The sequence below is a fragment of the Mangifera indica genome, chromosome 11, assembly GCF_011075055.1.
Source record: "Mangifera indica cultivar Alphonso chromosome 11, CATAS_Mindica_2.1, whole genome shotgun sequence".
Classification (NCBI taxonomy): Eukaryota; Viridiplantae; Streptophyta; class Magnoliopsida; order Sapindales; family Anacardiaceae; genus Mangifera; species Mangifera indica.
In genome coordinates, this window is record NC_058147.1 from 1,934,525 (window position 1) to 2,056,162 (window position 121,638).

The window sequence follows — 121,638 nt, forward strand, 5'->3', positions numbered from 1 at the left end:
ATCAAAACTGGGTATTTTATTATTATATTTTTTAATTACTAAACACATATGACTTTTGTGACAGATATATACATTGTATATTAATATGCTACAAACTACGTGAAACAACCGTGCTTGTGCAGACAATCCATGCATACCATATTGACATTCTGATGCCACTGCAGCTGTGAGTATTAAACAAAATGATATTGGACATGGCATTCAGTATATGTCATTCAGTAAACATGCACTTGTTCAAGTCCAACCAGTCAAAACTGTTATGATTTTGTTTAACCAGTTTGATCCAGCTATAACTGGTAACATTTTGTAGCTTGTGATCAGGAGTAATTTTATTCTAATATTCTTAGCTATATTTAGGAATATCAATAAATCCATAAGTCATTCAATGGAGTATTAGCAGGAATAAGACTCAGCAAAATGGACAAAATTTGGCCCACCTCTGCAATCTATTTAATTCATTTTTGGCTGTATGTACCAGAGAGAGAGAGAGAGAGAGAGAGAGAGAGAAGGGAACCTTTAACAAGTCAGGCCTCATTAAATACATTTGCTTTAACAACTGTGGCAGTAACACCTAAAAGCAAATGCTTTTAATAGCATGGAATTTAAAAAATAACAGAGCCTGTCTCTCAGGACAATTTGCCTCCTCTACTGGGCTATAGAAAGAAATCTAAGATTTTTCACCAAGTGGCCACAGCTTTGAAGTGAATGCTTGTCCATTAGTACAGCTGAGATGATCAAGGACCATGATTCCACCTCGCACCAGTCAAAAGAAATCAGAAAGAGAAAATTCCCGCAAGAGAAACAGTTTACAAAATCCTGTAACTCTACTACGAATGGCGATTTAGTTTAAACAAGCAATTCTTCTTGCGCATCCTCTTGGCAGTCTCTTGACTAAAAACTTAAAATAATGTTGGGAACAATTTAATTCTCATAGGCCAATCATTTGACACTTACATGACAATAACGAGGGATCTTTTTTCAAATAAGTGAAAAGAAAGACTGCAAACCATGCAAGTAGTATGAAAAAAGCACTGCCATGACCTCAATTCCATCATCAAAAGGTGAAGTAATGCAATCCTAGCCAGTTTCTACAACCCACAGTTAATTCAGAGATCCAGCTGTATGAATTAATAGGCCCATGTGGAATAGGTAAGAATTGGCATTGAAGTAGTTGGCAGAGTGCTTTCAACCCCTCTCCTTCATTAAGCCCCCAGCAAAAGGAAACAAGAATGAATAACTGACTTAGTCACCACAAGAAACCTAATGGCATGTCAATATGCTGTTTATTGTCAAAATCTATGAAATACAATAACAAGCATATGTTTGTGTGAAAAAAAATTCTGACTCAAAGCTTAATGGCGTACAAGAACAAGAAGCAATCTTATTACTTAAATCAGTAACAGAAAGTAGAACTGAAGTCAAGTTTAGTATCACTTGTTAAAGTCATTATATATATTGAGCTTTTATTAAATTGTTAGAACTTTCAAGTGCCGCAACAGAAGAGGAAAAAACTGATAGAAAACGAATCAAATGGAAAGAAACAACATAGATTGGCTAGTAATGTCTGTGTCTACGGCCTTACTAAAGTTTTTTAATTAATTTTAGAGTTATAAAATATAAGAGAAAATTTAATTTTGGTCCTAGGGCGCTGTCCCCATGACCTGATTGTGGTGGCTATACCTTGCAATAACTCTCGGCTAACCATGCGAAGATATCTGTTAAGTCAAGGTGTATGTTAAAAAGAAAACCAGGGGTAGTTCAGGGTGATCAAACAGTTCAGGAAAGGGTTACAAGTCAAAGGCAGCAGTTAACAGAGGCAGGGAGCATGTACCAGATCCTGGGGAAATTAAAACATGAGGTGGCAACCCCTGAGTGAAGGGGGAAGTGTAGGGGAGTGGGAGAGCAGTATTTAGACCTGAGGAAAGAGAAATAGAGCGACCAGCATTTTGTCAAGAAAGCAGGAACTGGTATAGCCCAGCCTCTCGAAGAGCTGGTGGTTTTGGTTTGTGGAACTGTGCTTGTAATTACTGTTCTGTTTTGCAGATATTTACAAACATGGAAACGTAAATGACAATCTTGGATCTCATCAACAATTGTAATTTAACTGATTTTGAATGAAATGAATATCAGTAACTTGTTTCCATTGATGAATGAATTACATTGTACTGTTACATCTTGGAATTACAATAATTGCATTGGATTGATTGTTGTGTGTGGTCTTGCGCTGCTGGGAGTTCTTTAGTTTCTGGGGAAATGAACTGGAGGAGCCAGCTATTCTGGTTTGGAGTGTTGCAGCACTTCCAGGTCTCTAACAATATCTTTTAGACATGATCAGATTCCACACTCCAACAAAAGTAAAAAAAAGAAGGATCCATAGACTAATAAAAACTTGAGAAGGGAAATCCTAGGCCATAAAAACTCTCACAAATTTACAAAGTAAAATTTATTAATGAACATATGTCAAACTACTAGCACTTACCAGTACAGAGTTCAGCAAAAAGTATCCTCCAAGGCTCAGTATTGTATACAACTGTTCATTGCTACATCTTTGTTCACTCCATTCGTACCATATAGCTTCTGAGAGTAACAGCTCACAATCTTCTTGTCTTTCTCATAATGTTTCTCCAATTTCTCCAAAGGTTTCAAATCCAGGTCAATGAAATACACCTAGATAATTGCAATTTAAATAAATTTTCTATGTCATAAAAAAAAGACACCTTTGAGTGATTAAAGTTCAAAGAAGCAAAATAATAAATAAATATCTTCTTCTTCTTTTTTGAGAATTGTGAACTGTGAAAATTGTGAAAACACAAACAAACAAACAAAAATTACCACCACAGATATAATTTAATCCCTCAAATTTCATTGAATGATTTGGGAAAATTCTAAAGGCGCATGGAAACTACATAGATAAACGATAAAAATCTTTAGATTTTCTACATTGAAAAGAAATTATAATCTGGTTACTGCAAGTGATAATTTTGTGCAAGCATTCATATGAAATGTTGTACTTCTGAGTTAGAGGTGATGGTACCAATGTTTACAAATAATAAAACTATACATACATATTTTTTTGCACACAATTTAGGTACACATATGATATGTCATCATGTGATTGAATGATTTTGAATTAAAAATAAAATAATATTCAATCATATGATAACACATCATCCGTGTACCTAAATTATGTATCCAAAATGTATACACATAACATTGCTCTTACAAACAATTCATATATCTCTCTTCCTTCTTCTTTAAGGTAAATAAAAGGAGAATGGAAAAGGTTCCGTGGTTCCGTGGTTTCTAATTGCCAGAGTAACTAAATGGAATGGCATTCAATCATGATCCAAACAATTCATTGTGGTCAAATACAAACTGCAAATGTAAAACTTGAATGCACCATGTAAAGGGGCATTTACCTTGTATTCAAAAACTTGTTTGGTTGATTCTAGGTAAACACTATTATGGGAAGATTCTGAAACCTCAGCACCCTTTGGTCTAAAACAAATCATCAAACTACAGTCCTTTGCAGTTGAAGATATCAAATAGTCCCTCACAATCTTCAAACTCTCATCCAACGTAATGCAATGCAATGAGGAATACCGGTGTGACACTTTCTGCTCATCCAAGTTTTTGCATGCCTTGCAAGGTTGAGAAATAATGTTATAATATGCATGAATCGCCCCTTCAATGTCACAATAATCGAGCTTCTGAGCTTCAAGAAGTCGGTCCATTATTCCAGCATGATAAACTGCCTCAGAAACAAGCTGTATAAAACTATTTGTGCGTAGACCATCATCCGCTTGAATGACACACTTGAGAGCATCTTCAAATGCTTTTTCAGTAGCAAAATTAGTACTTCCAGTGGCACCACCCAAGCCCCCAAGTATAAGGGAACCATTCAAAAATACCCGGAAATTGTTCTGAGGAGTAACATAGAGAGCTTTGATAGCTTTACTCATTCTTTCCTTGGACCCAGAGAACAGGTCAAGTGGATCATAGTCACTTAGCTCTGATATCTGTAACATTTTATCAGGATTAGAATTGAAAATAAAATTAATTTTCAACTTAGATAGCCATAGAGAGCATTCCTATTACAGGCTGTATAAGAAAAGAACTGGGCTTCTTTAGAACAAATCTTTGTGAACAAATTTAAGTGATGACAATATGTATATTTAAAAAAACTACTAATAGCTAGAGACTCGAAGAAACACTTAGTGATTGGAAGAAAAATGACCTCATGTTGATGCAACTTTAGGGCTTGATGTAATCTAAAACGAGTCATTCTCCTTTTAATAGCATTTTCTTCAGCTATGAAGGATGAATCTGGAAGAAATCCACATTTGGGCTAATTTAAAGGGACAAAAAAGGTTACTAAAGCAATAAAAGCACTATGCATGTGAAAAGAAAAGGAATCATACAAATAATAGCACAAATAACAGTTCTAAAAAGAATTGAAAAGCACGCAATAACTAGTGAGCACCTTAATTTCAACAGCAAGGCAGGGTTCCCCATTGAGAATACCTGAAATGAAAATGTATAATAAACTACCACTCCCTCGAATCCAAGTTTTTTCATTTTTTTTAATACATGAATTGAACATCCCAGTGCCTCCTTTTACAAGATAAGTCACCTGTTTTCTGAATCTACTACAAGAACCATGAACAAAAGAGGATACTTCCTTTTTTTGGTTAACTTGAAAACATTTAAAGGATCGCATTTACCTTGAGGAAAAACAGTATGATCAGACAAAAGAAGCACAGAATCACAATGTGTATCAACCTCAGCAGCATCAACTCGCGAAGCAGGACGCCGGCACAAAGCATTATATTGAACATACTCTAGAAATGCCCTGGTTACAAGGACACGCAGCTGGCAAGTTCAACAAAGAGGGATAAAATACATCATAATCACAACATTTTAACAGCCTCTGAACATGATTGAAATAGAATTCAATGTTACTAACATTTTCCAACCCCAAGTAGTTTATCACATGAATATTTTCAAAATCAATATTAATTTCAATCATGGATAAAATTAATCCTCCAAATTTTATTATCAAGTAGGGCTATATTGTAGCATATTCAAGGGAGATGCATGTGCAGAAGGTAATTCATTATTCAAAACACAACTCCTGCTAAATTATTATCATCTGTTCTCCAATTTCCACACATAAGACAGTGGAAGTACAAGTGAAGAAACATACTCCCGCATCAACGTGTTTGGGGCCTAACAACGGGCTCATAACATGCTGAATATATAGTTGCTCCAATGTTTCTTTGTTAGATGCCAAAAGTAACTCTGCATTGTCTCTCCACACAAGCTGAGCATGCCTTTCTAAGACCGAACAACCATTCACACCCTCCACCTGCTTTTTGGCTGTTTTGCTCCTTGGAACTTTTTGAATTCTCATTACTTTCCCAATCTTATATTCACAACAACAGTCCAGAAAAATTAGTGATAAGTAGAAGTAATCATTTTGTCAAATTTTTTCAGTTAAATTCTCCATGATTCAACTTTTGAAGTCATAGGGAAAAAAAATTATTGCATGAAGACGTACAAAAGCGGGAGAAGTTCCGGTGTAAGCGAGAACAAGATTAACGGCTCCTTCTCCTCTATACACCCAATCCGCAGCGTCCTTTAGGTCTAACTTGACCTCCATTATTGTGATATCTGAGATCTATTTCAACATCAGAGAACTTTTATACTGTATTTTTAATTAAAATTTAAAAAAAAAAAAGCTGTTGAAATTGGAGAAATCATTTTTGCTTACCTAGTCTAGAAATGGACAGAAACAGCTCCGGTGAGATAGATTAAAGCACGAGTGATTCACTGCGGATTAAAAAGTGAAATGGAAAAGTTGTTTTGCTTTGAAGCAATGAGTTTCGATTCCTCCGCTCGTGACGAAACTGGAGCATCCAATTCCAAGTCCAACGGCTGAAACTGAAAGAGCACGAATAACAGAGTCTCCGTGACTCCTCACTTTTTGAAAAAAGCGCAGGATGTTTAGCCTTATCCGCTCAGTCTCAGTTGACAGTTCAAACAGAATCGAGTTTCGTCCTTCGGGGTTTTAAAGTTCGAGGTTTTGTATGGCAAAACTGCAGGCCGGGTCGGATGCCAATTCCAAACCCGGCCCTGGTGTAGCTTCCAGATCCACATACCACAAACCATGATTAAGCATTTTTATTTTTAAATATTTATATTTTTCCCCTTACCTCTAGGTAGGGATGGCAATTTGGGCCCGACTTTAGGGGCCCCGACCCTAATGGGGAAAGGATTCCCCGATAAAAACGGGGAAAGGGGCGGGGATGGAGATAAAAAAAATCCCCGTAATCGGGGACGGGTCGGGGACGGGGATACATGTGTCCCCGCCCCTCCCCTCCCCTCCCCTCCCCGCCCCTCCCCGCCCCCTAAATCTAATATATTAATATAATAATTTATAAACTGTTAAGTTTTAGAAAATTTTACATTATGATTTCTTAAAATTATAACTTTAATTTTACTAATTTTTGAATTATCAATTATTAGTTTTTACTAATTTCTAAACTATTAATATAATATATTAAAAAAACCTAGAATTTCATTATCATAAAATGTAAATGCACTAAATTAATTTTATTTCAACTTCAAAACTTAGTTAGTCAATCCACTAGGTTTTACACACAAAAAATAATAAATTATAAACTTAATAAAATCAATTGAAGTGAATGAAAAGTGTTAAATTTAATGTTATTATAAAATTACCCTAAATCACATACATGAAGAGCTACTAATGAAGAGATTGATTATTGCATATTGTTAGATTTTATAAAAACTTTATATTTGAACTAAAATAACAAAGAATATTTTATAGCTCTTGTAGCAAATGATAGTTTGAAAAAATATGATTTATTTTATTTATTGAAATATATAAAAAAATTAAAATTTATATTTATGGGTATGGGGAGAAGATTTTTCCCCGCGGGGACGGGGCGGGGATGGGGAGGGGATTTTTCCCCACGGGGACGGGGCGGGGATGGGGAGGGGATTTTTCCCCGCGGGGACGGGGAGGGGATGGGGAGGGGATTTTCCTTCGCGGGGAGGGGATGGGGATTATTTTTTATCCTCGCAACGGGGACGGGGCGGGGACGGGGATTGATATCCCCTACGGGGACGGGGACGGGGACGGGGACGGGGATTGATATCCCTTCCCCGCCCCTCCCCATTGCCATCCCTACCTCTAGGAATCACTTGAAATTTCTTAATGAAATTTCTACTGATTATGAGTGCTAAAAACAACCATAAATACAAGAAAATAGGAAATCACTAAAGATGAACATTTGTTCGGTGATTGAACTGTTTTTGGGTGAAAGCACCTAATAAATAAAATTAATACAAATTTTTTGTTTAAGGTTGTGGAAGAAAATCATGTATAAATGTATGAAGGTTGTTAGGTGGTAGACACTCCACCCTAAAGGTGGGTTGGCCCGGTCTAAAATATGGGGAAATGGTTTACTCTGAGAGGGCCCAACTACAATTATAATAGGTCAGGTTGGACCTAAATACAAGACTCGTAGAGTAATTTGTTACTATTTTTATAATTATTAAAAAATTTAAAAAATAATAATTATAATATAAAAATTATTTTTTATTAAAATTAATTAGCCAGTTTATTACTGTTAACTCAACCCTACCCTATATATAGCGTTGGGTCGTAGGTTTCATATTTTGTATAGGCTGACCTAACTTATAAGATTTATTATTATGTAGGTTTTAAGCCTCACTTGACCTATTGTCACTTTTACTCCAACATATGAAACATGTTTTAAAGAATCTATTAATTCTAAAAACAACCATCAATGTAAAACATTACTTATTTAGAGAATGTAATCTACAAGTTGTCGCTCTTTTTGTGACTTCAATCCATGATGAAAAATAATAACTTCTTTCCTTGTCAACTCTCCATCGCAAATCATCTTATCTTATAAAGATAAATTAATGTAAGAAAGAAAATCGAAGAGACATAGAAGTTAGGTAGAAAACCTCTTATAAAATCATGTATGTATTTGATATTTAGTATTAGAGAAGCATCATTGTAACTTTGGTGTATACATTGTTGGGACATTCTCCTAAAGTATTTAATTATATAATTGTAGATATAGATATTCGAGCAATGGGTTAAACCATGTTTTAAAAAAAAAAATACATTTCTTAACAATTATTATATTTCTAATTGGAGTGGATATTAAAATTAAATCCCTTACTGAACATGCCAACATATCATCAATCTTTGGCATCCAGTTTCCCCCAACGTCTTCCAAAAAACAAACATAGTCCTTTAACATATCAATCTTAGGCAATGTATCATTTATAAAACTTTTTATGAAATAATACAAAATTAAACTTCAATAGATCATGGTCTTATATGTATACCAATGTAACCTACTCGTCAGACTAAAACCCAATAACTAGGTGTTTATCAAGGTATAGAGTTTAACCCACAAAAGTAGGTTCCTCCTTAACAACATATGCAAGCTCCTTAAGTGTAAATAACAATATTATATATACGTATTTTTTATCCACAATTTGGGTATATAAATAATACGTTATCATGTGATAAAATTATTTTATTTTTAAATCAAAATCATTCAATTATATTATAGCATATCATCTATATAATATAAAGTCTACTCACATCACGACTTTAATTGAAAGTGTACAACTCATGCCACAAGTTTGACAATTCTGAGTTGTTAATTCTTAATGTATCATCCTTAACACACCACTGGAGACATTTGTTGATATTGTTATGCTACGGACGTATTTCACTTTTACTCAATATCGATTTTCCTAAGTTTTACTTCTGGGTCTCTCACTGCTTTTCTTGAGATTGGTTGGAATGGAGGGGTTGAAGAAGACATAGATAACACAGGAAGCACTATCGGGAGGACAGCAAGTAGCAAACACGATAAGAGGCGTAGTGGAATCAATGGTGGCGCATCACTTCGGAACCAACAAGTTGAGTCGTCCCTTAATCGTTGATGCCCACTGAGGAAGGCAAGTGGGAAACCATATAATGAAGACCCTGTAACCCAAAATACCAGCATCTTTTTCTACACCGTACACGTCTTTTAGCCATTAATCCAATGTTTCAATCATGCATACTATAAATTCACTTCACAAAATTGGCTGGCTAAGCCAACTGGCCAATGAATTCAGTAAATTCGAAAATGCATCTCCTTATGCTTTACGAATATCCTTGCCTTTGTTTCTACGCAGTGCTTCTTGTTGGTACCTTGACAATCTTGATTCTGCGCTACCGTAATATAAAATCAACGGCTGATATTCCCCCGGGCAGTGAAGGGTTACCGCTGATTGGAGAGACCATGCAGTTTATGGCAGCTATTAATGGTGGCAAAGGCTTCTATGACTTTGTTCGAGTTCGTCGTTTCAGGTAAAAGAATCCCTCTATAGTTACAAATTAATGCTCGTCTGGATTCCTGAGAGAATATAGCATAATTGAGCTGCTTGAATGTGATTGGACAGGTATGGGAATTGTTTTAAGACGAACATTTTTGGGGAGACCCATGTGTTTGTTTCAAGTACTGAATCAGCAAAGGTTATCCTAAACAATGACTTGGGGAAATTCACAAAGAAATACATAAAGCCAATTGCTGAGCTTGTGGGGGATCAGAGCCTGCTGTGTGCTTCTCCCCAACAACATAAATTGATTCGTAGTCGTTTTAATAACTTGTTCTCGTCAAGTTCCATGTCTTTACTTATCAAACAGTTTGATGAACTCATTATGGAGACTCTTCAAGACTGGGAACATACAGGCACAGAAACAGTGGTGGTTCTGAATGAAGCTCTGAAGGTTGGTAAGAGAAAATTTAAGGCCATTTAGGAAGACTGGCCGAGGCCCAGACCCCAAGTCAAGGCACAGGCCTGTTTAGGTCTAATGCTATTTGGTACTCAGGTCAAAGTTAATGCGTTTATTGAAATTTATGCAGATAACGTTTAGAGCAATGTGCAAAATGTTGATGAATTTAGAGAGGGGAGAAGAACTAGAGATGCTGGAGAAGGATGTGGCATCCGTTTATGAAGCGATGCTTGCATTCCCTTTGAAGTTACCATGGACCAAATTCTACAAAGGCCTTCAGGTATATGAACTGCAAAACCCACTTTGCACACAGACTGTACCCCAAAATTAATTGGCCCAGGCCCAGATCATAGGCCTCTGTCATTATTCTGATTTGAATTTTTTTGGTTAATAAGAAATAGTAATACTAGATCAATATGAGCAAAGATATAAACAAATTTATGTGTTATTATGTAATTGAGTTATTTAAATATTTACCTTATTTCTAATTCAAAATCTTTATAATACATTAGTCTATTTGTATATATTAATACCTATTGATTGTGCATATAATATTACTTATAATCTCAATAAATAATCAACTGATATATTATTATTAAATAATTATTTAGGCAAGAAAAAGAATCATGAGGACACTGGAAAAAATGATTGCTCTAAGGAGAAGAGGATTGGGAGCTAATTATGAAGATTTTCTACAGTACCTTTTGACAAAGGATGATGAAACCCTAAGACTAACAGATGCAGAGATACAAGATAACATTTTGACTATGATAATTGCAGGTCAGGTTATATCAAAGTTTTATGAGAATATTGTTTTTGCCTTCATGTAGTGAAAAAAATAATTAAATTTGTTTTTAACTATATTTAGTAAATATAATTGACAGGTCAAGATACAACAGCAAGTGCAATCACATGGATGGTCAAGTACTTAAGTGAAAACCAGAAGGTCCTAAATGCTCTTAAGGTTAGACCCTATATGCACCTTTTACATAAAATGATGCTTGCTGGAAGAATATTATGTGAAAAAGCCTGCATTTACTTTTGTCCATTTTTGTTTTCTAAGCAGGCTGAACAACTTAACCTAGTAGAAAAAACATCCAAAAGGTCATTTCTCACTCTTGAAGATCTTAACCAGATGCCATATGCCTCGAAGGTAAATTTATATATGCAATAACAATAAATACTTCGTGATATTCTTTTCAATTTTCACAAAATGTATTTGAAATTTAACTAATAAATAAATAATAATAATAGGTTGTTAAGGAATCCTTAAGAATGGCAGCTATAGTACCATGGTTCCCAAGACAAGTACTTCAGGATTGCGAAATCGAAGGTGACTCTTATACATCATAGTTCCCTTAATTTTTTTTTTATTATATGTATTCTAGAGCAAACTTTGCTTCTTTTGAAGGTTAATTTGGTTTTACATTTGTATTCCAACTATAGGTTATAAAATAAGAAAGGGGTGGAATGTTGATGTTGATGCTAGATCAATACATCTTGATCCTGTTAACTATGATAATCCCAACGAGTTCAATCCTTCAAGGTTTGATGTAAGTTTCATTATTTCAAATCTGTTGATTATTTCGATTATTAGAAAAACCTAGTTCTAAACCCAAAAGAAGGGGGGAAAATGTCACCCTAAGAAATTGTTGATCGCAGGATGAGTCAAAACCATACAGTTTCTTAGCTTTTGGCATGGGAGGGAGGACATGCCTGGGAGTGAACATGGCTAAGGCAATGATGCTAGTCTTCCTTCACCGGCTTATCACCACTTACAAGTGAGTATTATTTCTCTTATCTTGCGGATCTTAATATTGACCACAATATTTAATTGGGTTCACTCTTGTGAACTTGAATTTGTTCAGATGGGAAGTGATTGATTCTGACTCAAATGTTGAGAAGTGGGCACTTTTTTCAAGATTAAAGAGCGGTTGTCCAATACAGGTGACCCGTATTGTCAATCACTAAATGCCTGCATGAACAAAAATTCCACAACCCCTTTTAAATATATAGAATTCAGAGCACAGTTAAGGATTTTCAATGTATAGATTACTGGGTGGTTAAGGCTGGGATTAGGCGGGCTTTACCTAATTCCTACCCATCATTCTATTGAGTTTGGTCTGAAATTGTGTCATGTATAAAAAAGTAAAGGCCATGGTCAAAAGTATACTGGTACTGTTGCTTTATAATTACAATGTATTTGGTTTGGCTAGAGTGATATTGTATATATACAATTTTAAATACATAATTAAATATATAAATAATATTTTATAATATAATTAAGTATTATTATATTTAAAATTATTTAATTATATAATAATATATTATTTATATATTTAAAATTTTTTTCGATGGTGTAAAAACATTTGCTAAATAATTAGATTAAAAAACTGCAAACCCAAGCCAGTGTGTTCGATCCTTACAAATCACAATGCCATTGCCAACCCCTTTTAAGGTTCAGCCTCGATCTGTAAGCCAATGTCTCCTCAACAACAGCCAAAGATATGAATCAAGATCCCTACCTTAAAATAATATTAACCCCCAATTTAATACAAGAAATTGCCAAACGTAATGGGGTCAAAGTTAGGTATCTGCCACACATCCTACTTTCTTCATTTTTTTCAGTTTGTCAATTTCGTTATCCCCATTGGCCCTTTTCTGTGTTTTTTATTTGTATAGTGCAGTAGGTTTTCACTTTTCATTACTTGTTTGACGGTGCAATTGTTTGTCTCAACTGCTCTTGGCAATGCAATAGATGGCGCTGTTGCCTTGATGCTAAGAAATTTGAAGGGCTTCCTTTAGTTGTCTCTGTGAGCAGTGATTTCACCAGAATTAAGCTTTTAAGAATATTATCTGCCTAAAATATGCTTCAAGGTGCCTAGGTGTACCATGCACAGACAACATATCTAAGTAATACCTTGACAAAAGTTATATATAGCTTCTGGGTTGGGTTATTCAGGGGCTCTTGCTACTGTTGTATAGGGATGTTCATGACGGTTTATTTAGTCCATAAGTTAAAAAAATGCACCAAAAACTCTGGTTTTTTTTTTTTTCTGCATTGTAACCAGTATAATACCATCGATCAATCACTAATCAATTATCGATGATATTGTATCAATTAACTATAATTTCAATTTTTTAATGGGTAAAAAAATATTTTTAAAATTTAATCAAATTTCATTAGAAATTTTATTTTTATAATAAAATAACAAATTAAATATGTAAAAGTTATCTATACAATCCTAATCATTTTAAGAAAACAGAAACAATATACCTTGGAACTTTAAGGCCAAGTTTGTTCAATTTTGGCCAAAAGGGAAACAGAGAATGAAAATTTATTTAAAGATTAAATCCGAATAAAATTATAAAAACCAAACAAAACCCATTAACCACTTTTTGTATTCAATTTCATCAGTTACCTACTGTTGTACTCCTTCCTGGTCACCAGATACAGAACTGATGTACTAAAACTTAATAGCATAGCCAAAATAATTGGAAAAAAAAAATTGTTTTGTATTATGGTAATGATATTTAAAGAGCAAGTAGATTAATAGATGACACTGTTCCAAAATTATTAAAGGAAGCTGAGCTCTCCTATCACTTCATCTTCATCATCAACTTCACTGTCTGTCACATTGCTGTTACCCATCTCCCCTGATCATATGGCTTTTCAAAATTTGCTTAGGCAGTGTCGGCTTCAGGCTACAGCAGTGAATTATTTGTTTAACTGGGTTGTTGACACTGAAAAAGTGAACAATAATAATACTCAGCGGCTGATTATCTTAATCTCCAATTGTGGGATCTTAAGACAAAAGTTTCTTTTGAATAAGGTACACAAATTGAACTTTTTTTTCCTCTCTGATACTTCATCTGATGTTGACTTGACCAATCCCTTTCGGTTTTATATTTTGATTTTTGTCCCCTTTGATTGTCACCAACTACTGTCTCAAATCTGGACCGTCTAGAAAATTAAAATTTTAATCCACTGTTTAAAAAGGGTTAATTCTAGGCACATAACATAGAAACACAGACGTTTTGCAGGATCTGATAAAGATAAGCACTGGAGGTTGATTCTTCCTTCTGCTGACAGCTAAACCGAATGACGATTCTGATGACCAAGTATTGAAGCTGCTCTTGCTTAAACATTTATACAGCTGTTGTTAGGCCAAACGTTTTAAATAGTCCCAAGGTCACTTTGTACCTTGACAGTAAGACAAATATCAGTAAGGATGATAAATCACATAAAAAAGGTAAAAGTAACACTTTTAAGCAAATCATACTTCAACAAATCAAAAAAGTTATATCATTTGAGAATAATAAGAGAATATTAATAAAATAATTCGTAAATTTTTAAATTATTTAGACGATTTGTGAAATTATATATTCGAATTAGATAATATATTGAATAACAAATATTATAAATGACATTAAAACCACTATATATGAGCTTTTGAACAAATAAAAGTAAAACAAACCTTAACGAAGATGTTAAGTTCCGTAAAAGAATAAACGTAATGCTTTCTTGCAAGCCATATATTGACAAAATGGGAGAGTTGGTGAATTAGATGTTATAATATGTTATGTTGGTATTTGTTTATTTTTCCATTTGAACGTAATATATCATTGTGTTATTTTTACTCCTATATTAAAGTAACATATCAGCCCAAAATAGTCTTTAGCCATAGCCAGCTTCTCAGAAAAACAGGAGTCTCAGTCGCCCCATAAACAAAGCAGCCACACAATATGGACAAAGATAGTTGTTATTTTCCACTTAATTTCAGGGGTGAATCTTATCCGAGCCTCCAATCAAATCTACAGTTTGATTCAAACGAGTCAATATTAAACAAAAATTTTAACTCGGTTAGAGATTAATTTATTTACTTATCTAATAATACTATTGATGATATTATTTATTATATTGACAATCTTTTAATAATAATATAATACACTAGCTCAATTTGAGTTTGAAATCAAACTAAACATTATAGCTTTAGTTTCGGTCATCCCCACTTGGTTTTTCATGAAGTAAATCATAATGGGAAGAAATTATCAGTACACGGATTGTTCTGATTGAAAGTGTAAAAAGCGAGTAATAATTAGTGTAGTGATGTGAGGAAGTGGAGGATAAAATAATATATTAGCAACAGGAAATGGGTAATTAAAATCATAAGAGAAAAACAAGTACGGACAGAAAGAGGGTAATCTTGAACAAATAATTGAGATGGGAAAGGATTTGGGTAGTACAATTGTAGGTGTAGGGGGCCAAAGCAAGTGAGAAAAGGAAGATGGGATGGGTGGCATTGAGTTCATAACCATAAACAAGAAACCCTCTTTATCCTTTTTGTAGCAGAACTGGCATGGCACAATAAGTGGATAAGAGCAAGCTGCTTCACTATAAAGAAGCCACTATTGATACAAAATAACAAAACCCACGCCCCCACGACAACAAGAATTATGGATCAACCCTATCAAGTAGAAGAAAATAAATAAAAAATTAAGATTTACTAATAAATTAAAATTTAAAACATGCATTCTATTGTTTCAAATCCGATACCCCACCGTTGTCACTCACGCGAGACATGCGAGCCCCTTAGACACTTCCTTCTTGCCTCTTGTTTTCTTTTGAATGGGGTCCTCTCGATTCAAAAATATCCTATATGAGAGAAAGAGAGGAGGAAAAAGAATTGGCGGGGATGTCTTTTCTGGCTTGCAATTTGTATAATAATGCAATCCTTTCTGATGCCCAAAAAAACAAAGCAAAAAAATAATAAAAGTTTCTCAGATAACCCACCATTATTCAGTGCAAGTAATTATGACAAACCCAGTTAAAGGCCAAAAAGCTTCCGATTCCTCCATCTATGTAGTGTATAATAATTTAGTGCCTTCGTTTAGTGTGCCTAAAATGAGCAAAAGTTGGCTGTTTTTATTAATTTTCTATATGAAGGTAACAGCCTTTCCTTTCTACATTATATTACTTCGTACATTTAGAACCTCAAAAAGCCTCAAATTATGGCTCATGAGGAGACAATCAAATCATATGGGCATCAAGATAGTTATGAAAATTTCACTCATTTTGTTTCCTCAAGTTTGGGATTCAAAGTTCTAATTGCAACAACAGAGGAGATTCCTTGTAAAACAGCAACCCATTTCTTTTCTTCCTCCTAGAAAAATATTAAGAAATGAAAACTTGAAACAAAAATGAACGCTGAAAACACAAGAAGATACAAATATTTAAAAAAGTGCCAAAAATAAGACACATCCAGAGCCAGAGTACCCAAAATCCCGCATCTGTTAGGAAAATTCATAATCATAATATTCAGGACCAAGAAACAGAATCTTAATATCCGGTAAGTAAACCCACATGCATAAGACAACATCACTAAAAATTATTGAACTCTTCTCATCTCAACTCAACAAAAGGGAGCTCCTTCTTCACGGTGGATTGTTGGACTAATCTTCCAAGATTTACCGATTTGGTGATAGTCAGGTTTCGAAAAGTGGGTTTATTCCGATAGAATTTCAAATACAAGGTATAAAATTTGAATCTCATGTCCACACGTATTCCATGGCTTCATATGCAGAAGAATTAACCCACAAAATGAAGAAAATTATTTATAAAAAAGCATAAATTTTTTAATTCATTGGTAACCGGGAATTATATCACTGTACATTCCACGATCACAAGAAAAAAACAGACATGAAAAACTAGAGAGATTTTGAATTACATGGAGCTTCCCTCACCTCTTGATTAATATGGTAATTAGCCTACAATTTATTTTTCAAACAAGATGCATGTTCTCAGTTGACAGCAGCGCTCATAGTAATGGCGAGACACTGATTTCTTTCTAGCTTGAGATCAAGAGTGTTCTCTCGGATTAAAGTTTTCTTCTGTGAAGCAATAAAAGTCTCTATTGCAAGCTTGAAATCTTCACTGCTCAAGTCATCTATGGCGCTCGACCTCCTCGCCGGTTCATTTTTATCCCCTGCTATATCCCGCTTCACCGCTGTCTTTGATCGCCGCAGCTCCCTTCGATTCTCCTGTTCCAAACGCTCCGACCGACTCCTTGTGTACTTCTTCGACTCACTCACCGTGTCGACGGTGCTGCATCGAACCGGAGAAATCACGTGCTTTTCCTCCAGTTCAGACTCCGGTAACGTGGCAGTAGGATTGAGAAGAATATTTTTCTCGACTGGAGAATTTACCGCATTATCCACACAAACAATTTGTTTGTCATATACAGTTGTTTCCTTCGGGTCTGGAGATTGTTCGGCCGCGGGAATACTCCGGCGAGAGATGTTGCTGTTGATGTTGACATACTCGTCGTAAAAATCTGATTTTGCCGGCGTTTGGGAGGAAACAAAGATAAGTAGAATGAGAACGTTGACAATCATTAAAACGAACAAAGACCGGCCGAAAAGAACGACGGGTTGGCAGAGAAATCCTTTGGCCATTTCAGCAGCGACGGGGATGTAAGTATAAGAAGACCATGAAAGCAAAGCCAAAGCCACGACAATTTCTACAAGGAAAAGAAAACTTTTCAACTTTATGTGGCGATTGTACCTTCTCATGGCTTCTGCTTTCTCAGCTTCAACGTTGTTACAATGAAAAGAACCCATCTACGAAAGCGAAGGGGGAGATGATATAAAGAAGACAGTAGTGTTTGTAGAGGAAGAGTGGGAGGAAAGTAAGATCACAGAGGCAGATTTTCAGTGCAAATAATGACAAGAAAGGGAAGGAAAGTGAGGGAAAATAATGAACTGATCGACAGCTAGGTGAAGCCTGCTTGAGTAGTCCTTTTTCGCGATGGAAACTTGAGATTGTGCTTTTATAGAGCAGAAAAAAGTTGTTTTTTTTTTTATTATTATTATTTATTTAAATAAAAAATGGAAATAAAAATAAAAGAATAACAAGAGGAGTAAGTAAATGGATATGGACGGGAGGTGCACACGTGGTTGCAGTCACCAAAGGGTCCGAACGGCCGTACCTCAAACGCCAACGCCTCTGCTTTGCCACTGCCAGTGCCAAGCTTGTTGACCTCGTCATTTTTTTCCCTTTATGCTTTTCCTTTTGGCCAGAGAACTATTTCCCACGAAGGTTTGCTGAAAACTACTCTCTCTTCCTCTAAGTTTCAAAAAAGTAAAGGTTTGTCCTTCATTCATTTTTGTTAATAAAATTTATACACAGAAGAATAAGAAAATCATTTTCAATAAATTTTTAAATATTCTTTTTTTTTCCTTTTCAAAAATTTAAGGGGCAAATGTACTTATTAAAAATATCAAGAGTATTATAAAATATAATATTTTAAAATTGATTAAATTTTTAATAATTTTTAGAAGTCTAAATGATATATTTTTAAACTGATTAAGATATAATAGTGATTTGATATTTATATTAAATATTGATAATATTTTTGTAATTTCAATAAATGGGCAAAACAATTATTTTAAAAAAACTAAACAAATTCATTAACTATAGAAATTTGGCCTTTAAAACTTAATGGGTGAGAATTGTTGTTTCATCAAACCTTGGGTGGGACATTTAATTTGGCCCCTCGCTTTCCTTTCCAACCAGGGGGTCCTTTCTTCTTCTTCCTCCTTTCCCTTTTTCTTTCCACATTCTGCCAAGAAATTTGTATTTCAGAAACGAACCCCTGAGTGCTCCTTTTGCATTATCTAATTATGATGCCTTTGGCAAATTGCCCATTTTGAACTAATTTCAAAGCTATTACTTAGTTTCAGGATTTATTTTATTTTTTGTCGGCAAAATTTTCACAAATATTTTGAGCTTGTTGTTACTTCAATATCTTCCTAAATAATTTAATCCTGGGACCTGGGTCAAGCGTCAAATTTGGTGTGTGGAAAATGACAAATTAATTTAAGTGGCTGTGGCTGATGCTTATGACAGGTTGTTGCCAATAATACAGGTTCAAATTCTCCGATGCCATGTACCGATTTTGGAATTCCATATATGCCCCTATTGGATTAATACGATCCGATAGTTTAAGAGTTCATAAACTAGAGATATTTAATGTTCAGACATATATAATATCCTTCCTATTTTATCGTTATAATATTTGATTTGAAATATTATACAAATATTTGATATCAAACCATGATTTTAAAAATTAGATTGGACCAATTAGCCTGATTTATTGAAGTTACACTCACCAGCAAAATCAATTTTAATTTGTTTGAAAATTGTTATTAGAGTTAGATAAAATTAAATAAGACAATTCAAATAGTTGAATTGGATAATAAATAACATAAAAAATTATCTTTAAAAAAAATTATTATAGAAACTTTAATGGGATACCTTATATATCAAACTTGAAATAATAAAATAACTTATATTATATATTTAATTATAGATTATATAAAATTATTTTAAATATTATATTTAAATATTTAAACTATATGATCATTGGTTAAATAGTTTGACTATTTATTAGATTAGATAATTTTTCTTATTAAAACGATGTGTTTTTCAGTTTCAAAATTATTGTATCAAACAAAACAAACAACCAATGCAAGGAATGGTAAAAGAAAAAATGAGGCATGGGGTTGGTGTCGACGTGAATGTATGGCATGTTGAGTACAACTTTACATGGGAAAATCATGAGGTTCCAATTAAGAAAAAGTGTTGATGGAGAGACTGACGATGATATATAGTTGAAGGGACAACCGTGATTGGGTGGCTTGGCTTGGGACTTATATCGGTGGTTGATGATGATGTACAAAACCCATGAACTCTTCAAGAAAGAAAAGAAAAAGGGACAAACACAGGCCAATATTTCACGCCCTCTCTGCTGTACTTTCTTCAACACAACTGGGAAACAAAGCACACGGCAGGCTAAGAGAATTCAGTTTTGGTTGGAGACAGAAATATCACGTGACCCCTGAACTAACTCTTCGAAAGCTACTTAAATAGATTTATGAAAAAGACAGAGTTGGTTCCTTTTCTACTTTCATCTTCAACTGTAACATAATCCCACTTCTGTTCTCAGTCTGAGAAAAGACCCTCTGTCAGATCAGGCACGCAATTTTGCCTGTTCTTCATAATTGCATTTATCAACAACAGAGCGTAAATGATTAAGGCTTTAACCCTTCTTTTCCAATGCTTTGGTTAGAGGAATTCATCAGGTTAAGATGTCAATTGTGAGGCTAAGCCTATACCAGAAAGAGGCAGAAAAGTTGCTAAAATTACTGTGGGGCATGATATTTAATGAATAACTTTTGTTTTAAATTGAAGCTATAGAAATTGATGGAGGAATCAAGACATGGATGTTACCGTGTGTACAAGAAATGGGTAGTGTAGGTAGCCTATGCGCCACTAGCATCAATAATTTAATATACCAGAAGATCATATGTCCGAATTGATGATGTTGCTTTGATTTACACATAGGACATAATTTATAGTGGCAAGATATTGTTAATTTTGACTTTTGATCTCGGGTTTTTGTTTTTGAAAAATGTCTGAAAAAACTGAGAGATAACAAATTTATATTGATTTATGATCTTTAATTTATATTTAATATGAGATTATTGACATCAACATAATCTTTCAGTTAAGAGGTTTAAGAAAGATATTGAGAATCGTCTTCATGAATAGTATTACAAATGACATTGTCTCAATTCGTACATAACAAACCACTTAAAATCATAGAGTATTGTTTCTTTGGTTGTAGTGATAACAATTTATTAAATATAAAATTTTAGTTAAACCCTATCCTACCCCATACCTATTTATAAGGTATACTTTACAAAAATATCTATTACAATTTTAATTATTTATCATAATATCATTGTCATATATGATAATATATGAACGAAAATTATATAAAAAAGATAGTTAGAGAAAGAAAATTATTCTTTAACTTTAGGATATGAATTTCTCTTAATCCTCATAACAGAAACGAGATGGGAGTGGAGATATATCCCATGATACAAGAACATGGACAGGGATAGTCATCCTTGCTCCTCCCCTCCCTATTGCGATCTTTACTTGATTTTTATTAACCTCACCATTTTATCTTAAAAGAAGTCTTACAAAAGAAAAAATGTTTTATATGTATCTAATGCCCTTAACTTTTACACATAAGTGGGCCCAAAAGATACAAAGGGTAAATTGTGAATTGACATATCCAGAATGAATCTTATCAAAACAATAGCATGATTAATATATGCTAATCTTTACAAGATGATGAGTAATTAAGATTAGGTAAAGGTGATGCTTTGATTGTTAAAAATTAAGCTTGCGTACAAAAGTAACAATCAGTTGGGGCCCCGTGGAAAACAAATGAAAAAGACCATTGTATATGCCTGCCCAACCTATTATTCTGATAAACCCTATTTGAGGCCAACATTTTCACACTGGGTTTGGGTCTTAATCATGTACTGTGATCAATCATATTGTTTGCCACCAACAACTTTACATGCATGCTGCCATTACTGAACCCTCCGGTTAAGAATTTAAGCAGGGTTAAGTATTCTTTTATAAATTTAAGGCCAAAGGACTATGTCCCACCCAAGGTATACTTTCTTTTTAAATGCACCCCCGTTAATTTTGAAAACCTAATTTACCCACTCATAGACCGTTAAAATTAACTGAGTTAATTAGTTATATTATTTTTCCCTTCAAACCCTAAAAACTAACAATTTCCTCCCATCCCAAGTTTTCAAAAACTATATCTTCCCTCTAAGGTTTCCAAACCTTCAGATCCTATTTTTTTGACGATGATCGACCATCTCTAAGTACTTACTCTCCCTCTCCGACAGCCCCTTTTGGTCATACATCTTCCGACGTCATGTGGCATCTTCGTAGACAAAGATGACGCTTCTTCGTCGAGACGAAGATGACTCATCTTCGTCTCTGAACGAAGACGCGTCGTCTTCATCGACGAAGAAACCTAGGAGGGGAAGACGCCGCATGGTCGAAAAGAGAAGAACGCCAGGGAAGAAGAGACATCGTCTGAAGATCATTAATCATTGTCGAAAAATTCAATCCAAAAGTTTGGAAACCCTGGGGGAGAAAATATTATTTTTGAAAATTTGGGTTGAGGAAAAATTGTTAGTTTTTAATGTTTGTGAGGAAAAATAAAATAAAATTTAAGTTTATTTTTAATATTATAGATAAAATGATAATTTTGCCTTTGAAACCGTTTTTTTAATAGCCTATGGGTAGGCAAATTGGATTTTTAAACTTAACGGAAGGAACGTGGAAAAAAGGCCAAACGACTATGTCCCATCCAAGGTTTGATGTTTTCTCAAGTTTCCACTCTTTAACTATGGAAACACTAAACACCCACTCATGGTCGGTTAGATTTAACAAAACCCTAACGGTGGTAAGGGTAAAATCGTCATTTTCGCTATAATATTAAAAATAAACTAAAATATAATCTAATTTTACCCCCCTAAACTTTAAAAACTAAAATTTTCCCCCAACCTAAGTTTTAAAAAATGACAGTTTCACCCTAGGGTTTGGTTTTGAAATCTCCGACGACCGTTCCGGCTCCATTGTCGACGACCTCTCCCTCCCGAAGCAGCCTCTCCTTTCGGCGAATACTTTCCTCTCATTTGGAGGTTCGATCGGCTTCGTCTTCACCTTGGGAGACAAAGAACTTCGTCGGGGAAGACGAAGTTCTTCGTCTTCCCAGACGAAGACGAAGTCATCTTCGTCTGGGAAGACGGTCGTCTTCCCCGACAAAGTTCTTCGTCTCCCAAGGCGAAGACGAAGCCGATCGAGCCTCCAAATGGGAGGAAAACATTCGCCGGAAGGAGATGCTACTTCGGGAGGGAGAGGTCATCGGCAATGGAGCCGGAACGGTCGTCAGAGATTTCAAAACCAAACCCTATGGTGAAACTACCATTTTTTAAAACTTAGGCTGAGAGAAAATTCTAGTTTTTAAAGTTTAGGGGGACAAAAAGAGATAAAATTTTCAGGCATTAGGGTTTTGTTAAATCTAATCGGCTATGGGTGAGTGTTTGGTGTTTCCATAGTTAAAGGGAGACATTTGAGAAAACATCAAACCTTGGGTGGGAAATAGTCGTTTGGCCTGGAAAAAAAGCATACCTTGGGTGGGACATAGTCCTTTGGCCTAAATTTAATGCTTTTTAGTCCCCACATCACCGTCTTGACTAACAGGGTTTTCCTGGAAGATTGTGTTTGATATTTCTTATTATATTATTACAGAAAGGATACAGAAAATATCCTTTATTCTTATATAAAGTAAAGTATTTTACTTACTACAAACAAACAAGAAGAGTTGAAAGTTTACAACATTCCTTGTAAATATAATCTGATTTAAATTAAAGTATATTCTGATTTGTGTCAATTTAAGGGCCTTGCCTCCACAAATGGGAAATTAAATAAATAAATAAATAAAAAGACCCGTGTCCATTCAGAATGCATAACCAAACATCTCTGCCTCTTTTACCCGGCAATTTATATGCATTATAAATTTATAAGACAGCATCTGCCAGAAGAAACCTGATCTGCAAACCAGCTGTTGACTCAATTATTGCTTAGTCACTCTTGAGTTCGAACAATTTGATTTGAATTCGAATTTGTTGTTACTTAACTTGATGAATTTATTAGTTACCCTCAGTCTCAGTATAATATCAAGAAATTCTTAAAAGTTCCAAATTTTACACTTCTTTTATCTATACCTTCATATATTACAGTTGAACTTTAAATATGGGTTATTTGATAAATATATAAATTCTAAGGTTTAATTTAACTTCTCAAATCAAGTTCAAATTAGTGATAAACCAAAATTCAGTAAATTGACATACCCAGATTTGCATTGTATTCAAAATGAATGTGATTCGAGATTTGATTATTAATCATTTTCACAACACAATTTGCCCAATTACTACATTTTTGAATTCTATATTAATTTTTATGTATTGGGGAGAGCAGTATATTGCATTCTTATGAAGAGGAGAGAAAAAAGTTTTGTTATTTGATTTTTTGCGGTTTTTTTTTTATCTATGATAGTTTCGAGCATTTGGTATGCCTCCAATTGTCTTACTACTATCCTCTAGTTGCCTATGACAATTTATGTAATTGATTGGATCGATTTATCATAAATGGATCTAAACCCAATATAACTCTTTAGTTCAAACTCAAATTTTGCTTAAACCAATCAAAGTCAAGCTAGAGCTTAATAATATACAGTTGGGCATGGTTACAACCCTAACTTGTAAAGTATTTCTTAATGCACAAAGTAAATGAACCAGTATGTCAAAAAATAACTACAACCATTAGATTTAGAGATGATGCAAACATTTTTATAAGCTTTTTCTGATGCATTATTGTAACAGGAAGGTTTCGTATTGCTTTGTCCAAGCGTACACTGGTAAGTGTCGATCCCTGAGAAGCCTTGAATTCGCTTGCTGCCACATGCATGGATCATTGTTCAACTCTGAACATCAGAATTTGGGGCTTGATAGGTTTTGAACAGGTTAAACGAAAAAGGTCTCATACTTTACAGTGACGGCCAAAGTTGCCAAGACCCACCAAATAATAACGAGGCACCGATGTTTTCACCCTATGCCACGTATCCTTTTTTTGTCCAGTTTGATTTGATGGCAGACAGAGGTTCTAGTTTCCAGCATCCTTATCATCCATACTTGAGTTTCGTGTTTGTACATAAATGATTAGTTTGCCAAGAGGGGAATATCTGCAGTTAATCAGTTAATCTTCAGGTTCTGCCTGGCTTGGAGTTCTGGTCCACCAGGACAGATCACCAGAAAAAACTTGTATCAAACAAAAGTTGAGTCTCTTGAGTCAATATAAAATTATAAACCCATTGTCTCTATCTCTCTTGTAAGATGTACTTGGGCCAATAAAAACCTATGATCTTCCTCCCCCTCACAAAGTAAGGCTAAAGCCATCAATATCTCACCAACGATTTGGATTACGCTTAGAGCAAGAAAGAAGGAAAAGTAAACAGAATGTCAAAGGTATAGTGGTTGATATTTGATTATAAAAAGATTGGAAGAAGAAACGCAATTCCTCAAGTAGATAAGATAAACATGCAAAACTCTGGTAAAAGTCAATTGTAGCATACATAGCTTTCAAAGAAGAAACAGAAGGGAACGTGGCAACCAAACAGGTTTAATTTTCTCTTTATTAATTAACTTTACACCCTAATTTCTGATAAATGGATCAGAATAACGTATTAAAGATTGCATCACTCCACTTTGTTGAAATGGAAGTTTCAACAACCTCTATATCCGGAGACTTCGGCAAGGCATGAAGACAACAGCAAAAAATAAGAAAAAAAATTTTGGATCGGAAAATCTTTCTCTAACATTGCCTAATTCCAGGAAATGTTTACTTTGTTTTCTTAAGTGAGATTAAAATTAATTTTTCTTCCAACATTTCTAATTTATTTTTTTTTCTAATCATAAATTTAAAATAATTATGTTGTTATATTGTTTTACTTAATATTTAAAAAAAAAAAACTAATAAAAAATTTAAAAGAGGAGTAAATATACTTGATACATAAGGATTAAAAATGGAATTATATAAATTTTAAAAAGTAAATATGCGTAATATTGTTTTATTATTAATATATATTATGTACATAAAAAAAAAATTACTCTTTTAATTTATTTGTAGATAGTTGTAAGTTAACAACACAAATTCAAGGGTAAGTTAGATTCAAGTTGCTCGAACTTGGCTTAGTGTTTAACTCGAACAAGTCAAGTTTGGGCAAAGGTAGCACTAACTCAAGATCAAATCAAGCTAGCTCGACTCAATTGAATCGTCAACGTTTTGTTAGCTGATTCACCTTCTTTTGGCAGCCTTTTTCCTTCTCAAATGATTCTTTTTTTCAATCTCTGATGACCTTTCTTCTTCTCTAACAACTTATCATCAATCGAATGAGTTAAACTCAATATCAAATTGACTGTTAAGAATTTGATTTAAATTCAAGTTAACGCTTGTATAGGTTCGGCTACTCAAATCCACCCCTGAACAAATCTAATTCATCATAATCTACTAAAATTAGTTGTATTCAGACTACAGATAAAAAAATAAAGAGCCCCTAATAAAGTTTTGGGATACGGAGTTATGAATCATATTCCACTAGATACGGCCTATGATCATCGGCCATTCAATAAAAGCGCATCTAAAAGGAGTTACGAAGAAATAGTCTTAACAACCAGAGGCCCATCTTCATCAAGGAGGCGTAGTTTCCAACCAAACACCGACAAAGAAAGAAATCCTAAAGCAGGAAATTTTACACCAAGAGCTCCATATTCCAGGCACAAAGAGGGCAGTCAAAAGCTCACTCTGGCATATTACAAGTACAGTAAAAAAAATTACAATTTGTAAATACAGTCAAAAGAGAATAAACACAATTTGTTCTGCAGAATTGCAGCAATCTTTTGTTGAATATATTCATCTTGTCTATGGTTTAGGAGGGTGATTTTCTAATTCTTCACTACGTTCTTGTTTCATTTTCAGGATGATAACAGACAATCGTTCATCATTTATATAAATCACAATAATTTGTAGCATAAAAAAACTAGTCCGTACTTAACCCTTGAAAAAAACAGACTGATAATATATGGCTAAACTAAGTGATCATCCACCATACAACACCCTCTCATTCCTCTTCCCTTTTCTCCTTGTTTCCAAAGGTATACTCTACCAGTGAGTACTCTTTTGTTTCTACTTGTTAACTTTCTCTTCTATAATGATCTTTCCCCTGTATCTTCAAATATTTTCACCTAGGTTAGGTCACCAAGTGCGAAAACTAGTTTATATACAAATTCTGACTACCTTGTGGAATGCAGAAATGCCACAGGTGGAAGTAGAAGTCTACCAGATGTGAAGCAAAACATGGTCAGGAAACAATGCGAGCTGAAACAACAGTAATCATCAGTGCAGCAACTGGGAAGGTGTCACAGGGCTTGTCATGGCCCATACCCTCATATTTAAAATGTTACTATGCAACTGTTACCACTGTCTACTTATGACACAACCACGCTCCATGAGAGTTTTTACCAGGTTTCATTTGTAATGCTGCATCTCAAATGTCTTATTTGGGCTAAGCAATGTCTTCCTAGTGTCTACTAAATGAACCATCTATAACTATATCAGTTCTGCTACAAATCTCTTCCCGGTATCTACTAAAGAAGCTGTCAGCAAGTGCACGTAGCAACTATCTTCAATTAGATAATTGTCACTAAAGAAGCTGTCAGCAAGTGCACGGAGCAACTATCTTCAATTAGATAATTGTCACAAAACGGGAATAGGCCTATTATCAAATTTTGAGCACTGGACACCATCACAATAGCGGTGTAATACTTGATCACCATTTTAAATCAGCCAATGCCAGAAGAAATCAAACAAGTGACAAAAGCAAAGAGTAACCATAGTCTATTCCTCAAAAAATGTAATCTGTGGCACTAAATTTGAGTTTCCTCATTAAGTTCAATGATTTTATTTACCCTTTCCCACACCCTTCATCATAAACCAAATTAATAAATTAGTCCGGCCTAGAACTATGAAATTACCAACTGACTACCTAACTACCCAGAAATCAAAATAAATAACAAGAAGACAATAACCAATCTCTACAATATTCAATAATGATAATGTTGTTCAATATCAACCCATATCATACATATTTCCAAAACACAAATACAAGCACTTAATCAAGAAAACGATAACAGACCATTGAAATTCCCAATTTATTTACCTCAAAAATGTAGTAATTGTGTCTACTTCTTCTTGCCTTTTTTAGCAGAAGCAGATTTGCGCTTAGGTGGGAGCACAACCTCACCCGTAAGTACAGGGATTTCCATTATCTCGTCCAATCCTGCATACCTCTTACGGAACTTCTCCACTTGGTCGGCGTCAACAAGAAGAGCAGAGCGGCTGCCCAAGTAGAAGGGATGGTTCCCAGACCAAACATCCACCACGTACTCCTTCCGTGTCCCACCCGTCGTCATCACCAGCTCACCGTTACAATAGACCTTCGCATCCTCGTAGAATTCCGGATGTATGTCCTTCTTTCGACACGTCACAACCTGGGTCCTGTGATTGATTCCCACTGCTGCACATTTTACCTGTATAATAACCCATCGATAAAATAAAACTACGGACGGAAATTGGAGAAGTTAGAAGAAGAACTGTTGTGTTACCTTTTTGGTGGGAAGAATTGGAGTAGAGGGTTTTATTTGGAGGAATGTGTTGGGTAAACTAAGCGCCATTTTCTGTGTTTGTTTGAGGGAGAGACTGAGAGGATTCTCCTTGTTAAGATAAGGGATTCACATACAGAACAAATTGGCTGTGCGAATTTACAAGTGAATCCATTTCCTACTTGGGCTGAGTTTCTCAAGTCTTCTTGGGCTCAGATTTTTGGCCCATCCCTTCACTTGTCCAATTAAAAGTCCCAAAGCATATTCGATCTAACTCTAATAATGATTTTCTTGGTGGGTGATGATTGGACTGGTTAGTCAAATACAATGTTTAAAACCATATTTAGTTCAATAGAGTAACTCGAGCTCAACTCTAATTTAGAATAGTTAATTTAAATTATAATTTGAGCTTAATTTATTCGAGTTAATGAAGAGTTTGTTAAAAAAAACTGTTAGTTTCATTGAAGAAAAAGGGCATTAAGAATGAAGAAAAAATTTTTTTAAAGAATAAGATAAAAAAGAAATAAAATTATCGAAAAAGGTAATCTATTAACAATTTTTTAATAACTTAATCAAATTATGTTATCGCTAATTTTATTTGAATCCGATTCAAATCCGCCTTAGATTAAAAGTGATGGCAGGTGGGTAGGTCACGCTAAGTCTCATTCTTTTTTGTCCTATTGCATTACTTTTATCTCTGTTCTTTTCGGTGACTTGATCGTTTCTCGGTTCAGGTGTCCCGCCTCGGTCTAACTGGTGGTGGGCTTGCAAATGAATTATTTGCTTCTTCACTCTCATTAACATTCTCGTCCACACGTAAATGATTCTCCCCTTTTCCTTTTGCCAACCGTCATTCAAGCTTCAAGCTTCAAGCTTGTAACCAGAGCAACCCAAATTGCTTCTTCTCACTGCTGACTTGCGGTTGTTACTGTTCATATCTGATACTGAAAGACGAGATGGATATTGAAAAGTCAGTACCTAAATTTGAATGATTTTAATGTAAGATCTTTATAATAAATATAAATTCTTTAAATAAATTTAACAATTTTTTTTTCTCTCTCTCGTGTCTTAGTTGCATCTTTTATAATAACTAGTGATTTCTTTATCTAAATTTTTCTCGTAAGTTTTGTTGTTCAATCATAAATATCTGTTTTAATTATTTTTTAAATTAAAGAATCACCTTATTTTTAATTTTTTTACACTACAAAAATTCTTTTTACTTAAAAAAATATATTAGAATTTTTTTTTCTTTACGAGTCCTTATATAAGTTGTATTAACTAAAGTATTTAAAAAAAGTTTATTGTAATAATATTTTTGTTTAATATTTACAATGAATATATATATATATATATATATATATATATATATATATATATATATATATATATATATATATATGTGTGTGTGTATACACGGTTTGAAAAGAAGATAACCACTATCTTCCAAGTGGCATTGACGGCTGATGACATCCCATTTGGGTTTTCAGTCAACTCGACGTAAACAAAGAAAGCTGATTATACTGTCATATGACCTCAGCGATGGAGACAAAAGCCGGTGACACTGACAGCCGCGTGGTGAGATATCAGTATGTTTTCTCTGAAAAATATCACGTATACGATGTTCGTTTGTGGTTCACCATCGCCCACCTGTATCGGAGGTCCTCATTTTAGAAGACGAAATTTATGAACTGCAGAGTAACGTGGCAATCGCTTGTTAATACAAATTTCATCATGTGAATAACGTTAACTTGCTTTTAATGGAGATTGCGATGTATTATGATCAATCAAAAATTATTAAATGAGGGAAAAATATGATTTTTATTAAAGACTCAAAAATATTATTTGTATTTGAGTTTGGAATGGATTGGACTCGTTCAAATGCCATAAAATTCTGTAGCGACTGACTGCACACTGAAGGCGGAATAAACAGCAGCATATCTTCAAATATTACTATTAAATCAATACAAGATCGCTCTGTTTCTCGTGACGGCTCACATGCCAATAAACCAAACCGATTCACATTACCCTTTTTTTAACCATTTAATATTTCTTCACTTTCTCTTCTCAGCCATAACCAGCACGGCCACTAATCACTGCCCATTTCTTTTTTTTTTTTCTCTGTTTTTGTTTTTTAGTTTGTAAAATCTCGGGGATCCAAGCAGTGTATTACTATTCCTAGTGTTTTATATTATTTCTAGTATTTAAATCTGAGTGCTTCTGATTCTACTGTGTAAACAGATCAGTGATCTCGGCGTTAATGTGATCAGTGTTTCAGCTACATTTGTGTAGTTTGTGTTTGTGAAAATTTTGGGACCATTTACAGAGTAATTTTTACTTTTTTTTCATGGGGTCATCATGCCATTGATTATATAAGATTCCAGATTCCTTTAATTTCATATTCTAGATTCTCTTCCCCGGTAGAATATTCACAGAACATCTCAATTGTCTAATTTTTTTTTCTTTTTAAATCTGATGGATTCCTGCTGTGTTGCATTAAAGGCAAATGCTCATCCTATTGTTAGTAAAGGAAGTAGTGGGATTTGGGGAGAAAGTGTGAAGGGGAGTCTTAATGGCAGGGTATTGAGTTGTCATTTATGGAAGAGCTTGAAAACAGAAAAGCTGGTTAAAGAGGCTAGTAAGCCTGGGGTTGCTTACTCTCTTCTCACACCTGATATTGACAAGGAGAGGATGGTAAGTGCATATATTGTGATGCACTTGTAAACTTCACTAATAAAAATTTTCTTTTAACAGATGGATGTGCAGTATAGAATAAATAGAAAGATTGCACCTATTCATTTATTTTCTTGTCCTCTTGAAATGGTGCTTACCATTGTATTTGAATTTTGGTTTCAGTCTTTTGGGGCTCCGCAGTTTCAGACTCAAGAAGCAGATCCAAAGAAGGTGGCTTCGATCATTTTGGGTGGAGGTGCAGGGACACGTTTGTTTCCTCTTACTGGAAAAAGGGCTAAGCCAGCGGTAAAACTTTACTGAAACATGTTTTCATCTGCATTCAGTTATATCTAAACTTTAATCCTCTGGTAATTGGTACGTAGCCAGTTGGATCATTTTTGTAAGTTTTGATTTGAATTTTGTAACGATTTGATTTGATGTGCAGGTTCCAATTGGAGGATGTTACAGGTTAATAGACATCCCAATGAGTAACTGCATTAACAGTGGCATAAAAAAGATTTTTATTATGACACAGTTTAACTCCTTTTCCCTCAATCGGCACTTAGCCCGGACTTATAATTTTGGAAATGGTGTGAATTTTGGAGATGGGTTTGTGGAGGTAAGATAATTTTGGTTGAAGAGCATATTAATAATTTGATGTTTCCAACATTTTACCCAATTTCTATTCCCTATTTATAGCTATACTCTAAAGCAATCTGAAATTTGTATATTGGTTGTAAAATGATTCTAAAATTAGTATAAAGTTATCCTCATAATTTAAACATGGTATTTTCTTAATTATTCTATTCTTAAAAATCCTTCATGAACCAATTATGTTTGATGAGCAGGTTCTAGCTGCCACTCAAACACCTGGAGAAGCAGGGAAGAAGTGGTTCCAAGGAACAGCAGATGCTGTGAGGCAATTCGTATGGTTATTTGAGGTGGGTGTTTAGAATTTATAATTCACATTGGAATTCTGGGTTAAGGGGACTAAATGGGTATTTTCTGATTCATGCAGGATACCAAGAATAAGAATGTGGAGCACATACTGATCTTATCTGGTGATCATCTTTATAGGATGGACTATAGAGATTTTCTGCAGGTACTCATTTAAAGTCTTGCAGATAAGAGTATTGCACCCTATACCATTATTTATAATTTGGAATTTGAAAACAAGGAAAGCCTGCTGATCAACCACATTTTTGCTTGCAGAAGCATATTGATAGTGGTGCTGATATTACTGTATCTTGTGTGCCAATGGATGACAGGTGTGTCTTAATTGATTAATTGCCATCCTGTGATCCTATAGAAACATTCAATAGTTATAATTGTTGTACGGATATCACTGATCTTTCTGACTTCTTTAGCTAAGATGAAGTTGTTCTTTCTTGTTGAAAAGTTGTTTCTACTATTAGTTCCATAAAAGTATAGATAGATGCTTTACTGCAAGATTTTTAGTCCATCTCAATCTTATTGTCTTGCAGCCGGGCATCTGATTACGGACTGATGAAGGTTGACAGCACAGGGCGAATCATACAATTCTCAGAGAAACCTAAGGGTCCTGACCTGAAAGCAATGGTAATTAAAAGATATCATGTCATTGGTTGATCAAGACTTTCTTCACTCGCTCTTGCTCAGTATTCTTCTTTTCCAGATGCTATAAAGATCCATCATCTATTGCTTCCTGTCTAATCTTGGTTCTTGTTATTGCACGTTTGACTGCAGCAAGTTGATACCACTCTCCTTGGGTTGTCCATGCAAGAAGCTGTCAAATTACCATACATTGCATCAATGGGTGTTTATGTGTTTAGAACTGATGTCCTACTAAAGCTTCTCAAATGTAGCTACCCCACATGCAATGACTTTGGCTCTGAGATAATTCCATCTGCTGTTAAGCACCATAATGTCCAGGTGTGATACTCTCCAAATTGGAACTCTTCAATCATTTTATTTTTATTCCATAGTGTCTATATTGTTTGTGAGCTATGCTTTAATATGGTGATCAAGCTGCTGAGATTTAGGAGTGTTTTACATTGCCAGGCATATTTATTCAATGACTACTGGGAAGACATTGGAACTATTGAGTCCTTTTTTTATGCCAACTTGGCCCTCACAGAACAGGTTGATATAACTTTGACTAAAAACTTTCTATGAACTACTGATTCTTTCCACAGGCTAAATCTTTTAACACAAGCAAATCCATATTCAGCCACATGAAGTAACTTCGTGTTATAAAATTATCAAGAAACATGTGATAACTATAAAGTTCTGCAAATGGGGGAAAACTTTTTAAGCCAGCTAACAAATATGAAAATCATTAGATTACTCAATTATGCCAGTAAAATAGATTATCTTTTTCTTATTTGGTTCACTTTGAAATATTATATCAGAAAGTTTCAGGGAGCTAGAAAAAGGGTAGTAGCCCTCTTCCAACAGAAACTTTATTTTACTTTCAGCAGAGTCATGCATGATTCTTTGAACTAATCACATAGCTTCCTTTTGCAGCCCCCCAAGTTCGAATTTTATGACCCCAAGACGCCTTTCTACACTTCTCCTCGATTTTTACCACCAACAAAAGTTGATAAATGCAGGGTATGATTTTGAACTTTATACCATGACGTTTCGTTTGGTTATTGCATCTTATAGTTCAGTTGCCTGTTGCAGATTTTGGATGCTATAATTTCACATGGTTGCTTCTTGCGAGAGTGCAGTGTGCAGCACTCCATAGTGGGTGTGCGCTCACGTTTAGAGACTGGAGTTGAGCTTCAGGTGAGCTATAATTTATTTTTTATGTTATAGGCTAACCTCCTTTGTACTATATTCAAGGCCACTAGCAGAATTCTAGACTACATTACAGTTAATTTTGCTGCAAACATGGCTGTTGCATTACCATTTTGGAATAGACATCTAACTGGTACTCTTTCATGGAATATGTGTCTGTCCAGAAAACTATGATGATGGGTGCAGACTTCTACCAAACTGAATCTGAAATTGCATCTCTGCTTGCGGAAGGAAAGGTTCCGATTGGTGTTGGGCAGAATACTAAAATCAAGTTAGTATTTGATTAAGCCTACCTCCCTCTTTCTCTATTTCTCCCTCTGCAATCACACAACAAATCCAGAAATGGACTAGGGGTCATATTATATGGTTATTGATACCTCATAAATTTGGTATTATTCATATTTTCATATATATATATATATATGTTTCTTTTTCATTTTGAAGGAATTGCATCATAGACAAGAATGCCAAGATTGGAAAAAATGTCATTATTGCAAATGCTGATGTAAGTGCACATTTCTCTGCTGAGTCTTATAAGAGAACTCTTAACCATCCAAATTACAAGATAGTAGTGTTTTAAATCTTGGTTGACTATAATATCCTTAACTTTTCAACAAAATGCTTTAACTTCTTAGGGTGTTGAGGAAGCCGAGAGACCAAAAGAAGGATTTTACATAAGGTCTGGGATTACAGTCATTCTGAAGAATGCAACAATCAATGATGGAACAGTTATTTAGAATCTGTGAAGGCTTCCTAGAGCTGCCACTGCTGACCAAGTTCGCAATGGTAACTGAGAGGATTTGGCCTGCTGTCCTTCACAAGTTTACAGTGAAAAAGTAGTACTCACGTTTATGTATGTAAATTGCAAGTTGTGACTCACAAGACCATTAATAAATCACAGAACTCTTTCAGGCCATACTTTTGCTTAGATTAAGTAATAGTTTTCCATTTCTTAATGAGAATTTCCCTCTGTTAAGTCAAATATACAGTAACATACAAGGAATCCTTAAACATTTTAATATGATTTTACCACTATACGCTATCTTCACTACTGTCTCTCAATTTCTCAGTTTCTGTTATTTCTGCCACCCTTCCCAGCCCTTCCAGCATTCCTGGCTCTCTTCCACTTCTCAATGTTTCTCAGCCTCGCGAACATCTTTCGAATCTTGTTCAGCTTTTGAGATTGATCAAAGATGATGCCTTCTGTTGATGGGTTCTTGCTGAAGATCACCTCATACCCATCTCCATAAGAGTCCATTCCTTCGGTTAAAAGTTGCCAGAACATGCTACCAGCAGCCGCACCTCCACCCCTAGCAGAATAATAAGTCGCCGAGTAAACTATATTAAAAATCTGGTCCCTTTGGCTGACACTAGAAGTTCTCAAAGATTTTCCAAACTCTGCCAAGATAATTGGCTTCTGAAGAATGTTCTGTGCATCTTGGATATGAATGTTCAGCCAATCGTTCAGAAATGAAAGCTGGCTTTCTTCACTTGAGTTGGGCAGCCTGTCCATGAAAAATTGACTCATTTCTAAGAAAGGGATATCATCTATGTATTTCTATTTATAAAAATATAACTTTGTACTGATAAACTACCATTGGTCAGGATAAGAGTGAACTGTAGCAAAGTCAATGCCAGGGATTTGATTATTAGTAATGAAATCAGTTCCCACTTGAAAATTTGGATTGTATTGCTGCTTCTCAGATGATGATGGTCCATAGAAACCTTCCAAACCAACTTCTAGCAAGTGATTTCCATCAACAGATTTCAAGTAAGAAGCCATCTCGGTAATCCAGTCCTGTAAAAAGATACAAATATAAATAAACTCAAAAGAGTTTTTGTTTTGATTTTCTTTTTCGTTCGGTTGCCTTCACTGTATTAGATTGTCTTCACGAGTGAGCCATCAATTTCATAACCAAATTTTTTCTGATATAGAGACTCTTCTTACTAATCGGCCAGCCTAAGTTGTGAGGCAGATAAAATACTAGTAAAGAAATTAAATGCCCTCCTCTGTGTACAAGTCAATTCTTACTTTTATAGGTGACCAAAGTATACTTGCTACAACTTTTCTCCCGATAATTTTACAGCTAAAACCTACTCCACTTTTATGAGCAGCCACTGGTTAACAGAGTTAGGTGACATTAATATTAAGAAATTTAGTTCAAGAAATAAAGTCTTACACAAATGCAAAAAATGACGTAGCATTGCAAAAAATATCAATATAGAGTATTAAGCACAGAATTAAAAGAGATGGGGAGATTTCTCCGGTGACCTGCATGGTCTTTCCTGATAGATCTGCTTTGCATCTTGGCTCATTCATAAGCTCCCAGGCCATTATTGTTGGCTCATCCTTGTAAACAACTCCAGTCACAGTATTTCTTCTTGTGAGGACAGCCTAGCACAAAAATTAAGAAACTTTATCAATTGATTCAACAATGGAAAATAAACTACCAAATCCAATTCTTCACATTAAACTATCCTGAAATATCTAAATACAATTCTATAATTGATTCTGCAAAGGTTTATCTACCCTTTGTGAACTTGCTAAGTAATGGAAAAACTTATCACCCCGGATGGAAGGCTTCTCAGAAAGATTGCAATAACAAGATTAATGATGCTTAGAGATGGTATCAAGAATGGCTCACCTTGATATGATTCTTGTAGAATTGCTTCACGACAGAGTTTGTAAAGAAGTCATCATCAGATGAAATAGATTGCCCCTGGCTTCTTGCCCAGTTCACATACTGTTTCTTGCCCCCAAATTGGTCGTAGTTATTCACCAAACTCAACACTAACTTAATACCATGTTTTTGAGCTTCTGATATGACAAAATCCAGTCCCTTTGAACCAGAGTGAAAACCGAAACCATTAAGAAAATAAAACCAAACAAAAGAAAAAAATTACACCATAAATGGTGTCCTGGGTTAAAAACATAATAGGAAAAAGATAACAGAGATATAGAGTTGTTACCTGGAACATTTGTTCATTATATGAACCCGGAGAATACTGTAGAGGGCTATCACCACCATCACTGAAAGCCCAGGTTCTTGCCATTGAGAGGCCATGATCCCTAGCTTGTTGAAATACAGATGAAACTTTGCTTTTAAGATATGGATTAGCTCCAAGGTTCATGAGCCAATAGGCATTAAATCCATTTGCATAAAATGGGCTTCCATTCAACATCAAGTGCACTCCGTTTGTTCTGATGAACCCATCTTCTGCTTTCACTTGAACGAGTATCCCCTCCTCCTGGATCAACAAAAAGATGAAGAAAACCAACAGACTCCAGTGCTTCATTTTGTCTTCTCAGTTTTTGAACAAAGATTGTATGATATTGTAGCTGCTTATATATGGCTGTGGTTTCACTAAAAATAAGTAAATATAGTTGTTGACAGTGCCATGTCCACTCAATTCGGTGTAGTTAAAAGCCCAAACTGGCCTTCCTTATGTGGCTTAACTGCACCAAAAGTATGAGTTTAAGGCCGTCCCTATACCTGTTATATAACAGTAACTTGTAGATTCTCCTATTTGAAAGAACAGAATACAGGATTTACAGATTTACCAAAATTAGTGAAAGGGTTTCGAAAACTGTGTGATTATTATCTATACCGTGTACATTACAACACAAGTTAATGGACTGTATTTTTCTACCTTTTTATGGCAGACTGTCTGCATCATTTTCCGTTTTTAGCTTCAATCAATAAGTGAATTTGAGGAGGAAAAAACTGCCCCCTTGCGGCAAATTTAGAACTCTAGCCTATACAGAATTCAGCAGGGAAGCTGAGTGGCATCCATTTTAGCTTACGCGTGAATGTAAAAGCCAGAGTTCACACTGTATAGAAAGTAAGGTAAAACCGTAAAAGTAGAGCCATTCTTTAAATTTCTAGCGTAAATCACGGCGACAATTAGAAATTTAAAAAATTAAAAAAAAAAAAAAGCTTTCACTTCTTTGACGCACTCCCCATTAAAGACGCTGTGTACACGACTAAATGCGTTTAAATTGACAATAAGAGTTACATGTTGACTTGAAAACTCACAACCCTTTGTGACTTGAGATATTTAGAGCTGTATGTGAACTAAAATGAATCTCAACATGGATTGCCTCTAACCCAATCCAGTGTATAATAGTCAGTCCAAGTCAAAGATAATATTAAACGGAAGATAAGGCTGGATTCGAGCGGAACTCAAGTTCACACGTCAAATTCACTATAAATAAGTTTGAGTTCGATTCGTTTTGAGTTTAAGTTCGATTGGAGTTCAATTCGAACTCCAGTTTTAATTAATTTATTATTAAAATGATATTATTAAAACGATATTATTTTGTATCAAAACTTTTAACGTGTAAGTTTGACGAGCAATTTGAGCTAAACTAAACTTTCAAACTAAAGTTTTAATTTAAACAATTATGTTTAAATCAAATTGAATTAACTTGTTTCAAATTCAACCATAAAAATGTTGATAATCTTTTGGTTGATGAAGCTCTGTGTGAAGGTTAAGTATGAGCGGCTAGCATGAAATCATATCCCAATATGTTGGTTTTCTGAGTGGAGATTACAAAAAAACAAAATTTCAAAAGGGCAATCAAATCCAAGCAAAGAAAGGAATAAAGTGGAGGTTGGAACTTGGGAGAAGGCATTTAGTCCACTAAAGTAAAAAGTGTTAAAAGAAAAAGAAAACTTTAACTCTCTTGGTCATTGTGCCTTGCTTCCATGCTCTTCATTTTCTCCATTCCCACTCTCATAAATTATCTTTACTTGCTCTTTTGCATTTGCTTTAGGATTTCTCATAAAATCCCAACAAATATTTCAGACAATCTTTAATCTCAAAGATCAAATGATGCTCCACCTGACCCAACTGGGTCATCATGTTTTAAATGTAGAAAAACCTTTAAATGACTTTCAGAAGGACTATGCAGGCCATTTCCACAATTTAACTCAAGATTTTGAGATTTTGTCAGCCAACAAGGTTTTCGTATCTACACTTAACACTAACCCGGTGAAGGGATCAATTCTAGATCAATCAATGATCAAATTAATAAATTGTTTAACGGAAATATTTTATTTTTTTGTTTTGCTGATATGTATTTATTGTTTCATTGTCTGTAAGACTAAAACAACATTTTTTTTGAATATATAAAATTATGTCAAAAAACCCTAATCACGTATTAGTTTTTTATATTTTTTTTGGGTCATATGCTTCTTCATTTACAACTACTTTCAATAAAAAAAATTATCATTTTAATATTTTATCAATATTAATTTTATTATTTTTAGCATTGATGTTATCATTTGATTCATCCTTATGTCAGTCTTATTATTTTCAATATCAACATCAAGATTGAATTCATTTCCTGTGCTAACCTTATCATAAACTGATGTTTCACCTAAAAAGTGACACAAATTATTCATCAAACCTAGATTTAAGAAGATCAAATGGCTAAAATCATTGCACCGTCACCATCCACATGTCCCAGTCGGATCGATGAAACCAATCTGAGTTTTAAAACGCTGTCTGCCAATTGAATAATAGTTCTTTCATACGAAACCTAGATGTGACCAAACCTGAGTGCATTTGACTTGACACACTTTCTATGTTAGAAAGATAGCAGGAGCCACGTGAGAATCGGCTCCACTTTCTACACTTTTGCTATAAGCAATATTAAAATTCATATGCTTGTCAAAAAAATAAAATAAAATTCATATGAATCTCAATATGCTGCTGCCACGTACGTCTCAATCCTTCATTAATTTCAGTTTCTTCTGTCTCTTCTCATTCTAAGAACAACAGCGGCACCGACCTGGGCGCCTGGCGTAACTTGTGCGCCGGGGCCTCCTGGTGTGCCATGTCTGGTCCTTCCAACGCGTAAAGCAATTAATTTCATGTACTTGGACTTGGACTGGATGTGATGTAATGTCCTGAAGCCCATGTTATGTTTGTAGATTTCATAGTAAAATCCCTGACCCACCACTGTATCAGCGGATGATGGTTTGTCAAAAATATATTACATATATAAATATAAAAATTAAAATTTATATTACATAAAATTAATAAAATTATATTAAAATTTAATTTATTGTATTTATTTACCATTTATTTATAATCATCTATAATAATTATATTTGTGAGAGAATATTATAGAATAAAAAAAAATTTCATATCTAATAAAAATAAATAAATTAAATAATATATAAATATAATAAATTAAATTTTAATATAAATTAATTAATTATATATAATATAAATTAGAACTTCTATTTTTATATACCGGATATATTCTGACACAGATTGAGATAGCAAATGGGAAGTGATCGTTTTCTTAGCCTTATTGACGGTATGCCAGAGAGATAGATAACCAAGAGCGTGGGCCCTCGTGGACCACACACGCAAGCATTTATAGCAAAATTTGAAGTAGACGTTTATGAATGGTATTAAAAATTGGACTGAATTGATCTATTCGATGAATTGAATTTTCAATCTTTAATCAAATTGATTTTAATTTACTTAAAAATTATATTTGTTATTAAATTAAATTAAACTGTTCGGAAACATCTACTTGGACTAGATGTAAAATTGGGTTTAATTTGGTCAATATAAAAATATTTTTTTCAAAAATTTATTTTGAAAACTTGAACTCAATATCTTATTTCTCGCATTATTTCAAGTTATTATGAAAATTTAAACCCAATAACTTATTTATCACTTTTGAAGATATAACATGTGTGGAATTGGGTTATACAAAATATTCACTATGACCCAAACTAATCTTATTTTAATGATAAATAAGTCAAATTATATAATTAATGATAATTATATAAAATATTTTTAAATAATATGTTAAATAATTAGTCAATATAACTACCGATTAATCAATTTGATCACTGGTTAGGCCAAACCACTCCCTTCATCAGGTCAATATCCAATTTGATTATAAAAGCATTGTTTTTATGAATTAATTAGATGAATTGGTTTAAACCAAGGTTAGTTTTTGCATCATAATTCAATGTATCATTAAATGTGAGTCTTCTTTAATGCCTAAACTTATAAAGACTTTGTATCTAGAACAAATATCATGTATTTATAATAGTACTAATTTAATTGTTAATAATAATATATTATCGTATAATTAAATATTATTTTTTATTAATTTAAAATTATTTAATTATATAATAATATATTATTATTTATCCTCATATTCATTTTAATAACACACGTGGTTTAAGATCGATGTACAGCAACTTGTTCTGGGCTTTTGGAAAATTACTATGCCCAACCTGATCCCCAGGTGAACCCACAATGGAATAATGTGTAGAATTGGGTTAAAGACCCTGGAAGATTTTAACCCTTCAAATGGGAAGGCTCAAATCAGGCCTGTCAATATGGCCTCCATGTGTCGATGCCTCACTTAATTTCGGTGCTGTATGGACATAAAAAATGGGGTCTATAAACTTTTTTATCAATAATATTTATATGTGTATACTTTTTTATATATAATTTAAATGCATAAATAATATATTATTATATTATAAAATGTTAAGTGTGAAATTACATTTTTCCATCAGAGGTTTGGTCAAAATTTTTTTTCAAAAAATAGTAATTTCATTATAAAAAATTTTGAAAAATTAAAAAAGAAGAACCTTTTATAAATTTATCTTAATGTTTAAATATGATAGTTTAACTATTTTGTAAATTTAAAAATATGTCATTCTTTCCCTACTAAGATTTGAAAATTCTAATTTTGATCGTCGAGTAAAATTTCACCGTCATAATCCTTCACCACCTATAACAATTCAACCACATTCACCACTCACATGTCTTTGTTGATTCTTCTTATTGATGAAGAAGTCATGGCTTCCAATGTTAAAGTCATAGTTTTTACTTGTCGGTAACACATTAGTGGCAACATTTTTTGGGAGGGTGGCTTGGAAATTTAGAATTGTGATGTTGTTTGCCGAGTTAAGGGGGTGGTGTCTCAATGGTGATGGATCAAGACACCCAAGATGAAGTGGGTGAGAGCAAAAGGAAACGAAAAGATAAGGGTTCTAATTAATTGAAGGCCAAAGGACACTGAAAATTATTTTTTTTAAGTTCTTCTCTTTAACTTAAAAACTAAAGTATTCACTTATTTATTAAATTTAGAGTTATTATTAGAGGTAAAATCGTTATCTAATTAAATATATTAAAAAATATTGAAAAAACTAAAAAATTATTATATTTTTTATCTAAATTTAAAAACTAACAATTTCACCTCGCTCAAAGTTTGAAAAATGACCATTTATCCCCTAAGTTTTTTTTCCTCTCTTTGATGAATTGATCCTTCTTTACCGTCAACATTCTTCTTTCTGATCGACTTCTCTCTCCCTCCAATCTTGGCATTGCCCTTCTCTGGTTTGATGAAGATGATTTGTCTCTCAAACAAAGGTGACAAATTATCTTTGTCAGACCAGGGGATGGTGGTGCATGAGATTGGGAGGGAGAACGTCGAAGATTAGGAAAGAGCAGTTTGCCAGAAATAGGAGAAAAAAATCCTATAGGAGAAATAATCATTTTTTAAACCTTGGGTGGGTGGAAAGAATAAATCCTTTGGCCTTAAACGAAAACAAAACATATTTTTTTGAAAGCAATGCAAAATTTTGGACTGAATCGATAAATTTATGTAAGCCATACTAATTTACAATCTCCTTGATAATTTCTCTAATGAGAAATATTCCTAATGAATCTTAACGAGGTTTCTGTAAGAGGTAATTTCTTACCATTTTTTACGCTTATATTGATAAATTTAATAATTTTGAAACGAATATTTGAAAGTTCTATAGAATTTAAAAAAAAAAAATGTTGACTGGATCGGACCTACCAGGTGTGATGCCGGAATCCCCACAACCATCATTTTCACCTCTTTCCTCGTTCATTTTTGCAGAACAAAAATTAATCAACATAACTGAACAATCAGATTCTACCAAGGAAGAAAAAGATTTTGACACTTTGGAATCGAGATTTTTCGGAGGTCATAGAGGAAGAATCGTTGTCAGAAATAGTGGAAGCGACGAGAAACCACACAAAGCTACGCATCATAAGGAGATTTAAATCATTATCCAATTTTATGGACACCAGTCTCGTGCAGGTGAATGCTTTGCAGGCATCCTCACAGTTGAAACCTTGGCGGCCTCGTGCAGGTGTTTTCTCATTTAACGGAAACACTCAGGTGGTAACTATGAGCTCAGCTCCACAGGCCAAGATGAAGAAGAAAGAGAACGACAAGAGGAGGGAGATTTGTGGTGGAGGGTAATATGGTAATTGTAGTTTTTCACTTAAGTGAAAAGTCAATAAAACTCTTTCCCTGCCCCTGTCAACTTCAGAACGGTCAATTTGTTGCCCCAGCCCACTCCTACCTACCACTGTTCTCCTGCTCCAACGCCCTGCTCGTATCAACTTCAGAACAGTTAATTTGTTGCCCCAGCCCACTCCTACCTACTACTCTTCTCCTACTCCAACGCCCTGCTCTTTCAGAATCCATACAAACGCAAGGAGGCAACTGGTGGGTGCCTGGGTGGATTCATGAAGCACGAGTAGAGCTGGCCACAGTTCATGAACCGATGGTTTCGATTCGAAACCATCGGTTCACAGTTCAAAAAAATAAGAATTCTGAACCGAAATCGTTACAGGACGGTTCATAATCAGTTTGGAACTGACGGTTCCGGTTCATAACCCCGATTCGAAACTGATATTAAACTGTCGGTTCTGATTCATGACCCTGATTTATTTTTTTAATTAATAATTATAATAATTAAGAATAAAAAATTTTTAAAAAAAGTTTAGACTTAATTTTTCAATTACGCTTTTTACATATTCTCTTGTGATTTGAAAAAATCAAAGTCTGCGTAGTTCTATTTACTACTTTTTATAATTAATTTTATTTATTATATATTATTATTATTATTTTTATTATCTTTCATAATTAATTATATAATTTATATTATTTATTATCAAAAAATAATAAATAAAACTACGTATATTTTGATTCTTTCAAATCTCAAGAGAATAATTAATTATGAAATTGTATAATAGAAAAATAATAATAATTAAATTATAGAAATTAAATTTAGAATTGATAAAAATAAAGATAGAATTTAATTAAATTTGAGATAATTTGATTGAAGGATTGAGAGAGTATTAAGAATGAAGAGAATGAGAAATGAAAGAATTGAAAGATTGAATAATATTTATAAGTAAAATTTTATATTAAAGAATTAAAAAAACAGCCAAACAGTGCCATGTTTTAAACATATGCAGGGGAAACAGTAGCCATGTTTTAAACATATGCAGGGGAAACAGTAGCCATGTTTTAAACATTTGCAGGGGACCCGGTCCCTGCAAATGTTTTGAAAAAAAATCGGTTCATGCCAATTTTTTTAAATTTAAAAAATAAAAAAACTGGTTTATAAATTTTTTGAACCGTCAGTTCATGAATCGGCTATGAACCGATGGTTCTATGGTTCAAAAATATTAAAACTGGAATCGAACCGTCAAAATTTGGTTTTGATTCTGGTTCATACCGATTCTGGTTTTAACGATTCCAGTTCCAGTTTTGACCAAGCTAGTTTCGGTTTGATTTATAAGCCAAACCGACCCGTGGCCAGGACTAAACACGAGGCTAAGTTTATCGTGAGCATAGTTGTTCAAAAATTTATTATACACAAGAATGTTTTCGTATTCAGCTTTTCTGTGTCCACAAATACAATTCATACAAAGCAAACATGCACCAGGTGAAACATTTACTGTTAGCAAAAATTAGACATGTTCAGGGCTAGGGCTGGACTCGAGCCGAGCCAGCTCGAGCTCGAGCTCGGCTCGGCTCGGTTCGAGCCTGAAACGAGCCGGGCTCTGCTAGGCTCAATCGAGCTCGAGCTGGCTCGGTAGATTTTTTTTTAAATTTTTTATACAAAACGACGTCGTTTTGATCCATATATATATACAAAACGATGTCGTTTTGATATGAAAAACGAGTCGAGCCGAGCCGAACTCGAGCTGAACCAAGTTCTGCTCAAATCGAGCTCGAGCTGAAATCGAGTCGGCCATAAAAAAATTGAGCCGAGCCCGAGCTGGCTGCGAGCCGAGCTCGGCTCGAATCCAGCCCTATTCAGGGCCCGCCTCTACCCCTCTACAAAGGCGTGGTCCGTGGGGTCATGGTCCATATTCATGCAGGCACTATCATGCTCGTCGGCTGTACGGATTGTGTCGGAGCTTTGCAGTCGATCCCCTAGTTCAGTTTGGTATGACATGTAAAAAATAAAATAATTAAAAAGTTTTAAAATATATATATTGTTATAAACAACCCAACAAATATTGTCCGCTTTTGGCTTCAGGACCTCACGACTTTAAAATGCATCATTCGAGTTAAGGGTTTCAGGTCTTTGCTTATATACAAGCTCAATAGACAGTACGAAAGCGATGTGGGACTTCAGGTCACAACACACCCCCCCCCCCTCAATCGCTATCGTGCTGATAACGTGTTATAAACAGTCCGACTAATATTGTCCGCTTTGAGCTTCAAACCCTCACGGCTTTAAAACGCGTCGTACGAGTTGAGGGCTTCAGGCCCCTGCTTATATACAAGCTCAATAGATAGTACGGGAGCGATGTGGGACTTCAGGTCACAGCACACCCCCCATTGCTATCGTGCTGATAACGTGTTATAAACAGCTCGACCGATATTATCTGCTTTGGGCTTCAGGCTCTCATGACTTTATTACGCGTCTCGGAGGGGCAAGGCTTTAGGCCTGCATAGGCCACCAAGATATTGTCCGTTTTGCCCCTCCAAGACGTGTAATAAAACCGTGAGCCCCTGAAGTGGCAAAGCGGACAATATCTTGGTGGCCCATGCAGGCCTGAAGCCTTACCCCTCCGAGACGCGTAATAAAGCCGTGAGAGCCTAAAGTCCAAAGTGGACAATATCGGTCGAACTGTTTATAATATATATATATATATGTGTATATATATATGTGTATGGATGTATATGGATGTATATGTGTATGGATGTATATGGATGTATATATATATATATATATATATATATATATATATATATATATATATATATATATATATATATATATATATATATATATATATATATATATATATACATCCATATACATCCATACACATATACATATACACATATACATATACATACACATATACATATATATATATATATATAGAGAGAGAGAGAGAGAGAGAGAGAGAGAGAGAGAGAGAGAGAGAGAGGGTGTTACCCCGTTGAAGGTTCACAAAAACATGACCAAAAGACCTTGGGTTGTGTCATGTCACAGATAGGCCTGGATATAATCTGAACCGATTCTATCTTAAAAATTAATTCGATTTGATTTAGTTTAACTCAAATCCGTTTGATTAAAATTCGAATTGAACTCAAGTAAAAAGATTTAACTCGTTTTTTAATTAGAGCCAAACTTGAGCCAAAAGGTGTTTGATTCGGTTTAACTTAAATTCAACTTGCTTGAAGAATGCTCTGATGTAGCTTTTTGTGCAGATACTCATGCTCTAGTTGCAAGGGACTCAATTGTCACCACAATAAGAACTTCATCAAATTATCTTCAAACCTGTTTTTCACATTTTCATATTCTTTAAATTTCATTTATGTCTTACCATCCTCTAAATAGGGAGGTCATTTTTGAAATGTTTTAACTGGACGTAGAAATAAGATGATCTCCAATTTTCAATACAGTCTGAATATAATCTGAGCCAGCTCGATCTCGAAAGTTGATTCGATTTGACTTAGTTCAGCTCAAATTTGTTTGATTAAAATTTGAACCGAATTTGAGTCGAAAGATTTAGCTCGTTTTTTAATATGAGTCAAATTAGAGCCGAGGGGTGTTCGGACTCGGTTCGCCTCTATCCGAATCCACCCCTAGTCACAAGTAACCATGACCAGCCCTTTAGCAGGTCTTGATGCAATATGAACCGTGGGTATAACAAGTTGCTTTAAATTCGGTCCTCCCATGGTCATATATAACAAAGATGATCCAATGCAAAGAGTAAAGTTACAAGGCATGATAACACTTTCTTTAAAGGTATATTTGTCTGTATTTAAAATGGTTTGCAGGTTACGACAAATTATATCAAGATACAAAGGTCCCATAGATACATTTAACACTACTAAAGTCTCCCTCAAATTAATGCTAAGACGAATTTCTTTAATTTTGTGATAATGAAATTATAAGAGAAATTAAAATTGCATTGACTATGAAACTTATAAATATTCCACAATTATAGACCCGAAAACAGACACAATTTATGCTTCTTAAAAGACATAACATTTGATCATGAACAAACGCAAATTTTGTTTCTTAGAAGGCAAAACTTTTGGTGATGAACGGACACACATTTTGGTTTCGATTCACTAGTCATATATTCCAGACATTTTCCTCTCATTTTCAGAGACCCGGAAGCCATAACCAAATTGTTCAAACGCTAAATATTTTGATGGCTTATATTCCGAAGTCTCTCGTCTTCCATTTTCTCCTCCGACTTCCAGTTAAATCTTTAGCAAGATTTCAGTGCATAGACAAGGAATGGTTGTCTTTAATATCAGACCCACATTTCATCTACACCCACTTGAAACGAGCCCAGACAGCGAATGATTTTCGTCTGTTATTATCGTTCATCTCACATGGAAATGTCAGCACCACCATCAAGTTTATCACCATTAACGAATATGGACTTGCAGGTTCAGACTACTCAGTTCACATAAACTCTGACTCGTACCGTGTCTTGCCTTCCTGCAACGGTTTGGTCTGTTTTTACGGTGTTAAGGGCAGGATTTACATTTGTAATCCCGCCATTAGAAATATGGTGAAGCTTCCAGGTGATGATGCAAAGGGGTCTATTTTGTTGAGCTGCGGGTTCGGGTTTGATCCTCAAGCTTGCAGATATAAAGTCATTAGGATGTCAGACTCAGGACCATTTAAAGCACCCGGTGACTCCAAGATGGACATATTTACAATGGGAACCTGTTCCTGGAGGAATGTAAAGTATGATGAACGTTTTCGCTTTCTGAATAGGCAACCACCAGTGCATGCTAGCGGTTTTTTCTACTGGATTACAGCAAATAATGGTTCTAAAGGATATATGATAGCATCATTCGACATTGGAAATGAAACCTTTGAAGCAATTCCTCCCCCGAAAAGCCTTTCAGGAAAAAATTGGCCGATGTTTTGTCTTGGGGAATTGGGAGGAGATTTGGCTTTGATTGACATGGATTTTGCATCGGAAGGCAAGAGGAGAATGGATCTTTGGCTGCTAAAAGAGGCTTCTGGTGATGAAAACAAAAAAACATGGGTTAAAGAAAGTATCATTCATCCATCTCAGCCTCTCGATGCCACTCGTCCTGAGGCGCTTGATCACGGAGGATCAAAAGTTTTGCTTCATGGATTTATCAGAGGATCAGATGCTTTTCTGAATTGGTACAATCTGGGAACTGGAAGTTTCAGAAGATTCGAAATACAAGAGATAACGTCGCCGTTTTTTCACGTCGGTGCTCACGTGGAAAGCTTGGCTCAATTGGACGGCTAAGATTACATATTACCAATCAAGTTTCTATATTGTCCGTTGAGTTGCTGTTTTGCGTCGTTGTTTTGGTACTAGGCCAAAGTCGCTTTCATGTTTTTGTCGTATTCAGGCTCATGAGATTATCCTTTAAGGGTAATGTGGTCTCAAAGAATTTAAATATTAGTATATAACAACCTTTTATTATTTATATTATATTATTTAATTTATTAATAATAAAATATTACAATAATTTTTTATTATTAATACTGACATAATAAATAATATAGATAATAATCTAATTATTATATTCACCTTATATATTAAAAAATTATTATTATAATCTTGATTTTATTATAATTATAATATTATTTATTAATTTTTTGAGATAAAAATAAATTTATTTTTAATTAATATATTAAATAATATAAAATATTTAAAAATAATTATATTTAAAGATATTTAAGTAAAATAATTTATTAGTATTATTTTATTATTTTTAATCAAATATAATAATTATTTATACATATTAAAATTTATCAAATATAATAATTATTTATACTTAATAATCTTTTAAGTAATCTTTCTTTAAGGTAATATCTCTATTTTAATAATAAATGATTATCTAAACTAAATGTTCTCTTAAAATCTAAATATATTTTTTATTATGATTAAATAATTTTGAATTAAAAATAAAATAATATTTAATTATATGATAATATATTATCTGTATACTTAAATTATATACAAAAATATATATATACAAAACATTATTCTTATATTATATATGATAGAGTTAATATCACTTACACCTAAAATAATATGAACAAATTACATTTTTATTGCAATTATTTTATATTTTCTTTTTTCTCATCTTCTTTTTTCCTCGTCACTAATAAAAATGTCAAATAGATCGGACCAACTCAAAATATAAGAAAATACTTTAGTTTGAAAAACCCCAACCTACTATTGTAATAGATTGGGTCAAACTTTGAGCCTAGACACAAAGGTTGGCTTAATCCAACGCGTTATTGTTTTTGTAATAATAATTATAATATAAAAAAAATTTATTAAAATTAATGGATCAATCTAAACTATTACTGTTTGATTTAATCTGATCACATATATATACTTTCTATGGGTCAGGCCGAATCATGGAATATGCTATTATACGATTTTTAGACTCAATCTAACCTGTTAACCGAGTAAGGTATATCAGCATTACTCAGTCTAACCTATTATTACCTTTAATCATTTGTATTTTGTATTTCCCACGTATCTCACCATCAGCGCTTCTGCCTAATCTGGTGGCCACCCTTGCGTCATGCGTCAAGTCTGCTCAAGCAGTCCTAACCGAGTTGTGCGGTGCGTTATGGCTAGCTCGGACTCTTTGTCATCGCCCTCATCCGGCTTTTCCATAAGAATAAGAGATGAAGCTTAGTTCGGCGAACTCGACAGCTTCCTTCCCAACTTAATAAAATTACCATTTAACTTTAGTAAATACAAAGTATATTTGTGCCTTTTCACCAACTTAATAAAATAATATATTTTATAAACAAATTTAACAGAAATATGATAAAACAAAATTTTCAAATTTAAAGAAAAGAAAAAGTCATTCCATTAAAGTCGGTGTGGAACATAATAGTTGGCAATACTTATATAACGTTTCTAGAATGGCCGTTCTTGTACAGTATACGCCATCACCATTGAATCTTTTACTTAAGTTATACGCAATGGAATAACATACGGAACGGAATATATGGCTAACATAAATATTTTAAGGCCAAAAAACTCATTCCCACCTAAAGTGTAATGACATCCTGAGTTCGTACTTTCAACTTTTAAAAATTTAAATACTTATTTATTATTCAAAATTTGTTAAACTTTTTTATTAGAATTAAAGATAAAATCATTATTTTATTAATAATATTAAAAAATTATAATTTTTTCTCTTTTCTTCCTTTAAGTTTTGAAAACTAATAACTTTATTTATACTTAAATATTTTAAGTTTTAAAAAATAACTATTTCCCCTACCTAGGTTTTCTCTTCTCTTCTCTCTGACCACCACACAATCATTGGCACCATCGTCTTCCCACCCTCACTGTCGAAATTATTCAAACGACCTCCCATGATGGTCATCCAAATGATTATGACAATGAAGGTGAAAAGAGGATGACACCGATAATGGTGTGGTGGTCGAAGAAGGGAGAAGAAAAAAAACTTAGGTGGGGGAAATAGTTAATTTTTTAAAATTGAAATGTTTAGATAGAGATGAAGTTGTTAGTTTTCAAAATATGAGAAGAAAAATGAAATAAAATTATAATTTCTTTAATATTACTGATTGAATAACGATTTTATCCTTAATTTTATTAGAAAAGTTTAAAAGATTTTAAATGATTGGTGAGTGTTTGAGTTTTTATGATTTGAAAGGTATGAGTTTAAGATTTAGCCATACCTTGGGTGGGAATAAAGGCCAAAAGCCTTATTCTTACCCATGTTTAAATTTTAAAATTCAAAATATCTATTTGTTATTTATTTATTTTAATTAAAATTCTCATATAAATATAAAGTAAAATTATTATTTTAATAATATTATTAAAAAATAATATAATTTATTATATTATTCTTTTTAGGTTTAAAAAACTAATAACTTCAATTCTATTTAAAGTTTTTTAGTTTTAAAAAGGTATATTTTCTCCTCTAAACTATATAAGAAAAAAACTAAATTCAAAAGAAAAATGTGATTTTTTAAAATTGAAAAACTTTAAATTAGAGTAAAATTATTAGTTTTTAATATCCAAAAAAAAAAAATAAATTATATTATTTTTTGAATAATATTATTAAAATAACAATTTTATCTTTATATTTACTCAAAATTTTTAATAAAAATTAGATAATAAACAAATATTTAAATTTTCCAAAACTTCATGTAAGAAAGTTTGAAAATTCACTAAACTCAAATCAAACAACTCAAAATCAAGTTGTTTCTTACAAGAAAACTATAGTCTATGCCCACAATAATGTCTTCTAGAAGCAACCAAGTATTAGCTCTCATGACCCCATCTTATAGTCGTAGCAAAGTATTGAATTTATAGTGATAAAATGGATGATTCTTTTATATACAATTAAAAATAAAAAAGTGTGGTCCCAGCCTGAGGTGATACTTGACCACGTGAGTTTGAAATAAATGTTATTTTCCTAAATGAGTTATTATAAGTTTGAACATTACTTACGTTATTTTAATTTGAAAAGTTATATTTTTTTTCAAATTGATTTAGGACAGGCAATTAAATCACACCAGCCTCTTATTATTGACATCATTATTCATTGTAGAGTTTCCACCTCTTTTTTATTTAGAAGAATATATAATTGGTAGGTTGAAAAATTCTCGAATCTCATCTTGAAAAATACCCTGTATGAGAGGAGTAAATCATGACAAAACCTAAAATCTGATCCTAGTCAATTAATTAGAAGAGCGGTAAAAAAAAGTCATGACAATGTCGTTTATGCTTGGATTAACTTTTTATTCGAGTCTACAAGTAAAGGCAGTTTCTATCGAGAAATCACCGTTTCATCGAATCTGTCATTGAAAAAGGCCTTACTAGGGAAGCGACAATGTCAATAAAGCCGGCGGCACGGGTGATTTATCAAACCCAGTCTTTGATGATGGCAAGTAGATTGGAGGGTAGAGTAGACTGTAATGGAGGGTGTGGGAGCAGGTGGAACTACCACAAACACGTGCGACAACGATCAGTTAATCACGTGGTTGAAATTGTGCTTCAGAGTATCTGGTGGAAAGATAGAATTACCGGCGACTATATAATCATCTGGATTCGCTTCCAGACATTACAACGGAAGCTTTGTACAGAGCCAGGCACAAGTAACTAATTTGTGTTAGAACAAATATGGTTTCAGAAGTTGTTTGCGTTACTGGTGCGTCCGGCTTCATCGGTTCATGGCTTATCATGAGACTCTTAGAGAGAGGCTACAGTGTTCGAGCCACCGTGCGGGATCCCAGTAAGCTTGCTTCCTTTTTCTTCTTTTCATGGTTGTGGTTTTTGAAAACTTGTGGTCTGTTAACAGGATTTTAATGGTGGCAGATAACATGAACAAAGTGAAGCACTTGCTAGAGTTGCCAAACGCAAAGACCCACCTGACTTTGTGGAAAGCTGATATGACTGAAGAAGGAAGCTTTGATGAAGCAATCAAAGGATGTACAGGAGTCTTTCATGTCGCCACTCCCATGTTTTTTGATGCTAAGGATCCTGAGGTATGATTTCATCTTCAAATTAATGAGGACCCAATTTGTTGACAAGATGAAAGAAGTGATAATTTTGTGGGTTTCAGAATGAAATGATAAAGCCAACAATAAATGGGATGCTGGATATCATGAAAGCTTGTAAAAATGCAAAAACGGTGAGAAGACTAGTATTCACATCATCTGCAGGAACCCTGGATGTTGAAGAACACAAAAAGCCAGTTTACGATGAATCCAGTTGGAGTGATCTAGAATTTGTCTTGGCCACAAAGATGACTGGATGGGTTTGTATTTTGATGATGATCAAACTCACACACACACAACAAAAAGTTTAACCACCATTAGCACATTACTGAACTTGTTAATTTGTTTATGGGAACTAGATGTATTTTGTATCGAAGACCCTGGCCGAGCAAGCTGCCTGGAAGTTTGCTGAAGAGAACAACCTTGATTTTATCAGCATAATTCCATCTCTTGTGGTTGGTCCATTTCTAATGCCATCAATGCCACCTAGTTTGATCTCTGCACTTTCACCAATTACTGGTTCGTCTTCTGTTTGTACATGTTTGTGCTTGCCATTGTCATAATTTAAAGAAACCAGACTTTAAATTTACCTTTTTTTAACAGGAAATGAAGATCATTATTCAATTATAAAGCAAGGCCAGTTTGTGCATTTGGATGATCTCTGCAACTCTCATATATTTCTGTATGAGAAACCTGAGGCAAAAGGTCGTTACATCTGCTCTTCAGATTCAGCTACCATTCTTGAAGTAGCAAAATTGCTCAGAGAAAAATACCCAGAGTACAATATTCCCACAAAGTAAGCCTAAGTCAATTAGCTGGCCAATCTTGAATTGATTGCTGTTCTACCTAAATTTAAAGTTTTGTCTAATTAGTCAAGCACTGTTGCTCAGGTTCAAAGGCGTGGATGACAACTTAGAAAATTACAAATTCTCTTCTAAGAAGCTTACGGATTTGGGATTTAAGTTCAAATACAACTTGGAAGATATGTATACAGGAGCTGTGGAGACTTGCAGAGCCAAAGGACTGATTCCTCTTTCTCATGAAAATCGCATCAATGAGTAGACCAATGTCGGTGTCACAGACAGCAAACCACCACCAAGTCCCCGCTTTTCAGCTGCGCATTGTTTCCTTGGTTTTCTATGAGATCCTTTAAGTCTTCATGCACTTACTCCATTACTACTTACTCCATTATGTCTTAAAATAAATATATACATTTAATAAATGCCTATTATATCATGTCTTCCATTATGTGCGTACTTACCGTAAGAAGTCATTGTCCTTCATGAAACATTTTCCCAATGTAGAAGAATTATTAGGCCATTCCCTGCCAGCCACCACAATATCATGTTGGAATTGAGATTCTATTCTAGTGGGGTTTATTCAAATTTGGATTAAACAAAGCTAAAATAAGTTTGAATCAAGAGAATTCAAATTTAATCTTAAGTTTATAAGTTTAATATTTTTTACATTGAGTTTGAAGAGCGTTTGGCATGTTAATTTTTCGAACTTTAAAAAAATTGATATAAATCAATCAAAACAATATTGTTTTAATTAATATATATAAAAATGTGTTGTTTTAATTATTTGACTTAATTATAATATTAAACCGGGTTTAAAATTTAGTTTAATTTAATATTATAATTAAATCTGAGTTTATCTCGATTCGAATTTACCTTTAGTTAAAGTAGATATCATATCTTCGGTGCGGGAGAAACTCAATCATTCACCTACTATACTTTATTATTATTAGTTATCATAATCTTAACACATATGATATAACTTATCCAATTTTATTTTTATATGTTGGTTGTTGAGACAACTCAACTTTAACTAAATATATAATAGAATATGTTATGATGCAATTATTAAGCAACCCAAAAGATTTTATTCATAGTTTTGAAATTTGGACTAACTAGTTTGAACAAGATTTGATGGCAAGTTCGATCCGAACTTGCAACAAATGCGGCTTTGACTTTTTGATTAGGGTGAACCAAAAGCAAAAACTATCTTGATTCTAGGTTTGACTATTGAGTTACCCCAATTACGGGATTGTTTGGTTTTGTGATATATAAAAATTATATTGATAATTTATCTTTTATTCCTTATATTATCTTATTTGATTTTTCAGTAATAAAATATTATGATAATTTTATATTACCAATGATAATGTGACAAGTAATATAGGTGATAACCTGATTACTATATTTACCTTAGGTATTAAAAGATTATTAAGATAATCTTGATTTTATTATAATTTTATTTTTATTTATTAATCTTTTAGTACTAAAATACTCTCATTTTTAATTAATACAATAAATAATATGAAATATATTTTAAAATAATTATATCTAAAGATATTTAAGTAAAATAATATCTCAGTATTCTTTTATTATTTCTAACTGAACATAATTATTATGCATACCTATTAATTTTTACTAAATTTTATTAAATATAACAATTATTTATATTTAATAATCTTTCAAATAATTTATATTTAAGATAATTATTTTTTTTTTATAATAAAATATTACTTAAATGGAATGCCCTTTAAGGATTTGTGTGGTTATAGAACTCCAGCCGTTGCTAGGGTAATCACAAGGTAAAATTCATTAACGGACACTGACGGCCGGTAGAACATTGATAGTTTTCGAAACTAAGGGTACTAACTTGATACACTAAACTTTGGGTGGTAGTATGTGTTTTGGTCTTGAAACAATTATGGAGTGATTAGTGATGCAAGGGCAAAAGGTCACATTCAAGTGGTCCCCACATCAGGGGCATTTACGTCAATACAACTCACTAACTGCAAAACCCGTGTAAAACCCACGCCGTTTACATTTCACTCTCTCCCCCTCCCGAAGCTCTTCCCACCAAAAACAATGGCGGCGATTTCTTGCAACTGTGCACTTGGATCGGACAAAATGGCTTTCTCCGCTTCATCTTCGTCTTTGCTCAGAAGGATTCATCCCAAATACTCGCGATTCTTCTCCGCCTCGGTCCCTTCCCCCCTGGCTTATCCGGTTCTCCGAAGAACTATTTCGTGCCAGGCCTCTTCTGCCACGTCAGCTCAATCTTCCGTCAATGAAAAAGGTTAATGTTCGCTTCCGATTCTTAGTGTGCTTTATTTGATCTCTTGTAAGTGATGTTGTTTCTGATAAGAACTAGATTGGTGTTTGTGTTGAATCGACCGGGATTTGTGTTAAGACTTCGTTTAGTTGTGAGATTCAACTTGCTTTATAGGCATGCATGAGTGAAATGTTGGACAATTTCTCAAAATTATTTATCGTGAATTAGGGTTTAATAGTTGGAAATGCTAATGTTATTCAACAATAGAGATTTCAGTTTTTTATTTTTTATTTTTTTCACATATTTGTTCGTGTAGCTAATAGTTATTGAAGTAAAAGTTGTCTTGTGAAGGTTGAAATTCATGATTTGAGAATACAGTAGTCTTTTATAATGTCGTTTGGTTTCTTTGAGCTGTTCACGACCCATCTATGTATAAATTTACTGTGGCAGCTTGTTCACTGCTTTGTAAATCTTTCTTCATTTTATATAAGTTGTTTTTTCAGTTTTTTAATAAAATAACCTTTGTTTCCATATTCGGATATGTTGTTGGAGTTTATCATGAAAATGTTTTTGGTCCTCGTGTTATTGTGCAAGGTATGTGCAAAGAAGCTTTGTTCATTGCATATCAATTTAAAACTTGTCATAGCTGTCTTTGTTAATTGAATTGCAAGCCAAAGAACAGTTGAGCAACACTAGGTTGCTTGGGTTTTGTATTTTACAGCAAAAGCAGAGCTAAAGGATTTTTTGCACATTAGTGATTTTGACAAAGGCACCATATTGAAGATTTTAGACCAGGCTGCTGAAGTCAAGGCACTGCTTAAATCTGGAGACAGGACATTTCTGCCATTTAAAGGTAAGACAATGTCAATGATCTTTGCCAAGCCATCAATGAGAACTAGGGTATCGTTTGAGACAGGGTTTTCCCTGTTGGGAGGTCATGCTATATATTTAGGACCAGATGATATCCAGATGGGTAAGCGAGAGGAGACACGTGATGTTGCTCGTGTTTTGTGTCACTACAATGACATTATTATGGCACGTGTCTTTGCTCATCAGGTATGCTGGTGAGTTTCTTATGTCAGGGTAGGTGTTGTTTACGCATGCAGTTAACAATGTAGAGGAAAACTGAAATAAATTAGGAAAATATGTCAATATGCACCGTCTTGCTAATGTTATCTATTCTGTTGCAGGACATTCTTGATCTGGCTAAATATGCTACTGTACCTGTCATCAATGGGTTGACAGACTACAACCATCCTTGCCAAATAATGGCTGATGCCCTCACCATTATTGAACACATTGGTCAGTTGGAAGGAACCAAGGTTAGCCCATCAGTTTCATGTGATTTCTGTTTATCGTCATACACCTTGATTGAATATTTTGTTTTATGTGCTGCTGTCTAACTGTTTGAGGGTAATGCAAAATCAGGTGGTCTATGTTGGAGATGGAAATAATATTGTACATTCTTGGTTGTTGTTGGCTTCAGTTATTCCTTTCCACTTTGTTTGTGCATGCCCAGAAGGTTTCGAACCAGATAGAGAAACAGTTGAGAAGGCTCAGCATGCTGGAATTAGCAAAATCGAGATTACAAATGATCCAAAAGAGGCTATCAATGGTGCCGATGTTGTGTACTCTGATGTGTGGGCAAGCATGGGGCAAAAGGAAGAGGCTGCATATCGCCGACAAGTGTTTCAAGGATTTCAGGTACTATTTGTTTTAGTAACATTTGTCTTGTTAATTATTAATATTTATTTCTATATATTTATGGCACCAAGCGTTTCAAGCATTTCAAACATATTTTTGACCTGCAAGATAGTTTGCGTAGAATATTGCTTGATACCTTTTGTATTGGAAATTTTCTATCTGCTATCTGCTGTCTGGTAATGAGCCATGAGTACTAGTCAAAGTTGTTGCTTCAAGTCTATTCCCCGCATATATTTACTGGCAAATTTTTACAGGTGGATGAAGCTCTCATGAAGTTAGCAGGCTCAAATGCTTATTTTATGCATTGCTTGCCTGCTGAAAGGGGAGTGGAGGTGACTGATGGCGTTATTGAAGCCCCAAACTCCATTGTCTTCCAACAAGCTGAGAATCGGATGCATGCACAGAATGCAATAATGCTTCACCTCCTCGGTTTGTAATTGTGCTATTCATGACTAGTGCCTACCCTTTATGAAGTCTTCTGAAGTTGCAATCATTGCAAACCCTTTCAATTTTCGGTTACATATTTCAGTAGAACAGCTGTAAAAAGGATTTGTATTTTACCGAGTGTTTCCTGCAATTAGTTTTGAAGTAGTTACTGTGGTTTAAATCGAAGATGTACAAAAATTCAGGTAATCCTGTGCTCTATAGTGCGCATCTCCCTTGGATAGGGGCAGATTCTAGTTTGTTTATCGGCTCAAATCGAACGAACTTGAAATGATTTTGATTTAGACAAATTCAAGCTTGAGTTTGAGTTTACAAATTTATATTGTTAAATTCGAATTTTAGAGATATTCAGTTCCTTAAACTTGTGAGTTTGAAAAAACCCAATTTTAATTAGTTAAAACGGTAATGTCTTAATTAATTTAGCTTAACCATGATATAGAATTAAAACCGAACTTAAGTTTGATTTGGTACTATAGTCAAACCTGTACTCAGTTTTCTTAAAGCCAAATCGACTCAAATTGATTTTAGGGAAATTCATCTCTATGCTTGAGTTCAAATTTTTAAAACTGAGTTATACGAGAACTGGCTTTATGCCGGAGCTGGGCTAAGCACTCAAATCCAGCCCTATCGTTTGGAATAATTTTGACAGCTAAGCAGCTGGCAGAGACAATAAAGTATAAAAAGAATGGCTAAAGCTTGTTTCCAACTAGTTATACCAGGCTGCAATTACATAATATATACTTGGGACCGCAGAAAATGCATTGTCAAAGTACAATTGTTTACCACGTTACAAATGACTATCAGAAAAACAATGGATAAAATTTGTTTCCTATTTGTAACGGCTTGTCATAATCATGAATTGTGTACTTCCGACTACACTCCATTGAAAGACAGACGATTGTCTAGCGTTCCTCAGCGCTGAATTTGTTCCAAGCATCCTGAGACAACAGATAAACAAAGAATAGGTAATTCATATGGATACTGCCATACCGGTAACTGCTCCTAGGTAAGAAGACAATAATTGATGCATCATTGATTAGGTGTGGTTTTGATCTATGTTGAGTCTGAGTTTGCGGTCAACTTGAGCTCAAATCAAAGTCATATGCCTAGCTCAAGTTCCAGTTCAAACTGATCATAGTTGATGTGCAATGTCACCAAAAAACTATCGACAAGCTGAACAATATTTTTGGAAAAGTGAACAATATCACTGATAGGACAAACAATATTATTGAATAGATAAACAAATCGATTTTCAACCGAGTTTCTGATTTGAAGCTCTAATTCAAGATTAACTTGTTCAAATTGAGTTGTAGATTTCTATCTAAATCAACTCAGATCAAATTCACCCTTGTCAGTGACGTCTGCCAAGAGAGTCTTTTAACATAAGCTAAAAACAAGCTTGGATACATAGGAGCAGCAACTTCTCTCAGGATCTTTTTTTTTTTTTTTCAAATATTAGAGCAAGTTTAGCCATCTGACAAATAAACTTGGTCATTGGTTATCATAGACAAACTGATAATTCTTTGCAGACACATCATCCAAAATTAATAGTTTCTTAAAGCAAAAAAATAAAAATAGAGAATTTAAATTTGAAACACACCTTTAGAAGATCAAAAACCTTCTCACATGTGTACTTTTGCTGTGTGCTTGCACCTCGCTGCTGTAACTTATCCGGATGGACAATAAGGGTGGCCTTTCTATAAGCTTTCTTTACAGCAGCAGCTGCTACAAGATCTGTAAGAGGAATTGGCTGCCAGCCACTATCAGGCCCAAGGATCTGCAGATGTCAAAGGTGGAGTTGAAGCAGCTGACAAGTGATACTATGAAATTCGCCTAATCTAAAAGGTGACTAGTCACTCCTAACAATGTCAAAAGGTGCTTAATGAAATCATTAAGTGGGGAGTGGGGGCAAGGAGCGGCAGATAAAACCTCCAGTACTCAATGAGAGTATTCACATGATAATGCAATACCAGCATAAGACTACGCATTAATGATTTTATTTCTAGCATGAAGACATTGAGTTAGCAGTCAATGTACCTTCCACGATAATTTATTGACAACTGTAAGTTTTACCCAAAAACTAGGAGGCATCAGAGTATTTAATCAAGTACTCACATCTATCCTGGTTCATTATCATGCATCACAGTAGTTAATGCAGTCATCTTGTCAGCATGTAACAAAACAAGGGTGTACCTAGACTAAAATTTGATGGATGGAAAACTTTTGATCTATCCAGCACCCAGATTATCTACATGTTCTGCTAAAACTTTGATTTGTTCAACGGTGGGAAGCATATAGATACAAATTTATGGAGCATAAGTAGAAAGCTGGCACATACATATTGCAGAGTTGAAAGTAGTGCACGCAGGTTTCCAGCCTTCCCGCTTGACCACCTTTTGATATTAGCATCTAGAGCTTCCGCTAATCTCTGTCATTGATGATAAATCCAGGAGAGTAAGAGAAAATTTCAATCAACAGAATTAATTGCAAGAATTACTTAACATTTTCGATAAGATCATTACATTTCTCTCTGCTTGCTCTTTCTTTGCAAGAAGGTCACGCATATTCTTCTCTGCAAGAGCTTTGGCCTGAAGAGAGCAGAAGGTGTACATTAATCATGCTACAGGTCAACAAAGGTCATATCTAATCTCCGAACAGAAAAGGAGGCTTACTGCACGCTCTGCTGTCCGTTTATCCCTCTCCAGACTAGCTTTATCCTTCTGAATTGATTCACCATTAACTCCAACAAAATTATCGTTAGACTGAGGAACTGCATGAAGCAAAGAGCAACAAATGTTTCAGTAAGAGCAGTAAATATGTCTAATCTCCATAATAATCCAATAATGATAATAATATGCAATGATAGCACTTTACAATATCACATACCACTATTATGAGATGAAGTAAGATGTCCTGAACTTCTGGTAGGACCTGAGCTTCTATATTGTGAATCCTGCAGGAGATTCTATCATTAGTAATTTGCCATGAAATAGAACATTGGAAGATTGAGGCCTAACAGATAGTGCAGAAACTCACGTTGGAGGTGAAGTTCTGTTTTATCCCATTGTCTCTGGAAGCACCAGAGGATTTTACAGCTTGATTTCTTGCCACTGCAGCAGCCTTCTCAGACATTACTTTTTCTAGGGCACGTGCTCTGGCCTCTGCAGTTGCTCTCTCTACCGCAGCACGCTCAGCTTTAAGTCTGGCTTCCATAGAAGTCTTGTCATTTGCCTCTGCAGAAGCCTTCTCCGACCTTCCTCGGGCTTCTGCCATTACCCTTCGACGTGCTTCTGCATTTGCTCTCTCAACAGCAGCTCTTTCTGCCCTTTCTCGGGCTTCAGTCAAGGCCCGTTCACGAGCTTCACGGACTGCTCTTTCTACAGCTATTCTCTCCTTCTCCTTTTCCCTTTCCCTCTCTTTTATTTGATCTATTTTTCTCATATTCTCCTTCTCTATTTCCCCTTCTTTCTGCATAGAACATTCGGCTTCTGGGATTTTAGAATAAGTCTCTTCATTTCTTTCTGTGTTCTGGCTTGTCTTGATACCATTAGATATCTCTGCCATTTCCTCTTCTGCTTGAAAGATACTAGGTGGCCTACTGCCATCCGTATTCATCTCACTGTCAACCCAACTCTCACTGGAAAATTGAAAGTCACCCTCTTCTTCTTCCTGTTCAATTGCAACAGCAACTTCCTCAGCATCCTCAAAGATGTCTTCTGATTCACAAGGCAATTCTTCAACATGCTTTTCACCATTACAGACAGTCACAGTCACAGTCACAGATGCCTCTCCATGTGGATAATTTAGCTTTTGTGGTACATCCATATCAGTGTTTCCTTCATTTACCCTATTGCAATTGAAAGCAACAGCTGCGGTTGTATCATTTACTTGCTTCTTAGTCTCTTTGTGTTCAAGGACACTCTGTTCCAATCCAGCTATTTCAACTTCAGAAACCTCTTTTGTCTCCAGTTCATTCACCACTTCAGCAGAATTTGATTCTGTTTCCATACCTTTGCACTCAGAAGAAGCTGGAGAAACTTCCATTACCTCCCCATTTTCTTCATGTCTGGGTATCTTCAGAGATACATCATTTTCTTCATGACCAGAGGGTCCCAGGGTATCCCTTAAAATCCCAATTTCTTCCTGCTCACATACATTAATAACTGCCTCAAAATTATTCTTACAGTGGTTAAGAGCCTCTTGAGTTGCTTTCATCTTCTCATCTGCTGCTTTCTGATCAATCCCTGCTTGCATTTGTCCAGATTCTGTGCATTCACAACCCTCTTTCTGTCTCATCATATCTATGATTTCATACGTCTCTTTCAGTAACTTCCCATTTTCTTCTGCCTCTATAATATTTTCTTTCACTACTTCACCATCCTTGTCTGATTTTTCCTCGCATTTTTTGCCATCATGAACATCATATATCGTCACCTCAATCTTTTCCAGATCCTCAGCTATATCATATACCTTTTCAGCCTCTTCTCCACAGTGGACATCTCTTTTTCCTACATTTCCTTCAGCAGTAACAGCTTCTTTTTGTTGCTTGTCAAATTCTACCTGGTCACAAGCTGCTTTTTCCTCTTCTTTTCCATTTTCTTTATGATTGAAAATCTCTTTTGATCCAGCATCATCCTCTTCCTTTTCAGGAAAATCTTCAGATCGAGCATCACTTTGTTCTTGTTTAGATATCTCTTGTTGTTTCTGTTCAGTTTCCAACCACTCCCTCTCGGCATTTAGTGTCCTCATCTTCATACATTCATCGTAATTAGATTCTTGCATTTCTAGATTCTTCTCATTTGCTGTTGGTTCCTGAAACCTACTCAGTTTCATTTCAGAAGCTTCTTCTTCATGGGATTCTTTAAACATCGCCTCCATTTCTTCCGCCAGCCCAGCAGCCTGTAATTTCTTTCTATCTTCTTCCCGATCATGAACCTCACCCAACTTTGGTTTGTCAGCACATTCTTTCATCTCACAAGCCTCTTCCACTATATTCAGCTTCCTCTCAATTTCTTCCTGTTTATAAGTCTCTTCAGAAACTTCTAATTTCTCACCATTTTCTTCTGGCTTCTCAAAGTTATTGATAGTAGAGCTTTTCTCTTTCAGTTCATATTCATTTACTGATTCAATCCTATCATTTACTTCTTCCCACTCATGACCCACTGGAGTTACTTTGTTTTCATGTTCATGTGTTTCATCAGAAGCTCCCTTGGCATAACTTAGGTTATCCCTTTCTGTGAAGTCCAGTGCCACTTGGCTTGATTTTGCATTTTGTGTTCCTACCCCAGCAACTGGCACTTGAATATCAACTTTACATTTCTCCCATTCCTCTTCTCTGGATTTGTTTGCTTTATCTATGGTTGTACTTTCTCTTTTCTTCTTTGTCTTTGAGACATTGTTAGGTCTCAGCTTCACATGGTTTTGAAGACCCTCCTTCTTTCTTTGCATTATTTCTTTTGCAATTCTTATCCTAGCTTGAGCCTCCTCGATTGCTTTTTTCACAGCAGCTGCAGAGGAAGCGGCAACTGAATTTACATCTACTTCCTCATCAAAATAAGTTGGTGAACAAATATCTGCAGCATCTTCAGAAGAATGACTATCAGAAAACCCAGACTTTGAAGTCATTGGTACCTTTGAATCACCTTTATTATAACCAGTAAGTGGACAGGTTGAAGACAGTGATACTTTTGAAGAATGTTTCCTAAGGTCAATTTCATAAGCATCAAGTGGCATATCAATTGAATAGGATCTACTCCTATTCGATTTATATTTAGATTTAGCACCATCTCCAGAAACCTGCTCTCTAGCACCCCCAGGTGAGCAGGTTGACACAACTTTCCTGCCAGATTTGCCTCTCACTATCTCCCCACTGAAACTACTATTATGGGAAGTGTTATTTGGTACTGATAATAATGGCTTATCACCTCCATTCATCTGTGAGGGAGCAACTTCATCAATTAAATGAGTATGACCTGGAACATCATGACACTGAGCTAAGTTTTTTGTCCCGGTTATCCCATTCCTTCCTCCTTCCTGGGTTTTATGGTAAAACACTTTTGACTGTTTCACACCATCTAATGACTCATGAGTGGCTTCTTGTGACAATACTTGATTTTCTACTGAAAAGTTAGAACTATGTGCTCCTCTTTCAGCTGGTGTCCTACAAAAAAGCACATCATGATCAATTTCCCATCCATAAACACCTACAAAGTTGTTTCATTCTCTGTTTTTATGAACAAAAGAATAAAAAATGCCAGATAATAAACAAGTTATATAAAATATGGATCTTTCTGTGCATTTATTGTAAAGCCTGAAATTTTTCTCCACATCTCTATCATAGAATAGATAAGTTCCACTGTAACAAAAAATCTAGCAGCATGGAAAATGCATTTAAAGTAAGCTCCAAAAACTACAATATTATTATTATTATTAGTGTGAGTTCTAGTTCGGTACAAATATAAGTGTTTTTCGGCCGTTTCCTGCCACTTTATCTGCTAGCACTTAAGCAGAAATGTAAAATGGGTTTTCAATTTTCAGTAATAAAAAACCCCTGTCTACTCTTCAATTTTAGGAGAAAACTCTTAATTCTTCCCACTTTAAGGAACGATCTTTATCTTTTACCAACTAACTAAACCAGTTTCCCATGAGTTTTCCATCCGCGGCGAAAATGAAAGAAAAAAGAAAAATGAATATTCCCGACAACCAAACATGCCTTAATTTCAACTGTTATCCACTTCATCAACCAAAAATAATAATTAATAATAACAGAATAAACGCTTATAAAGTAATTAAATAACTACAACTTACCTCGCCTCTTCGATGCAGCTGTCTCTGTTCTTTGGTTTCACATGAAGTTCCTCATGAGAGATGCCCAAATTAAACTCTCCAAAGCCACCGAATATCTTTGAATAATCAAGTTTCGAGCTGTTAACATCAACCGAAATCTTTCTCTCGTTCAACTCCGGAACATCAAGAATAGGAATCGAACATCCACCAGAGCCACCAAATATCTCACCGTAATCTTCTTCAACAGGCGAAACATCCTTTCTTTGACCGCTAAAAACGCCGTCGTATACACTCTGTCCACTAAAGCTAAAGCTATTCGCAAGTTTCTTGGACAAAATCGGAGAGGAGACTTTCTGATACTCCATTTCTGTTTTATTTTTATTTTTTCAATCTGATTTTCTTAATCTTCCCCTTCTTCTCTCTTTATGTGCTCCTCCGGCTGCAAAGTCAGGAGGAGAAGAGAAGACCGAGAAGATGAGAGATAAATATAAATATTATATTATATATTTATATTATTAGTACATAATAGATGTCAGTGTAACCTACTAGGTGGTGACTAAATCGGCGATTTGTCTACGTTGACGCTTGTCCCAAAAAGATCGCCGATGACAGACTAGCTCACAGAGAAAGGATGACCGCCAAAGCCGGTAGGACTAGGGTAGGAGCTTGGCTCGAAAAAAAAACAAAAAACAAGAAAAAAGCTACTCTGCTGTCGTTTATCCCGAATGCTTCTCCTCTTTGTTTAGGCTGTCACCAATCATAGATGCCAGTATGACAGTCTAATGAGGATATTTTCGGTATTCTAGTCAAAAGTAAAGGATTCTTTAGGAAATTGAAGTTGATGTGATGGGGGCAGTTTCCGTTTTGAAGCACACGGCTAATTATTCAGCTTGATATAGTTGTAGCCACCAGCCACACGTGAAATGACTTGGAATAATTATTATTATCATTTTTTTTTAATTTGAAAATTCAAAAAAAAAAAAGAAGCTAAATCAATAGAGATAAAATTGTAATAATTGTAGAAATGGATATTGAATTCGGAATTTTAATTGTTTAATGTATGTGATTTACCCTAAAAACAATAGAATCCCTAAATCAAAAGTTTTATAAAAATATATATATATATATGAGGTCAACTTAGAACTCCTAACTTGTATAATTTTTTTATTATAAATACAAATTTGAGTTCATATAAGCAAAATTTAAACCCGATAAATTTAAAAAAAAAAATATAATTTATATTGTTTATATAATATAACACAATATAATATATTATTTTAGATTGATTAAAATAATGTTAATTTGTTATATATATGAATTACATGTGAGATTATTAAACCCAATATTTTAATAATTAAACTCAATAGTTTTATATATATTTATGACTCAAGTTTGACCTATGCCCATTTGTTTTGAACCCAATCGAATTAAACTAATTAGTAACTTATCTTAAATCCAGAAAAGAAGAAAATGCGTGGCCTTGGAATGAGAGGTTACTTTGAATTTCATGTGACATAATATAATATACAAAGATAACATGCATTGCATGGTGGATCATTGTGACAATTATTTGATTTTCCAAAGGGGAATAATTTGAAGCCGAATTTTGATCACATGGGATGGGACATAGCTGGAGGTGTAGGGATACACTAAACCAGGGGGAACTCTGTCCCCACCCAGGATAGACAGGTAGTTGAACTCACTAATTTTGATTGTCAACCATCATTGCTCATGTGGTCCTAAATTTGTTATCATGCTATTTTGGTAAAATCACTTCGCTGGCTCCAGTTGTGAATTTTCAATTTTCAAACTGCCATTTTGCTACATGTTAAAAGATGTTCATGGCCATGGGAAAGAAAGGATAAGGACGTAATTATGAATAGCTTTTACTCTGTCTCGTCAACCTCTCTCTCTCTCTTCTTCTTCCTCCCACTCTTTCTGTTAAAGTTATGACACCCTTATAGTGAATAATATATATTTTATAATACGAAATAATATAAATAAAAGGTTAATATATATTATAAATTATATTAAATTAATATAATATAATAAATATATTTTATGATATAATAAATATTTTATAATATAAATTGATATATTTTTTAAAAAAATAATCATATAATAAAGTTAAATATAAAAATTTTTAAAATTTTAAAGGTGTTTGTGATATTTTTTTAATATATTGATGTGTTAGTTATAATTTTTTATAATTTTATTTTTTTTAAAATGTATCATATATACAATATATGATATAAAAAATTGTATTTTGAATACACGATTCGATTATTATACTTTTTATATACATTTAATATATGTTGGTCAGAACATTTCGTAAAGGTTGAATCCAAATAAAGATTAGTTCAAGTTTGATTAAATTGATGAACAACATCATTGAAGAGAGATTGATAGTATTATTTGATTACAGTCGGACTATGACTAAAGAACTTATTCCCATTCAAAGGTTGATTCTTTCTTAAGTTCTCATCATTTGACTTTAAAAAACTTTTTTATTTATCTATAGATAGTTAAAATTTATTAAATTTGTTATTTTTAAAATTTTATCTTATTTTCCTTTCCTAAACCCTAAAAAGTAACAATTTCCTTTTAGGTTAAATTTTAAAAAACAACGTTTTTCTCCCCTAGGGTTTACTTTTCAATCTCCGACACTCCTCAAATGGTCTCTCCCTTTTGACACATTTTTTTCTCTGATGGTCTCTCTCTACTCATCTCTCCCTCCTTCGGCCCAAGGTTGAATCGAGCTCAAACTTGATTCAATTTGCATATAATAGAGCTCAAGCTTATCAAGCTCTTTGCAGCTAAGCTCGAATTCGGCTCGTTTTGAGCTCGAGTTTTTAATTAGCTCGTTATTCAAACGACATTGTTTTAATACATATTGATCAAAACGACATCATTTTGTATCAAAATTTTTAACTGGCAAGCTTAACGGGTAAGCTCGAGCTTGAGCTTGCTTAAAACTAGCTCATTTCAAGTTTGTTCAAGCTTGAAAGAGTTTAGTTTGAATCCAATCCTACTCCGACCGACGTTTCAAGCCAAGAAAGATGAAACTCTTCGTGTTCATCTTCTCAACTTAAATCACTGGTAAGAGGAAGGAGAGATGGTGAGAGAGAGATCGCCAAAGGAGAAGCCGAAAATTGAAAAGTAAACCTTATAGAGAAAAATATTGCTTTTTAAATTTTGATCTAAAGAGAAATTGTTATTTTTAAAGGTTTAGAAAGAGAAAATAAAAACCAATTTTAATTTATTTTTAATATTATAAATAAAATAATAATTTTATCGTTAAAATTAATAGATTTAATAGTTTATTAATAAAAAATGAAATCTTGTTAAATGATACTTCTTTAGGTGAAAATAAGTTTCGATAGTCAGACTATCAAACTAAAATTTTGATCCGAATTTAACTTGTCCAAAGTAGATATAGATTTGGATCAGATAAGTCAACCAATAATACTAATATCATTATTTCAGATTACAGGTTGGTTGATTTGGACCCACGATATTATGACTGCTTTCCTTTTCATGTTTTTCCTCGTCTCTTTCTTCACAATAATGTAACGGTAACCTTTAACTAAATCAATGCATCAGGATGTCAACATCCTTTAACTGCATTTATTCTGTTTCTTTCCTTTAACTCCGTCTAAATTATATAATAAGAGACGTTAATGCAGGATTTCCACCCTCACAAGTTAGTGTTTCAGTGTGAGATTTATGATTTTTCTTTTTAAGGGTTTCATATATACATATCTTGAGAGTTGTACAATTATGCAATGTTAGAAATTTTCATGATATTAATAACATTAATTAGAATTTTAATTTATTAACGATGGGTAGTAGTTTAATTTATTTATAAGTTTAATGTGATTAATAAAATAAATTCAATAAAGATAAATTATTTTATATATAACGATTTAGTATAAGTTTTTAAAGTATTAAGTCTTTGATGAGATCCAATAATCTCTTATATATTTGCTAGATCATTTTTTTGAAACATTAACACAACTTTATCCTTTGAAATATCATACAAGATATTTCGGAGAAGTAAGACCAACCACTACATTCAAACAACAATTTTCAAATGATTTCTAAGAGTCCTCCATCTTTGAAAAGATGACTCATTTAGCTTTTATATAACTTTACTTTAATTTTGTACTTGTATTAAATTGTGTATCAAGTATTACATGCAATGCAACTAGGGGTTGAAACGAGCTGAGTCAAGTCTGAACAGGGTCTGACTTGTTTTGGATTGGACTCTGTTTGGGTTCGATTCAGGTTTGCCTAGCTCACTCAATCACTTGTTTGTGATCAAATTTGTATTTGTTGTTTCGGGCTCGTATTTGAGCTCGTCTAAGCTAAGCTTGTTTCGAGCTTGAATTAACTCATTTTGAATCCAGACCTATCTTTGAGTAAGGTTGAAAACGACGTCGTTTGCTAAGGGTTCAAGCGAGCTGTGCTTGGTTGGCAAGTCGAGCGAGCCAAGTATGGCTTTAATTTGAATTCAGACTCAAGTTCGTTTTTGGTTTTACTTCCAAGCTTATACTTAGGTTTATGTTTGTTATCTCGGGCTTATTTAAGCTAAACTTATTTAGAATTTAAATAAACTCACTTCGAATCTAACTTTAAGTACAACCTTTTAATTATTTACTGATGAATCTAATAAAGTAAGATGTGATCCCAGGAGACTAGCTTTTTTGTGCATCAATTAGATCGCTTTGATCTAAATGCAAGATATATTTATGGTGAATCCAAAATTATTCAAGACCCAAAGCATAAAGCAGGAGCCGATTTGTATTTCTGCTTTTTTGTCTTCCTTTAGCAGTTCCTTTTGGCAAAGCGAAATGACTACCAACTCAGCCCCGAGGAGCTTTTGAAAGTTTACCCTTTCTTCTTCTTCTTGCTAAAATCTTGTCGTGTTAGTTAGTGACATTTGAACCAAACATATGCTGGCATTTACTTTACATCATGTGCACATCAAGAGCAACACCATTGTCGTTTCGTATGAGCTCGTTTGTTTCTCCCTTCTTTTCATGTTTAAATGAATTACCTGGTTGAACAGGAACTTCACATTAAGGGAATGTACAGTTTTATTGGGTCCAAATATCCCATCTACAAGGAAGCCAAACTCATTAATGGTCGTTGGACTATTACTCGATATTGTATTTCAATTTGGATTGAACCTTGTCTCGATTTGATCAATAAATCAACTAGTCTAATTTATTAATAGAAGAAATATCGATATAATATCATTAAAATTATATCTATTAAATGTATTTATCAGACAATATTCAATAATAAGTATTTTTAAATCTATAGTATATCTGTCTAGTCATATAAAAGAAGATTAAAATGAAAATTCATGATCAAGGCATACTTTATAGTTACGATTGAAAAAAAACGGTTAAAATAAGTTTTGCTTTTAATATAGACTAATACGATACGATTAACTAATTTGATTTAAATTTTAAAATATGTTATTTATAAATTATAACTATATTTAAAAATTGGGTCAAACTAACCAATTAAATCCATACCAGCTAACTAATCTGGTACGAGTGAGAGGTCTAATAACATAAAAAATTAGACCGTTTTGACCTACAATACAACCGTTTAAACCACGTTGGTCAGAGGGTATGCTGACATGCAAATTTATTTTAGTCTCAACATTTGATGGGTATGGACAGCACCTCAAATCACAAATTTTACTGATGGTAAATTATCAGTAAATATGTATTTATACAATATTATTTTTCTGATTTGACTGTCCATTCATCCAATCGAATCGGGTAAAAACCCTGATTGAGCCTTTGAGCAAGTCAAGCTAACAGACTTAACTTGTTAGCCAGCCCTCAGATTAATGAGGCTTACTAATTGGCAATATGGCCCAGTGGAAGTGGAGGCCAAGTAGCCCAATGAAGTTGTGGAATTATTCATGGGCTGAAAAGTGGCTCAATTACATTAGCTATGGCCCAGCTCGAAAAATAAGTTACTATTGGGCGTAGCAAATTTAGCCGAAATTGATTTGAATCCATTCAAATCGAATTCGAATAATGGTTAATTTAGCTCGAATACAGAATAACAAACTCTAATTGGATCAAACAAAGAGCAGTAATATAGAAAAGAAGATGCATTATCAGCTTTGATACGATGACACTAACAAATTCTTGAGCTCAAGTTTAACACAAGGCCAAAGGATATTTTCCACCCAAATTATCCAAAATTACATTTATAAAGTTTGAAAAATATGAAATCTCATCTATTGATCAATTGAGATTAAATTTTTTTATTAGAAATAGAGGTAAAATCATTATTTTACTAATAATATTAAAAAAATATAAAATTTATTATCTTTTTCTCTTATAAATTTTAAAAACTAATATTTTACCCCTATAAAGTTTTTTAACTTTAAAAAGTCGTATTTTTCCACCACAACCTTAGATTTTTTTTCTTCCCTCTTACCACTTTCTCCAATGATCTAGAAAGGTCTCTTCATCATTGTCAGAGAATACATTCAAGATCTCTTCGTTGACGAAGAGATATGGTAAAGAGATTCCAGTTCTCTTCGTCGATGAAGAGATCTGGAATCTGTTCGATCAGATCTTATTAGATTTTTTCATCACTAATAAAAAGATCAGTTCTAGATTTATTTACATGTCCTGATCAATGGTTTAGGATAGAGAAAAAAGGTCGTCAGTAGCGAAAATGGTGGTCAAAGAGATGAAAAAAAAATTAGGAGAAAAATGTAACTTTTTAAAGTTAAAAAACTTTAGGTAGGGATAAAATTGTTAATTTTTAAAATTTAGGGGAGAAAATTAATAAATTTTATATTTTTATAGTAAAAAGAAGATTTTGTCTTTACCTCTAACAAAAAATTTTAAACAAAAAATTTTAATGGTAATTACATTATGGGTGAGACTTCAAAATTTTCAAACTTGTGGGTGTGACTTTGAAATCGCACCTAAACTTGGGTAGACAAACGTCCTTTGGCCTTAACAAAATTTTCTGTCCAAATTTAACTTATTCAATCCCTATGACGCTTAATTTTACCGCACTCACTCTTCCAGTAAGTGGTAAGTAACCACAGTAAAAATTGCAATACATTGTCTCTGGCTTGAAGAGAAAGAAAACCCTTTTTAAATCCCTCCAGTGCCTTTTCCTTCTGTCTCAAAAAGCTAAGTGATTTAGCTCAAACTTCCTATCAATTCATTGTTCAGGAACCCTAAAAATGTTCAGGAACCAGTACGACACGGACGTTACTACATGGAGCCCTGCTGGGCGATTATTTCAGGTGGAGTACGCGATGGAGGCGGTCAAGCAAGGCTCCGCTGCAATAGGCCTCCGATCCAAGACTCACGTCGTCTTGGGATGTGTCAACAAGGCTAACTCCGAGCTCTCATCTCACCAAAAGAAAATCTTTAAGGTTGATGATCACATCGGCGTTGCAATCGCCGGTTTAACCGCCGACGGTCGTGTTCTCTCTCGCTACATGCGATCCGAGTGTATTAACTACGGTTTCACTTACGAATCTCCGCTCCCAGTGGGACGCCTCGTTGTCCAGCTGGCTGACAAGGCTCAGGTCTCTCACATTCAAGCCCTAACTCTTTTAAGCTATTGTGAATTTCGGTATTTGATTATTTTTCCTTTGTAATTTAGGCCCAATTAGATATTTAGAGGTTTGGATTCTATGGCTTCATGTTGCCAGGTTTTAAGATGCCATTTTTAACTGGTCATTACACTTGAAATTCAAGGTTTTGAAATCCAAGTGCAGTCTTCGTGGGTTAAACTGGTATTGGCGATAGATTATTACCATAGGGGAGAAATGACGTTGATATATAATGTTTTTGTCTGGATGGGTGTTTGTGGAAGGTGTGTGCGTGAAACTGGTGAATATACTACTTTGTCATTTCTGATATTTACTATATCATTTTATATGGTTAAATGTGGCAATGTGCTTTTACATAGCTTTTCTTTCAAAAATTTGAATTCTTTTCCTAACCAAGTTATAGGTTCAAATTCCATCAACATAATAATGTTTTATGCCAATTGAATTTGTGACTGCATCTATTGCACCTGCAGTTAAAGCTGCACTCACATTAAATGATATAGATATGTCACATTACTTGGAGATACAAATTTAGGATACTTTTTATATGTAGCATTGCTTTAGTTTCAAAATTATGATGCTAGCTGAGTTTGAAAATTAGGATACTTTGTACATGTATTATTTGAGAGCTTTGATGTGTCTAAGAGAAACTTTTGTTTTAAGTTCAAGTCAGTTAACATCTGTCATCAACTTGAGTTGCTTGTAATGATATCTCATACTATTTAATGCAGAATTTGAATATTTTACTTAGAAATTCTTGAGAGTTTCTTGTAGGGGTAATTCAGACGCTGCATTATGTACTTTGATCTGCCTTACACCATGAGTTATAGTGTTTAAAACATTTTGTTAGAGATTAACAGTAGTAAGTTCTGATTTTGAAGAGTCATGCTCGATAGTATTGGATTATTTGGATATGTACTTGGTTCTTCTTGTATTAGTATGTGGTCACCTGAAGATAATAACCTTCTATTTAAATCTTATTTCAAGTCTCTACAACTATTCCCAAAAAAAATGTATACATGTATAGTATATATATTAAGCTTCATCTTTTAGATGTTTCTAATGGAAGTCCCAAAATGATGCGACTGGCTCTCTTTGAAATAATGGTAATATTAGTTAGTTCATATATTTTATCCAGTCTCAATGATAGTAATTTATCTTGGGTTTTTTTCTGGTTTAGATGAGATGCAGTTTTGAAAAAATTTTATTTCAATTTAATGGGTGATTCTGACATTTCTCCAAATGTTGCTAGATTGTTGATCTAACTGGGTTTTTCGGAACTGTATGGGTTATTTATTGACCAGTTTTGTATGACACAAAATTGTTATATTGCTTTTAATCAGTTGCTTAATGGATGCCAAATTCTATTGGGGTCTGATAAACATTGTTCTTTGGACTTTGACTCAATTACTTAATCATCACTGTGTCTCTATGTCCATTAAAAGGATTGTGAAGAAGCAGCAACTTACCATCTATGAATTTTTCTCAGTCTCGTACTTATCTGTAGTTGTAATGTGTATTTGGGTGGCAGGTCTGTACCCAACGCTCCTGGAAACGGCCATATGGTGTTGGCCTTCTGGTAGGCGGCTTGGATGAGTCTGGAGCCCACCTTTACTACAACTGTCCAAGTGGGAACTACTTTGAATATCAGGCATTTGCCATTGGGTCCCGCTCTCAAGCTGCCAAGACATACATGGAACGGAGGTTTCAGAACTTTATGGACTCTTCAAGGGAAGATTTGATCAAGGATGCTCTCATGGCAATTAGAGAAACCTTGCAAGGAGAAACATTAAAGAGCTCTATTTGCACAATTGCTGTGGTTGGAGTTGGGGAGCCATTCCATATTTTGGATCAGGAAACTGTACAAAAGTTGATTGATACATTTGAGATTGCTGGAAGGGATGAGGATCCTGCTGGAGCTCCAGAGACTGCTGCAGAAGAAGGTGGTGCTGCAGCTGACCAGGGTGCTACCGCAGATCAGGGTGTGGCTCCAATGGACATTTGAGGGAGCAAGAATCAGAAGCTGCATTTCTGTCGTTGTTTTTAGATGAGGTTTTTAAGCATGTGTTTGCCAAGTTAGGTGGATTATGGATGGCACCATGAAAGACATCATTTGGTTGGAGTTTTAATTTTCTTATTTTCTCTCGCATGATGCTATTTATCTTACCTCATTTAAAACATTTTAATGCTAGTCTTCAGTGAAGTTCATACACCTTAAGCTAATACTCAAGCTACTCTTTGAACATGGTATGGTGATGACACATTGGTAATATTTAGTTTTGTGCTGTTTGTAGCATTCTTCTGATTTCTGCAGGGTCAAATTGAGCTAAGTCTGGGGCATTCACTAGTCCATTAGCAGCTAACCAGTGTTATTAGTTGATTAGAAGTAGTTTTAACTATACATTTGCCTTGTCATTGTCGTTTAAAAAATATACAAAATTTTGTTAAAACATGATTAATAAAAAGATTTCATTTCAAACTTTGACTTCATCACTAATTATGCAATTCTGGCATAATACGGACCAAAGAATTAGTTTTATAAGATGGATTAACGCTAAGGTATTAACAAAATTAAGAATTAGAGAAGCCAAACTGCAGTATTGAATTTTTTGTTCTCCTTTATTTTTGTTTAAATTTCTTTCAAAATGGTATATTTGATTTTAATCAAATCCGATCGAGAGCAAGTTTGAGCTTGATTTTATAATACACAATTTGAATTTGTTCAAGTTGGATAAATGGTCTTGCCTGGGTTACCTATGAGAGATAAATAGTATTAGTAAAAAGATAAACAATATTATTAGAAGGTTGAATTAAGTTACTGGATTGGTGAACAAGCTGATTGTAAATTAAGTCAAAACTTTAATTTAAATTCAATTCATACAAACCTAATATAAATTCGGAGCTAAGCCAACACACTCAAATTCACCACTACTTTCAACACTTCTATGAATAGCTACGCCAAGACTTAGGGGAGGACGCTCCCAACTTTGTATGCCAGTTCTATTTTTGCAGGGTAGTTGAGTGGACGTTTTGCGCTGGGAGATGAACTCGACTGAAATTTTTTCTTTTTTGAGTTTGGGAACATTGGTAAATTTTCACTAGTTCAAGTTGAAATAAATATTAATTTACATCTGCTGTAATAGAGAGCCTAAATACAACAGATGTTTGGCGATTAGAAAAATCGATAATCCAATCGGCAACTGAGGTTTCTCAGATAAAATTTGACATGGACTACCATGTTATCTTCATATGAATGAATATCCCATAGATATTATATCTTCATCGAGAGATGGTGCCATTTGTTCACCGAAATAACTCAACATTGAATATTTGTGTTTCCGTGGAGAAACTGATGTTAGTTTAACCAGCCCCAAAATGCAACCACAGCTGCCCTTTGGCTTCAAGATGGTAAATAATTATTTTAAAAAAAAAAAAAAAAAACCCTCTCAATAGATATCAAATGTAAGTTGTTGCTGGAACGGGGAGGCCATTGATCTGCATCTGCTTGCGCATCCATTGCCAATTCTCTGGGGTCACCTCACCACCAAGCGAGCGAATAACAGAGCCACCACTGCATGAGCCCACTTTGCAACACTCTTCCAGAGACAAGCCCTTCACTAATCCGTACAAAAATCCACTTGCAAATAAGTCTCCAGCACCAGTGGCATCAGTTGCTTTTGACTCCCCTATGGCTGGTACTCGAACAACCTGAAATACCAGGAAATTCAAAACTGCAAGTTTCTTTAAGAAGAAAAGGCTGTATATTTGTCCCAATTTCAGCTGAATTGCGCACTTTTTTTTTTTTAAATCACAGCGAATGTTTTTTATACACTCATATCTCGGAGTCAAAGGGCATTGCAAGGAAACGCAAAAGAGCACCCAACCATTTTAGTGCCCATATCTGGAAAGCTTAAAAGTTCCAAGCAAAGGTACCCAAACACAGTTAAACATATAACAACAACTAAGATGGTGAATCACAGATGATATATCTCCAGGAGTAAAAATCACTTTATGTAATAATGTAAGCAAACTAGCCACATTATTGAACTGGAAAAAAAAAGGGAGATCCAACCAACCTCTTTCCCATGCTTCGCAATGCATCCATTAGAGCCTAATGTCACCACAGCCCATCGACAATGTTTAGCCAGGAATTCAAGAGCAGCCTCCGGACCAGCATTTTGTTCACCCCTACAATAATCATTGAAAGAAAAATAAATGCCAGCAACCAGAGACAGCTCCAAATTTAGAAACAGAACAAAGAAGCAATAACATCTGCTCCTAAATTACCAACCGTATTGATGTGTTATAATTATAACCAAAGGAATATCACCTTACTAGCTCTGCTGCTTCATCCTCATTGGCAAAGCAGAGGTCTATATGCCCAGACTCTAATAACAGTAGAAGATGTGATTTAAAATTCCGAACCATCTGGCCAAAGTTAAAAACCATGAACTCCAATTAGGAATCCATTTTAATTACATAAAATGTTCCAAGTGACATCAATGATTATTAACAGCTTTGTTTCAGATGTATTGAAGTTCACTCAAATCAATTTCATTTGCATGCATACAAGATACACACTCCCTTGATCCGAACTAACTTTATTAACATGAAAAAGCTTCAAAGAAAATACCTCAAAACTTGCTAAATCCAAGGAGACAGAAACACCCTCTTGTTTGGCAATACGAATGGCTGCCTGAGTAACTTCCATATTGAACATCGCAAATCTTAGAACCAACCACTGTTAACAGAAGACATATAAGTCAACCAATCCAGAGCCTACCATCTTTAAAAACGATCAAGCCAAGCATTGTTCACATATGACTGATATAGCATCAAAGCCAGCCATAATCAATTATAAAACATAGGCAAATTCATCACTAAATTCTGAAAAGCAGTCCATTACATAATTAAACTAAAACTTTCCAAAAGTTCATACTGTACATGAAAAAGCTTAAAAAATCACCAAAACCAACACCATGAACAAATTAACGGAATCTAGAACAAGGTGGCTAACCTTGGAGCCTTTAAAATCCTCCGGGGTTAGTTCTTCAGCCTGAATTTTGGCAGCACTTGATAGACAAGGTCGCATTGTACGATTACCCGATTCATCAACCAGACAAACACACTGTTGCACATGACGAAATTTCAGCCCTTAGCCAGACAAAACATACATAGTGATCAAGAAGAAAGACCAAGAACAAACTAATAAAATTCATTAACATAAACAGAAAAATCACCTGACCAGTGGGTCCTTTCTTCATTCTCAATCTTGACAAATTAACCCCACTAAAAGTCATATTACTAACAAATAACTGGCCCTGTTGATCGTCCCCATAAGCACAAATAAGCCCACAAGACACCCCAAACCCTACCCTCAATCCTCTAATAGTATTGGTAACACTCCCTCCCGCTATTGTTTTTATAGGAGACGGTTTGTCTGGAGTACAAAGCATGTGGGCTTTCACCGCACTTAGAATATGCTCCAGCTCTTCAATTGCTACCTACACAGCAATACAGCATGTATTTGTTTTTCAATTTTTCATTGAAAAAAAAGTAATTTCTAAAGGATTTAGAGTAGAATTAAGAGAAATACAGGTATCGAGCCACCGCGTTCACCAGGGATTTGATCCAGCAAGGACCAATCGACGCGTGCCACGTGATCACTGAGGGCAGCTGGTTGGAGGCCAAGAATTAAAGGAGCAGCGGCCATGGTGGTCGGCAAGGGTTCCGCTCCCATATCTTGGCTTTGCCTTTTCACTATTTCTCTCTTCTCAAGTAGGATTAAGAAGACAAGGTAAAGGCTCTTCGTTCGCCCTCCCACCTTCCCTCTTTTGTTCAATATTTATAGAATTCTCTCACCGGGTCTACTCTCACCCTGCTTTCTCAGTGCCACTGTTTTCCCCAATTGCCCCCAGTAATAAAAATTATTTACTTATTTTGCACACTCGCATTGCGTTGTTGCATTGCATTCCATAACTTGTAGAAAGTGCTGCTTTATGGGAAAAAACCAAAAAAGAAAAAAAAGGCTAAATGTTTATTTTCCACCCAAATTTTAGGCAATCTACACTATACAAAATCTAAATATTCATCATCTTTAAATTTTTATTAAAATTATCATTAAAAAAAGGTAAAATCGTTATTTAATAATAATATTAAAAAATAAATAAATTTATCTTATTTTTCTCTTCAAATTTTAAAAATTAACGTTTAACTCTAGAATTCAGCTTTGAAAAGTGGTTTCTCCCTCTTCTCTTCAAATCCCTATATTTTTTTTCTTCATTGCCTCTATCGAACAACATGGATGATGATGACTTTCTGTCATTTATATTTGGATGATGAAGTGTTATCCAAACAATACTTTAGTCGCTATTGGCCATTTACCAGAGGGGGTTGCTAGATTTTAAGTTTGATATTGAAAGAAGAAAAGTGAATTTTTTAAAACTTAATTTTAAAGAAAATTTTTTAGTTTTTCAAACTAAAAGACAAAATAAGATATATTTTTAATTATTTTAATATTACTAATAAAATGATTATTTTAATATTATTAATAAAATGATTATTTTATCTCTTAATCTTAACAGAAAATTTATAAATAAATATTTAAATTTTTCATCTGTCGTAGATATATATTTGTCTTTTGACCAAAACTTTAGTGAGAAATTGTCATTTATTTTAAAAAAAATGACACCAAGATTTTACCATCACAGTAAGAGTTAATAATACTAAATGTGACAATGGATTGAATTGGGTTATGTCAGGTTGATCCCAACATAGGTCACATGTTGAGTTAGGTAGCTTTCGTGTTAGGTTAATCCATAAAATCTTATGATTTGGGGCACAACTTGAGCTGTCAAAATAATTTTTTTATTTTTTAACATATTTTGTATTATGATTTTGACCTATTATAATAGTAAGTGATGCCAAATGGATCGATCCACTAAAAAATTTTAAAAAATAAGCCAATAGAATTTGACCATTTTGATTGACTCACAAGACTTATATCACGGCTTAGAATAGAACTTGTTCAGACTATGAGTCTAACATGACCCAAGGATTTTGTATTGGTTTTAAATGGATAGGTATAAAAAGACATGCCTATTTCGGGACACAGACCAACCTGACCCATTTATCAAATTTAGTTAATATTCGAGGTGAGAAAAAATAAGGCCAACTGACTATTTCTCACCCAAGGTTTGATGTTTTCTCAAGTTTCCATTCTTTAACTATGGAAACATCAAATACCCACCCATAATCGGTTAGATTTAACAAAATTCTAACGGTGATAAGGGTAAAATCATCATTTTCACTATAATATTAAAAATAAACTAAAATAGAATATAATTTTGCCCCCCTAAACTTTAAAAACTAAAATTTTCCCTCAGCCTAAGTTTTAAAAAATCGCAGTTTCACCCTATTGTTTGGTTTTGAAATCTCCGACGACCTCTCCGGCTCCATTGCTGACGGACTCTCCCTCCCGAAGCAACTTCTCCTTTTGGCGATCTCTTTCCTCCCATTTGGAGGTCCAATCGACGTTGGAGACTCTTTGGGAGACTCCAAATGGGAGGAAAGAGATCTCCGAAAGGAGAGGTTGCTTCGGGAGGGAGAGTCCATTGGCAACGGAGCCGGAGAGGTCGTCGGAGATTTCAAAACCAAACCCTAGGATGAAACTGTGATTTTTTAAAACTTAGGCTGAGGAAAAATTTTAGTTTTTAAAGTTTAGAGGGGCAAAAAGAGATAAAATATTTAGGTGTTAGGGTTCTGTTAAATCTAACCGGCCATGGGTGGGTGTTTGGTATTTCCATAGTTAAAGGGGGGATATTTGAGAAAATATCAAACCTTAGGTTGGAAATAGTCATTTGGCCAAAAAATAAACTCGAAACTGCATGGTACCCAACATTGAAAATTTGGTTCATACCCAGATTCGGCTTCTGTGGGGTAGGTTTCAATCCCTAAATTTAAGGAATTGATACTATTCTGGTGGATTCTTGCTTCCACTGTTTTTAAGAAATTGAAACCTGTGGGGGAACCAGAATCATGATCAGGAAAAAGATGCCTGGTTCGGAATTGATTTCTTTTTCCTTTCTTTCGCACCTATTGAGTCAATATATTATAATAAAAAATTTAAATTTCCTCAAAGCTTTTACCGTAGTCATCATGCCCCATCTTTCACCTCTTTCATTTTTTTAATGATCCTGGAGATTCATGAATAAAATTATTTGTATTTATTTTTAATATATAATTTATATTCTCATAGACTGATTTTTTAACTTATTTGTGTAATATTCTCGGTATATTATCTTAAAAATTAATATTATATGTGTCTATATTTTGACTTAAAGTCATTGATTTCATCTTATTTTAAACTCATTAGGAGAGCAATTTTAACTCTCAATTAGTTTGTATAAAGTTGATCTAACGTCCTCTTCAATTTGCTACCATAGCAACATTGCACATGTCCCGTGGTTAGAATACCCCTAACTACAAATATTACCTCCACAAATCTAATGACTATACATACTCACTCATAAATGCCTTATCACTCGTAACTGTCCGAAGCCTTGTACGGCTCCTAACTTGAGTCTATGATAATATATATAGATGATATATCATTATATGATTGAATATTATTTTATTATATGGTGACATATAATTTAAAATTATTCAATTATATAATAACATATAATTTTATATCCATATATGAATTATCAATTATAATTTAATATTTATATTCTTTATTGTGATTGGACAAGGTATCCCAGAATCAAACCCTGTCCTAACGGACAAAGACTAGTTTCCTGTTCTTAAATCTTAAGAACTAATACCATACAAGTAATTCCAAGTTCCTACTTGGGAACCGCTCACACGAAAATATTTTGCTCCTTGTCTCTACAGGGGTGAGTGAAATTCCGGTGTTAGCCCTAGATAAATGTCACACGTATGGATGGAAGCGCGGCCGAATACTTCCACAAGACGCTTCAAGGGAGTCCAAATAATAATACCATCGCCACTTTGTTTTGTTTTGTTTCATTTCGTTTTGATCCTCAAGGAATAAATATTAAATATTTCTTCCCGGCGCAACAAGTAGTGCTTGTTTGTTTGCAATCTTTTGAATTGCTTTAAGCCAAAAGACTAGCTTTCTCTTCCTCACCATCTTCCTTTTTGGTTCTCGGAGAGGTTTTCCTTCTAGCTTCATCATTTCTCACGCCTTGCATAAACACCAGCCTCATACTCATTTTTCATGTTTTTCTAGTCTTAATAATTCTACTTGAGTAGATGAATGATTTGTCTCCATCAAAACAGCACTACTACTGGTGCAGCTTAACCCACTACATTATTCTTCATGATATAGGCCAAATCACTGTATCCCACCCAAGATTTGATGAATTGACATATTTTCACCTCTAAGTTTGAAAAAATTTGATTTCTATTAAAATCAATTGTTTCAATATTTGTATTATTCTATCCAAATATCATAATATAGAGTATAAATAAGGGTGTAAGTGTCGATTTTCAAAATGTACTAAACATAAAGCATTTCCCTTTTCTGGTTTCGGAAATTATTATATTAGTCTTATATATTTTTTAAATATATTTATAATACTAATAGTTTTAATATAATAATTAGGTTCTATTTAACAAAATAAGAGATATTTATATTCTTAATTTGTTGTATTCTATTCAATTTAAAGGTATAATTGCAATTTTTGAAAATATTAAGGAGAATATTAAAATTTGAAATTTTCAAAACACCCCTAAAGTTTTTTTTTTAGAAACTCTCTAAAAATTTTATTATCATCTTTTAAATTTTTTTTTTAATTGAAATTGAAATTAATAATATAAAATTATTTAATAAATTTTTAGGACACAATATTATTTAGCTAGAACGCTTTTCATCTTTTAAATATTGTTATAAAAAAATTAATGAATTTTTTTAGTAAATTTAATAAATGAGTGAAAATTTGACTTTTTCCAATTTAAACGTGGGAATCCGTCATTTTATCAAACATTGGGTGGGAAAAAGTGGCGTTTATGATATATGACATGTAATCAACATTGATATTTAAAAAAAACCGTGAATAAAACAAAGAACGCAAAAGAATGGCGCTTGAAATGGATGACGAGGTGTATATGGCGGCAAAGGTACAAAGAAAATCAAACAAAATGAAAGAGAGAGGAATATATGGAGATCTGTATGATTAGAGAGGGGCGACCCTTTTTGTCGTTTCAAGCAGGAGGCACCTCACCTGAAATTACGGAGAGCTGCACCTTCGGCTTTTGTCGATTCCGACTCTGGGACTACCATAATGATTGCCAAATAGACACATGGGTTAGGTTTGCTTTTGTAGATTCCGAATTAAATCCAAGTTGGAATTCAAATTGGTTAACCGTAATATCAAAGAGATAAATAATTACATTGAAGAGATTAATGGTAATGTCAAAGAGATTATAGCTGATAAATGTTCAAATTCAAATTAAACTGTCAAACTAAAACTTCAATTCCATTGGAGGACCCGATGAGCCAAGAAGCAATGAATCTTTGATTGTTTTGGGCTAAATACAAAGTGTTGTCTTTTGTGTATATCGTAGTAAACCACCCACGCAATCAGAGCTTTCACATTTGATACAAATCAAAGCATTATCCATGACAAATTAGTAGCACACAGTAAGTGAGCCCTCCTTTGCTGTAAACATAACTAAAGCGTAGTAGCTTTGGGCAAATAGAAGGAAACTGAAAACGATGAAAGGAGAAGAATCAAATGCTAAACAAAGTTAGGTTTTAAGCTGAGCTCTCAAAAAGTTACAAATTTCAAACATTTTTTCACTTCTGGTCACCAATCTGACATAATACTTTCCAATTAAAATCATGTGAGCATAAAGTAGTCTCCAAACCTGAGGCGCCTCTCAAGCAAAGGCCAAATTTTATCGTAAAACATTCTGAATTTCTGATTTCACAAAAGCATGGTAGAAGAACATCAACCTGTTCATCACTGTATGCAAGCTCATCAGGAAGCGAAAGCATAATGCTATATATTTGGGGGCCGTCGAAATACCAATTCATTGTGCCACATCCAACAACGACAGGAAGATCAAAAAGTGCCGACAGTTGAAAAATCATCTCAAAAATAAGTATCTCAAATACCAGACAAAACATCAACATACAAGATGCTTTGTGGTATTAGTTCCTAGCAGAGCAGAAATTGAGATTTTAAACATCCAGAAGAATGCATTAGCTAACAAGGAGCCATAAATCTACCCTACATATCTGGTCTTATTGGGAATTGGAATGACCCCCTCTCCATGTATTTGCATGTAAAACAAATATTCCTTCAAATTTCAATATTCAAATTCAACAAGAAATAGCTACAGAATAATATCATTTCTGCAAGGCCTTTGGATTTTTGATGTTATCTGGAAGTGTAATCTCTAGGGGAGTTTCACGGACAACACCTAGCATTGAGTCATATGCCTCATCCCGACGAGCATACTTTTTGCGAAGAACTTTCTCAAACTCAATCTCATCAAAGGGCTTTGAATTCTCAGCAGCATGCACCTGTGCCAAGTTGGAATAATTGGTGGCTGACTGGGATATAAAGGATATCTCTTCATCAGTAAGCTTTCTCAGGAACTTTGCTGGATTGCCTCCCCATACCTTTGATATGTAGTGTCACAAATTTCATGAATTAATATCTATAACTACGGAAAACAACACTTAAGGAGAAGTCAATGGAATCTGAACACTAGCTGATTTGGCCAAAGTGAAAAACAAATCTCTACTTTCAGTACAATTCACTAAACAAGAAAGAGACTATACAGGAACTCAGGAAATTACCAAGATATAAAATTATAATTAAGTGGGTCTTTTATCACTCAACAAAACCCTTGGTGCTCTGTTAAAGAAAATGATATAACAAGATGTCAATTTCTACCTAAAGAGATCAAGAACTCACCCTTCACCTTGTTTGAGACTCAGGATCATTTCAGAAAAGCTGAAAATTTAGTAATCATGTCCCTCTCAGATTGACTTATCAACATGTCATGTCATGTCTATCATACTTCCAAGTTCGGTGATATATTAGACCACAACAGCCTACTTCAAGAGGTTCAGAGAACTGTTTTTCACCAAAGCTTCATTCTAGCAAAGATGGCTATCTATCCCATCCACTAATCAGATGCTATCCCTCATATATGCATGTAAGCATTATGAGCTAACTGTTTACTAACAATGAAAATACAACAGAATATTTGTTTTCAACTAACTTTTTCATCATTGATATATAGATCACAATTCTTTTCACAATAAGTTAAAACCAAATAAGACCATTCATCCTTAAAATTGTGTAAGTGAGAGAGTTCTTGCCAATATACCTCACCAGAAGGGATCCTTGTATTCTGCCTCACAAGAGATCCAGCTGCAACCATCCCATGTCTCTCAACAACAACACCATCGAGTAGAGTTGCTCCCATTCCCACAAAGGCTTCATCCTCAACAGTGCAGCCATGTAAAACAGCACTATGGCCTGCTTAGTTAAAATCTTGGATCATAATCTTTTAAAAAAAAAAAACAAAAGATGAAGCCAGCTAAGGTCATGTCGAACATATGGCTATAGACATACCACTCACCTACAGTAACATTGTCCCCAATAATAGTTGGTAGCACCTTCCCACTTAGGTTAGACTTTGCCACATGCACAAGTGAGTTGTCTTGTATATTAGTTCCTGCTCCAACACTAATGCTGTTTACATCCCCTGCACACAAGGAACATTAAAACGATCATTTGCAATACCTACAAATAAAAACTCCCAACATTTTCATTAAACTAACCTATAATTCACATACAGTTGAACTAAAAGTAATGTGAAGTAAATTAAAGCTTCCCCAGCAAAGGAATGTGAGGGGAGGTGCTCAGATTGAATTCAGTGAGGCTCTGTCATAAGGTTGTAATTTAGTAACGTAGCTTCAAAATAAAAGTCTGGCAAAGCCCTTTTATAATTGGCCTTTTGTTGTTTCTAATATGTGTGACATAGTGCTGAAATTTTGGTGAAATTCTTGGGAATTGAGAAATGTAACAAGAAAGCCAGCAAATGCAAGCTGAAAATTATCTATTATGGATATAACAGTTAAAGAAGTCCCAACTTATTACAAAATTCACTTATATATCTGCATGCTGAAAAGAATGCACATCTTAAATCACCTGCCTATCGAGCAGGTGATTTACAACTGAACACATACAAAGATTTTAAATTATATGTTGGAAACTAACTAGTAGTTAAAATGTTAAGCTTCAATACTACATCACAGATTACTCAAGAACGAGAACAATGGCTTAAAACTGTATAAAACCTCTATGAACTACTTCCATATTTTCCAAAAAGATAAAAAAAAGAAACTCTTCCATAAAATTTGTCCCGTTTCATTAGAATATAATAATCTTTACTCAAAAGGCTATTAACACTAAAACGATATCAAACCAACTAAATCAGATCCACAGATGTTACAACTTCTAATATAAGATATATCATTGACACACATACATCACAAAAACCCAAAATGAGGCACACAGTTTTCATTATGACAGCATTTTGAACACACCATAAATATTATAAGATCCTACATTATGATAGTTTTTGACCATTTTGACATAGAAATGCCTGCATTCCTAGAAACACCACCATGATCATGCATCTGCTGAAACAAGACCGAAAAGAAAAACTTAACATAGCAATTTTTAAAACACAAAACCAAAATTACAGTATGTACACAAAAAAAAATCTCAAATAGACATAGCAAGCAATTAGGATTAGATGATAATAGTAATTAATTAATATTGACTATGATAATATTTACAATAATATTTGAGATTTGAATTTGAAGATTATGATATTATCTAATTAAGATAAATTTATAATTGATTAGGACGAATATTTAAGTGAAATAAAGGGGGTTGGGTAGATATGAAGCCTGTATTCGGTATGAGTAGTATATATAAAGGGCGCTAGGATTGAAAAAAGGAAGAAGAAAAATATTGTCTTAGTTTAGAACGGTCATTGGCTAATTGGGAGGCTACGACCTTGGGAGGAGTAGACATCTTTTGTTGTCGGCATTGCTTCATATCGGAGTATTTATTATGTTTTAAATGTTCCTAACACAATCCTAAAGTATTACCACAATCAGTATAACAAATATACATATGATGTCTCAATCGAAAAAAGATCATTAAATGCATCGCACAAGCAAACATTAAGTCTTACACAAAGCATCTTACCTCTCAAAACACACCCATACCAAATAGATGATCCTCTTCCTACTTGAACGTCCCCGATGATAGAGGCACTAGGAGCAACAAACGCATCCTTGTCAACCACAGGAGCTTTATCAAATATGTTCATCAGAGTTCGATGCCTAGACACTGAAACAAAAAGAGATAACAGATGGTCATATGCACCCAAATAGAAGGACAGAAAGGTAAAGCCCCAATCCTACAGGCTACAACTAAGTCAGAAAACACAGCAAACTATGAGGGGACATAAAATGTAAAATTCAAAACATATATGAGTTTGACAAGCCAGGAAACTCTGAGAATTCCACAGTGACACAGCCTGGCTTTGAAGGATTAATAGTTTCCTTTAGGTTCCATATAATCCTACTAATTAAGAGCACATGGAGTAAAATTGAAAAACTTTATGCATATTTTTCTGCCATATTAATTGATTTTAGTTGCTACACCACTATATTCCTAAAGTGAGGGAACATCATGAACATCTCCTGTAACTAATATCTTACAATGAGCTTATGAAAATGTTCTCATGGCGTATTTGAAGTCTCATAAATATCAGCTAACAATAGATTTGCTACTACAAATGATATTATAACATTTTACTTTCAATTTTCATCATCATTTGTGAGAACTGCGGCAATTCTCATGTAGTCCCACTAACAAGAAGACATATTCACATAAAACACTAAACAAGCAACTCAATGTCTGTACAAAAACAGCTCGTTCTTCAAATAACCACACTCCATCCACGCGTAAACTTTACGACAATTTAATAATCTACCAACCCCTACAGTACTAGACAAAGGAGAACGTCGTTACCATTACTTAAAACTAAACGCAATTTACAAGAAGAAGTAATAAATAGAGGCCTAAAATGGAAAGAGGAGGTAGATTAAAATTTTCCATTAAATGAAATGAGATCTAGAATTGAATAGAGACAAAGAAAAGCTTACTTTGTTCCTGAAAATAATAGTTGCCTTGGAGGCGGCAGCCGAGACGATCAAGGGCCTGGCCAGTTTCGCGAATCCAGAATCCAACAGTGTATATGGCTCTCCCAAGGGTTCCCATTTTTTATCGGTGAGAGCGTAAGTAAAGGAAGGTACGGCAAAAGTCAGTGGGGTTTGGGCTTTTAAGTTTCAGGGGAAACAGGCTGGAGAAGAAAACGATACCGTTGTGCTTTGAGCTCCGGTGGAAGAATATCGCATATCCTTGGGAGGGCAAATTGGGGATTTGAGACTCGATAACATTAAATCTTATGAATCCAAAATTCCGAAGTTAAGTTAAGGTGGATCTCCATTTCTCACCCAAGGTTTGACAATTGAGACTTTTCCACCCTTTAATGTTCAAAATTCAGTTTTCCTGCCTATCTTCAAGTTCTATTAATAAAATTTGTTGCGATGTTAATGAATGCAAAAATATATTTTAATAATTCACCTTTTAATTATTTTCCCCCATTCATTTTTATTATTCTTATTTTAGTCTTTTTTTTTTTTTTTTTTCCTTTCTCCATCCATTATAAATCTCATGTCTAAAATCTTTATTAATGACAAAAAATTAAGTATATAAATAATATGTCGTTATATAATAAAATATTATTTTATTTTTAATTTAAAATTATCCAATCACATAATTACATATTATTTATGTACCTATTTTATATACTCAAAATATATATACATAATTTTATTGAAACTGAAAACTCACTCTTATTTTTCTATTCGGAAACATCTCGCATTTAATTGAAAAGTAGTTTTTAAATTAGTTGAAACTTCTTCTCTCTCGTGATTATTTGTTTTAATCTATTCTAACTTGTTTTAAGTCTTTATTTTTAGTTTTGAATGATATCATAGGTGGCGATAGAAGTTTTTTGTCAAAATAAAACTAGCAATTAAATTATCGATAATTTTAAATTAAAAATAAAATAATATTTAATTATATAATAATACACCATTGTAGATATTTGTTATACGGGTGTATATCACAATTTATCCTTTCAATGGCTTGAAAAGTTTTAGCACAAATCTGTGGGTAGGAAATGTAATATCACACGGAAAATATATCGCCATCGAAAGACTAACATAGGACTTGGTCCTCTGCAAGTTTATTGAACGAAATTGGTAAAAATAAAATAAAATAAAACCTCAAATTCTTCAGGTCCAGGGATCCTCTTGCTGCTGTAACCCTAACTTGGCGTTTCTTGAAGGTAAGCTGTCATTTTATCCTCTCTTATGTCGTTGTGAGACTATACGTATGATTTTATACTTACATAACTTGTAGAACCCCTAATTCATTGATAATTTGTATGGATTTAACCTGTTTTAATTAATTCTTTATGGGCATTGAAGTTTAATCGATCTAGGCGCTGCCGGTTTTCGTTTCTTGTTGAAGAATTTCTTATAGGGTTGGCTTTAAGGTATCGACCGGGCTTTTTATCTTTCGATTCCTTTTGAGGTCACTGTTTCTAATTGTAGACATGATATTGCTTAAGTTAAACGTCACTTATTGTTGTGTGGTAGTTGGGATAGCATGAGAATAATTTTTTAAAACGGCAGCGAATTCTAAAGTTTCTGTTACTATTTTCCATATGATTCGCTAGAATGCTGAATGCTACACGAAATTAAGCTTATTGAACCAGTAGCGTCACTTGGGGTTTCTCATTCTTGATAAACAAAACGTATTGGAATAATGAAATATGGTGTAAGTATTGCTCAGGTGTTAGCTATATGCTCTTCTTCTGTGCATGCAGAGAATTTTGAACCTAATATCCATGGAAGGAGGAGGAGGAGGAGGAGGGGAAGGGGGTGATGCTGCCTCTGTTATGGCCCCTATTGCTAAGTGGAAAAGCGATTTCTCAAGGATGTTTCAGTACTATCTGGATCGATCAACTCCACATCCGATGCAGAGATGGCTTGGAACTCTTGCCGCTGCTGCAATTTATGTGTTGCGCATTTACTATATTCAAGGGTTTTACATTGTGATGTATGGATTAGGAATCTATATACTGAATCTTTTGATTGGATTTCTGTCACCGAAGATTGATCCAGAGTTTGAAGCCTTGGATGGAGCTTCATTGCCTACTAAAGGGTCAGATGAGTTTAGGCCTTTTGTTCGCCGACTTCCGGAGTTCAAGTTCTGGTGAATTAATTACTTGTTCTATCACTTTATTTTAATAAAGTAGTTTGTTTATTTCTAATAAATTTTCTTTGATATGATATTACTATGTTTGTCATGTCATATTCTCTGGCACACCCATTTAACATTAAGTGTTCAAATTACTAATATTCAAGTACTGGGTGCACCTCAACAATATTGGTACCCTAATTCATTGTATATACTTATACGAGCTTGTCAAATATGTAATTTGAATATAATTGATGTAGCATTTCATTCATATTAATTATTCGGGTTACTTAGGTGAATAAAGAAGTTAAGCCTTGTTGTTCTTCTCCAGTGTTGTACATAAAGTTTATCATTTTATATTTTTGCTTACTGAGAGGTCACCTATAATTTTCTGCTATAGGGTATGAAACTTTTGTTCCCCAACTCTGTCAGTGCCAATTTTAAATTCTGGTTAATGTTAACTTGACGGAGTCTGGCTGTAGATGGTTTTGTATTCTGTGTGGAGTATAACGAGTCATTCAAATGATTAAAAATATCAGTTTAGATGTTGCTGAGTCAATCTCCCTTCTTCTTTTGATATTGTTCTGTTCTTGTTGGAGTTTTATGGGTTCAAATGAAGGTATAAACTTTTTTTTCTTCTGTTGTTTCAGGTATGCCATCACAAAGGCTTTCTGCATAGCTTTCCTTATGACCTTCTTTTCTATATTTGATGTCCCTGTTTTTTGGCCCATATTGCTCTGTTACTGGATTGTTCTATTTGTCCTCACCATGAAGCGCCAAATCATGCACATGATCAAATATAAATATGTTCCATTCAGCTTTGGGAAGCAGGTGAGAGATCTGAATTGTTGTTATAGTACCTTTAACCCAGCTTTCTGGCACCATCTCCTGAATCTACACTTTTTGCATATTTTCAAAATGTGTGGAGGCATTTGGTGACAGTTTATTCCATTTGGCTCTCTTAATGAAATATAATAACCTGTTTTGGTGATTTTTTACAGAGATATACCGGGAAAAAGCCTGCTGCTAGTAGCAGTAGTCTTCCAAGAGACTGAGCCTTGTGTGTATTTCTTGACAGTTGGAGGAAAATGGGAATTATGCAGCCACCATATTCTTGCACCTCCACTTTTTTTCTTACTGATTTTTCTTTTAATCTTAGATGGAACAAATTTCATGTTAAATACAAATGAAAAGTTCATATATGTGCTGAAGATTACATCTACTTTGTATTTAGAATGAGTTAGGGTTATCGTCTTTTTCGTGGGGTCTGGCTTGCTTGCACCTTTTTTTCCCTTGAAAATATATTTGTTCAGTATTACTGTTGATTAATGAAAGAAATCAGGATTAGGATTAGCTATCAATACATTGATCACCTTGCAGAAGTTTCAAGGTCATTTTATCTGAAATGGAACTGCTATTTCATCTTGCATTGTTATTATTGCCAATAATAGTGTCAGGTATATGCATGTTATCTGCACATACATTATCCCTACGATTGGAGTTAACACAGTGATAGTAAGCGTCTAGTCCCATTTTGGACTATATATAAGCAGCATTGTGATAAGGCAATGATAGATTGCATTCAATTTTACTGGAAAGCAAGATCAGATTTCAAGTAGTTTATTCAGTCCCCAGGGAGAAAGGAAGTCTGGAGTATCAATTTTCCACTGGTATTCTGCTCAAAGTTTGTTTCACTATCATTCTTTGATCAAAGAATATATGTATCCATTTGTCTACAAATGGGATTTGCAGCTCTTAGTGGAGGCTAGATCTTGTCCCTTTTTGGATAGCGAGGAACCTTTATTTGCATCGGACTATCCTCCTCGCATTTTGTTCGGGGTTATCTTCTCCCCCGGTTGTTTGGTTCGAAATTTTTCTCTAACAGGATTTTGTTTAGACTTCCAATTTCCAAGAGCCAGCATGGAATCAAAAACTTCAAAACTAATCAACCTCGAGTGCCATCAAGAATTAATGATTGGTAGTGCAGTTGTGATGTGGCAAATACTGGTTGGGTGTACTAGAGAATCACTTTCAATGAAGCAACTGCCGATAATTGACTTGAGATCCCAGATGGATGTCTAATCACACAACTACCGGTATAACAACTCTTTACCAACTAAACCGCAGCCTCTTATGGAATTCGACTTAAATAAGTTAATTTCGAATTCAATTTAATTATTTGATTTGATTTTGATTCGTTTGGCTGTTCGATTTTATTGTGCCAATAATATCAATCATCATCTAGTAATTTTTTAATTATATTATATACCAATTGAAATGAATTCAAACTCTAGTTTCGTATTATAATTTTAGTGTGAATTCAAGCTGACTCCAGAATAGGCTGGCATTGAATCCCTGCCTAAACTAAACAACGAAAAATATCATATTTTGATATTTTTAATAATAAAATGGCTTGTGTGGTTGAAAAAGGATAAATATTTACAAATTGGTGTTAGTTGCTTTGGATTTTATAAGACAGGGTGTTCCTGAAACATGGCCAGCCGTGATGGTATAGTTTTGCTTCTCTCTTTTCTTCTTCTTCTTCTCTCATCTCATTACTTGGAATAAAAAAACTGAACATTCTCTAAAGCTGCATCACTTTTCCCGAGCAAACAAATGAACACGAGAGCTTATGTTCTTATATTCTTCTTCTGGGCTCTTCTCACAATCGTCACTCCTACTCTTATTCTCCTGTCAGAATCTTCCAAGGCCGACTTTGATCAAAATGGTAAGAAACTACAATACGATTTATATAATTCCAATCAAGTTTCAAATTAGTTGTTTCTTATATTGGGGGTTTTCTTTGATTTATTTTGCAGGGAAAGTGAGTGAAGGAGTAATTAACGCCAGGAAGATGATGACATATTTAGAGAAATATGCAAAGACCCTAGCAACTCAGTGGCCGGATGCGGCACCGGCTCCGGCTCCGGCACCGGCACTAGAACTAGCTTCGAGAACTGAAAAGCTCTTTCAAAATTAAGAAACGAGACCGCCAGGGAGCCCCCTCAGGTTTGGAATTGAAGATTATTATTATCAAGTGCTGAAGCTGATCAATGAGATTATTGTAGCTGTAAATAGCCCATGTGTGCATACTGAAAAAGAGCCATTTTATACGTTATTGTTAAAGTTATATTCCTTGCTTCGGCAAAAACTAGGAGATGATGAAATTGGTTGCTTATAGCATTCTTTCTTTTCTATTTGAAATCTTATAGCTTGTAAACATGGCTGCTCCTGAAAATCCATAGACCAAGTTATACATTTTTAATAAATAGAAGAACAGTTGGTGCAGGCGCAGACTCTGGAACCTTGCAGCCGACGCTCACTATCTGTAACTTCTTCTTCTTCTTCAATAAAAAACAAATTCAACATAAGAGAAGATGACAGATGGGCAATTGACAATACAGGGGCGCCAGAGTGGTGGGCACGTTCAGGATTCTTGTATCTGAACATAAAATGGAGAACATGATAAAGAAAGAACGAGTAGAATTCAGCTGCAGTCTTCCCTTGACGAGGCTGCTCTGACTAATTAATATTTCAGCAATCAATCACGAGTACTATAAAAGAAAAAATAAAAAAATGTTCAATCTAGTTCATTGGTGTTCCGTTTCAGCCATGACATGATCAAGCACCTTTGCCAAACTTGTCTAAGTGTAATCTCATTCCTGAGCCAGCCAACTACTTGCGACAAGGTGTCGATGATTGATTGTAACCAACTTTGTTGTTGGCAACCCTGGAATTGTGGTACACAACTAAATCATAATGATTTTTTCATTGTGGCTTGTACCATTGTTGCTAGGAGTGGATTCGAATTAAAGCTAAAAGAGGGTTTGATCTGAGTTTGATTCGAATCCGAAAAGCTTAATTTGAGTTTAAGTTGGCAATGAGGTCGCCAGAGAAACAGTTGAAAAGTACCGGAGAAAAAGAACAAGGTTTGCTGAAGATGATGAAGAAGAAGAATCGTGGAGAATAAGCAGAAGAAGGGGGGAAATCACTGGATAAGATGAAGAGTCACCCAAGACATTTTTTGATAACTTGTTAGATTCGAACTAACTCTACCCTAGTTCGAATTTGGTTTGTTCGAGTCAAACACTGAGCCGAGAGTTTGGTATCATCTCCAGCCCTTATTGAAACCAAAAATTGAGAGGCTTCAAAGGTTTAAATCTTTCCATTAGTTTCGCTTATGACGCCCGCAACATGAAAGTTCCAGACTGATCCATTCGGCTTCCGAAATTGTCTTACTCTTATTTGCAATTGTATATGCTTTTAAGCTTTCTTCCAACAGAAAATTTTCTCTAAACCCCATGAATGCCGAAAATGGAAATGGCTAATCAAGTGGTTTGTGTTGAGTCGGTGAAACAGTGGGTAATTGGGACGAGCTGATTGCATGAGCCGAGTTTCTGCTTGCTTTTGGTCGAATTAGTGAGTTCGCAAGTTATCAATAAATTTTTAAAGATTTTAAATTTGTATTTTTTAAGTCAAGTTTGAATTAACTATTTTTGTATCAAGTTGAGGCAAGTGCTTTCTAACTCAATAAGCTTTAAGTTTTTTATTTATATTATTTATAAATGTAGAGAGTGAAACTCATATTAAATAAAACTAATTAATTTATGTTAAGATTCAATTTTCCACATTTATGGGTTTCAGTCTCCTACTTTTACGTACCGCTCATTTATATTATATTTATTAGATTTGTTGATGAGTTATTGGTGATTAAAACTTATATTACACAAAACTAATTGGTTTGTATTAAAATCGAATCTCTCACACTTATATACTACTCATTTATATTGTATTTATTAGATGTGAAACTTTAATCTCCAACAGACAAACACTATTTGAATTGATTTGGTTCAATTACAACCTATTATCTGGAACAAACCACTTGACCTTAACCTTACAAGCTCCAGTTAGATAGAAAGAAACCAGACACAGCATGTTTCTTTCGGTTACCATGTGTTGTTAATAGTTAACTTATACTTATATTAATTGACCACCCATTTATAATGAATACTAATAATAATGTATCAATTAAGGTTTTGGTTTGGGTATTTAACAATCCAACCACTCAAGCGACTCATGAACACAAAGTAAAAAGAAATATAATTTATCATACCATAAGATTCGATATGTATATATAGCATTGAGATGATTCAGTCTTAGATTCGAAGAAAACAAGAGCAGGATGACATAATAGACGCTCCCCTGCTGAAATCACAAATGATAACAGCATCATAATTATTTCAGTAATAGCTAATTAAAGCTTGGATAATTTTATTTCCTCAAACGAATTGCTGCAGATATTCCTCCACTGTGCTGTACTTGACCTCAGGATACAGCTCGGAAGCCTCCACTCCAAAAGATGGATCGATTGTAAAGTTTGTCTGATCACCATTAACAAAAATCGAGTGGTTGATAGACAGTAGAATGTTCAGCGGGAATGGAGCCTCTGCAAGATTGTAGTATAAAAAAGTTTACAGATTAAAGCTGTGACCACGTTAATTGCCTCTATGGTTTAAAGAAAAAAATGGTCATAATAAGAATTGGTAAACTGGGATTCTGACCTTTGATGTCCTTGAGAAGCTGCTCTTCTGGAACATAGACTTTTTCAAGAGTTTTTTCGATCTTCTTTTCCCACAGAGCGACGAGCTCATTGATTGTGTAAGTGTTTTTAGGAGGCCTGATGAAGAGGACTTTGTTCAGTGTTCTTGGGTCATCCACAGCTTTGATGGTGTAAGTCGCAATGTCTGCTTCATTGTTGAAAACAGCTGCAGACAAAACGGCATCTTAATATTCAATGAACCATTGTCAATGTTGATGCTAAAATTTCTGCCTCATCGGTTAAAATTGAAAATACCCTTGACGTTTCCATCTCCAAGAATGGTGATTTTGTCTCTGGGAGGAGCAGTGACTCCTGGCTGGCTAAGTGTAGGAAGAAAATAGCCAGCGAAGCAGTTGCAGGGCACATAAGTGTAGGGGATCCCTTCAGCCTCAACAGCACGACGGATTTGAGCCTTGATTGCGAATGTTGATTTTGCCGGCTCCACTGCATTCTGACGATCCACATCATTTCCGAACTCTGATGGAAAGAATCTCTGAAACATTCAAATGCTGAATTATTGTACAAGGGCCATTGACCTTATCACTATGTTGTGTTGGTTTATCTGTCTTCTCAATCATAGTTTAATCATTCTCATAAAAATATTTCTATACTTTTCTAAATGGGTATTTTAATAGGGGGGTGAATTTCATCCAAACAAGTCAAATTCATTTTCAAATTCATTTAAATTGACATATAAAATTATCATAGAGTTTTTAATAAAATAAACAGTATCATTAGATAAATAAATGAGTCAATCTTTATTCTAGTTATAAAATCAAAACTTTAATTTGTGATTGACTTATTCAAACTAAATAATAAATTTAAATTGAGTTAGTTCAAATTAGATACACCCTCCTAATAAAACTCTTTTAATGTTGAGAAAATTATTGATGTGGATGGATGTCCATCATGGTAAGAATATTCTCCACAATGAAGTGGTGGTTCTTAGTCATGACACTTGGGAGGCAATGGGCAAATAATTCATTCCATTAGTATCATTTTCTTTCCCACAACACGATGAAGACAGTCTGATCCTACCGCAGTTTGGTCCCTCCAGCCTCAAATTTGGGGGCGGGGTCTGCAAAGCATACTCCATTTATACCAAATTTGTGGTAGAAATCAAACCACCTCCATCCACTTACGTAAAACATGAGCTAACCAGGGACACAGTCCAGAATAAAATGTGGAGAGGTCAATATGACATCTTGGGCCTCGCCTGATAGTTTGGTTATATTGTTAATTTTGGATACACAATCTGTTATGATTTTATTTTTAGATTTTGTAATTCAAAACACACTACTTTACATACTACTAAATCAATCCCAGGATGTTCATATCTTGTTGACAATTAAGATTAGAATAGCGATGAAATGTGAATAGCTGAAAGAAAGAGACCAACCTTAACATTACCAGCTTCCTTAATGGCGGCAATGATCTTGGTCTGATCAGCCAACTGCAAGGCGCCTACTGTTGAAATCACTACATCAACCTGCTTTATCGCTTTCACCAAGCTCTCATGGTTGTAAAGATCTCCCTGCAAAGTTATATAAAAAAATATATATATACTCACTCTTCATCACAAGCACAAAACCAGCTCAAACAAAGAAATTTATACATATAAACACATACATAAACCAAAGTGACGCCCGAGTTCTTGAATTTCTCAACAAGTTGTCCTTTCACAGGATCAGCAACAGTACTCTCTCTAACCAGAACAAAGCTAGGATGGCCAGCCTTTACACTAGCTTCCACAATAAACTTTCCAATGTAGCCAGTGCCTCCAATGAAGAAAATCTTGCTTTTCTCAGCCATGAAATAGAATTTCAAGCTTTCAGGTATATAAAATACTGAAGGAAAGGCAGTGGAAGCTTATGATATGGGAGTGAAAGAGCATACATTATATTTATAGGTTAGGCTGGGAGAAAAGCCTTTTCTTTGGAAACTGATAGAAGTTTCTATGGATTTTACAGCTGGTTGGTTGCTTTTGTTTTGGCAAATAGAAGATGCCGTTATAGGAGTGATAGCCACGATATTCCCCATTCAAAGATTCAGATGGTTTGTTATTACGTAATTAAATAATTTAAAATTAAAAATAAAATAACATCTAAAATATATTATTAAATATTTAATTTAAAATTTAAAAAATATAAAACATAAATAAGTTATATAATATATATGATTTTAAATATAAAATGTGAAACTTAGATTTTATATTAAAATATATAAATTTTTAATATAAGATTTATATGATCAAGAATGTAGTTATTTTAAGGTTTATTTTATATACTTTATTATATGAATTTGGGTTCATGCATTTTAATTTCAACTTCATATACACGTTGAATGGTTTATGGCCATCTACTTGATTAGTGGATGTCATGAGATTAATTTCAAATGTGGGTTGAGGAGTCCTTATCTTGAGTTAGGTGAGGACATAAGCATGACAATTTTTTCTTCAAAAAAATAAAAAGTCAACTAAGAGTATTGGTGAAGCAACTCATATTTGCGGAGAAGCAGAGCTCCGTCTTGCACTTATAATGAGTAATAATTTGAATACCAATAATATTATATTATTATATAATTATGTATTAATTTTTTATTTTTAATTTAAAATTATTAATTCTTTTGATAATTGAAAATTATATTCATATTTATTAGATAGATAAACTTAAAATATAATGATCGAATTCTTAATTAATATATCAGATAAATCAAAATTTTATAATCGTGATAAAAACTCCAACCTAAAGCTTTTACCTCGGCTAATCTTTTTGTTGTGGTGCCTACTAGTAGTTGAAAAGAGAATTCCTGAGAATGAACCTTCTAATAAAGTTCGTAAAGTTCATCCAAACAAAAGTGTTCCTTTTTCTTTTATTTCTCAAATACTGTTAAGAAAATAGCAAACGGTAATTGCCATAGAAACTGCTTAAGTTGGCACTTAACACCATATTTGATGTAAAGTTAGATTTGAAACGAATCTAACTATAAATTAATTTAAATTTAATTTAAATTTATAATAATTAATTCGAACTTGTTAAATATATTGTCAAAGGGTTGAAAGTAGATATTTTTATATTTGTTTATAAATTTTATTTTACACGGAATTAGATACAAAGATTTAGTAATGAATACTCGACAAGAGGTTTTGAATGGCTTATATCTATAGGGACCAGAAAACCTCATCATCAATGAGAACGCTTAAATATACTTTCAATGGGGGATAAGGCTGGATGGTCTAAAAGCACAGAACCGGGAAGTATAATTTCGACAGAAAAAGAGGCGACAGCCTTAACCTTTCATCATGATCAATGACGGGACAACAAAGCGTAGTTGATTTTGGGTTGGTCGATTTCAAATGATGTGGACGGCAACATGATTCTTGAGTAACAATTAAGAAAGCATGATTATGTATTTCGGTTGCGTTTGTCACTTTCTTCTTGCAACTGAATTTATTCTGAAAAAAAAAAATGAAATAACAACAGAAATTAATATATGAATCTGATTACCCTGCCACTCTTGGTTCATGAAAGAGATAAAAAGAGGTACCATTTCATATTCTCGATCTGGAAGCTGCAGCCTGCAAGATTGGCAATGTGGAACTGAGATGCGTAAGCCTTGGAATTGCATTCAAGCACAGGAGGTTCATGTAGAAATGCCCGGTTGCTCCTAGCTCAATTAAGTTAACTCGAACAGAATATTATTTCTTAATCAAATTTGAGTCTTGTTTATTGATTTCGAATTGATTTTAAGTTAACTTTCCTTGGGATTGCCCATATCAAATCCAGCCGTATATGCATAGCAGTCCACATATTGGGCTGTTATGGCCTGAATTTAGGGGAGTTGGGTTTCATGTAAAGTTAGAGCCCACACAATTTACTCCTTTCTTTTTATAGGCCCAATTTAGCACGCACGGTATGTATATATGGTATGCGTAAAAAGGGTTCCAGAATTTTAACTTTTGGCAAAAAGATGAGAGCAATGTATCAAAATATGCGTCGGGAGATAGATAGGAATAGATTGTAACCAGAGAACTTTTCAATGAGGATGTTGAGGAAATGAGTAAGAACATCGGTAAGGAGTCGGAGGGCCTTGGATCAATGTATATGTTTGGTCGTCCTCTCTCTCATGAGAAACATTTTCAGGGCAAAAGCTCCATCGGTCTTGCGTCAAAATCGATGGACAATACAACACCTTACAGCCTGGTCTATCATGTATCAGATGTGCGTCATCATCAACAATGACGTTGCCTGTGGGAACGAAGTTGTGAACTTTCCTCAAGCCCCTCCCTTGGAGGCTATGTTGATTCCAATCCCACACCAGCAAGGAGGCAAGGGTCTTGGGTCGGTATAAGCTCTTGGTCACCCATTATCTCATGCGGCCTAATGTGCCGAAATCGTGGACAATAGCGTATGATCCAGGCCTGTCGTATGTCGGATTTTAACCCTTATCAACAAAAAGGCTAGAATGATTAAAAGTTGGATATCTCATTAATAGTAAGACAGGGCGTGTGATGTGAACATCTCAAATTCCAAGCTACCAGTGTGCTGAAATTCCTAAAGAGCTAAAAACACAGAGAACTGAGAATGAATGGTGGGCTGCTATGTGAACAAAGATTTGGTGTGTAGGTACTCAACTTGGGTACAAGTCACAACATAAAATTAGCTGGCTTTACCTCTAAACTTGGCAGAGAAGGTGGGGATATACAGCTCCATAAATGGCATTGGCAGCCTAACCTATCTTATCCGCGTCGAAGATGCTCATCATTTCAATTAATTCTATGTGCCTGCCTGCCACCTCCGTCTATCCTTGTTGGCTCCTATATTTAACCAACTTCAATACCTCAGCCCACAGTTGGCATAAGGGCTCCACATTTCACTGCATTTTTTATCGGGATGGGCTTATCAGAGTTAGTTGGACTCATAAACCAGTGCTTATTTTGATAATTTCCATCAACATTTGCATTATTAGTTTGTTTCTACACTTGTGTATTACATACGTCTATGTCGTAAGATTTGTGCACGCAAAATATTTGTCTGAAAAAAGTATCTCCTTATGAGAATCAGTCTCAATAATTATGAGGAAAAAGTGTTTGGATGTCTCTGGAGATGTTGAAGGTCTCGATGTGGTTTCATGCAAAAGTGCAGCAAATATAAGCGAGCATCGACGAAGAAGTCGGTGAGTGGTCCCTTTTTCTTTCTGGTGAACGTCTCTGTTGTCAGTCGTCTTAGCCACAATAATGCTTAAATCGTACAGAAACACTTCTGAATCTCTGATCAACCACAAATAGGAAGAAGACGCTTATTCTCTGTCCTACCCAAAATAAGCGGGTTCCACTAACAAAAACAAAGGACTAGATGCGACTATTGTGGTGGCCAACTGTTGGGTTTATTATTATGTTAAGAAGAAAAAGATGAACTCTGGTCGTCCCCCCACATGCATGCACTGTTGGGAAAGTGAAATATTTTTAAGTTGAAGGGTCACGTGCGAATCTGAGTGTTGCTGGCCACCTCTCTGACATCGACTCTGAAGAGTTTTTGGTTGCCACAAGCACAGATGCAGTGTTCCTGTTGACATCATATATCATCATCGTCTACCTCCCGTTGTTCTCTTCTTTATCTTCACATACAAAAGATGAGAATTCTGATAAGAGAGGGCTCCACTCCACCATGCCATCTCACATCCTTGATCATACACGTGGGCCGCTTTGTTCTTAATGGTCCCCGCTTCACCACGTGTGAGCACTTTAATTATTTAATATTTTACTTTAAGGATGGATTTAAGTTTTAATATTACCAAATCAAGAAGGCCAAAGGGTTACTCCCACCTAATCTATGATGTTTTCGTTAGTTTTTATATTTTAATTTTTAAAATCTCACATACTTATCTATAAATAATTTAAATTAACAAATTATAACTCTTTAAAATTTTTTTTTTTTTGAAGCTTTGAAAACTAATCATTTCATCTTTAAACCAAATTTAAAAAATTAATATTTATCTTATAGGATTTAGTTTTTAAATTTTGACAATATTATTGATAGTCTCTTGCTCCTAACATTTCCTCTCCCTTTGACGATCTATCTCCTCTTACTTAAACCTTTGGTCAACATTAATTAAAGTTAGAAAGACAAAAAACTTCGTCAAAAAAATAAAGATCTCATCTTTGTTTGGAAATAATATCGTTTTTTTAGAATAAGACAAGTGTCTTCCTTGTCTTCTTCTGGGAAGACAATCATCTTCCCAGACGAAGATGAGATATTTGTTTATTCGACTTCAATCGATGTCAGTCGGAGGTTCAAGTAAGAGGAGAGAGATAATCAAAGGGAGAGACAGTCGACGATGTCATTGAAGTTTGAAAAACTAAACCTAGGGGGGGAATGCCATTTTTTAAAACTTGATTTAGGAAGAAAATTGTTAGTTTTTAGGGTTTTAAGAGGGAAAAGAAATAAAATTTAAATTTATTTTTAATATTACACATAAAATAATATTTTATTTTTAAAATTAATAGACTTAATCACTTATGAGTAAGTAAATAAAATTTTTAAAATTAAGGGGTGAAAATCTGAGAAAACAATATACTTTGGGTGGAAATAAGTCTATTGGCCAATCAAAAATTATCAATCTCGTGCATGCATTTTGTTGAGAGCGAGTGTCGTAGGATGATGTTTTAGCATAGTCCACATGCACACAATAATATATTATTTATATATTTTTTAGATACATAAATAAATATATATTTATATATATATATTTACTTAATTATATAATAATACATATAAAATATATATCTATTTATATATTTAAAGTAAATACGTATAATTTTTTTGTACAGTAAAAACAATTGATGGAGTCTCATTTGAGTGGCAATGAAAAGATTATAACTATATTCAAATCTTTTTAAAAAATATTTCAAAATTAAATTAAATTTGTGATATTTTCAAATTTGTAAGAGTCAATTGTATAACTTGGGTCAAGTTGGAACAAACACAATAAGTAATAAAACTCTCACTTTCAACCTAAATTTTTCTAGTTTCTACAGTAGACCTGAAATAAAAAGGCTGACTTAGCTTCGAGATTTAATAAAGCGCCAAAGAAATGAAATTTTAAAATTTTAAATACTCATATTTTTTTTTATTTTTAGTTAAAATTAAAAGTAAAATTGTTATTTAACAAAAAAATATTTAAAAAACTAAAATTTTATTCAATAACTCATTCTTTTTTGGTCATCGACCAACCTTTTCAGGTTGTTTATTTATCTCCGAGACAAAGATGGAAGGAGCAAAAGGGAAAGAGACAGACCAAAAGAGAAGAAGGAGGTGGGAAGACCAACAGGGGAAACGACTATTTCTTAAACTCTAGATGAGGAAAATTATTAGATTTTTGACATTGAAAAGAAAAAATATAATAAATTTTAGATTTTTTAATTATTTTTGTTAAATAACTCTAATTAAGAATTTAAAGAGGGGGGAGGGGTTTTGTGAGCAAATAACTCTTTTGGCCTTAATTTAGTGTCACAACAACGCCTGTGAAAATTTGTATGTAAACTTTTTGGAGGGCGAAGGAGGTGAAGGCGAGAGATTGAGAGTTCACCTACTAAATAATTGTCGGGGAAAGGACTTTATAGTTACAGACATGGCTGTGAGAACGGGCCCTCGACTGTCTTTTAGATCTCGGATTAGACCTTCTTAACAGAGACCTTAATCGATTTGGAAATTTGACTAGTTGCCTTTATAACTCCGTCATGTCATGTCTTTGAAAATAGCCAAAGATCCACCATTTTTTCATACCTCGAACCAAAGCCAAAATCAATTAATTCTCCTACTTATATTATTATGAAACGCCAATCCATTTGCACTATTTCGAAGTTTTATTTATCGGGCAGCTGAAATCACATAAATCGAAGCAGACGGTCCTACTGCTGCGGTGCAGCACCCAACCGACGAAAAAGACAGAGTGGTCAAATTTCGAAAATTTAATAAAGTTTAAATGGCAAAAGATGGGAAATCGGGATCCGAGAAAAGCTCTTTGTAAGGTTCGTGGCAGTCGCTGGGCAGCGGCAGGCCTCTTACTAAAGTCGCAGGTGGTGGTGCCGATGGAGAGGGAGTGACCTCCAAAACGGTGGCGTTTTGGTTTTTTAAATCGTTTAGGACATGTTAGCCATTCTCTAATTTCTTTATTTTCTCTATTGTCAAAACTGCCCCTCTTCTCTCTTCTTTGGTGATCTCCTGTGAAATTGTCTCTCATTTGGTACACGAAACTATCTTCTTCCATTTTCGTGCTAGATCTGGAGTTCTTTTACTGTTCTTCTCGCATTTCCCATTTTCGATGCCTGTCTACTCCATCCCTACTCATTTAGATTTCAAGCTTTCCAAACTTTGAGTGAAAGTTTTCTGAAAATACAGCTGATCTTGCCTTCAAATTTCAATCTACATACAGCTTACCAAGACCTGATCCGCGAGGCAAACTGACCTCAATTAAGTTTTTGTATGGTGGAAAGTGAAAGTTTTGGTGAAAAAATGGTGTTGAAGAGCATTGTTCGTGAGCTCAAGGATCTGCGAGATGGTATGGGAAGCATATCAAGGAGAAGTTCTGATGGAAATCTTAATTCGATACGGCGGGGGCGGTCATATATCGCTCCTGAAGGTTCTACTACCTCGTCTTCAGTGATAATTTGTCAGAGCCGGTGGGCATATATTCCCCCCGAATTGCTTGTTAACATAATTCAACGTGTAGAAGGCAGTGAGACCTCCTGGCCTGCCAGGAGGGATGTCGTTGCTTGTGCTTCTGTTTGTAAGTCTTGGAGGGCCATTACAAAGGAGCTTGTTAGGACTCCTGAGCAATGCGGCTTACTTTCTTTTCCCATTTCTCTAAAGCAGGTTACTTTAATTTTATCCACTCTCATCTGCTGTCTGTTTGGTCTTTGAGTATTGTTCTAGACGTTCCTGATTTTGTGTTTGTGGGTTTTGAGTAGCCCGGTCCGAGAGATGCTCCTATCCAGTGCTTTATTAGGAGGGAAAGGCCGATTGGAACATATAGACTGTATCTTGGTCTCAGCCCTGGTAATTATTGCAAATCCTATGCGTTGTGCTCTCTTGTTTCTGATAAATTTGACTTTGCACCGTTTTAAAACTATCATTTTTTTAACTTAATTGCATAGATTCTACTTTTTGTTCTGGTTAATCATCATTTCCTATGATTGTTATATCTTTCAATTGATTGTAATCTCTCTCACAGTGGCCTAATTTGAGGATTGATACGCTGAGTGTTGGAGTTAGCTACCTTGTATTAACTTAGCTCCATGTATGATACATTGTATGGAACTTTCCAGGAAATCTATTATTAAAATTTCACTTGTTTATTTTATTTTTATAATGTTCTTTGTTGAGATGATCACGCTCTCTTTTCAAATATTCTACTAAATGTATTTCTTTAACGTCAATTTTTTAAAAAGCTTATGAATATATTGCCTCAACAGCTAATATCCTTTTGCTTATGTTTTTGATTCCATACAGCTCTTTCAGGTGATACGAGTAAATTGCTGTTGGCAGCAAGAAAAATCAGAAAGGCAACAAGCACTGATTTTCTCATATCCTTAGTTGGAGAGGATTTCACCAAAACAAATGGTACTTATGTTGGAAAACTGAGGTAAGTTCAAGGTTTGAAGGATTCTTGGCATTGAAATGATGCGTCCTTTTTTCTTCATGCAATTTATCATCCAATTCTGAACAGGTCTAATTTCCTTGGAACCAAATTCACAATTTACGACAATCAGCCTCCATGTGACCCTGCCATCCAATCCAATTGTAAGTTGCAGCAAAAGATCTTCCCAAAACAAGTAACTCCAAACATACCTGCTGGTAACTATAGTGTGGCCACCTTATCTTATGAGCTCAATGTTTTCCGTACAAGAGGCCCAAGGAGAATGCAATGCACCATGCATTCAATTCCTATCTCTGCTGTTCAAGAAGAGGGCACAGCTCCTACTCCAACAGAATTCACAAAGTTTTGTGATGAGCAATTTTGTACTGTACCAGTATCAAAGGGAAAGAAGCCACTTATTGGATTCAGCTCCAATAGCCTCGCTGAGCCACTGGAATCAATCCTTAGCACTAGGGATCCTCTGGTTTTGAAAAATAAAGCTCCTAGATGGCATGAGCAATTGCAGTGTTGGTGTCTAAATTTCAAAGGACGAGTTACAGTGGCTTCTGTGAAGAATTTTCAGTTAGTGGTATCAGCAGAGCCATCCCAAAATATATCGGTGGCAGAACAAGAAAAAGTAATTTTGCAATTTGGAAAAATTGGAAAAGACATTTTTACTATGGATTACCGTTATCCCCTCTCTGCCTTCCAAGCCTTTGCAATCTGCTTGAGCAGCTTTGACACTAAACCTGCTTGTGAATGATCAACTGGGAACATGCTCATGCTAGTCTTCCCTCCAATTTCTATGTACATAAAGGTTTCGATGGAAGCACTTTAGGCTTTGATCATTGTTGTGAACATCTTTGTCTGTAGGCATCTCTTTTATGTAACTACAGCGATAACAGTAATTTATGTTACCAAATATACCAATGATCGACAGAAAGACTATTCCATGACATTTATCCCAGAGTATGTTAGCTTTATGACTTTTGAAAATTTTATCTATAGTTTTGCATGACTCAAATTGGTTCTGTTAATTGTGTATTAAAAGCTTTGTGTAATTGAAAATTGATATGAGATTGCCAAGTACAGTACAGATTACATTTTCTTTGATATAATATGTAAAGCAAATATACATTCAAAGCACTACTTTGTGGACGATACAACATCCTTATTGTCACTTTATTGTATCATTGTGTGAATGTATTTTGCATGTCTAACTTGATCAGTTTAGCACTATCTCCTTATCTTTGCCCTTCTCCCCACAGTTGTAGAGGCATGCATGACTTTGTGGCTTTTCAGGATTATCTGGGTCTGAGTCGCTTGGTTCCATGGAAAGCCCTCTGAGGTACTCTCTTCTTATTGTGGGCTGATAGGTAAGATTTTGCGCTGGAGTGATGCTAAACTCAGCCTTGTGTGTCTCAATGGACTCTAGCTGAATTGCTGACTTGGTGTCTTCTTTTTGGTTGTGAGAGATATCCAGCTGAACACCAGGATTTCTTTCATTGACCGAACTCTCCAACAAAATTGAGTTATTGGTGCTCTGCATATTACTGTTGACATACACCTTTCTTTCTTGATCTTTTCTGACAATGGGATCTCCAGGAATTCGTTCCTTGGAGCTTCCTTCTCCATCAGTAGTAGATTCATGGATTTCATTTGAGTTGATCCTATAACCACGGTAAATGTGAACTGAGCCATCCTTTTGGGTTGACTCTGAGCCTATGAGCATGGATGCTCCTCTGTTTTCACCTGCTAGGGTTATCATACTTACAGGTTTTCCATCCATCTGCTTTGAATTCAGTAAGGTCAGCTTTTGCGTAAACTGCAAAATGTTATCCTTGATCTCTTTGTGCAGTGGTGTTTTTCGTTGAATATCACCTCTAGTACTGCTGTCTTTCAGATGTGTTGAACTCACAGTCTTAATCTGCTCTTCATCAGAGTCGGAGGTTGACAATGGCTTCTTTCTATCAAAACTTTCTTGCTCCTCCCGCTTCCTTTCCCCAGTTTGAAATGTGGAAGTCAGTAACGCTCTAATCTGAGTTCCCGAACCTGATGCCCCTGTAAGAAGCTTAGTGAGTGCCTTCCGCATCTGCTCATCAATTGTCTCTTTAGTCTCTTCTTCTTTCACTTGATGTACTGCATCTTTCTTTCCATCTTCTGGCTTTCCTTCTTTCACTGATTCTCCCACAGCTTTCTTCTCTTCTGCCACAGAAGTTGGTGCTACTGCTGCAACCCCAACTGATATTTGTGCTGCCTGTGTTGTCACTTTTTCACGTTTGAAGGGGGTTGCAGTTTGGTATGGAGATTCAGATACAATCGCAGATTCGAGTTCTGTCTTTGGCTGTTCTTGTAATGGCCTCATTGATCTGAATGGCTTTGGTTCTTGCTCATGAGGGACAAATGATGGGGGTTGGATAAGACTAAGAGGAGGTTGAGAAGTCTGTTGTGGTGCAGGTTCTGATTTCTTTGGCGGAGAGAGTGGCTGAAATACTTCCCAGGGTGATGGCTGCAGCTCAGGAGCTTTGCGCAATGGTAAAGAGGGTTGTGATGTTTGATCAGTAGTACGAGTGGCAAGACGATCTAAAGATTGAGGCTGGGGGGCTGCTTCTGTTGTTGATTGGATCTGCGAAGCAGTGCGAGATGGAGATGGGGGTACAGAGGTAGCCCTAACCTGTGTTGTTGCCCGGGCTGGTGATGCTGGTTGGGAAGCAACCCTTGATTCAGTGGCTGCACGAGATGGTAATGGCTGAGGTTCTGGTTTTGGTGGTGGCTGAGGTTCTGTTCTTGGTGCAGGGGGTGGAGGCCGTGAGGGAGCTATCCCTGCAGGCCGAAAAGGTGGCTGCTGAGGGGTAGAGGTAGTGGTTGGCTGTGGTGGGACTTGAACTGGGGGCTCAGAAGGACGAGGAGGAGCAGCAATTGCTGACAGCCAAGGAAGCCGAAAGCGAAATGCTTGCCTCTGTTCAGCCATAGATTATCAAGAGAAGAAGAAAGACAGATATACAAATGGAAACTGGTTGGTTCTTGTTGAAGGTGTTGCTCATAGATTGACGGAAGTAAGGGTTTATATATGTTAGTATTTGATTCCTTAGAAAGTGTCTTGTAGTTGACAAACTACACTCAGCTTTCGAAAGGCTTGGCCTTTGAATATGAGAAGAAAAGGATTCTTGAGACAGATGTTCCCTCTCAGGCGGGTTAAGCATCTCATTTTAGTTTCCTTGAGGTCTCTCATCGGTGTCCTGGCAACTGTTCTGGATTTTATGCTCCAAAACCATTGCCAAGATGCCATATTTTCATATTTTCCTACATCTTTACGTTATCCTGTGATCATTGGTGAGGACAGACGCATAATAAATATATAAAAAGAGTAGCTTGATTCATTTTTGAAATGAATATTTAGACCGGGTAAAGGGCAGGTGGTGGACTGACAGAAGTAGACAAACTTCTGCTTGGGGAACAGCTTGTATTAAAGTCATAATGTATAGCTTGAATTTGTTCGAGTTTGTGCACAATACTATTGAAGACCATCAGCGGGGTGAATAATGTTGTTGGATGGTTAGATAGTATCACCAGCAATATAAAATTTTCACTCATATTAGATGACACAAACAAATCGATCTTAAATCGAATTGGAGCTCTAACTCGAAGTTCATTGTTCAAACCGAGTCATAGATTCGATTTGAACTGTATCGAATCCACCCTTAAAGAATGATGAGGTGGACGCTTATGCCTAAATACATAAAGGCTGTGCAAAATTCTCTATCTTTTGCACCAAAAAAAAGCAAGAATCAATTTGCAGCTTTGTATTCAAGTGTTGGATTGTGTCGACTACATTGGAGTGGCCAATTCCCACAATCCAGCACGGACTTCTGGAAGGAAAGCTTCAAGGTAATAAAAGAAAGAGAATTGGGGAATAACTACTTTCATTACTTTTTGGTCTCCTGTATAAGACAACCCACCTTACCTTCGACTTATAATGAAGCAAGGTACCAAGGTCCAGGAGATGAAAACAAAAACAAAAAGCTTCTCTCTCCATTTTTCTAATCACTTACGAAAAGTACTACTGATATGAAATTTTATTGGGAAAAGGATTATTTTCCATCCATTTTTTACCCCAATCTCAAACCTACACTCACAACAGATAAAAATTCATTTTTCCCATCCATAACCAAACTGTCGTCCATTTTTTTAGTTAGGGATAGGGGTAAAATCGTTATTTTAATTATAAACCTCAAAACTTTAAAATTTCACCATTTCCCCCCTCCAAGTTTTAAAAACTAACACTTCAACCCATTCTCAAAGTTTGAAAAGTTTAGATTTCACCCCTAGGGTTTGCTTCCTTCTCCGACCACCACCGACGGCTGACGCATTCCACCAATCTCCCATCTTCGACTACAAAGGACAACGAAAGACGACCCTTCGTCACCCAGATCTGGACAACGAAGCGTCGTCCTTCGTCGTCTGGGTGGATCTCTTCGTCGCATCGTGCGACGAAAAGATCTTCGTCTCTTCGTCGCACCGTGCGCCAGGGAAATGAAAATCTCTTCGTCGCATCACTGCCGTCGTACTAGGAGAAGGTCGATGTCAACGTCAGAAGATGAAATTGAAGAACGAGGGTGAAACTGCTATTTTTGAAAGTTATGGGGGAGGCTGCGTTCTGAAAAATATGGAAACCCTAAGTTTGGGGGTGAAAATGTTACTTTTCAAAGTTTAAAAACTTTAAGTAAAAGTAAAATGTTAGTTTCTAAAACCTATGAGAGGTGAAAAGTAATAAATTTTATAACTTTTTAATATAAACAGTAAAATAACTATTTTACCTCTCCATTTAACAGAAAAAATAGATGACAATTTGGTCATGAGTGAAAAAAGTGGATTTTAATCTGCCGTGGGTATAGGTTTGAGAATGGCGTAAAAAATGGGTGGGAAATAGTCCTTTTCCCAATTTTATTCACAAGTAAAAGGTCCAGCCCTCCATATTAGCCATTCATATGTGGGGATGTCCACAACTTCAGCAACAAAGAAGTACACATTCCCTTGTTTATTCTTCTGTGCTAGATCACTATGCCAAGGGTGGATCCAATCTAAATTGGCTTGGATCGAAGCTATAGTTCGATAAATCAATATAAGATGGATGCTTAGGTTATATATGATACAAAGTGCATAGTAATATCAATAAACAGAATCAAATGCGAGCATTTGTTTGAGGAATGTGAATGTAGGTTTCCACGTTAGTTCCAGAAATGAGATTATTTTGTAAGCTCTCTTCATTTTACATAAACGGTTTATAATTATATCATCTGTGCTGCAGATGGCACAACATAATGAAGGATCACTGGCGGTACTAAAACCAGGAGAGCAATAACAGATTGCAGGAATATTCGTAAGGTACAAGTCTCTTTTGTTAATATAATATTACTGGCCAAATATTAATCCTACTTGTGCCTTTCGGACACTTAAATATATAAAAACTGAAAGCAGTCTGTCTGAGGAAGATTATTGGGCAGGGAAGATCACCCAACCGCCCTAGGATTGGGGAAATTATGACGAGGTTATCTCTTTCCTCTCCTTAAGTCTTTTGTTGTTTTAACCCAACAAATTTGTTATTATATTATATAAACACATCTTGAATGTTTGAATTCTTAATAGAACAAACCAGATTACAGTGCCATCCGGGCACTGGTGGATCAGCAAAGTAGCGCATTGGGAAAAATCTCATCTGATGTAGAACTATGAGTAACTGTAACATACTTAAAAATGTAGAAAACCCAAATGAATATTAATCACAGATATCAGGTACCAAGTTGTCAAAATCCGTTCAAGTTTCTTATTCCAAATTAGAGGGTAAGCATTTCAAGCAATATGAGAAAAAAGTCAGCCACCCAGAACAAAATTGAAGACATGAAAGCAGGATTAAGAAGATAAAAAAGAGGGTACCTCTTTAAGTAATTGTTACAAAAGACGAGTAACTGGCATTCTATCTATTTGGGCATAAATACCACCACGAAAGAAAGCAAGACTAAGATGAAGATGAAAATAAAAAGCTTCACCAACTCATTTGAGGAGTGCATCCTGCTTCGCAATCAGATTATTCCCATGACCATTTCTTGGCAGTGTAAGGCTTGAAGAAAAGCATTACTATCTCATTGTTGGTCTCTTGCGGCTGAAGGCTTCAGATGCCATTAGTGCTACCTTTAAATCCTCAGATGCGGTGTACCCTCGGCCCTCCATTCGCCTATGTACCCGAAGAGCATCTTGCACAAACCCACCTGCAATAAGCCCATTTATAACCCTCTCAAAATCAACAGGTTCCATTTGTTCCTCCCTTGATTCTAAAACCCCCAGAGCCTGAAGAGCTTTCTTCTCAACCCTGGCCCTTGCATACATATCACAAAGGCTTACTTGAAGCTTAAAAGGTGGTGCCTCACCCAGCTCAGAAATCTTACCCAATAGATGTTCAGCCTCATCAACCAGCTGCAGCCTACCCAACCAATCAACAAGAACAGTATAAGTAGCAGGTCCAGGCTCGAAGCCATCCTTCTCAAGCTGCAATAAGAGGCTTAAGGCCTTATCCAATAAATTCTTTTTCTCATAAGCTGCAATCATGCTAGCTGTGCACCTATCATCAGGCTTATACCCAAGTTTTATCATGTCATCAAAGTTGCTCCTTGCCTGATCAGGGTCACCAGCTAGTCCATAAGCCTCCACAAGCAAGGTGCAAGACTCCAAAGTTGGTTGGAATCCAGCAAATTGCATGGTTATTGCGATTCGTCCAGCTCCACTAACATCACCACATCGGGCAAAGGATCGTAGCAATGCTAAATAAATCTCCTTTGAAGGTTTGATGTCTCTTACCTCCATCTCTCTGATCAACATCTCACCCAACTTGGGTTGGCCAACATTCACATATGCCATGATCATTGAGTTATAGACCTTCATGTCTGGTTGAAAGCCATGGCTCTTCAAGCGTTCAAATGCTTCTTTAGCACGATCAAGGTTGCCTGCTTTGCTATACATGTGAACCAGCACAGTGGCTGTCAAAATATCTGGCAGAATACCATTCTCATTCATCTGTTTGAAAATTCTCTCAGCGTCTTCTAATCGATTTTCCTTAGCATAGGCTTCAATAAGCTTTGAGTAGTCTCGAACATTTGTTTGGAAAGATTTTTCACTCAACAAAAGTTCTGAAACCTACACATTATATCATTTACCATTAACATATTTTTCACTCAACACAAGTTCTGATACCTACCAAATTACTTAATTAAACATTAACTACATCAAAATAGTTAAAACATCAATATGCTGCACTAATTTGAACTGTACAATGTAACCCAGAAATTTTCAACTCTGGTCTACACAAATGTTGCTCGTAAAAACAAGGGGGAAATTCCCAGTAGAATAGCATAAGAGCTAAAGATTGTTAATCAAGAACAGAATAGATCAATAGAAACAAAATGAAAAGAAGTGCAAATTAAATCAAACTGAAACTGCCTTGAAAAAATAAAGTGGTTAATCACATTGAAAGTGCATAGATGATCAAGGGAGAGTAGGCCTAGTTTTTTATTTAATTAAACCTAGATGTTCATGCAACATGCATGAAATCAAGTAAGACACCATAGTCAGGCATCTACTTTCTTTCCACCTTTTTTTCAAGGAACCCTAAACCCTTAGACACCATGGTCATTAAGTTGTTAAAGTTCCTATCAAAGCCAATCATTTAACAGGATGAAGAGCAGGAGTTAATCATAAGACAAACAAGTAATAAACAATTCAGCATTCCATCATGGTAAAAGAAAATTAATCAACCATAATTTTACAGCACCGTGACAAGTTAAGAGAGGAATGAATGCAGGCAGTTACCTTGAAGCACAACTGAGTATTCTTTTCTTGCAATTTATCAAGTAGGGTGATCCAGTCTATCCTGCTAGGCTGTAGAAGCTCTTTCCATTCAGCCAACAAAAGTGAAGGGTCTTCCTCCTCTTTTAACGAGAGGATTTTCTCAGTAACCAGTTTGCACTTCCCAGATACTGGCTTCGGTTCCTGAGGCCATAGGACCTCTTCTGACTCATGGATCTTATCAGCTACTTTGGTCCACTTTGAATCTGATAGATCGAGTCCATAAATCTTGTATTTTATCTTCCCGTGTCTCTTTGGAAGGGTGACAACTTTCGGTTTATCCTCCATTCCAACACCCTCTCCATCCATAACTGCACCATTTTTTCTTTCTGCTTCTTCTTTTTCTTGTGCTTGTGCCTCTTTTCTCATTCGCTCCAAACCCTCATAAAACTCACACTCCTCCATTTTTTCACGAGCCCATTTAAACCTAAGCTCTTTCAATAAATCCCCACGAATACCAATTTCGCCAGCAAACCTAGTCATTACCTTCACTTCTTCAGACTGTAAAAACCCTTTCATTTTCTCCTTCTTCCTCGCTTTCTCCATGTCCTCCAATACCGAATTGCTGACTTCCCACACTGTTTTCCACAAATCCTCGCTAAAATCCTGAGATGGCGTGGCCCCAGCAGAGCCAAGCATATGCTGTAAACCTCCCTTTTCCATCTCAGATACAACTTTCTCAACAAGAATTAATAGCATACCATCAATCGTTTGTTTATCGCAATCTAGATAAGCTTCAACCATCTTCTTACGCATTGTCCAAACAAATCGTGACAAAAACTCATTAATGCCCTCATCCTCCTCCTCCATATCGTTTCCAGGGTCAACGCTTGAACTAATTAGTTTAGTTTCTCGAGTTGAATGAATATATCTGGTGAAAGACAAAAGGGGCTTTGGGATTCTAGGATTTTGGAGAAGAGTAAAGCCATGACCTTCTGGTGACCAAGTATAAGGTAAGACTGGGGCTACAATGGAGGCTAAATTTTGGTGATTGTTGAAATAAGGAGTTGATAATCTCCCATTTAATCTCGATAAACTGTTAATAGTATCCTTAGAAACTAAGCGCTTCAAATTCATCTCACAGAGGAAGAGGAATCTTCAAATCGTAAAGAAGAGTCACTCAGAAACAAATATAATAAAGTAAAAGAGAAAAGCTGCTGATAACTAGGCTAAGGCTAATATGCCTGCAATGGAAATGTGAGGAGCTCAATGGCCCGGTGATTTGAATCAAGGGTTTAGTAAGTGAAGGAGGTGAAGTCTGCGATAGTTAGGGTTTACCTGAACGACATCGTGTTGAAACAGTACAGGCCTGTAGGCCTATAGGCCCAGGTGTTGAGAAAGACCCAACAGTGGCCCAACCATATGGACCAGTAGATCTAATGGATCTAATCGAGGGAGCCAAGTCTAAGAAATACCAAGCAAAGCTCATACCAGAATCCAATCATTCATTAAACAACTCAAAAAACTAAGGGTGGATTTTGACCAACGCCAAGTCTGAACAAGGTTTAGTTAAATAATAAAATTACGTATATTTATTTTTAATATATAGATAATATATAATTAAATAATTTTAAATTAAAAATAAAATAATACTTAATTATAAAATAACATATTATTTATGTATATAAATTATACACTAAAAATAAGTACATATAACATTACTACTCTTTTGATTCGAATTCAATTTGAATTTGAGCATAATCCAAACTCATAAGAAGTATGGCGATTTTCAAAGGCAAAATAAAGGGTTAAATTCTTGGCTTTGGTTGAGGTAAAACATTTCTCAGATGCCTCGTGATTCGTGAATCAAGTGAAAGTGAGTCAAGATAAGGGAAGGGAAATTTTATTGTATTAAAATTTCCCATTGGAGCTCTGCAGTGTTCATGATAGTAAGAACTCAAAAAATCATATTACATGACTAAACAAAATGCTTTGAGAACGCAAGAACCAGTATAAAGCACAATATTTGGTAAAAAGTGATCCCGATCAATCTGAATTTACATGGGATAGCATGAAATTCAAAACCTCTAATATTACAAGATTAAGCTGAACTAGGAGATCAAAAATTTAGGCTGCTTCCTACAAGTAGATGCAAGAAGAAGAGCAACTGTACATTCCTAAATATGGCTCAAACCCAGCTCTAGGAAAGCCATCAGTAAACCATGTTAGGTTCCAGAAAGAAAAAGCTAATGGTTGAAATGCATAAATCTTGATAGTTTCCTTCCCACAAATCCAAATGTCTGAGATTGCCTCTTCTTATCTTTAGCAGTATCAGCAACTGAACAGTCTGAAGCATAAACTTCCCTTTCATGTTCCAATAGCTGAAGCAATTCTTTGGCAATCACCTGTCCCCCAGAATTCCCATCCGCAGAAATATCAGCCAGAGCCTGAATGATGCTCCCTGTCATGGCCACCTTGCAATACTCTGCTCGCTCGTAACATAAGGATAACAGGATACCCACTATGTGCTCCTGATCCTCCTTGGTTCCAGTTTCCAGGAGTTTGGCAATTGAAATTATGCTTAAATTTGTTTGAGCAACAGCAGTCCTGGCCTCCTCATCTGAGCACAAGAAGTTAATAATCTTGAGGCAATATCTTGCCAGCATTTGATCTTCCAAGAAATGGACAAGTCTAGGGATGCAATCCAAATATAACATGTGGTATATAATGTTACTGTCACAAGACAAATTATATAGTATCTTCATACAAAGCTCATGGGATTCCCGGTTTTCAGTGTCGAGGACTCTGAAGACTGAAGGTAAAATGCCGGATGCCACAATTCCAGATTTATAGCACTGTTGGCAGGACAACACTTCAATGATTGCAAGGGTTTTTTGTGTGATTTCAGAATCCAGATACGATGCCAACACAGAAAATTCATCTTCATGAAATGGAGGCACTTCATCTCTGTGTGAAACAGTCAATTTATTATTAGAAGAGTGAAAGTCATTTTACTCCTGTAGAAAGAACAAAATTGGTCTAGGTGCATATGATAAAATTCTATTCTTTTTTCCTATAATATAAACAAGCAATGCCTGTGCTTAATATATCCTTATTTTTTGTTACTCTTTTTCAAGTTCATTCAATATGCTGATAAAATAAGATTTCTATGAACTAACAGGCCCATCTATTCCCAGCAAGTTTTAATGGTGGTTATTCTTGATGAGTTTGTTGCATTATCTTAGCATACCAAACATATATCACTTGATTATATATTGTTTGGCCCTAATTCGTTTTGTAGATGAATAAGCTACATGATGCATATGCATGTACAAAATCTTCATTTTCAAGCATGAATTTTTCATAGCCTATTCTCAATTAAAAGAAAAGAATGCTTCATGTCTTGTCTATAATTTTTTTCTTGCAATTTCCATACAAAAGAAAAAAACTTTTCTTATCAAAAGAAACCTGATTAAATGAAATTGTTACCTGCAATGACTCAAAACAGCCAGAAGCACCTCTGCTCCATCTTTTTGAGCTTTCACATCAGAAAAATTATATGCATCTTTCAAAAATTTTATCAGTGGCTTTATATAGCTGTTTGAAAATGCCAGATGACAGCATTGGTCATTTTCCTTCAGTTGCTTTCTAATATTTTCCACCATGTCACACTGTAATCCCCAAGGATGAAAAGCAAGTTTAGGGAGAATGGTAAATTCTGTGCCTTCTCTAGTTCTAGAAGATAGATTCATCTGAGAATTTGCATCTGCTTGAGGCAGCATACTAATGAAACTTTGATTAGTGCTGCCATTTGATAAATCTGAACTATGACCAGTATCTGAAGAACGAAGTGACACATTGCTAACTTGAAGACACAAATTATCAATAGAGCTGCCAAAACTGGAAATGGAGTACGAAGAGGAAGCTTTCCATGAGGAACGAAGAGAAGTCATTACATGTGGCTGAGAAATGCTAATCCCATGCTCCAAACACCACTTTGAAATCAGCCTTTTCATTGCTAAGTTTGGAATAACGGTCAAATCATCCAGTCTCATAAGAGTCTTGGGGCACATCTTATGACCCTCATTAAACCATTTTTCTATCCACACTCGTTCAAATGTCTTCCCAGAAGCAATAACAACAGGATCATACATCACTCTCATAGAGATGGGACATTTGAATTCCTCAGGAGGCTCAAGTGTACCAGATTCATTAACTTGGGTCTCATCCCCCACATTGATTACTAGTGGTTCTGTCTTAATGGATTGATGATCTGACTCTTCTGGTGGCACAGCAGTACTCTTAGTATTGTGTTGGCAAATTAATTCTCCATACTTCTTCAAAAGATATAAGAGGTACTTCAGGATTTTCCTCTTTCTGGAATCTGTATCCGAAACCTTGTCAAGTAATCTTTTAATAGATCTCTTCTCTATCAAAATAGCCAACTTGGATGTAATGTTCAGCCTTAAAGCGGCAAGCTGTAAAGCCTCCTGTTCTAATTGGTTAATAGAACCTGATGCAGATATGTCCTGCCGAAGAAGAGATAGTACACCCTTCCCAGCCTCTTCTTCAGAAGGGTCTAGTGGAAACTTTGCTCTCCTTAGATCACCGATAATTTCAGAAATCTGCATACAACCATCTACACTCAATGCTAACTAAAAAATAGTTACTAGAGCAAAGTGCCAGCATATAGTATATCAGCATGCTCTTAAAATGACCCTCATTACTTCTAGCATTTAAACAAATAAGGTTTTTATCTAAGAAATAAATATGCCTACAAATTGCTTCCAGCATTGAAACAAACAGAAAATTTTTTTCTAATATTGAACTTCACTGCCATGGAGACAAAAATTTGAAGAAAAACGGTACAAACCTTCTCAGCCAACAACAGTGGAACAGTATTCTGAATTTGACCCAAACCCAATTCCAATGAGTTCCGCACCCTTTCAAATCTCATTTGTACCTTATCTGCTGTTATTGCCTTAAAATTTACAGTTTAAAACAACAATGCAATAAGAAAATGCAAATTAGAAACCTTAACAAGAAAATATCTTCTCTTATTAGCTGAACAAAAAAGAGTGTTAATTGGCAGTTGTGAGCAGATTTTGCTTTTATATATACCAAGTAAAGTTTGCTACACTCAGAACAATGCTGGATAAGTAACTTTGCTTTGTCTATTGCAATCTGAATTGAACTAAAGGCCTGTAATCCTGATATGCATTGGGGCCGAGCAGATTCAATATCTGTATTTATGTGAGAGATGCTTTGAATCAACTTCTTCAGCTCTAAACACATCAAACGATGCACCTGCATTCATGTTATACAGTCATCTACATGTACTAAGTAGCAACAATTTGTTGCCTTCCTCCCTTCTCCCTTTACATTAAATAAATAAGAATGGTCAAGCAGAAATATGGAACAAGGAAAGACATTTTGTTTTGCAGCTACTGAGATGCCAAGTGTATTTTGAAGAATATGAGGCATGTTTTACAATCTTACATTAGGATAAATCATTGTACATCAAGTTTCGCCTTTTGGGATTTCACATTCTATCAAATCAATGCAAAAAAAATAAATAAATAAACTATATATTAGGAATAGAATATTTATATTTTCATCTTTAAGGTTCCATTTATGTTCAGTTTACTCCAGTGCAACACCATACAAACACATCCATTTTGTCAGATCAATTATTTTAGTATTGTTAGTTTACTTTCTTAATACTGTCAGGGTAAATCTGAAATTTCTTTAATATATAATATTTCTCAGGATAAAACTTAAATTAACAAAAATATAGAATAAAAGTTTAAAACAATATATATTCAACATCTTATAAGACTGAACTGTTAGACCTTCTTCTAATCATGATTAATGGTTATCAATACAATATAAGATTGTTGACGAAGACTAAACTCCAATTAAGTTAACAAAGAGAAAAATTACTTGGAGATGGACCAGATAACTGATTTTAACCTTAATTGTGCAGTGAAGAGGAAGTTCGCCCTCAAATTTAGCTTCAGCAACATCACATTTGCGCCCCATTCTGTAAAAATGTATCCTCAATCTGCGAAATGCAGAAATCATTTGATTGGTCAAAGTTAAACATATATTTTTCTCTAGCAGAAAATTCATCCTCAGACATAAAAAGGTCTGTTTTAATCATCACACAATTGACAGTTTCTTCTTGCACATACAGCAACAAAATCTAATGTTTCATAATGGTGACCCAAATTCTGAAGTTTAGGAAGTAGGATTCGAGATGTAATTTTCAAGGAGATCTATGATGGTCACAGAATAGGCTTAATCTCATATCCCACCACTATCGCATATGTGGTCACCCTTGTGGTATGGATTGCGTGACTCAACAAAAAAATTTCTCATTACACTAAAGTAAATGCAGTAGACAACGGGTAGAATAACAGTGATCTACAGTAAACGGGTACGAATTGTGAGCAGAACATATGTGACCCGTTGTGTACATGTAATCTGAGAGTACAGACGTGAAATATCTGCAACTATGTGAAGGAGCATGTGCTGCAAAATTAGATTGTTTCCATCTTACAAATCATGAATGCAAGAGCTAATAAGTCAAATAGAAAACGGAAAACAAGCAACAGAATCCATGTTAGGCATGCTCTTATTTATTATCTGCACAAAAATTTCTGGCGGGACAGGCCCTTGAGAAGTTAAAAAAAGAAGGTAAAACTTAAAGAGCGAAACTCACCCACTTAAATTGCAGAAGGCATCAGCATAAATGAAGAACCAAATCCGCAAAGCAACAGAACCTAAGTTGAAAGATCAGAGTATACAGTGAAAAGCAATAATATTCAAAGTAAAGATGCATAAAAATAGAGACAAATAACGGTATCGCATGAATGCTAAAAATTACCTCAAAAGATGTGAGAATACAGTTCCTAAAGAATCACTTCTATTTTTTCAGCTCATTCTCTCAACAGTAGCTGCAAGTGTTCCTTTTCAGGAGAGGTTGTTTGTACTTTGGTCTTTCAGGGGCAAGGCAACTCCACGTAGAAACATGATATCCTTAAGTCAAGAGTGAAGCCAATAAAACAATTTTTGACGTAAAAAATGGTGAAAGATGATCGTCATCCTCTTTACTGCTCAGTGGACCCAAAGGTCAAAACGTCCAATCATTTTGACACAGGAATCGATAGCTGAAAGCTCTTAAGTTTCCATGTATCTTACGATTTACAGGGCATTCATGATTCATAGACATAAAATGGGTTTTTGAAATTTCAACGTGTTGAGGGAGATGAGGACATGGTTGGGAATGACGTGACAGGTCTCCATCCCTAAAAGAGGGGATATTTTCCCCCTCTTTGTCCTCTTTCTCGTCGCAGCGATGATATAAAATTTGTGCCTCCAAACAAATAAATAAAAATTGAATTTAGTTTAAACACTTTAAATTTAAATAAAAAAGTTTGTCAAATTAATATTAAAAATAATTTAAATTTATATTTAAATATATGATGGTTGATAAAATAATATCAACTAATAATTAATTAATATAATTTAAATCAAATTATCAACTAATTTTTAATTAAATTAAATTATTTACTTAATTCATAAATTAAATTTAATTAAATTTTTTTAATTTAGTTTTAAAATGAGTTAAATCTTTTAACTCAAACTTAATTTAAATTCAAATTAAATGAATTCAGTTAATTCACACCCAACCTTAAAATTCATCTCATAAATAATTTAAATATCTCGTAATCTTTAATTTTTTCACCTTTTTCTACCTAAAGAGGATATATATATATATATATATGTGTGTGTATGTGTGATGTCAGCAATAACCGGGTCAATCCTCACTCCGATATGAACAGAGAGTATCTATCAGACTGACTTCTTCTGTTCACACGTAACATTATTTATTGAGGAAGATTTTCCACACAATTCAAACTGCAGATTATTGTCAAACATTCTGACTGAATTGTGTTCACACATTTGCCGTGGCTGAAAACTATAGCAAGCATGAGGCTGGTAGTAGATGGCCAAAAGACTTATTCCCACCCAATATTCCTTAACTAGAGTATAAAAAACCTAAATACTTATTCATACATTAGCTTCAGTTAAATTTTTTTATTAGTTATAAAAATAAAATTATTATTTTATTATTAATATTAAAATAAATAAAATTAGATTTCATTTTCCTCTCTTAATTTAAAAAATTAAAAAAATTTCCTCATTAAAGAGTTTGAAAAATTGTATTTCCCCTGTTAGGATATACATTATTTCCCTTCATTTTTTGGTGACTAGACTTTGATTGAAATTGTCATCATCCCGTCCTTCTCCCTCTACCATCATCGACGACACCAAACGAAGGCTGACGAATCTTTGATATGACAAAGCCCCAAGAAGAAGAGGTTAGCTTCTCCAAATTTGTTATTTTTTTCATCAAATTTGCTCTCGACGAAGCTTTTATCATGCGATTTGTCTTCTTTTAAAGTTGAATCATTGAATAATACGATAGATTCTCATTGTTCAAAGCAGATTTAATGAAGTCTCTTTATATTCAAGTTTCATTGCATCGGTGCTCCTTTATCTATCATAGGACGTTATCGACTGTAATAAAGAAAAAAGTGAGAAGAATGGTGAAGATGGTAGCCGTCGTCGAAGAGAAGAAAACCCTAAAAATTTGTGGAAAGGGAGGGGGAAATATCATTTTTTAAAGTTGAGATTATGATAAAATATCATTTTTAAAACTTAAGAAAAAAAAAACAAAATTACTATTTTTTTAATATAAAAGGTGAAACAATAGTTTTACTTTTTGCCCTAAAAAAAAATCTAACATAAATTTATCTATAAATAGGTGTATAAATTTTTAAAATTTCACATTTGTGTTTGAAAAAATGCGCTAAACCTTAGGTGAGAATAAGTCTTTAGACTCTACAAGAGGCCACAGCCCAGACTGAGTGAGTTAGGACCGCGCCAAGATGACTTCTGCCCATAAGAGCCACGGAAATACACTAAAGTATTGACTTGACAGGGTCCCTTTCAACTAGAAATAACTCTAAGGAATAAAATGATGTTAGAGATATGAAGCTTTCAAATTTTAGTTAATATAGTGCAAAGATACGAAGCTTTTTGCTTCAACAATTCGCAGGCCTTGGTTGGTTAACAGAAAATTTGGCAAATGTCTAACTTCAAGGTAGAAGCCTGCTTCCTACATATCAAGCTGAGCATTTGGATGCCTAAAACAAAGAGAAAAAAGGAAC

The 121,638-nt window shown here is 34.7% G+C and overlaps 19 protein-coding genes and 1 long non-coding RNA gene across 30 annotated transcripts; 9 read left to right on the forward strand and 11 right to left on the reverse strand.

The window, feature by feature from the left end:
* Window positions 1-2,115: 2,115 nt before the first annotated feature.
* LOC123229276 (inositol-pentakisphosphate 2-kinase-like) lies at window positions 2,116-6,055 on the reverse strand. Of its 5 annotated transcripts, none has more exons than XM_044654948.1 (9): window positions 5,774-6,055; window positions 5,561-5,680; window positions 5,207-5,425; window positions 4,725-4,872; window positions 4,484-4,524; window positions 4,238-4,348; window positions 3,420-4,019; window positions 2,480-2,667; window positions 2,116-2,308 (listed from the first exon to the last, which is right to left on the reverse strand). In XM_044654948.1, exons 2-8 carry the CDS (start codon window positions 5,660-5,662, stop codon window positions 2,515-2,517), a joined length of 1,374 nt encoding a protein of 457 aa, XP_044510883.1. In that variant the 5' UTR covers window positions 5,663-5,680; window positions 5,774-6,055; the 3' UTR covers window positions 2,116-2,308; window positions 2,480-2,514. The 5 variants fall into 5 exon arrangements, with proteins under 5 accessions (XP_044510883.1, XP_044510884.1, XP_044510882.1 ...); XM_044654949.1 differs by having other exon boundaries at window positions 2,116-2,318; XM_044654947.1 differs by having other exon boundaries at window positions 2,116-2,667; window positions 5,561-5,673.
* A 2,814-nt stretch (window positions 6,056-8,869) lies between these two features.
* LOC123230021 (abscisic acid 8'-hydroxylase 4) lies at window positions 8,870-12,138 on the forward strand. Its single transcript, XM_044656113.1, has 10 exons — window positions 8,870-9,433; window positions 9,526-9,853; window positions 9,990-10,139; window positions 10,471-10,639; window positions 10,744-10,823; window positions 10,926-11,012; window positions 11,114-11,192; window positions 11,306-11,412; window positions 11,522-11,640; window positions 11,728-12,138. Exons 1-10 carry the CDS (start codon window positions 9,189-9,191, stop codon window positions 11,828-11,830), a joined length of 1,467 nt encoding a protein of 488 aa, XP_044512048.1. The 5' UTR covers window positions 8,870-9,188; the 3' UTR covers window positions 11,831-12,138.
* Window positions 12,139-16,461: 4,323 nt separating this feature from the next.
* On the reverse strand, window positions 16,462-17,657 carry LOC123229180. Its single transcript, XM_044654817.1, has one exon. It carries the CDS (start codon window positions 17,477-17,479, stop codon window positions 16,661-16,663), a length of 819 nt encoding a protein of 272 aa, XP_044510752.1. The 5' UTR covers window positions 17,480-17,657; the 3' UTR covers window positions 16,462-16,660.
* An 8,184-nt stretch (window positions 17,658-25,841) lies between these two features.
* Window positions 25,842-28,175, reverse strand: LOC123228806 (50S ribosomal protein L31, chloroplastic). Of its 4 annotated transcripts, none has more exons than XM_044654253.1 (3): window positions 28,022-28,175; window positions 27,577-27,946; window positions 25,842-26,162 (listed from the first exon to the last, which is right to left on the reverse strand). In XM_044654253.1, the coding sequence occupies exons 1-2, from the start codon at window positions 28,088-28,090 to the stop codon at window positions 27,599-27,601; spliced, it is 417 nt and encodes a 138-aa protein (XP_044510188.1). In that variant the 5' UTR covers window positions 28,091-28,175; the 3' UTR covers window positions 25,842-26,162; window positions 27,577-27,598. The 4 variants fall into 4 exon arrangements, with proteins under 4 accessions (XP_044510188.1, XP_044510189.1, XP_044510190.1 ...); XM_044654254.1 differs by having other exon boundaries at window positions 26,110-26,697; XM_044654255.1 differs by having other exon boundaries at window positions 26,110-26,735.
* Window positions 28,176-29,855: 1,680 nt separating this feature from the next.
* Window positions 29,856-34,385, forward strand: LOC123229511 (glucose-1-phosphate adenylyltransferase large subunit 1-like). 2 transcript variants are annotated; one of them, XM_044655370.1, is made up of 14 exons: window positions 29,858-30,709; window positions 30,872-30,994; window positions 31,134-31,307; window positions 31,537-31,629; window positions 31,707-31,790; window positions 31,901-31,956; window positions 32,173-32,266; window positions 32,414-32,599; window positions 32,729-32,809; window positions 33,194-33,280; window positions 33,353-33,457; window positions 33,634-33,740; window positions 33,914-33,974; window positions 34,105-34,385. In XM_044655370.1, exons 1-14 carry the CDS (start codon window positions 30,491-30,493, stop codon window positions 34,204-34,206), a joined length of 1,572 nt encoding a protein of 523 aa, XP_044511305.1. In that variant the 5' UTR covers window positions 29,858-30,490; the 3' UTR covers window positions 34,207-34,385. The 2 variants fall into 2 exon arrangements, with proteins under 2 accessions (XP_044511306.1, XP_044511305.1); XM_044655371.1 differs by lacking the exon at window positions 32,729-32,809 and having other exon boundaries at window positions 29,856-30,709.
* LOC123229512 (mannan endo-1,4-beta-mannosidase 7-like) lies at window positions 34,357-36,878 on the reverse strand. The gene is made up of 5 exons (XM_044655372.1): window positions 36,440-36,878; window positions 36,115-36,309; window positions 35,742-35,864; window positions 35,065-35,267; window positions 34,357-34,974 (listed from the first exon to the last, which is right to left on the reverse strand). The coding sequence occupies exons 1-5, from the start codon at window positions 36,764-36,766 to the stop codon at window positions 34,536-34,538; spliced, it is 1,287 nt and encodes a 428-aa protein (XP_044511307.1). The 5' UTR covers window positions 36,767-36,878; the 3' UTR covers window positions 34,357-34,535.
* A 9,979-nt stretch (window positions 36,879-46,857) lies between these two features.
* On the forward strand, window positions 46,858-48,190 carry LOC123230110 (putative F-box protein At1g19160). The gene has a single exon (XM_044656232.1). It carries the CDS (start codon window positions 46,970-46,972, stop codon window positions 48,056-48,058), a length of 1,089 nt encoding a protein of 362 aa, XP_044512167.1. The 5' UTR covers window positions 46,858-46,969; the 3' UTR covers window positions 48,059-48,190.
* Window positions 48,191-51,850: 3,660 nt separating this feature from the next.
* Window positions 51,851-53,550, forward strand: LOC123228680 (dihydroflavonol 4-reductase). Its single transcript, XM_044654146.1, has 6 exons — window positions 51,851-52,049; window positions 52,133-52,302; window positions 52,380-52,574; window positions 52,674-52,833; window positions 52,918-53,110; window positions 53,205-53,550. The coding sequence occupies exons 1-6, from the start codon at window positions 51,938-51,940 to the stop codon at window positions 53,374-53,376; spliced, it is 1,002 nt and encodes a 333-aa protein (XP_044510081.1). The 5' UTR covers window positions 51,851-51,937; the 3' UTR covers window positions 53,377-53,550.
* A 1,584-nt stretch (window positions 53,551-55,134) lies between these two features.
* Window positions 55,135-57,844, forward strand: LOC123228564 (ornithine transcarbamylase, chloroplastic). Its single transcript, XM_044653967.1, has 5 exons — window positions 55,135-55,404; window positions 56,102-56,436; window positions 56,571-56,702; window positions 56,809-57,084; window positions 57,339-57,844. Exons 1-5 carry the CDS (start codon window positions 55,194-55,196, stop codon window positions 57,519-57,521), a joined length of 1,137 nt encoding a protein of 378 aa, XP_044509902.1. The 5' UTR covers window positions 55,135-55,193; the 3' UTR covers window positions 57,522-57,844.
* A 359-nt stretch (window positions 57,845-58,203) lies between these two features.
* On the reverse strand, window positions 58,204-65,006 carry LOC123228563 (auxilin-like protein 1). Its single transcript, XM_044653966.1, has 9 exons — window positions 64,861-65,006; window positions 64,336-64,753; window positions 60,565-63,688; window positions 60,415-60,481; window positions 60,201-60,298; window positions 60,051-60,116; window positions 59,867-59,956; window positions 59,129-59,305; window positions 58,204-58,466 (listed from the first exon to the last, which is right to left on the reverse strand). The coding sequence occupies exons 2-9, from the start codon at window positions 64,677-64,679 to the stop codon at window positions 58,431-58,433; spliced, it is 4,002 nt and encodes a 1,333-aa protein (XP_044509901.1). The 5' UTR covers window positions 64,680-64,753; window positions 64,861-65,006; the 3' UTR covers window positions 58,204-58,430.
* Window positions 65,007-71,455: 6,449 nt separating this feature from the next.
* LOC123229878 (proteasome subunit alpha type-1-B-like) lies at window positions 71,456-74,174 on the forward strand. The gene is made up of 2 exons (XM_044655881.1): window positions 71,456-71,902; window positions 73,461-74,174. The coding sequence occupies exons 1-2, from the start codon at window positions 71,552-71,554 to the stop codon at window positions 73,932-73,934; spliced, it is 825 nt and encodes a 274-aa protein (XP_044511816.1). The 5' UTR covers window positions 71,456-71,551; the 3' UTR covers window positions 73,935-74,174.
* Window positions 74,175-75,173: 999 nt separating this feature from the next.
* LOC123228674 (uncharacterized sugar kinase slr0537) lies at window positions 75,174-77,770 on the reverse strand. The gene is made up of 7 exons (XM_044654134.1): window positions 77,526-77,770; window positions 77,170-77,433; window positions 76,947-77,057; window positions 76,563-76,670; window positions 76,260-76,357; window positions 76,006-76,117; window positions 75,174-75,637 (listed from the first exon to the last, which is right to left on the reverse strand). The coding sequence occupies exons 1-7, from the start codon at window positions 77,667-77,669 to the stop codon at window positions 75,386-75,388; spliced, it is 1,089 nt and encodes a 362-aa protein (XP_044510069.1). The 5' UTR covers window positions 77,670-77,770; the 3' UTR covers window positions 75,174-75,385.
* A 5,249-nt stretch (window positions 77,771-83,019) lies between these two features.
* On the reverse strand, window positions 83,020-87,468 carry LOC123229326 (gamma carbonic anhydrase 1, mitochondrial). The gene is made up of 5 exons (XM_044655075.1): window positions 87,162-87,468; window positions 86,197-86,340; window positions 84,554-84,679; window positions 84,299-84,450; window positions 83,020-83,582 (listed from the first exon to the last, which is right to left on the reverse strand). Exons 1-5 carry the CDS (start codon window positions 87,274-87,276, stop codon window positions 83,307-83,309), a joined length of 813 nt encoding a protein of 270 aa, XP_044511010.1. The 5' UTR covers window positions 87,277-87,468; the 3' UTR covers window positions 83,020-83,306.
* Window positions 87,469-88,254: 786 nt separating this feature from the next.
* Window positions 88,255-90,689, forward strand: LOC123229327 (protein RER1B-like). Of its 2 annotated transcripts, XM_044655077.1 has the most exons (5): window positions 88,277-88,411; window positions 88,554-88,621; window positions 88,955-89,343; window positions 89,979-90,159; window positions 90,330-90,689. In XM_044655077.1, the coding sequence occupies exons 3-5, from the start codon at window positions 88,976-88,978 to the stop codon at window positions 90,381-90,383; spliced, it is 603 nt and encodes a 200-aa protein (XP_044511012.1). In that variant the 5' UTR covers window positions 88,277-88,411; window positions 88,554-88,621; window positions 88,955-88,975; the 3' UTR covers window positions 90,384-90,689. The 2 variants fall into 2 exon arrangements, with proteins under 2 accessions (XP_044511011.1, XP_044511012.1); XM_044655076.1 differs by lacking the exon at window positions 88,554-88,621 and having other exon boundaries at window positions 88,255-88,411.
* Window positions 90,690-91,457: 768 nt separating this feature from the next.
* On the forward strand, window positions 91,458-92,704 carry LOC123229328. The gene is made up of 2 exons (XR_006504857.1): window positions 91,458-92,056; window positions 92,148-92,704. It is a non-coding gene; the product is annotated as an uncharacterized LOC123229328 (long non-coding RNA).
* Window positions 92,705-94,416: 1,712 nt separating this feature from the next.
* On the reverse strand, window positions 94,417-96,813 carry LOC123229026 (eugenol synthase 1-like). The gene is made up of 5 exons (XM_044654581.1): window positions 96,557-96,813; window positions 96,327-96,461; window positions 95,183-95,420; window positions 94,890-95,093; window positions 94,417-94,774 (listed from the first exon to the last, which is right to left on the reverse strand). Exons 1-5 carry the CDS (start codon window positions 96,737-96,739, stop codon window positions 94,608-94,610), a joined length of 927 nt encoding a protein of 308 aa, XP_044510516.1. The 5' UTR covers window positions 96,740-96,813; the 3' UTR covers window positions 94,417-94,607.
* A 5,670-nt stretch (window positions 96,814-102,483) lies between these two features.
* On the forward strand, window positions 102,484-105,521 carry LOC123229499 (tubby-like F-box protein 5). The gene is made up of 4 exons (XM_044655352.1): window positions 102,484-103,800; window positions 103,896-103,983; window positions 104,437-104,569; window positions 104,654-105,521. The coding sequence occupies exons 1-4, from the start codon at window positions 103,411-103,413 to the stop codon at window positions 105,324-105,326; spliced, it is 1,284 nt and encodes a 427-aa protein (XP_044511287.1). The 5' UTR covers window positions 102,484-103,410; the 3' UTR covers window positions 105,327-105,521.
* Window positions 105,522-105,788: 267 nt separating this feature from the next.
* Window positions 105,789-107,534, reverse strand: LOC123229616 (proteoglycan 4-like). The gene has a single exon (XM_044655540.1). The coding sequence runs from the start codon at window positions 107,532-107,534 to the stop codon at window positions 105,789-105,791; it is 1,746 nt and encodes a 581-aa protein (XP_044511475.1).
* Window positions 107,535-110,453: 2,919 nt separating this feature from the next.
* On the reverse strand, window positions 110,454-113,698 carry LOC123229787 (pentatricopeptide repeat-containing protein At5g39710). Its single transcript, XM_044655734.1, has 2 exons — window positions 112,424-113,698; window positions 110,454-111,751 (listed from the first exon to the last, which is right to left on the reverse strand). Exons 1-2 carry the CDS (start codon window positions 113,534-113,536, stop codon window positions 110,699-110,701), a joined length of 2,166 nt encoding a protein of 721 aa, XP_044511669.1. The 5' UTR covers window positions 113,537-113,698; the 3' UTR covers window positions 110,454-110,698.
* A 676-nt stretch (window positions 113,699-114,374) lies between these two features.
* Window positions 114,375-119,743, reverse strand: LOC123228632 (U-box domain-containing protein 5-like). 2 transcript variants are annotated; one of them, XM_044654065.1, is made up of 7 exons: window positions 119,289-119,743; window positions 119,124-119,184; window positions 118,373-118,463; window positions 117,521-117,706; window positions 117,273-117,380; window positions 115,889-117,024; window positions 114,375-115,366 (listed from the first exon to the last, which is right to left on the reverse strand). In XM_044654065.1, the coding sequence occupies exons 3-7, from the start codon at window positions 118,439-118,441 to the stop codon at window positions 114,646-114,648; spliced, it is 2,220 nt and encodes a 739-aa protein (XP_044510000.1). In that variant the 5' UTR covers window positions 118,442-118,463; window positions 119,124-119,184; window positions 119,289-119,743; the 3' UTR covers window positions 114,375-114,645. The 2 variants fall into 2 exon arrangements, with proteins under 2 accessions (XP_044510000.1, XP_044510002.1); XM_044654067.1 differs by lacking the exon at window positions 117,521-117,706.
* Window positions 119,744-121,638: the final 1,895 nt, after the last annotated feature.

What these genes read in the sequence shown, in the direction of transcription:
- LOC123229276 (XM_044654947.1), bottom strand. Translation starts at nt 5,662, where the DNA reads ATGGAGGTCAAGTTAGACCTAAAGGACGCTGCGGATTGGGTGTATAGA. An exon ending in TCATACTGTTTTTCCTCAAG is followed by an intron (nt 4,525 to 4,724) that starts GTAAATGCGATC and finishes TTTTCATTTCAG; the next exon opens with GTATTCTCAATGGGGAACCC. An exon ending in GCCTTGCTGTTGAAATTAAG is followed by an intron (nt 4,349 to 4,483) that starts GTGCTCACTAGT and finishes CCTTTAAATTAG; the next exon opens with CCCAAATGTGGATTTCTTCC.
- LOC123230021 (XM_044656113.1), top strand. Translation starts at nt 9,189, where the DNA reads ATGAATTCAGTAAATTCGAAAATGCATCTCCTTATGCTTTACGAATAT. An exon ending in TTCTGAATGAAGCTCTGAAG is followed by an intron (nt 9,854 to 9,989) that starts GTTGGTAAGAGA and finishes AAATTTATGCAG; the next exon opens with ATAACGTTTAGAGCAATGTG. An exon ending in CGGCTTATCACCACTTACAA is followed by an intron (nt 11,641 to 11,727) that starts GTGAGTATTATT and finishes GAATTTGTTCAG; the next exon opens with ATGGGAAGTGATTGATTCTG.
- LOC123229180 (XM_044654817.1), bottom strand. Translation starts at nt 17,479, where the DNA reads ATGGGTTCTTTTCATTGTAACAACGTTGAAGCTGAGAAAGCAGAAGCC.
- LOC123228806 (XM_044654253.1), bottom strand. Translation starts at nt 28,090, where the DNA reads ATGGCGCTTAGTTTACCCAACACATTCCTCCAAATAAAACCCTCTACT. An exon ending in CAATTCTTCCCACCAAAAAG is followed by an intron (nt 27,947 to 28,021) that starts GTAACACAACAG and finishes GTTATTATACAG; the next exon opens with GTAAAATGTGCAGCAGTGGG.
- LOC123229511 (XM_044655370.1), top strand. Translation starts at nt 30,491, where the DNA reads ATGGATTCCTGCTGTGTTGCATTAAAGGCAAATGCTCATCCTATTGTT. An exon ending in AATTCGTATGGTTATTTGAG is followed by an intron (nt 31,630 to 31,706) that starts GTGGGTGTTTAG and finishes TGATTCATGCAG; the next exon opens with GATACCAAGAATAAGAATGT. An exon ending in TGTGTGCCAATGGATGACAG is followed by an intron (nt 31,957 to 32,172) that starts GTGTGTCTTAAT and finishes ATTGTCTTGCAG; the next exon opens with CCGGGCATCTGATTACGGAC.
- LOC123229512 (XM_044655372.1), bottom strand. Translation starts at nt 36,766, where the DNA reads ATGAAGCACTGGAGTCTGTTGGTTTTCTTCATCTTTTTGTTGATCCAG. An exon ending in TCTACAAGAATCATATCAAG is followed by an intron (nt 35,865 to 36,114) that starts GTGAGCCATTCT and finishes TTTTTGTGCTAG; the next exon opens with GCTGTCCTCACAAGAAGAAA. An exon ending in CACTCTTATCCTGACCAATG is followed by an intron (nt 34,975 to 35,064) that starts GTAGTTTATCAG and finishes TTTCATGGACAG; the next exon opens with GCTGCCCAACTCAAGTGAAG.
- LOC123230110 (XM_044656232.1), top strand. Translation starts at nt 46,970, where the DNA reads ATGGCTTATATTCCGAAGTCTCTCGTCTTCCATTTTCTCCTCCGACTT.
- LOC123228680 (XM_044654146.1), top strand. Translation starts at nt 51,938, where the DNA reads ATGGTTTCAGAAGTTGTTTGCGTTACTGGTGCGTCCGGCTTCATCGGT. An exon ending in AGCCACCGTGCGGGATCCCA is followed by an intron (nt 52,050 to 52,132) that starts GTAAGCTTGCTT and finishes TAATGGTGGCAG; the next exon opens with ATAACATGAACAAAGTGAAG. An exon ending in GAGTACAATATTCCCACAAA is followed by an intron (nt 53,111 to 53,204) that starts GTAAGCCTAAGT and finishes ACTGTTGCTCAG; the next exon opens with GTTCAAAGGCGTGGATGACA.
- LOC123228564 (XM_044653967.1), top strand. Translation starts at nt 55,194, where the DNA reads ATGGCGGCGATTTCTTGCAACTGTGCACTTGGATCGGACAAAATGGCT. An exon ending in CACGTGTCTTTGCTCATCAG is followed by an intron (nt 56,437 to 56,570) that starts GTATGCTGGTGA and finishes ATTCTGTTGCAG; the next exon opens with GACATTCTTGATCTGGCTAA. An exon ending in GTCAGTTGGAAGGAACCAAG is followed by an intron (nt 56,703 to 56,808) that starts GTTAGCCCATCA and finishes ATGCAAAATCAG; the next exon opens with GTGGTCTATGTTGGAGATGG.
- LOC123228563 (XM_044653966.1), bottom strand. Translation starts at nt 64,679, where the DNA reads ATGGAGTATCAGAAAGTCTCCTCTCCGATTTTGTCCAAGAAACTTGCG. An exon ending in TACTTCATCTCATAATAGTG is followed by an intron (nt 60,299 to 60,414) that starts GTATGTGATATT and finishes TGCTTCATGCAG; the next exon opens with TTCCTCAGTCTAACGATAAT. An exon ending in AGGTTTTTGATCTTCTAAAG is followed by an intron (nt 58,467 to 59,128) that starts GTGTGTTTCAAA and finishes CTGTTGTCTCAG; the next exon opens with GATGCTTGGAACAAATTCAG.
- LOC123229878 (XM_044655881.1), top strand. Translation starts at nt 71,552, where the DNA reads ATGTTCAGGAACCAGTACGACACGGACGTTACTACATGGAGCCCTGCT. An exon ending in AGCTGGCTGACAAGGCTCAG is followed by an intron (nt 71,903 to 73,460) that starts GTCTCTCACATT and finishes TTTGGGTGGCAG; the next exon opens with GTCTGTACCCAACGCTCCTG.
- LOC123228674 (XM_044654134.1), bottom strand. Translation starts at nt 77,669, where the DNA reads ATGGGAGCGGAACCCTTGCCGACCACCATGGCCGCTGCTCCTTTAATT. An exon ending in AGAAAGGACCCACTGGTCAG is followed by an intron (nt 77,058 to 77,169) that starts GTGATTTTTCTG and finishes CATGTGCAACAG; the next exon opens with TGTGTTTGTCTGGTTGATGA. An exon ending in TTGCGAAGCATGGGAAAGAG is followed by an intron (nt 75,638 to 76,005) that starts GTTGGTTGGATC and finishes CTGGTATTTCAG; the next exon opens with GTTGTTCGAGTACCAGCCAT.
- LOC123229326 (XM_044655075.1), bottom strand. Translation starts at nt 87,276, where the DNA reads ATGGGAACCCTTGGGAGAGCCATATACACTGTTGGATTCTGGATTCGC. An exon ending in GTATGGGTGTGTTTTGAGAG is followed by an intron (nt 84,680 to 86,196) that starts GTAAGATGCTTT and finishes CCTTGTGTGCAG; the next exon opens with GGGATGTAAACAGCATTAGT. An exon ending in TGGGGACAATGTTACTGTAG is followed by an intron (nt 84,451 to 84,553) that starts GTGAGTGGTATG and finishes TTAACTAAGCAG; the next exon opens with GCCATAGTGCTGTTTTACAT.
- LOC123229327 (XM_044655076.1), top strand. Translation starts at nt 88,976, where the DNA reads ATGGAAGGAGGAGGAGGAGGAGGAGGGGAAGGGGGTGATGCTGCCTCT. An exon ending in CTTCCGGAGTTCAAGTTCTG is followed by an intron (nt 89,344 to 89,978) that starts GTGAATTAATTA and finishes CTGTTGTTTCAG; the next exon opens with GTATGCCATCACAAAGGCTT. An exon ending in CATTCAGCTTTGGGAAGCAG is followed by an intron (nt 90,160 to 90,329) that starts GTGAGAGATCTG and finishes GATTTTTTACAG; the next exon opens with AGATATACCGGGAAAAAGCC.
- LOC123229026 (XM_044654581.1), bottom strand. Translation starts at nt 96,739, where the DNA reads ATGGCTGAGAAAAGCAAGATTTTCTTCATTGGAGGCACTGGCTACATT. An exon ending in AGGAAGCTGGTAATGTTAAG is followed by an intron (nt 95,421 to 96,326) that starts GTTGGTCTCTTT and finishes TGAATGTTTCAG; the next exon opens with AGATTCTTTCCATCAGAGTT. An exon ending in GCTTCTCAAGGACATCAAAG is followed by an intron (nt 94,775 to 94,889) that starts GTCAGAATCCCA and finishes ACAATCTTGCAG; the next exon opens with AGGCTCCATTCCCGCTGAAC.
- LOC123229499 (XM_044655352.1), top strand. Translation starts at nt 103,411, where the DNA reads ATGGTGGAAAGTGAAAGTTTTGGTGAAAAAATGGTGTTGAAGAGCATT. An exon ending in TTCCCATTTCTCTAAAGCAG is followed by an intron (nt 103,801 to 103,895) that starts GTTACTTTAATT and finishes GGTTTTGAGTAG; the next exon opens with CCCGGTCCGAGAGATGCTCC. An exon ending in ACTTATGTTGGAAAACTGAG is followed by an intron (nt 104,570 to 104,653) that starts GTAAGTTCAAGG and finishes AATTCTGAACAG; the next exon opens with GTCTAATTTCCTTGGAACCA.
- LOC123229616 (XM_044655540.1), bottom strand. Translation starts at nt 107,534, where the DNA reads ATGGCTGAACAGAGGCAAGCATTTCGCTTTCGGCTTCCTTGGCTGTCA.
- LOC123229787 (XM_044655734.1), bottom strand. Translation starts at nt 113,536, where the DNA reads ATGAATTTGAAGCGCTTAGTTTCTAAGGATACTATTAACAGTTTATCG. An exon ending in ATACTCAGTTGTGCTTCAAG is followed by an intron (nt 111,752 to 112,423) that starts GTAACTGCCTGC and finishes TATAATGTGTAG; the next exon opens with GTTTCAGAACTTTTGTTGAG.
- LOC123228632 (XM_044654065.1), bottom strand. Translation starts at nt 118,441, where the DNA reads ATGGGGCGCAAATGTGATGTTGCTGAAGCTAAATTTGAGGGCGAACTT. An exon ending in AGTGTAGCAAACTTTACTTG is followed by an intron (nt 117,381 to 117,520) that starts GTATATATAAAA and finishes GTAAATTTTAAG; the next exon opens with GCAATAACAGCAGATAAGGT. An exon ending in GCTGTTTTGAGTCATTGCAG is followed by an intron (nt 115,367 to 115,888) that starts GTAACAATTTCA and finishes TGTTTCACACAG; the next exon opens with AGATGAAGTGCCTCCATTTC.